The 141,868-nt window shown below is 36.2% G+C and overlaps 13 protein-coding genes across 21 annotated transcripts; 7 read left to right on the top strand and 6 right to left on the bottom strand.

The window, feature by feature from the left end:
* The first annotated feature begins 683 nt into the window (after positions 1-683).
* On the top strand, positions 684-38,897 carry LOC6643247. Its single transcript, XM_023176314.2, has 5 exons — positions 684-801; positions 33,796-34,463; positions 36,895-37,210; positions 37,279-37,488; positions 38,375-38,897. Exons 1-5 carry the CDS (start codon positions 784-786, stop codon positions 38,723-38,725), a joined length of 1,563 nt encoding a protein of 520 aa, XP_023032082.1. The 5' UTR covers positions 684-783; the 3' UTR covers positions 38,726-38,897.
* A 167-nt stretch (positions 38,898-39,064) lies between these two features.
* On the bottom strand, positions 39,065-40,699 carry LOC6643248 (thymidylate kinase). The gene is made up of 4 exons (XM_002066182.4): positions 40,678-40,699; positions 39,926-40,105; positions 39,498-39,867; positions 39,065-39,440 (listed from the first exon to the last, which is right to left on the bottom strand). Exons 1-4 carry the CDS (start codon positions 40,682-40,684, stop codon positions 39,254-39,256), a joined length of 744 nt encoding a protein of 247 aa, XP_002066218.3. The 5' UTR covers positions 40,685-40,699; the 3' UTR covers positions 39,065-39,253.
* On the top strand, positions 40,405-46,983 carry LOC6643229 (uncharacterized protein CG5098). Of its 3 annotated transcripts, none has more exons than XM_047009652.1 (6): positions 40,752-41,384; positions 41,446-41,505; positions 41,761-41,999; positions 42,180-42,628; positions 42,692-45,384; positions 45,454-46,983. In XM_047009652.1, exons 1-6 carry the CDS (start codon positions 41,301-41,303, stop codon positions 46,003-46,005), a joined length of 4,077 nt encoding a protein of 1,358 aa, XP_046865608.1. In that variant the 5' UTR covers positions 40,752-41,300; the 3' UTR covers positions 46,006-46,983. The 3 variants fall into 3 exon arrangements, with proteins under 3 accessions (XP_023032047.1, XP_046865608.1, XP_023032046.1); XM_023176278.2 differs by having other exon boundaries at positions 41,446-41,586; XM_023176279.2 differs by lacking the exons at positions 40,752-41,384; positions 41,446-41,505 and adding an exon at positions 40,405-40,663.
* Positions 46,984-47,191: 208 nt separating this feature from the next.
* On the bottom strand, positions 47,192-51,312 carry LOC6643230 (serine-rich adhesin for platelets). Its single transcript, XM_002066184.3, has 5 exons — positions 51,078-51,312; positions 50,142-51,019; positions 48,341-49,958; positions 47,939-48,282; positions 47,192-47,845 (listed from the first exon to the last, which is right to left on the bottom strand). Exons 1-5 carry the CDS (start codon positions 51,310-51,312, stop codon positions 47,282-47,284), a joined length of 3,639 nt encoding a protein of 1,212 aa, XP_002066220.2. The 3' UTR covers positions 47,192-47,281.
* A 16,317-nt stretch (positions 51,313-67,629) lies between these two features.
* On the bottom strand, positions 67,630-74,155 carry LOC6643231 (maternal effect protein staufen). Its single transcript, XM_023176260.2, is given in 8 exon segments — positions 67,630-68,066; positions 68,140-68,369; positions 68,404-68,463; positions 68,466-68,549; positions 68,617-68,808; positions 68,873-71,250; positions 73,130-73,343; positions 73,965-74,155. Coding segments are annotated over 7 exon segments (3,285 nt in total). The 5' UTR covers positions 73,288-73,343; positions 73,965-74,155; the 3' UTR covers positions 67,630-67,883.
* Positions 74,156-74,607: 452 nt separating this feature from the next.
* LOC6643232 (serine protease inhibitor 42Dd) lies at positions 74,608-76,546 on the top strand. The gene is made up of 3 exons (XM_002066186.4): positions 74,608-74,867; positions 74,945-75,834; positions 76,173-76,546. Exons 2-3 carry the CDS (start codon positions 74,977-74,979, stop codon positions 76,437-76,439), a joined length of 1,125 nt encoding a protein of 374 aa, XP_002066222.1. The 5' UTR covers positions 74,608-74,867; positions 74,945-74,976; the 3' UTR covers positions 76,440-76,546.
* A 127-nt stretch (positions 76,547-76,673) lies between these two features.
* LOC6643233 (presenilins-associated rhomboid-like protein, mitochondrial) lies at positions 76,674-78,407 on the top strand. Its single transcript, XM_002066187.4, has 5 exons — positions 76,674-76,964; positions 77,037-77,280; positions 77,346-77,861; positions 77,927-78,126; positions 78,189-78,407. Exons 1-5 carry the CDS (start codon positions 76,918-76,920, stop codon positions 78,277-78,279), a joined length of 1,098 nt encoding a protein of 365 aa, XP_002066223.2. The 5' UTR covers positions 76,674-76,917; the 3' UTR covers positions 78,280-78,407.
* Positions 78,399-79,147, bottom strand: LOC6643234 (RNA-binding protein 48). 2 transcript variants are annotated; one of them, XM_023176259.2, is made up of 3 exons: positions 78,950-79,145; positions 78,734-78,878; positions 78,399-78,676 (listed from the first exon to the last, which is right to left on the bottom strand). In XM_023176259.2, exons 1-3 carry the CDS (start codon positions 79,049-79,051, stop codon positions 78,408-78,410), a joined length of 516 nt encoding a protein of 171 aa, XP_023032027.1. In that variant the 5' UTR covers positions 79,052-79,145; the 3' UTR covers positions 78,399-78,407. The 2 variants fall into 2 exon arrangements, with proteins under 2 accessions (XP_023032027.1, XP_046865607.1); XM_047009651.1 differs by having other exon boundaries at positions 78,569-78,683; positions 78,950-79,147.
* Positions 79,148-79,314: 167 nt separating this feature from the next.
* On the top strand, positions 79,315-81,470 carry LOC6643235 (ribonucleoside-diphosphate reductase subunit M2). Its single transcript, XM_002066189.4, has 3 exons — positions 79,315-79,540; positions 79,683-79,928; positions 80,266-81,470. Exons 1-3 carry the CDS (start codon positions 79,481-79,483, stop codon positions 81,145-81,147), a joined length of 1,188 nt encoding a protein of 395 aa, XP_002066225.1. The 5' UTR covers positions 79,315-79,480; the 3' UTR covers positions 81,148-81,470.
* Positions 81,471-83,018: 1,548 nt separating this feature from the next.
* LOC6643236 (beta-1,3-galactosyltransferase 1) lies at positions 83,019-85,059 on the top strand. Its single transcript, XM_002066190.4, has 2 exons — positions 83,019-83,361; positions 83,430-85,059. The coding sequence occupies exons 1-2, from the start codon at positions 83,079-83,081 to the stop codon at positions 84,536-84,538; spliced, it is 1,392 nt and encodes a 463-aa protein (XP_002066226.1). The 5' UTR covers positions 83,019-83,078; the 3' UTR covers positions 84,539-85,059.
* Positions 85,060-85,343: 284 nt separating this feature from the next.
* Positions 85,344-92,340, bottom strand: LOC6643238. Of its 3 annotated transcripts, XM_023176263.2 has the most exons (6): positions 92,224-92,340; positions 91,853-91,975; positions 91,326-91,794; positions 89,971-91,265; positions 88,330-89,337; positions 87,655-88,266 (listed from the first exon to the last, which is right to left on the bottom strand). In XM_023176263.2, the coding sequence occupies exons 2-6, from the start codon at positions 91,953-91,955 to the stop codon at positions 87,713-87,715; spliced, it is 3,429 nt and encodes a 1,142-aa protein (XP_023032031.1). In that variant the 5' UTR covers positions 91,956-91,975; positions 92,224-92,340; the 3' UTR covers positions 87,655-87,712. The 3 variants fall into 3 exon arrangements, with proteins under 3 accessions (XP_023032030.1, XP_046865605.1, XP_023032031.1); XM_023176262.2 differs by lacking the exons at positions 87,655-88,266; positions 88,330-89,337 and adding an exon at positions 85,344-87,552 and having other exon boundaries at positions 92,224-92,328; XM_047009649.1 differs by lacking the exons at positions 87,655-88,266; positions 88,330-89,337; positions 92,224-92,340 and adding an exon at positions 85,344-87,552 and having other exon boundaries at positions 91,853-92,190.
* Positions 92,341-93,893: 1,553 nt separating this feature from the next.
* Positions 93,894-95,448, top strand: LOC6643239 (proteasome inhibitor PI31 subunit). Of its 4 annotated transcripts, none has more exons than XM_015178243.3 (5): positions 93,894-93,972; positions 94,083-94,356; positions 94,413-94,709; positions 94,825-94,943; positions 95,000-95,448. In XM_015178243.3, exons 2-5 carry the CDS (start codon positions 94,168-94,170, stop codon positions 95,235-95,237), a joined length of 843 nt encoding a protein of 280 aa, XP_015033729.1. In that variant the 5' UTR covers positions 93,894-93,972; positions 94,083-94,167; the 3' UTR covers positions 95,238-95,448. The 4 variants fall into 4 exon arrangements, with proteins under 4 accessions (XP_015033729.1, XP_015033727.1, XP_046865604.1 ...); XM_015178241.3 differs by having other exon boundaries at positions 93,895-93,972; positions 94,199-94,356; XM_047009648.1 differs by having other exon boundaries at positions 93,895-94,356.
* A 415-nt stretch (positions 95,449-95,863) lies between these two features.
* Positions 95,864-130,069, bottom strand: LOC6643240 (transcription activator MSS11). The gene is made up of 10 exons (XM_002066194.3): positions 129,922-130,069; positions 115,186-115,327; positions 107,730-107,887; positions 100,680-100,752; positions 100,288-100,455; positions 99,953-100,151; positions 99,484-99,830; positions 98,546-98,630; positions 98,162-98,461; positions 95,864-96,160 (listed from the first exon to the last, which is right to left on the bottom strand). The coding sequence occupies exons 2-10, from the start codon at positions 115,300-115,302 to the stop codon at positions 96,051-96,053; spliced, it is 1,557 nt and encodes a 518-aa protein (XP_002066230.1). The 5' UTR covers positions 115,303-115,327; positions 129,922-130,069; the 3' UTR covers positions 95,864-96,050.
* Between the last annotated feature and the right edge of the window lie 11,799 nt (positions 130,070-141,868).

Below are 141,868 nucleotides of genomic sequence, written 5' to 3'. Positions count from 1 at the left end.
GAGTTGCTGCTACTGCAGTGGCAATGGGTATCCAGCTATTTACATACATATAACTCTATTCTATATTTTGCTGATAGAGTGAAATAAGTGTGGGTGATAATGCTACTCTAGTTTCACGCTCTCTTTTACTATCTCTCTGTCACAGTTTTTCCGTATTTTCGCTATATATGTATATGTATATAAATCTCTCTTTGACCTGTAAATGGAGCTCTTAGAACTTATTGTCTAGGGCTTTATATAGGTACGTTCAACTGATATAAAAGGAAGCACTTGCTTTTCCAGTACCAACTAAGAGTAATTGCGTTGACAACGACAATGGACTTTCCGCTTACTCTTTAACTGCCATTAAACAGGTGGGCAGTGGCATCGGCTGTTTATTTATTTTCTTCTTATTTATTGTTGTTGTTGATGTATATAAAAATAGTTACTTCTGCTGCCTGTGACAGCAGCTTGGCATTTTATTATAAATGGATGACATCAAATTATTCGCCATTCATTCTTCTAACGCTTGTATTAACGGCAACTAATCACAGTAGAACAAAAAGGAGCAAAATTCAAAACTTTTAAAACTATAGCTCAAACTTATCAAGCTCAAAACTGTGTTCAAAACGTGCGCGAAGTGTCATTGCATTAATTAATTATATGCAAATGGATTTTTGTGTTTAAGAAAAAAGAAACATGTGGAAAACTGTTTTTTGAGTGCCTGCCCGAGAAAGAGAACGTCAATTTAATCACTGGACTAACAGCATTATAAAGCTAATAACTACTCATCACTCATACGCCATGTGTATCAAGGCAATTGTAAGTTTATTCACAGATTTCCCTGTCAAGTATTCTCAAATACCATTTGCAAATTAAATTAGTTTCATTTATACTCAAGTTAAATATAGTCATGAGATTCCATTCTAATGAAATGAAAATGCAAAACTGCAGATTACTCATACGACATATGTGAGAAGTGAATGTTGCACACAATTGAAGTGACAATTTTTCAAATTTATTGTCTTCATTTTCAATTGTTTTTTATTATTTACAAAATTTCCATTTGCAGCGTCAGTTTAAGGGCTTCAAAAATCTTGTCTTTAGTTAAGTATGCATAGTAAAAACTGTATTTTAGGCAGATAAAATTCAAAATTAGGCCAATACTGACGAACATCCATTTAACACGCATACGCCCTGTGTTCCAATTTTTAATAGCAACTCAAATTAGGCATGGAATATTAGCTCTAATTCAAAAAACCCTTTTAGAAATTAGAATTCTTGTGCAATTAAATAAGCTTTGCAATTCATCTTCGATTAGCAGTTCATGCTAATATTGAAATCAGTTAGCAAAAGAAAAATCGTAGCATACATTTAAGGATGGCCCCTAAAAACACACACACACGCACACACATCAGCATAAACGGTTTACAACATGCAGCCACATGGACATAAACACACACACACAAAGGGAGAGAGAGAGAGAGCTGAAAAATGCAAACGAATGATAAAAGTAACATGAACATGAGCTGGCACTTGCTCGTTCGTTGGCAATATGCAAACAGTAATTGAATTAATGCCATGAGCCAAACGAAATGTTGACCAGCAAAGCCGCCGGCCCTTTCTTTCGGACAACCGTTACACACTTACACACTCTTTCCATGGTATGGTAAAACATGTATGAAAATGGTTAGAAAATTGCAAATTAACAAAAAGCCAAAAACAAAGAGAAAAAAAAAAACAAAAAAAGGCAATGCAAAGGCAAAAAGCGCTGGCACAAATTTAGCTGAAAATCTAACAAAAAGCATCTGTGTGCTAGTGTATGTATGTGTGGGTGAGAGTGTACTTGTGTTAGTGTCCATTGTATGTGCTTGCATGTTCGTTCATTCACAGTTGGCCGTTTGTTGCTCTTGTTCTTGTTGTTGGCCTGCCATGCGAATTAGTGTTGCCACTCGACAGTTTGTCCAACAGGCTCAGGCACAAAAAAGAGCAGGCCAAATCAGAGCAGAGCACAGCAGAGATGAGCAAAAGAAGCAAGTGCAGGAGTAGCAGACAGAAAAACTGACAGCCCCCAAAGTAGAACCGAGAAAAGCACAAAAACTCTAGTGAATTTTCTTTCAAGTGCAACAAGCAGAAAGACAGAATGAGACAGAATGATATGAATGCTTAACGTGTCACTTGCCTGCCGCCGCCTACCCAGCGGGGAAGGTGTCAGTGACGGTGTCGGTGTCGGTGTCGGTGTTGTTGCAGCTGCAAAAATATGCAAATTAGACATCAAAAATGCTTTAATGAAAATTCCGCCTGCGGCAAAAACATAGCAAACTAGCAAGAGTCCACCACCCACCAAAAATAAAAAGGAAAACGACTAAAGAGTGTCAAAGAAAACATGCTTAAAATAAAGCGTCGCACTTGCCCATACACAAACACATACACACACAAACAACTCAAGTGTCGCATTGCATTTCGCTTAATTGCCTTTGTGTATTTTTTAGCATAATAATACAATTTTAATGAGCATTTTTATTAAAAAAAAAAAACTCCGATTGGTTTCATTTTTATGGGAAAGCTAATGACTCAATTAAACAATCATAGCTATAATCTACAGGAAAACCAACTATAATCCCTACACCAATTTGACATTCCGGTACTGAACATTTGAGCAGATTGCCACCTCAATTACTCTCTCTGCAAAAAGTCTTCTAATCCGCATGTTTTCAATAAAATTATAAACTCATATTAATTTCAAATGTTTATGCATAAATAGTTATGACATTGCAGAGGTCATCATTTGTTTTGTATTGTCTAAAGTTTAGACTCTAAACAGTACAGTCAAGTGGCCTATACGACACCAGGACATGCTAGACCAGGACATAGAGTACTTCGCCAAAAGCCAAAGCAGATAGATGCTCCAGTTCGACCAATCGAACGATTCAAATATAATTAACTATAGCTTATAACGAGTGAAATCTGAAAAAATATTGATTTTAAGAAAAGGAAGAGAGGTCGGTCTCTGATCTGATCAATATGTAAAGAAGATTGTCAGTCAGTCAGTCAGTATAAAACTCTTTTAAAGATAAACAAATATTAAATGTTAAAAAAAATAGTAAAAAAATTGGACCGTTTTAGCTGACAACATTTTTGGCAACCTTGTCTTTTTTAATACTTATAAAAAATATTTTATTCATTTAACTTGATGTAAGTGTAACAAAAATCACAGGTTTGAAAAGAGGAATAATAACTAACTAAAGGCAACCAAGGAAAACAAAAGCTATTCTTGTTTATCCTTTGTTCTATCTTTTTTCATTTTCCCTTCGTATTCCCCATGTTGTTATCCACCAACGTAGTGAAAATTATAAATAAATATTCTACAATTTAGTATTAAAATCGCGAGTACCTAAAATGGACTCGTCCAAACGATCAAAAAATTCCATACAAAACTTAGATTTTTATTTAACTCCAAATCGAGAGTTGTGGCTAATTTAAAAATTTCTGGTATGCGGTTGATCTTAGTTTTGCTAGAGCTACAACATCTTCAAAGAAATCATACTTCTATTTGTAATATTTGAGATATTAGCAAAAACGTCTTGAATATATTTCCAACCAAATCCTGAGTTTTCTTTGTTCAAATGCACCTGTGGAAAAAACGGAATAAACTAAGAAGTCCATTTTTACGCTTCATCATCTGAATACAATAACCAAAACATTACAGAAAATGACACAAATTATTTTATTAAGTTACTTAGGAGCCGAGAAATTCAGAACTAAAGTCAAAAAAAAACGTTATAAATTCTTGGCCGCCACTGTATGCCTAAGGCAAATAACTTTTTCGAGCTACAGACTCAGAATCTTATTATCAGAAAAAGCAACAATTAATATACCATGCCATCAAAATTCCAACATTTGGTGTACATATGTTTATAAACCGTTATATATATTAGTGGTTTACCTTCTTGGGTAAAAAAAACTTGGAGTCTCTTACATTTCCAGTAAAAGCTTCTGGCTAACTTTAAGTTAAAAGTCCTTGTAATAAAATTTCCAAATACCATTTTATGCATTTTTGATTGCATTTTGTTTTGCCCAGTGGCTAGGTTACTTGCATTTTGCTAGCAGCTACATAGAAAGAGCTCTGTGTTTATACATTTATATAGCTAATGCAGCTTTAGTCTATACATATTTGTTATTTCGCTTCGGTTTTTGCTAAAAGCCCAACAAACAAATTTGTGCGGTAGGCCATGCTAAAAATAATAAACAACAGAAAAATTTGACACTAATTTTTGATTAAGAGAGGGGGGTACGTGTGTGTGTTTATGGGGAGAAGGGGTCACCGAAAATTACCTAGCATAAACGAACCAACAAATTTGTGTGTCCAACGATAGAGCAACAGCAGCAGCAGCAATGGCAATGGCCACGGCAGTTTTAACTTATTTAATTTGCCAACCCAACGGCCGAATTTCGAGTCCAAACATTTTGTGTCATTGCACTTAAATAATGTAAATATAATTTTGCTATTTTGGGGCCAACAACTTCTGTGTGTGCACAGCATAAACTATTCAAAAATGTTTTGCATTTTATGCGCACTCATGATGCCATTTCGATTTAGTTGCATAGTTTCCCTTGTTGCTTCTAACCAGGTGACAATGCAAATAATTAACAGTCAACAATGTGGCGGCTTGGCCAACGGCATAGATGGTTAGGAGCCGCATGGAGTGGGTGTCGCGTTGAATGGAAGTCTCATGTTAAATAAATCAGAAAGTAATTAAAACAACAGTTTCAACGGAAAAGACAAACATTGCGCCTCAGCTACTGCTTTCTATTTAGCAAACAAAGCACAAATGTTAAACACAAAATAGAAAAAGCGAAATTGGCAGAGGCAACACACAAACCAGGGAACATTCCTTGAACGAAGGATACAAGTAGGGCACGACATCAGAATGCCGGAATGGGAGGATGCAAGGATGCAAGAAACGCTGAAACAAGCAAAAGAAAAACTCCTGCAAAACGAAATGCAAAAGTAAACTTAATTTACGTTTATTTGACTTGACAAATGTTGTGGTCCCTCTTCGTGTTTCTTTTTTTGTTTTGATCATGTTGTTTTTGTTTTTGCTATACACCGTCAGAAAGAGCATTAATTGGTTATGCTGTTTGCAACACATTAACAAAGGTGTCTTTAATTCAATTCGATTCATTGATACTTAATAGTGAAATTAAAATAGGGCTAATTCTAATATAAACAGAAAGTTAAAAGAGAATTTTAGATTTGAATTAAAAGTAACCACAGTCTAAGACTCTTTTATCAGTGTACGCGTGTATATAGGATATTGACAATTCGGTTTTAATTAAATTTATGTTATACCTGGTGTAACTTTTAATTGCTTGACATATCAAGAAAAAGAAGAACAAGAAAAGATCTATAAACTTGCCACATTTTCTATTTAAACAAGTTTTTAATTTTAACATTATTTGTATATTATTTTTTTGTATTTGAATTGCAAATACCAAAGGATAATTTTCAGCTCGAAACTTATAGTATTAACATATTTTGCATAATATAATTAAAAATTATTTTAATTGTTGTTTAAATGTTTTGGCGGGGGTTAAATTGGACGATGGGTTGGTTTGGTGTAATCAACTCAACAAATGCCAAGTCAATTTGTGTTTTTATGGTGGTTGCCATGACAGAGACAAATACACACACACACACATATTTACATTGACTATATAGCTAATTAAATGCAATAAGTTTATGTGTGCATATTTTTGGCTTTTGGCGAATTTACTTTGCTTCCCCCTTCCTCAAACTCTTCGACAGAGTAACCAATTAACTTTAAACTTAAAATAAAAAAAATGAATTTCATATGTATGGCATTTGCGTGCTTAAAAATTAATTGGAATGCAAATGCAGCAGCTAGTGTAAAGTGTTTGCAATTTAATTGCATAGTTTTGGGGGCCATGCAATTAAAAGCAGAACCAGGCTTATGCCATGACCGCCTGACCGACCATCAACCGAAGCAGCACCTTCATCTACATACATCTACATACTGGCTACAATTACAAAACTAATGCCATTTAATTAAGTTCACACGTGCCACAATTAAATCTTCAACGCTAATTGATGAACGTGTGAGTGTGTATTGGGTGTTGTTTGAATGTGTCTGTGTGTGTGTGTGTTGAAGGACAAACGAGGCATTTTTTTAGTCTAAGCACATTGAAATCTCACGTAGTCAGCAAACAGAGGCAAAAACAAATAAACGAACATGAAGTGAAGCGAAGGTGTGTGGCCAGCCTGTGCTAGTGTATGTGTGTGTGTATGTGTATAGAATGGACGAGGTTTTTATTTGACGTAGGGAAGGGGTAACAAAATCGTGTTAGGAAATCATAAATAGTTTTCCTCTCATTCTGACCCTTAGCCATACGGGAAGTGTATCCTTTCAAAAGAGATTTTGCTTATCCCATAAACATGCAAACACAGAGAGAAAAAACTGAGCCACTTAAAAAAGTGAAAGGAACTAGTTGAGGAACTAGTAAGGCATAAAAAAAAAAAAAAACATTTGAAAAATGGCAGAAAATGTACCATAGGATAAAACAATCTTTAAAGTCTGTTGGAATTGAAGAAAACTTTTGTTAACATATAAAAAAATATCAAGAATTTGTAAGGTTTCTTCATCCAACAAAAATATTAATATTATAATAATTTTTACTTGAAAATACATAATTATAAGTTTTCCTATTAAGAGTTTAAAGATGACATTTTTATAAAATTCATACTTTGTTTCAAATCTCAAAAAAATTACAATTAAAGATATAGAAAATTTTAGTACATTTTTATTTTATTAATTTTTAAAGTGTTAATTGTAGTAAAACGAATAAAATAATTCGATTGCTGTTCTCGTATCTCAAATTTAAAGTTTACTTTAATTTTAATTTAATTGTTTGTTATGTAGAAAATTCCTCTTAAACCCAACGAAATAATTTGGGTTTCCCTTTTGCCACTCTCATTCCTTTTTTTGTCAGTGTCTCCTTTTAGTCGCTTTAACTTATTTACTTATTTAACCGCCTCTGAATATTTGGCACGTTTACACTAAATGGGCGTGTTTTTTGTTGTTTGGGAGTAGGCCAACAAGAAAAAATTCGAAAATTATTTAGCAAATTAACAGGCTGACAAGTCAAGTGTATGTGTATTTGAAATGGACATGGGTCGCAGCAGGCAAAAGTTATGTGACCAGATTGCCAAAATCCGTAAACAGAATCACAAAATTTATGTCAGTATAAATATTTCACACGCAACATTCAAGTAGTCGCTTAAGCAAACGCACACCTGCAAAAAAAAAACACTTTAAAACCAAAAATGAAAAATGGAAATGAATGAATTTCCTAAATATGATATTAAAGACAAAAAATTGAGAGTTAATTAAAAATTGGACAGAAAAATTTGACAGTCAATGTGAAGTGGAGAATTATTCAGTTCACTGCCAGAGCCACGCCCACGGTTATGCCAAGTACTTGCACTTGGCATAATTTGTGCACACATCGGCGAGTCGTCCTCGTATATCAGAGACAGAGCACTAGATCTCCATCTCTCTGTCTCCCTCTTTCTCGCACCCTATTTCTCTGTGTCTCTGAGTTCGACAACTCGTTGAAAAGAGAATACACACATACATACATACATGCATACATATATATCATAGAGAATGTGCCAACGAGGTCAACGACAGTGCCAAACTGCAAAGAATTTTCTGGAGTGGAATGGTGAATGTGGAATGGAGTATGCATGTGTTTGACTGCAGCAGCAGCAGCCACCAGGCACTTTGTGGGATAATAAAACAATTAAATGCAAAGTCAACATGGCGAGCCAAAAAAAAAAAGGAAAACTCCCAAAAAGAAGCAGCCTACAAAAAAAAGGAAAAAAACTGGGTAAAAAGGCGAAAAATTTGTGTTGAATCGAATAAGCACCGCCAGCCAAATGAATTGGAAATGGAATGGAATGCAAATGGCCAAATCCTTTCAATGCAAAGCACCACATGCGGCCACATGCAGCCCTTTTGAAACTCCTTCGGATGTTCTTTAGGGAGGGGCATGCAACGGCAGTTACGGCCATTGGGCGTATACTTAATCAAAAGCCAAAATGCCGAAAATGTGCAAGCTGCCCGCATTGGGCCAAGTTGAGCCAAGTATAATTGGAATTTATGGTTGACATTTTGGCCGCGGCAGCAGCCACAGCAACAGCAGTTACCCCCATCTATATTCTATATGTACCGACATATATATGTACATATAATGACTGACTGTGTTTAATTTTCAATTAGTTATGCAAATTTTGCAGGCCAGCATAAAGCATTGGAACTCCATCACACGATTTTTCACTACTCTCTGTCTCTCTCCCTCTCTCTTTTACTCTCGATCTCTAATTTTTTTTTATTTTCATTTTCCTTTTGTTTTGTTTTGTTTTTTTGTTTTCTTTGCCGTTTTCATAATGTAAGTGTATTACGTCATTTGTGATGCTTGAATGCGTCTCCTTTGAGTGACGTTATCCGTTGAAAGTTTTACACGCGCCACACAAATAAAGTGAAGGCTCTTTACTGAAGTGCGCCTGGAGTGGGATGCGGTGGGGTTAGGCGGTGTAAACATGCCAAGGATGTGGCTGCTGTTCTCTTAATGTGTGTGTGTGTGTGTGTGTGTGCGTTTGTTTGTGTGTGTGTGTGTATGCGTATAAATGTTTCATAATCATTATCCAAGGGCATTGTGTTCTTGAATATTTCTTTAGACTTTAGCATTCCTTAAGAAGCTCATTTCATAAATTAAAGTGTTTCGCCTTAAATTATGACCATTAAGCTGCAATGTAGTTTAAGTTGAAGTTTAAGATTCTTTGCTTAACGTTAATGATTATGACTTTGATTTACCAACTATTTTTAATAGACTAGTAACTGTCAGAAATAGAAATAAAATGGAAACCCTGTAAGAGTATATTTTAAAGTAAATATTAACTAATATCTTTGACTAGATAGGTACTCAGTCTTACCGATTATTTCAAATATCGATGGGATATTGTTGTTAATTGGAAAATAAAAAAAACTTTAGTCTATTATCTTCTTGGTTTTAATATGCAATCTCAAGGGATGGCGTTTGTCCGCTGCGATTCAGATAGGAAGAACGTATCAGAGTTGTCTCTTTTAACTGTCATCGATATCACAGCGTTGATATCGATATGACTTAATCGCTATAGAATACCGGTTATTCTTATATAATATGCTTATTTTATAAATGTATTGGATTAGCGTTATTGTTAAGGTAAGTATATAAGGATTAAGGATATAAGTAGACAAAGGGATATATACATATATGTAGCCTACTACATTTTGTCGGTCACAAAATAAATTCGTAAACTACTTACTCCATCCTAATGTAATAAACTTGGCAAGGTCAAAAACTTTTTAAAGTATTAAAGAAAAGGGAAGCCAAACTCAAAGAACCAAAATAAGCCCTTATAGAGCCTTTTTAGGTAATAAGTTAGAAGTTCATTTGAAGTTCATTATTTTAGATAAAACAAGCAGACAGATCTTACTTAGATAAAGTTTGAATGGCTTTGCATATTCTATTACTTCCATAGCAAATAGTTTGAGATCAATAATTAAAAACATTGGACAATAATAAATTATAAACGAATTTTCAAGAACATGTCTTGCGGTTACACCAAAGATCCTTTTGAAATTAATTCCATAAAACTTTTCGATAAGAATCAGTCTTTGGTAGGTGACCCAAATATTAACTAGTAACCAAGCAATTTCTGATTGAATCTAAATGAGTAAATTTCAATTTAGCTATCTCTACCCCTCACTTCCTCAATTCACATCCTCCTACGTCAGTTTTTGCCTGTTTGTCTGATGCTTCAGATATGCATGAATAGATAACTGCTTCATATGATAATCAAGTAGCATTATCAATGGGCACATTGAATTGAGTTAAATTGAGCACTTTAGTAACATTCATAATGATGATTCACTTGAAACCCATTTCTAGCTGGGGCGTGGCTGAAATGAATCAATTGCACCTCTCCCTCTGGTTCTGTTCCTGCTTTGCTTCAATCAATTGAGCTTGTCCACTTGTCCTAAGCTTTAGTGATTACACACAATAATTGCTTGGCATAATTGACACAATTGCAACTTAAGCACATGCCACGCCCACAATGACAATAAACTTGCCACAGACATAGCCGCAAGCCGCAACAATATTAGAGCCAGAGAGAGAATTTAGCTCTTAAGCTTATGGATATTGCAGACCTTTTCCGACCTTTATGACTTTCATGCTCGTCGCTCAACCATAAAAGAAAAGATAATCATTATTTCTCTAAGATTGCACATAAATTCAAAGCAAGAGAAGCATGGACCGTGAAGTTGCTCCCGAATAAATGAAAAGGATGAGGATACATGGAGCTGGACGTGCAGTTTCATTCCGGGAATGCATCAAAAATTGGTTATATGCATTCCATCCCCTTCAGCCCCTCCTTATACACACACACACACATTCATTGTTGGCCAGAGCAGGCCACCTCCACCTCCACACCAAAAACGAAAAACCCAAAATGAACAAGAAGGAAACGCGCTAGCATACAGGAAAAAGAATAAAATACGCGGACCAGGCGGATGCAGCGGTAGCCTGTGGCGGATATGTGTGCCCAGTGAAAGAGGAAGAAATGAAGAGTCAAAATGAGAGACAGAGACGAAGGGTGGCGGGTGGCCAAAGAGTGCTCGGGCGTTAAGAATGCAACGCCTGCAGCCTGATGCCTGCATCCCAAACGGATGCAGCTCATTTCACTTGGGCAAGCAAAAAATGCACAAGCCTCGTGATCCTCATCGAGGGGGGGGGGGGGAGAAGAGAGAGTTATGTGATGAGGGGCCTGCATGAGGGCATGGGTGAAATAGCCTGGCATCCAGTATGGATGATGCATTGCCTGGCCCAGGCTTGATTTAATAAATTTTCAAATATTTTGCAACGCAAAATATTTTACCCTTAGCCGCCAGAGGCGGCAGCAAGTCAATTTAATAACTTAACGGCAAACAAAGTGCCAACACGAGAAGGATGCCAACAAGGTCAAAAAAAAAAGATGTAAGCCAAAAGTAATACAACTTCATGAATACCCTTACAATCTTTTGAAATCGGCCCTTTAAGAACACATTATATTTAAATACGAGAAAGTTGTATGACTCTCAAATTGTCCCTAACTTGTCCCTTACATTCATCTTAAAACTGTAACTATACATAAACTTAACTATAAATTGAATAACTTTGGGACTTTAATCTTAACACTTCTTAACTTAACTGCTTGTTTTTCGATTTTTTGTTTGAAAAAACACACTTTAGACTGTTTTCAATAATTTTTTTCTGACAAAAACAGGATCCAATATTTTAGAGCACTTAATTTTTTTCTAATAGCGCTGAAATTGAAATGTGAATATGCAGTAGAAAGAGTTATTTCAAAGGACATCTTTTTGGTATTTGATTTCTAATTTTTATTAGCCTTTAGTCATATTTCTCCTCTATATGATCATGAAAACTTATGAAGGTCTAGCTCAGTGGCGAACTATATTGAATTTTTTGGCAGGAATAAGTTCATCTTTGAATAAGTTAAACATTTTTGACAATAAACAAAGGTAAAAAAACGTTATTTAATCGAAAACTTTCTCAAGAAGTAATTCGCCACAGGATCAGCCTTATTATTAATAAACATACATATACCGTAGTGGAAATATAGAAAAATGTCTTCATTTAGGCTTTATGGCCTCTTCTAATACAATATTAAGGTTATGTAGTATTACCTACAAAATTATAGATAACGAACCTTTTACAATTTCTATAGGAACGATATGAAAGAAAGAGAAAGTGCAATTTTTATGACTTTCATTTTGCGTGATTTTTGCAAATAATTTAACGAAATTTGTTACAGCCCGTCAACCTTATAAGGGCAAAAAGCAAAATGTGTACTCAAGTAATAATGTACACGAATGTGAGTGTGCCGTATGTGTGTGTGTGTGAGTGTGAGTGTGTGCATTGGTGTGACTTGATGTGCGTTCGTCGCCCTCCATTAAAACTTAAAAAGTTGCTCGCTTAATTAAATATTGCGTAAATGAAATCTTGAACATATTTTTTTTTTCTGTTTTTTGCCTCTCCTTCAACCACAATAAAAATGGCAAAAACCAGCAAAAAGAAAAAAAAAAGTAGATGGAGATGGATGATGAGGAGAAAGAGGGATGGAAGATGGAGATGCCATCAAAGTGATTAAATTGAGCAGCCATTAAAATAAATATGGCGACAAATGGTTCAAGTGCTGGAAAGGAAGTAAAAGCAAAATGAAAATAAAAACAAGAGGTTTGGGCCAAGGCCAACATCAACAAATTATAATCAAATGTGGAAATAATACGAAATTAAGAGAAGGCCAAGAACGGAGAAGAGGGGGCCTAATTGAAATCAATTTGCCAGCTAATCGACCTGACTGACTGACTCACTGACCTGAGACCCCAGCATCATACTATGCAAATGATTATGAATCTGGGCATAGGGCAAAGTGCCAAAAGCAGAATGACAACAGGCCTGAGTGTGGGCCCTGTTCTCCATCTACTTTCTCTTCAACTGACTTGCACTACTTGATGAGCAAAAGGAACAGCAGCAGCAACAACATCAGACCAGCCAACTGACAAGGAATGGCCACTTGGTGGCACTCGAGAGTGTTGGCCAAACTGTCATTGTGGAGTGGCAATAGGGCGGCAGCTCGACTGGGTGACGGCAATCAGACTAAAAGCACCTGACTGTATAGTAGTTTCTATGCTTATTTGTCGTTGGCGTCCGTGGTAGTCCACCCCCGATCCCCCACCGCCCACACCTAGAGTCAAACAGCGTCGGCCAGCTATTGCCCGTAAATCTTTCCGCACACTTTAGCAATTTATACATAACCGCCGGCATTTATTGTCACTTTTAGCTAAAAGTTCACGGCATCACGTCGGCTATTTACATTTTTGCCAAGGCAACAGCAACAACGACAACCACAACAACAAGAATAACAACAATGAGCCAAAAGAGTAGGTGTTGCTTCGAAAGGCAGTTCTGGGGATGGGAGGAGGGGGAACTTTGGTCGGAAAAATGGCAACCATTTTTCTATGATGCTCTGGCCATGATAAAGTCATCTTGTGCTTTTACTTCTATTTCTTCTCATTCATTTGCAGCCCGCGGCTGTCCGACCAAAAAGTTTTTCCTCTCATTCTCTCCACTTTCCCCCATTTCTGTTTTATTTGGTTCGGTGTCACGTTGCAGACTTATTAGCGTGCGCCAAGCAGATAAAAGAACATTTTTGAAAAAAAAAAAAGATTAAATAGTATTTTTTGCTTTCCGTTTTTTCTTTATTTCTCTTGCCGTCATGTCATTTACTTGTCGCATTTAGTCCTTTTGCATTTTGCCTTTTAAATATTTCATGAAATTGCTCATACGCCACGTTGACTGGACTCGGCCTAATGATGAATCACTGAGCCATAATGACGCTTCATTATGTTGAACTAATTGTGTCCCTTTTGTCCCTCTCCTCATGGCATTTCCATAGGAAATCTTTTCGTTCGTAGATTGTCATAAATTAGTGCCATCGAGATTTTGGATTGAGTGAAACTTTCATCAATTGCCCATGGGTCATATATCAAAATCACGCCCCCAAAAAAACGAGCTCCTTTCTGCTCTGCTATCCGTAGAGCGCAGATGTCACATTTAATTGGATTTTCACAGTGCGTTTGTTTTTCTGTTCCTGCCAAACGGCTTTTGGTGCCTGTAATAAGCTATTAAAATAAGAGCAAAAAGCAAAAGTCCTTGTCGAACATAATTGAGCGCCCCCTAGAACTGTCACCCAACTCCTGCGACACCCTCACATATTCACACTAGCATCGCGTTTGCTCCTCCATCTCCAGACCGCATCTTTCTTTCTCAGTGTGTCTCTGTCACATAAATAACACAAGGACTTCCGTTTGCCATAAAACTGACGCGCCGCGTGGCAAAGCGAAATGGCGCCCAGTGCCAAAGCGAAAGCAAAACGGGCAATGACAACGTTTCCGTTTCATGGACACAGGGCGGACCGTAGCCAAGGAAAGGAGAGACGAGACTCGCATTCAGCCTCAAATCGTAAATTTCAATCAATGAATTCCATTTCGCATCCTTTATATATATATGTATAGAGCTGAGCCAATGACAAACCGTCGAATGACTGTAAAGTGTCTGCCATAACCGCGACTATGTGACAAAGTTCTTGCACTACACTGGAAAAAATGTATATTATAAAAAATAATAGTAAACTAAACTAGTAATAGCCAAAATGTTTAATATCGTCATACTTTTTTTCCCTCTTTCTTTAAAAGTCTTGATTTCGTTCTCTACTCAAAAGAATCCTAAAATAAGTTTTTATAAATATATAAATTGTAACAACTCTCAATAGATTTCGAGCTGGCCCCTTATAGACTTTGCTAATGTCGAAGACAAAATTGTTATTTTCCTTACTTTTTATGGTAAAATTTTCTCAATGAATAAACAAAAATTGATGAAAATGTTAACGGAAATAGTCGAGATATCTTCACTACCAAATTTCAATATGCTTATGTTTTTATACCCACCTTTTCTCCAAGTGTTTGTCGGAAAGAACATGACATTTTTCTTGCTTTTGCCAGAAAATCCAGTTTTTGAACACAGAAATCGTTTGTTTTTTGATCACATTTAATTGGTAAGATGAAACTGAAATTCTTAACTCAGATGAAATGACAAAATCCTTAACAAGTTGCCTGTTGTTGGCAAAACTTTTGTAAATGTACAGAAATATGTATGTAAAAGTGTCTTGGTTGTTGCCATATATACTCGTAAATCATTAAAAACTTTGCTCGTAAAAGCAGCAAAAGCCTAACTCAACCCCAAAAAACCGAAAAGCAAATGTAGGCCCAGATGGAAGAGTTTCTCCTTCATGGCTATTTTGGCAAAAAATATTTCAACAATATGTAGTTGTCGGCCATTGTTGTTGCTGTTGTTGTTGTTGTTGTCCTTGCCATGGCTGAGCAGGTTAATCGAAAAACTTTTCCAGCCAAATAATTTGAAAATGTTCAAATTGCCATTTAAATAGCCAAAAACATTCAGCCAACAGCAAAACAGTTGCCGGAGGCATTGAGCTTACTTAATTTTTGACTAATTATTCTTGTGGTTATTGTGGCAAAGATTCGAGCAAAAACTTTGTATCTCTGTGTGTGTGTGTGTGAGAGAGTGTGTGTGTGTGTGTGTGTGTGTTGGCATGTGTGTGTTTTAAATTAGCCAAATGCTTGCCCTAAAGAGTACAATTTATATGCACATAATTTCCAAGAGGAGTAATGACCGGACTGCCGAACGAATCGCATAATCAGACTGATTTAACAAGCTTCTCTCCTGTTTGTAGCTCATTTTTCTCTCTTTAATTATATACAGGTAATAAATATGTTAACGCTTTATGGCTGTACATCATCGTCATCATCATCATCCAATCATCAACAAATAACGGGAAAATCCCAATCTATATATATATCAACTTAATCACCGTACATCAATCAAACATATACCTTTATACATACAATATTTTTGTTGTATTTTATTTACTTTTCCTTTTATTTGGGTTTTTCTGCGGCAAATTGTCTGGCAAATTAATGAGCAAAGCAACTTCAGCAGAAAGTTGATTAAAAAAACAGTAATAATAAAAGCATTATCAAATTTTCCATGTCATTCAGTCGAGTATATTATGTGAATCACACTTATATCAATGATCTTTATCTATAAATGTCGTAACTAACAACAACTAATCATTATATGAGCGATAAACGCAGTAATATTTCAAACTGACCAAAATCGAATTTATTCCAATGAATTCTTACCTTCTTTAAATACAGAAATGTAATTTTTAACAACAATATTTGTAATAGAATCGTTTAAAATATTAAAATTATTTTTACATTCGAGTTTAATCTAACGTGATAAACAAATGCATAACAAAAACCTTTTTCGCACTTCAATAAAGTCAAATTTACTGTCGATTATTTAATTTCCCAATTGTTGCTTATCTTTTCATACCTTTTCATCATAATTCTATAATGCATTACATTGAATAGAAATTCAAAAGGGTAGAAAAAAGGCTATTTCTGTTTGTTCATATTTGATTTCAATGTTTGTAATTAAATCATATTAAAAAATTCATAATGCAAGAAAAAAAAAACACAAAATTTGTGTTAATTAAAAGCTATTTAAAAATTCTCAACATAAATTAATTGGTAATTTTCATTTGCAATTTAGGGCCAAATCGCATTCTATTAGGAAAATATTTGTTTCATATTAGCTTTCATTGAATTTATCGCAAAAAGAGGAAAAAAACGGATGAAATATTGACACAATGTCAGTTGAACTCGTAAAAGTATTTATGTGTTTTATTTTTCATTTTGTTTTTGCTTATATTTTCCTCTTTTTTTTTTGAAGGAATATTTGATTTGTTTTTAATGCGGCAGCCACGTTTCAGTGATAACCAAATATTTCAGTCAAGCAGCTAAGAGAATAAAATTATATTGAAAAACATATATACAAATAAATATATACATACGAGAGTTGTTCAATAAGTATTGAGAAATCTTAATAACTTCTTTAAATAGTTAAGCAAATTTTGCATTTTATTCAGATCATTAAAGTATCTAAGGTTTAGAATTTGAGATAGAGAATGTACATTGAGTTCTACTCGATTTTATTATTATATTTAAGAAATAATATATATTAGAGTATAAGTATAGTTAAATTTTATATCACAGGACGATGACTGGTATTTAAATTTCCAATTTTACTTACATAGTCAACAAACAGTCCTCTTTTTTATTTAAGTTGAATTGTGTTGGCTATAGGAAAAGTTTAATTTTAATTTTGTTTAACATTTCATCTTTTTATTAGTTGTCGCCTTTTCCTACTTTTTTTCCCCAAGGAAAAGTTCAGATCTGCTTGGTTAACCGATTTTGTTGACATTTATTTTAGTATCATCCTGGCTTCTTTTCATTTTTGAAAGCGATTGATGATTTATGAAGGATATTTAATTGCAATTAATTATAATCATATACCACTTATGAATTTAAAGATACAAAGTATAATTATCTCCCTTTTTCTCTCTCTTCTATATACTTTAAAGTAAATCATACTCCAAGCTTAAAAATTTATTTCTAGAATAGCAATTTACCTTTACAATTTAAAAGATAAGGACAAGCTAACGAAATTACAAAAAAGAAAATGTCAGGTCTTGCACTATAAATCTTTATATTTTTATTATTTTGGGTAGACATTTTTCGATTTGATTGATAAGAAAAGTGTTCCTTATTGATCCTAATTTTATTTACTTAAGAATATAGATAAAACAAAAATATAATAAAAATGTTTCACTAGTTAATTTCACCACAACTCTGAAATATTTTACTTAAGTAAATGTAAATTTATATTAAGAAAAATCTCACCTTAATGTTTACTAGTTTTCGTACCAAATCAGAATGTAATGCATACATATTTATGTGGGGTTTGTGCCCACAAGAATTAGAAGTGTGGTTATGTTAAGTATATCATTTATTTATAAAGTTAATTATTATAGGAAGACTATGTGCTCAATGGGTTTTTACAAAATTATGTAGTTATTAAAATGGAATGTTCTAGCTTCGTTTCGTCGTTTACACACACATCGTTCGTCGTTTTCTCTAGACTCCTCGCTTTCAACTCTGCCTTGCCACTTCGTCTTGTCTGCTTTCCTTGCCTCCTCGTCGATCAGCTGCTTCGGGAGTAGGTCTGGCCTTACAGCGTTAACATACCATCTCCACATTTATGGACGACAATGCTTAAAAATGTTAAGAGTATAGACATATTTAGTAAGAAACAGTCTAAATGGGTGGTTGTCTCTAGTTATCACCGTAGACAATTGAGAACCCTGATCAAAGTCCTCCGAATGTAACAATTCAAAAATTACACTTCTATTTTTGAGGTAACTACCCTCTTTTGTTAATTGTGAATCCCTGTAATCGGTCAATTTTAGCCGACCAAGTGGTGGTTACTACATTACCTTATCAGCTTTTGTAGTGTTTTGCTGTGATTTCCATGGGCTTTGTCATTTAATCAGTTAATAGTGCCAAGCATTTGGCTTGAGTTCGTGCGTAACAGGCAGTTACGGGCCACTTGAACGGACTGCGCACGAATAAAGTGAAATAATGCCACACTCAAACTATTGTGACAAACCTTAAGGCTCAGCCAAAACAAAATATAACGAGAGATATGTCACGTTACTCCTTGAATCACCCTCGTACCACATACATATACAATGTGCCTCTAAATGGTGCTGCAAGCATGTAGGTATGTACATACATATATAAATGTGCATACTATAAACATTTTTATGCCACATTTAGGCCATACTCGTACAGTTTTTTTTTTTTTTTTATATTCATTTGCCATCACTTGACCTTTTCTCATTTTGTCAGCTTGATTGTTTGTTTGTTTGGTGGGATTGGTTTGGTTGTTTGGTTTGTTTCGTTGTTAGAATGTGTAAGTGTGTGTGTGTGTGGCTGTATCTTTATGAACAAACACAAAAATTTTTGTAGCCGTAGCCAACAGTAAAACGAGTTAGCCTCTAAACATTTCGGACTTATTGCACATCATATGGCTTTTCTTCGGCAATAAGGGCAAAAGGCCTGGCTTAGAATACTAAAAGTTTATTTCTCACCGAAATTATGAATTCACTTGAATAGAAAATTCATATGAGAACTTACTCAAATTTCACAATTTTGATTGCACAAACACTATACAAAATTATTTCCATTAGCCTAATGTTTTGTTTAAAACGAAAATTAATTAACATTTTCGTTCTATTTGATATCAATTATATTTTATTTGGAAATTAACCATATGTCTATGAGCCAAATGTTGTTTTTTGCATTTAAATAGCACTTAAATGCAAATGTTAGTTTTAACTTAGTTTGCGGCCTAATGAATTTCCAAAAATCAAAATCCAAAATCTTTATGCAACAAAAACTATGCACATATGTATATATAAACAAATTGATTTGTGAAAACAATAGTTAAGCCATTTAAGTGAAGGCTTTGTTAAGTTTGAACAAACTATCATGAAATTTTGTTGCTTGTTAAATATTTCTAACTTAAACCCAAATTTACTTCAATGTGAAAACAGGTCAAAACACGTGCAATAAATACTTAACGATTGAAATAAATAAATTTGAATTAAGTGAGTAAACCCAAAGGAACTCACAGGTTCTATGAGCCCTGCAAGACTTAAAGCGATTACCACCAAAATCAATTGGATTTGTTTCTTAGTCCTAACTAAATGAATGATTAATTTTGTTGTTAGCCAAAATAATCTAATAAGTGTGCACAAATCTGTGTGTTAGTGATCAAATGATGTTAAGACTTTGCTTATGACAAATTAATTTCCTCAAGTTTTGGCCAGTTTATTCTGTATTAGAAGAAGTTTAATACCACAAGGAGAGTCTGGCCTAATAAATATTCTAAGTAATGCAGTTTAATTAAGTGGCTAAAGAATATGTTTGCAATTGTATAGTTAAATTTAAAATTTATAGACATTTTAATATATTTTAGTTAAAGCAGGGCCACACATACAGTTTTTTTTTAGAAAATATTATTGATAATTAAGCTTAGCGTTAAATAACTTTAAAGTAAAAGTATATTCAACTAAAAGTGAATCTAAATTATTTGAAAAATATGAGAGAAGCTAACTTCGGCTGTGCCGAATTTTTTATACCCTTGCAGCCCTTGGCCATAATATTTTCACACGTTCCAAACTCTTTTTCTGTATCATCCATTCATCAATGCACAGACAAAACCTTCCAAATATCATTCCCATTTCTTTTTCTTCTTCTTCCCCATGCTGCCTGCTGCGATTGACACGCATACACATACACATACGTAGCGTTGCGTCTGTGTGTGTATGCGTGTGGTCAGCTGCTCTGCGGATTTCAAGACATGACGTAGTAGAGTCGATTTATATTGACTGTAACTTGTGTTATATTTATCCGATCTGATTAAAATTTCGGGATCTGATGTTGGTGAATTTCTTAGGGATACTCCAAATTCTTCACCTTTTTTTCTTATACAACTACATATATGATGTAGTGGTTCGATCCTTGTAATTTTCATACCCTTTCTGCTCCGGGCTATAAGTAGCTCAAATTTAACGTTTCATATCGATAGCTTTTAAGATGGGGCGTCAAGTTGATTTGCACAGACGGACGGACGGACGGACAGACAGACAGACAGACGGACATGGCTATATCGACTCAGCCGCTCATGCTGATCAAGAATATATATACTTTATGGGGTCGAAAACGTCTCCTTCTGTGCGTTACAAACAGCTGACCAATTTTATAATACTCTCTGCAAGGGTATAATGATTGCCAGTAGGGAGAAAACATTTGGCTATAAAACGTACACCAAGCAAGTGGCTAGTGCAACATATTTTCCTACTTTCTATTTGCCTTTTCGAAATTTGTCAGAAAGGTATTTCAGTTACTAAAATCATTATAATATCTTTGGAAAAAGATTCATTTTGGCTAATTACCACTTTTAACATTTTTAAGACAAAATTCCGACCAAGACTTAACACTCTTCATTTAAATTTCTTTTTCAATTTAGAGAAAGTTACTAAAATCATTTTATTGTTATTTAGAAGAATATATGTATGTATATATGAGCTTGCCAACGATATATTCAGTTCATGATTTCGCCAAGACATTTAACATTTTGAAGGCAAAAGCGAACCCAGCTTACTGCTTACAGCTTGGCACTTTCCCTTAATATTATTTCTGTAGTCCTTTTTGCTCATTTTGCCTTGGCTATATTGCCTTTCATACTCAAATTTATATTCATATTCATTTCCTTTTGCTTAGCCACACGTGTTTCCTTACATAATTTTCGTTTGATTAATGTTATGTACGCACAAAGATTGTGAGTATTTTGGGGCCGGAAATTTTGATGGCTTTAAGCAACTAAATACATACTTCAATTTATTTGTATATACATACATACATATATACATAGGTAGGTAACTGTTGGGGATTGAAATATACATATATTAATGAATATGTTATCATTCTTAGAAACTAAAATTGATTATGTGACAATGACGTGGCTTTAGGTGCACTAACTTTACATAACAAATGAAGAAGGAATATTGGCAATATAAACTAAATTGCAAAATCATGAGAATTTAATTTAAATGTCTGTAGGATCGATGAAGGCTCATTTGAGTGCAAGTGTCCTTTCTTATAGGTTTCTTTTTTTTCTCACTTTTTCTTAATGGTTTAACTCATTGTGTTTATTTATGCATTACGAGTTTGGCTAGGACCACTCCTCGTCCTTCTCCGATTGAGTCCACCACAGTTACTTGTCGCACAGTTGTCGCTTTCGTTTCCGCCAGCCGTATCCGTAGTTCGAATCTGCATTTCGAATCTGAAACCGTTTTCGCTCATTTTTCTTCTTTTTTTTCTCTCTCTCTCTCTGTCCTTCTCCAAAAACTGCACGCGCCAGGCATTGGATGAAAAAGGAAATCGAAATTAAACTGGCCAAAGGACTGGAGTTGAAATTTACGACCATTTTTGCGTGCTAAGCGGCAAGAACCAAAAGACAGGACCACACCTACCTACCCCTAGTCTCCCCCTCCCCAACGTACTGACGTATCCACCCATTATCCACACTGGTGGCCTTACCCCCTTTAGTATGTCCTTTCATTTGGCCGCAAACATCCGCTCAGTGAAATGACTTTGTGGCTGGAAAAAGCGACTCACAGAGGGAGGGAAAGACAGCGAGAGTGAGAGTAAAAGATATAGACAAAGAGTGGAGAAAAGGGCAAACTCGGTTTAATCCTTGTAAAGGATTGCCCAATCTACATACATGTGTGTTTGCCCATGTGCAGTTTTGGGTTTGCCCCTTTTTGATTTTTGGCCTGCATGAATGTTAAATATGCATTTGTTGCTGTCATGATTATTTTATTGCAAATCCTATATCCCACATATACATAGTCTTCGTTTTTATTTTCTTCTCTTATGTTTGTTTTTTTTCATTTTTGCTTTTTTGATTGGATAGCATATTTGTGAAGGTAAAAAGACTTGTTTGTCACAAAACCTAATAACCTCTTCTCGCAACTAACTGCAATTGCATGGAATTGGCCTGGCTTTTCTCGAGGTTTTGGCATGGGTTTGCATATGACATATGACCCAGTCGAGTGGTTTTGACTTGCCGGTTCGCTGCATCCACAAATTGCCACTCGAATTGTATCTCTTTCGCATTCTAAATACAAATATTGTATATTTTCTTTGCATATAGCAACCAGTTACCTGTTTATATACAAAAAAAAAAAGCTTTTACGATTTCTGCAAAGTCTAAAAAAACCACAGAGGCACGGTCAATCTATATATTACTTGCCGAATTTGTTTATACCCTTACAAAAACGCCTATGTCTATGTCTCAAATGTTTTACAGAATAGTTATACATTTTCTATGTAGATCAATATTTTTGGCATATGTAAGAGCATAAGAAAATCGGTAACGAATTTTGCACACAAAAGTCAACTTCAAAATTTAAGTTGAAAGATGTTTTCTCAAAAAAAAGGAAACGCAAATACAAGACCATAAAAAATTTGTTACATAATACTTTATGGAACAATCAAAGTGAGGCAAATAACTCAAGTGTTGTGTGTATTGTACAGATTTATGCCCAAGCCAACACACAAAATGAGAAAAAAAGGGTTTTGCTGATTGAAAACGGTTGAGTGAATGAGTGCCGCAATAGAAGAAGGTCAAGTGGTTGATTATTCAAGTATCCTTTCTGCAACCATAATTTTTACAACTTCTAACAGAATGCAAAAGTCCGAAATATTCTCTCGCTCTCTAAAAATTGGACATCCTTTTGTCTGTCATGGTTGTTAGGCAAGATCTTCAATCATTTTCAATGATTCTCATTTAAAATTGATAAAGTTATTGACCTTAACCAAAAGCTCTAAAATGTTTTCTAGTATTTCTCTATACAAACTAAAAACAAAATACTACATTTTACTATATTTTAAGACAATTTTTGTTTGATTTTAAATTTTGTGACCCAAATCGTTTGTATGAATTCCTGCTTCTCTTAAGAATTTCTTTTTTCTTTGTGTTTTCAAAGAAAATTTCTTTTTTTGTACCAGTACATAAATTAACCAAATTCCAGCTTTATTTCTTATAAAAAAAAAAATCAATGTGCAATTTGTACTTTGTGTTTCTTTTGAAATTTTTGAGCGGAAATATATTTATTGTTCAAAAACATATTTTGTCAGTTGTCAGTAGAGGAAAACTTTAGCCATGTCCTCGCATTCATTCTTCTTCTTTTGTGGCAAATCAAAAATCTAAAACTAGTCACATAAATTGCCAACAAAATTTTCACATTAAAAGTGCAGCCGACAAACTCTCCGAAAAAAAAAATAGCACATCAAATAGACAAAAGCAAGGAGAATTGAAATTGCAATTGCAAAATGAGGACATGATTGTCATTAAGTGAGAACCCAAAGAGATATATAGAGACATAGATAGAAAAATGATAGGGGCCGGGGGGAGGAGCAAGGCATGACCGGAAGTGCATCTGTCCATCTACTTCGCCTTCTTCTTCTTCGTTTTCTCTCATCCTACATGACATTTATTATAGTCAACGCCTGTGACTGTAACAGAAATAAACTTTTCCTAGATTTCAGAATTCAATTGCAAAAACAAAGATGCAACTTGTGGCAAATACCAAAAACGAAAGACAAAAAGAAAAAGGATAAACCCGGCAATTGTTATTAAACCGAAATTTATATACACTTTTTTTTGCAACGATACGCTTCTTCTTGCCTTAAAACATTTGGTTTTATATTTTGAAATTCATTATTGATTAACAGTTCATAAAGGAGCAAGACTTATGCGAATGTTTCCAATAGCAAAAACTACACTCATAAGAATTATATCAGATACAAGTTGCTATTTCAACAAATATACGAAAGAAAAGTATATAAATATATAGTATCCATTTCCTCACATCCTCCAGCCCGATTCATGGAAACCCATTGAAAGGGCAGAACAACTGAAGTAATGGCAAACAATTGCCAAAGTGTAATATCAAAACAATGACAACAAGCAGTTGCAGTTGCTTTTGCAATTGCCACAAACTAGGTATAATTGCAAAAATTCTTTCTTGCAACAATCAAAAGAGGAGAATGTTTCAAACTATCAAAAGGCAAAAAGACAAAGTGTCAGGAAACTATCACTATAAACATTTCCTTTTGCTGATTGAAATATGTGTATCTCTGATATATGTATGGGTAAAGACTTCATCTTGCGTTTGATAAATGTAACTGCTGCAGATAATCCCAAAGCAATATGCTAAGATTTAATCTAAAAAATAAATAAAAAATATAATATATTCATATCCAAAAGCAAATATTTATACACTTAACTTCATCAATGGCAAAGAAAAGAGTAAAAGAAGGCGTCAGAGAAAAAGAGATTAAACTTTTGCTTGAATGATGTCAAAGCATCAATTTGTCAGACAAAAAGAAAAGATTGGATTGGGAGGCAAATGAAAGCAATCACTGCCCGTCGACAACTTCTACGAAAGCAACAGCAACATCAACTCAATTGTATTGACAGCAGCAAAAATATGAACCGACACTCTCCGATAGACACAGTGGAGGTAAAAAGGGCCCAAAAAATATATAGAAAACAGCCAGAGGGTTGAGGAGGGGGTGGGTGATGGTTGGGCTGGTTGGGGACTTTCTGTCATTTTGACATATTTTAATGCGGAATTTCAACCCAAAACTGCCTGAAGCCTAGTCGGAACACGACTGGGCTCGGCTGCTTCTACTTCTGCTTGACAGTTTTGGTCAACTTTAATTTGCAGCCCTTTTTGCCTTTGGGGGTCCTTTAACGAAATTTAGTAGTGACTACACTTTTCGACGCCAAGACTCCCAAGTGACGGGTCGATTGCTGTTGCTTGTTGGTTGCTGTTGCTGTTGCTCTTACTGCTGTTGCTGCTGGTAGCTTATGTTGTTCTTGCTCTTGTTAGAACTTGGTTAAAATGTTGTTGTTGCTGCGGCATACCTCAATCAAAACATGTCGCACACAATAAAAGGCAGCGGCGCCCCATTCTTCAATCAACAGTGTCTTCAATAATTTTTCTCCCATATACACACACAAACACACACATACACGTTCGCTTTTGGGTCCCTGTCATGTTAAATTCTCGTATGTATTTTTCCCCCCTAGGCAATTTCGTGCATAAAGAACAAAATTGCAAATAAGAGATGGAACAAACTGCTCTATATATATACGAATATAAACATTATACATCTTAAAATCGAAACAAAAATTGTAATGCTCTTTCTTCAAATTTAAACTCAGAATTCATTATGGCTTGGTCAGGTTCAACAAGTGAAAAATTGAATATGACAACTCAAAAATGTAAAAAGTAATTGCCAAAATTAAAATTTTATATATTATTTTGCTCAATTATGTTGCACTTTAAATAAAAACTTAAACATTTTGTCTCACTTTAAACTGGTTTATACTTAGGTTGTTGCATCAATACCACTTGGTCAGCTTTTTTCTTCTATTATTTAATCATAGAAATATATCTGCTACATATAATGGATATGGAAAAACAGTATCCGTGTATCCATCACACATCTTGTTTATCTGTGGGAAACATTTAGAAAATGTGAGGACACTTAAACAAAAAATATGTTTTCGAAAAAATTTAAAATATATTTCTGATTTTTAAAAGTCTAAACACGAAGTGGTTCAGGTATTAGGTTTTTGATTTATATGCTTAGTTCAACTAAGTCAAAGCATTTAAAATTTTAGCCCCAATTAGTTTCAATTGTTTTTAAATTAAAAGCAGGAATATCTTTTTATGCGTGGGTATATCCTTTCTGACTTAAAAACAGCCAAGGCCAATCTAAAGTATTTGCAAATCTGTCGCTTTTTTTCCATTCGAATTTGATGAATTTTTAGCTAAAAAAAATAAATATTTTCTCCTCTATTATTTCAACAAACATTTGTACGACACTGGAGAGACTGTGTTGAAAAATTCTCCATAAAATTTCAAAAAATAACATTTTTATACATTATTTTCCTTTGCTTAAAGTACTTTTTTTAAATTTTTGTAACTGTTAAAAGTTTATCCTTCAAAATTAATAATTCTAGTCAAAGTTGTATTATAGAACTATTGAGATGTTCTGAAGGTTGACAAAAAATGGGAAAATCATATATACAAAACAAAAACTAGTCGCTTAAGTTTTTGTTACAGAAGATAAACTCAAATATTGTTTTCGAATAGATTGCTTTTAAAAGCTCTGGATCAATCATGCCCAACTTAATGGCAATTATTAAAATTCAGTTTTGGTCCCAGTCATGATGTTAGAAATCGCATTTATTTGGCCAATTTGATGACAGAAATTTCTAGGGCTTCAATTGTCATATATGTACATACATATGTATATGGTGGATAAAGAAAAAAGGGAAAACCATATACACAGAAGAAGCATTTCGTGTGGGTGTGCAAGAAAATTATGCATATTATCCCACACTGGAGTCTGGTTTTCCTTTCTTGTGAATGCCACATTCTCCAATTCTATTTTCATGCCCTTGACACTCTGCTTTCGAGTGAAATTGATTTGACAAATATTTTGCCTGGCGTTTATTACATTCTCTTTTATTCCTCTGCTTTTTATTTTTTTTTTGCTTTTTCTGCTTCTCTTTTGCTTTTGTCATTTCGTGTTGGCCCTTTTCAAAGCTTATGTGAGTGTGGCAAGGATTACGCATGCTATGGCAACAATTTTCAATATATTATTATAGGGAAGAGCAAAAAAAAAAAAGACTTTACACATAGTGTACATGTGTACGTACAGAGTTAAGCTGGCTTGAATGCGCCACGAGTGCAAGTAGCAGCAATAACAACACTAAACATGTACTTAATACCTCATGCTGGCAGTGGCAGTGCCACTTGTTGCATCATCCTGAGCTGCATACACATTTTGCAACTAAGTCGATATGCAAACAAGCAACTAAGAAAAAGCTGATAAAAGCCAAATCAATTCAATAGGAATTCCTTTGACCTTGTGAATAACCGCAAAATATCTCTAAAGGATGTTTTTTTATCCGTCTGATACTTAATTCATTTAGAGACTCGAACTCGAGCTCGAACTCCGAGTCGATTTTGATAAACTAAAAACTTAAACAGAAGCTCAACCAGAAAGTTCAATTCCCCATGTGCGTTGACAATCAATGGACGAAAATACTTGGACTCTAAGGAAAAAGGATAATGTCAAAACCAAAACCGAACCCAAACAACTTTGAAAAACTAAAGTTTTTCACTGAGCGACCTACATAGATGGGATGAATTGGTGGGAGGCACGCGCCTATTTAGTGGTTTTCTTCTCGGTTGGACATGAAAGTTTTTCCGAGCACGACTTAGACATGTCTGTGTCGGTCTGTGTCTGTCTTCACTGCGAATTGGATTTGTTAGGGTTTGGAGTTTTAGTTTGACTTGCGTTGGGTTTCATTATGTGGCCGTGGCGGTGGCCCCTCCCGAAAAAAAATGAAATAGTTGCTCTGACATTGCCATTGCCGTGCGACCCATAGAACGATAATATGCGGCACGCGCAATCCATATACATACCAAGTATTATATGTATTAAACATATATACGTACATACTTATATCTAGAGGAATACGTGACCATAGTAGTTGGCGCCGGAAATGCTTCCGAAAAACTGTGAGATATGAAAACCAAAGTAGAACGAGATGGAAATATTCCTACAAGTTCTTTTGTCTCAATCTAGTTTTTACATAGTTGTTGTGGTTGTTGTTGTTGCGGTTGTTGCTGTGGATTTACAAAGATTTCTTTTATGCTTTTACCGCCTACTACTACACACACATAGAGAGGCAGACAGACAGACAGACAGACAAAAAGAGGGAGACAGAAAGAGAGAGGGCGAATAAAACTTCTTTCATTTGCGCTTTTCCCGGCATTTGTTGGCCAAGTTTTTCGGTGGGTGCTCGAGTTTGTCAAACTATTTGTATGGAATTCACAATTTGTGTTGATGAAGTTCATCCTACAGCCAGCGAGCTCTCAGCAATCCCTCCATAACCTTACCCTAGGAACTTCCCGCTAGTTGTCTTAGCCGAACAAAGGACAAAGACCCCGGCTCTGGGATAAAATTTGCCACCGCGTGATCTGCGTGAACTGTGTGAACAAGTGTTTATGGAATTGAATATTTAAGTTTCCGTTTCTTCTTCTTCTTCACTCGGCTTGAATTTGAATTTCCTTTTGGGCTTACAGGTGGCACTTACTTGTATCTCAATTCGAAGCAGGTTTTCTATGCGATTTAAACTTATCCTAAGCCGATTGCAGAGGGTCAAGCCCAAGTCAGAAAAAAAAAATATTCAGCTCATGGTGTCAGCTTAGGCAAAAAAAACAAAAGCTAGAAATAAAACTTTGAAAGGTTTACTTTCTGTAAAAAAAAACAAAAGGTTTAAAAATAGACTCGACCCACAAATATCCGGTATGCACACTGTCTCTCCAGTTAAACTAATATGTGAATGACTGGAATAGCAATTGAAATAAAATTGTATTTTGGATTGGACAACACAATTTGCTATATTTACTTCTCATTTATCACAAATTTTAAAACTGCGGTAAAATATTTAGGTTAAGATTCCTTTTCAACTTGTCTTTAGAGGCAACTTGGTACGTTTAGTTATTAACACCTTAATGGAATATCCTCAGCATTTTCGATCTAATAATCATTTTCAGAATAACAGGAGATGTCTTTAAATGAAAATCAAGGAACTTAGTATTGAGAAAAAAACTATGTATCCTCTTTTACTTATACATTTAAGTATACATTCTGAAAATATAAAACCAGTTGTATAAAAATTGTTTGTGCTTACGTAAATTTCTCTGAACAAATTCAGCAGATTAGGATTAGAAGACTTTTTTAAATGAACAATTGTAAATGAACAAAAGTAGATCCAGGTTCATTAATTTAACTGACAAATACTGATAAAAATGATTAAAACTTCAAAAGTCAAAATGTCGCATCGTATTTTATATTCAATATAATATATTATGCTTTACATATATATCGCTACATTTAGTTTTCAAAAAGTTTAAAGTATTTTTACGAAACCATCAACCACATTTCAATGGCTCTTCTGAGAATTGAGAATTAAAAAAAATGTTAAAGCATTGCAATTACTTTAAAGCTATTTTTGTTAGTTTTACTAAGCACACACTTTACTCTTTTGCTTTATCTTCGCTCGACATTTATGTCATTCAACGTGCAAGTATCCTATCTAATATCTTATTGACATATACTAAACTACATAGTATAAATATAAATGCACACAGCTTAGTTAATATACATATGTTATTTAGGTATTTACAAGTGTAAAGAATGTTTTGCAATGACAGCTTAAGACAATATTGTTTATCAAATGTCATAAGTCAGGTGATTAATAAATACCAATTTATTTCATTCATTCATTGCATAAATTAACTTATTGATTAAATGTCTGATTTATTTAAATTCTTAATTAACAAATTGAAATGCCTAGAAAATCAATTTTTGTTCAACTTTAACAAATTTTTTATTGTTTAACTCATGCTAGCATTGCAGAAGGAAAGTTTATGACCTAAATTGAAGGCAACTTTTAACTTTTTGCTACTTTTACCCCAATTTCCACTTCGAGTATTTGACGTAGTAAAAGTATATATGTATAAACTTAGCTTTCTAAACTTTAGAGCCTTTAAATGATCCTTAATTCCATACTTTTGCTTGCTTTAGTTTAGGTCATGTAACTCATATTCAATCATGTATTCAAATGAGTAATTTGTTAGCTATTCCAATATGTAACTTTAAATCAAACCTTAAGCTTTGAATTAAATTAGTGTCTAATTTGTAATTTTTAATGAATACTTCTATGTTAGCACTAACAAAATGTTGAATGACTATCAGAATTAATTTCTCTAATGTCTATACCTTTATTTTATCACAACAGAGTATACAAATTTACTATAACGGTATAGCAGAAGCACGTATTGGATTTTTTCTAGGATTGAAGGATGTTATTCATAAAGTAAAACGAATTAAATTTATTGACAGTTTGGTCTTGGCAAAAAGAATCTAAACAAAATATTCAAGCCCTTTTGAACCTATGCGCTCTTAGCTCTTTTATTTCCTTAACAATAACATCTTAATAACCAAAAGTTTTAAAGTGCCTTATCGAAAGTTTCTATCTTTGAGAATGTCCTGTACAAATTTTGAGTCCTTGTCTATTAAGCTTTTTGACAGGCAGCCTTCCAAAAGGTAAGCATTCGTAGCAATAAGCTGCTTAGTAAAATCTTTTAATGTGTTTTTCTCAAAACAGATTGTTGTAGAATTGTTAGTTATATGTCAATTATTCTATTGACTTGATTTTTGATCTCAAAAGTGTATAATATTTATAAATATTTACTATTCAAGAGACTGTGATATTTTGGATTGGGAAAGAAATACCTTTTTGGTATTGAAAAAACGATAAATTTGTTGATTAAAATCTGATGCCATTTTATTATATCCAACTACATTTATTTTGAAGATCGAAGTGTATGTATTTTTGGACAACAATTTTTTGGTTTATCAACAAATTTATGACTTGTTTGGCGACAATCATGACAGCAGTGAACTTTCATGTTTAGATGATTATCAAAAAATTAAAGAATCTCTAAAAAGATTTTGTAATTCTTTGAGTTAGATTTTAAATTGTTCTTAAAAATGTAGGTGCATAAAAATAGCAAAAAATCAAAGTAAATTACAACTTAAATAATAATGTGCATGTTAAAAAAAAAAAAAACAATTTGCTTTGCAATAAACAAATTTTCAAACAAAAGCTTTTGATAATCCAAATGTTTTTGTTTCCTTTTTTTTTTGCAAATTACTAAAACAAAAACACGCTCTTAAGGTGAAGAGAGGAAATAGTTTAAATACTTATGTTAAATAAATATACATACTTAGTAATGTTATTTTAATCAACATTTCTCTCTCAATTTGTTTCAATAGTCAAAGCTTGATAACAGATACAATTTATATTTGAATATTAGTTTGAAATTTATGACCATAAATTATTTTTGAAATAGTTTTCTCTCTGTGTTTTCGTCCCCCTCTCTCTCAGTCTCTCTCTCTCTCTACACGGTTATGAAAATTTACATTTATTATTTTATATTTTTTGGCTGCCATTCAATTACATTTTTGCAATCAAACAACAAAATGTTGAAATGGTCACCTGGACAGACAGAGAAACACACACACACCCACCAAACTCACACACACACACACCCACACACACACGGCATAAATTTGTGACCTTTGAGTTTTCAATTGAATTTTGTTCATGTGCCGGCAATTGTTCGAACAGAGAAACTTGGTCCTTTGGTTTTTCAAAAAAACAAAAAATCCACAGAAACAAAAAGCAAGTGGAACGAAAAACAACAAGCAACAATACTCAATGCAATTTGCATACATGTTGGGTAGAGACGATGGCAATAATTTGGGGGATTGAAAGGGGCGGGAGCGGGGGCGGACGAGATGGTGACGATGTGGATTTCATGTCCAACAACATAGCAACAAAAAAACAAAAAGAAAACAAAAAAAAAAAGCATCAAGAGAACAACAACAAAAAGTATAACGACAAAAACATTTTACATTGGTCTTTTCGATTTGTTTTAATTGTTGCGCTTGCCATTGCTTGTTTTCGTTTCCCCCTCACTCTCCCTGTCTCTTTCTCTGTGGGTTTCTCCCCATCTCTTTCGCTTGTCTGGATGTCTGTCCCTTTCGGTTGCTATTGCCTGTGGGTCTGTCGATTATTGCCAATTGTCAAATATTAGTTTTTGTTATGGTTTCATCAATGCTTTAGCTGGCACCCATGAAGCAAATTTTAATTAATGCCTGTAGAAAGTTTGCCAATATTAAAGTTTGAACCGTTATTTCCTTTGTTCTTACACTGAGTTTTCTTTTCGTTTTTGGGTGGTGGAGTGAGAGGTCAACAGATCAATTTGCCCATATGCTGTATGAATAAATTTCAATTAAAAGTGACCACCCAGGCAAAATGTTACTTAAGCTCAAGCTGTAAATCCTGTTAATCGCCCCAGGTATATCGCAATCTAAGGCGTCACACATAGTGGCGACTCATGGCTCACTTCTTGCCATTTTCCTCAGCTTAAAGGTGCCGCAATGTTGTTGCATGCCCCACCCGACAACGACCCACTTAGCTGCAAGTAAGCTCACACTCTAACACCAGGAGTGGGAGTAAGACCAGGAATAGGACCAGGAATATATGTAACTACGAGTGGGTGTGGTAGAAGGCAGTCTGGGTAAACATGCCTTCGAGGTTTTTCCCATTTGAGACTTTGAGCCTGGCTGCACACCGTACTCCATATACTTTACCTGAAGGTGGCTTTAGTCTAGCAATTAGTGGGTTGACTTTGCCTGTTGGCTTTACCTTATTTGTGATGCTTTTTTTTATGCCCATTACCTTCGCTTTTGGTTTTAGCCGACAAAAAGTCAGCTACTTTAGAAGGTCCGTTAACCACAACCCTCACTCTCCTCCAGCTGTTTGTGGATACATATGTTTGCCTTTCTAACTCCATTCTGTCTACTAATGCTTTGCCTTCCATCTTGTAATCTAAGCTATACTCGATATATGCATTAATTTTAGAATTATCTAGCGATAAGACAGCTTTCAATGTAATCGTTAACCAAAAGTATTTAAACCCTGAAAATTGATTATACGAACTTCAAGCTGTTATACTTAGGACAGATTGGGACCAAATCGAATGAATTTAAATCCTTAAAATTAAGATTCCTATGTTACCTCTGAAGCTTTGTCTTTCCTTAAAGGCTCAAGGTTCTTTATTACAAAGAAGACTCCTCATATGAGCTCAAATCACCACTCACTAAATCTGATCAGGCAACAAAATGTAAACTCTTCTAATTTAAGCTTTTTTTGGCTCAATTTCACTCTAAATCTCAACTGGTTTTGGAGTTGGCGATTTGGTTTAGCCTGTCCTTCTTAAAAAAACCACCAAGGCAAGTTGTCCCCCTTCTTAAGCTGCCTACCATAGCTTTTATTACTTTTGAAATTTCCAATTTCGAGATTGGTAAAAACTAATCGAAATTGCATTAAACTGAATAAATTCTTTTTCAATAAAACTTCTGCGATTTGTTGCCTGAGAAAGTACCTTTTGAATAATAAACTAAATTCCAACTCAGGACAACTGTTATTATAGTTTAGACCTTGGCTATAAAATCAAGAGTTAGCATTATAGCACTAGCTTTGTTTAGTATGCTTCAATTTCGATGACTGTGTAATCTCTCTCTCTCTCTCTCTCTCTCTTTCTCTCTCTCTTTCTCCAAAAATAAACTTCAATTCATAGTGGAGATTTTGTATAACTTAATCCTGGGTAAAGCAGCTTAATGCCTTTTGAAGAATTTCATAGAATTTTCCTAAATTTTCAAATGTTTAAATTTTGAATGAATTGTTGTCGTGTTGCTGTCGTTTTTAGTTGCTTGGTGCCAGCACTTTTCACTTTATTAGCCCTGGCAAAACCAACAATTGTTAAACATTTCAATGGGCCAATGGGCTTTACATTTACATGTTTTTCGCTTGCTCATATCTCTTTTATCTCTTTGTTGAATTTTGCAGCTCCTCCTGGCTGTCATACTGGCTGCCCATTCTGGATGCTTTGGTGGTGGTAGTGGAGGACTTGGTGGTGTTGGTGGTGATGGCTCTTCCAGACGAACGCTTGCAGTGGCCTGTGAGCAGACGGCGACAGGAGAGACGGCGGCAGCGGCTGTAGGAATGGGAATGACGTATAAAAACAATAGATATACCAACAAAAACAACAACTACAAGGACTATAACGACTACAACTATGAGTATGCCGATGCTGATGCCATTGCAGATAGCAACAACAATGGGAACAACAATGACAACTATAACTACAACAAAGCATTGGCGAAAAGGCAGGAGGAGCAACAACTACAGCCACAAATACTGTACGGAAATCCCAGCCAGAACAACATATACGACTATAGCACCAACAGTCGACTCCAGCAACGAGAGCAACAGCAGCAGCAGCAGAAGCAACTAGAGCAACAGCAACAACAGCGACAGTTTGATGATGATCCCGAGAATGCTCGCAATGACTTCCGTCTGCAATTGTCTGACTTAAATGCGGCCATTCAAGGTGTGGTTCTGGGCATGGGTAGGGGCCGAAGTAAGTTTGCCGGCCAGGAGCAAAACCAGGACAATGCTAACGACAACAATGTACAGCAGGAATTGGAATTGTCAATGGAACGTCGCAGCCAAAGGTAAGCAAAAAAAAAAAGAAACCAAAACCCACAACGCCCCAAACACAAACGAAAATTAGCAGAAGAAAAAATCGAAAGGAAGAGGGACTAAAAAGAGAGACCGAATAGGGCTCGGTGGGTGTCGGATGGGAGATGGAGGATTTGGGTGTGATGGAATGACTGCATTCATCTTGTTGAGCTTGAATGTGACCAAATCTGATTGGAGGTCCAAAGCCTCTTCTATTCACATTTTGACTTTTGTCTCTCTCCGCTTTGTCTCCACTTTGTCCGCGTCTCTTTCTCTATATCTCTTTCGCTTTCACTGCATATCAAGTTAAGTCCATGCCAATGTGCCATGTCCTCGTCATCCTTGACGTAAGCGTTAACGTAAGCACTTAAGCTTCTTCCTTTCGGTTCTTTTGTATTCTCCACCCTCACCACACTCAAACTTGGTGCGCGAGATCAAGCTTTGGGGGATCAGACGATTTTCTATGCCAAAGATTATGAAATGCCCGCAAACAAAACTGCATCTACGTAACATACAAAATGGGAATAAACTGACAAAAAAAACCCCAACCAAAAAAAGATTTGCACCAAGACAAAACATTTGACTTTTAGCTAGAGCAAATGCTTGAAAAAGATAACCGGGAATTTTTAATGCCATCACTATGAATAGTCAAATACTCTAACCAAAAAGGGGTTCAGTTCACAGCCCGGAATTACTTCAAGAAATTGTCAAATAAATATCAATTATTCGATTTTTAAAGACGTGTCTGATAAAGGGAGAATTCGTAAGTCTAAAAATAAACTCAATTTTAAAAAAAGTTATAACATATAAGGAATTTGAATTGTGGTAATTCTCTATTAAGTCGGTTAAATTCAAATGATTATTAATATAAAGCATTAAATTAGCGTACAAAACTCGTTACCTAAAAAATAGTTTAGATATAACGTATACGCAACGTTGAATAACATGAACTAATTGTTCTTTTACGCAAAGTTCTCGCTTAAAACCAAAATTCATGACAATTTTTTGATACATATTTTATTTTACAATATTTTACAAAGCTGCAAAATATTGATTATAATCGGCTTAAAACTTTTGTCTTCAATTTGCTTATAAAATAACCAATTTTTATTTCCCTTTTCAAAAGAAGACCACAATAACTAACCACAACGATTTTAATTCTACACAAAATTTTACATTTTTCAATTGAATTTGAAACCTATAAAATTTAAAGATTTAAAATCATGTATAAAATGTCTGTTGTCAAATGTTAAATTGAATTGTATAACGTATTTAACAGATATAACATATAAATTTAAAAAAGAGTTGAAAATTGGATAAACAAATGATAAAGTTGATAACATTGATTCAAAATATGACTAGTTGAAATTTATGTGTTTTTTCAATATCAAAAACATTTCAAATATCATGACTAGTAAACAAATTACGCAAAATGCGGTTAAATTAAACAATGTATTAGGCTGTATGAAATTTGCAACATTCTTTTGTTGTTACAAGTATTTGTCATATAATTTGCATACTAAAGTGCAGGATTTACTCTTAAAGCCTTAAATCTTTTGGCTGCCTTATGGAAATGTTTGCTTTCTCTTGTGGGTTTTCCACACACCACTAAGTTTAACATTTTAGCAGTCAGGGAAAAAGCTAAAAAAAGGATTTGAACTATTCTAATTTAAACAAGCAAATCCAAGGCAAAGCACTCACCTCACCTCAACAATTCCAATTGCATTCGTTTCTAAACATTTGCGCAAAAGTTTGCGACAAAACTATCAAAGCTGTCGTTGTTGCCTGAAGTGCGCTTCAAAAACGAAAAAAACGAGCAAAAAATTCTAAAAAATGGGAAACAAATAGAAAAAGGAAAAGTCCTGCGGTTATAGCCGCGAATAGTAGAAGCAGTCAGGCAGCTAGCTAGCCTGGCGGCCATCGACAACGAAAAGGGAAATCCGCTGGCAGTCGCGTAACAGAGCTTTGTCCCGCCGCCGACGCTGTCGGCGTCGACGTTGTCCGCATCATCTAAAGCCCAATCCGGATCCGTGAGCCCCGCACCCTTTTGATGTCAGTACAAAGCCCAGGCAAAACGAAAACTAAAAAATTCATTGGCATTTGCTACAGTTGAATGCAAAATGATGCGCTTTTGTTGGCCAGCTGGAAACTGCAAAAAAAAAATAAGACAAAAAATGAACTAACAAAAAGCGTTAGAGACAGAAAGACAGACCATATCCCAACGTCAAAACGAATATACATATATATTTTTTTTTAGTTTTCTTAACCCTTACCCCAATCCCTCAGTGCATTCGAAAAAGCTCTTCGTCCTGCCTGCTTGCCTCCTGGCCGGCGGCATGAGATGCAAGAAAGCGAGCGAACGAGCCTGCTAATTCATTGCCAAAGCTGCAAATTTTTCTATGCATATGCAATTTTTGTTTGCAGAGAACCAGGTCAGCCAGAGTACTATGTGGACGATGATGATGATACAGTAGCGGCCCCAGCTGATGCCAGAACTGGTGATGGCGTTGATGTTGCTGATGATGTTCGTGCTGATGATAGCCCCAGCGATAATATAGATTTCGAGGGCGAAGAGGAGTACGCAGTGCAACGTTTTGGCCAAAAAGAGGATGCCGATGAGTTGAGCTCACAGTTACCCTATGGCATACAAAATGTGCGCAAGCGTCGCGTTCGCAGTGTTATGCCACCCACACAGCAGTTCAATTCAAATCCCAGCACCAATCCCAATAGCAATGATGGCGTAAGTTTCAATCTCAATTTTTTATAAAATCAAAGTTTCCGAAATTGTTTTTTTTTTCGCGTTTTTAGGTCACGTATCAATCGCTGTGTCCCACAAATCGAGTCACTGTCAAACTCGACATGGGTGAATATCGTCCAAATCATTATGTGGAAGTCACCTGTGCCCATAACTATGCACCGCAGCCATCAAGAATGCATAACTATGATTATAGCTATCGTAGCAATGAATTGCCTCTGCTAAGAGCCCTTCTATCAGAGCGGGGTGGGGAAAAACGTGAGGTAAGTAACTACAATAATTTAATTTAATTAGTAAATTCGGTTGGAATAATTGAATAAACAGGAATATGTTAAGGCAACTCTCAGATACTTCAAAGAAACATTTCAACCTAGTTTTAGTGTTATTAACTTCATCACACAGACCCTACAGACGTTGCTTTTAAATGATTATTATTATCATTAGAGGATATAGTTGTAAACCATCAAAACTAACTATATTTTTCAAGCACTACATCCATACACTAGCCTGGAATTGGAACCCATATCCTCGTTGCCATATCCAGTTGCCTAATTGACTGGGCCACTTAGACAACTCAGATGAGTTGTAGATACCGAGAACTGCTTGTTTTTAAATTATATAATGTTCTATCAAGAATATTTACCACGACAACAAAAAATTATAGACATTTTTTGTGATGCGATAACCAACTACTTTTTATATGGGTGTATTCATTGCCGCTTCATTCAGTTAAGCGTTGAATAAATGAATGAAATCGGTTACTTCTTCAATATTTGTCTATAAGTATACTCAGTTAATGCACTTTTAAGGCTCATTTAATTGATTCGTTTTGGTCCAAATTGTTTCATAAAACGATTTCACTAAATTTAACCACCTTTCTAATTAAAACTCAAAGTTTTGGTCTCCTATATATAATAAATTTATTTCGTTTTCCGTTCAAAATTCGAATCTTTAAAAAATTTTTTGTTTTTAAATAGAATTTGGATAAACGCATCTACTATAATAACTAAAATTTTTAATTATTTATAATTTAAATTAGAAAAGTCAAGAATTTTGAAACTTCTCTTTAGTATTCCATAAACATTTTCACAAATTAGAAATTTTTTAAACTGTTATAGAAAATAATAATTAGTTCTTAAACTTTTCCAGATCTGTTCGGCTACAGGTTTTTCATGCATCCAACTCAATCGGACCATACATTTGATACGGCTAAATGAGGATTCCGGCTGCTGGGAATCCGAAACACGAACAGTGCCCTCAGGCTGTGAGTGCATGTGGCCCAAGCATAGCTATGGAGACATTGCTTTTTATCATCAGGCACAGAAACGTGGTGGCCCCTTGTTGAGACGCACTGGTGCTGGCGCAAGTGCAGGATTGGGTGGTGGATCGAGTGCTGGCATCGATTACAAACCCGGAGTGGGCTATCGTCAGTTGAAGTTACGGTCACGCAATCGACGAGACAATTTCGGTCCCTTTGACGAGAGCTATGACTTGAATTGAGGCAAACAAATCAAAAGGATGCCATGAATGGGGAGGGAGTAATGTTTTGGAATCTACATAAATTATTTTACGCCATAGTTTAGTTATAAAATTGATGAATCGAGAATCGTTTTGCGTACGAAGAGAATTGTGAATTGTAATTGTTAATGATAAATAAAATGAGAAACTACAATGGAGCAACACACAAACAAACCATGAGATAATCCTCAAGGCGCTCTCCCAGTTGGTTTATCCATAAATCAACGGGCTTATTGCAAAAATAAATAAATATTCATTTATTTTGTAGGTTGTCTGGTCAAATTGCATTTGCTTAATCGTTTAGTTGATATGCCCTGCAACTTCGATTTAATTCAAACAATTTATTGCCTGATCTGTGAGTCGTAAATTAAATATTTAAGCTCGCCGTCGTCAACGGCAACAGCAACAACAGCGAGAATAAAAATAATTGCAATTATTTATAACAAATAGCAGTTTACATAAATCACCGCTAATCCTACAGAGGAATCCAAAATAAACCAGGAGCGAAAACTATGTTAACTTGTCCAATGGTTGAGTTGCCACCTGCTCTAACAATTTCTCTGATATTTGTGCAATCTGTTGATGCAAATCCTCAACTTTATCGCTGGCGTTTAGTCGATGCCAATAGGATGATTCCCTTTCGTAGAGGCAATCAAAGACAGAACTCACTTTACGCTGGAACTCCAATTTCTCGTATCTAGAATGAAATTATAAATGAAAATCAATTGAATATAAATTTATCCCAATACTTTACCGCTCTGTGCCGTAACTCCCTCGTTTTGCCAGTTCATCGAGTTCAGTCTTTAAATAGAAAACAGCATCCGGTTTGAGTAGTCCCCGTTCCGGTGCATAACACCAATTCAAATCCAGACCTTTGGCCACTGTGTAGGCTACCCCGGAATATGAATATCGGTCTACAACCAGAGTGGTTCCCGCTTCTAATTGTTTTCTCATGCGATTTAAATGCTCCCATCGATTGGCAGAGAACATCAAATGTATCACTTCATCGGGCAAATCTTGACTGTTGGTCAAATACGAATTGATCACCTGGCCAATTTGACTTGATTTGCGTTCCGGAAAATTTAAATGAACCGTGCTTACACCGTTCGCCTGAAGCTTCTCAACTGGGCAGGGTAAAAGCAATTAGTTAATTGGAAAAGTTTACAATTTATTTACACTTACCTAAAAGCCGACTTTGTGTAGTTTTGCCACTGCGGTCGCAGCCCTCAAATACAATAAATGCACCTCGTTGCATTGCGTTGCTAATCTTATCTACAACATTTCCACCTCGCATTCGCAATACCAGGGATACACAATCCGAATTTGCGCGCCAAAATACAGACGTTACTTTCATTGATATTTCTGAAAAATACCAAATTTTAGAGTAACCATTCAACAGCTAAAAATAGATTAAAAGAACGAACTAAATTTTCATAAGTTTTTTTGCTGCTAATCCTGCTACCATATACAGGTATTTAGCTTTTTAAATTGCTTTGCATTATATTTTTGTATAAGTTAATGTATAGTTCACTAAATTATTATTTAAACCCCTGGTCGAGTAGAATCTTTAGCCAAAAAATAGCTCAATTAACAGCACTCACGTAAAAAAATTGTTCAATGCGAAAGTGTGACCGTGCTGTGCGATGAAATTATTTCTACATAACAGTGTGACCACAGCTAAGCTACTCCTGTATAGTGCTGGAAAGAAATCACGTAAAAACACAAACAAAATTTAATAATATCACTTGTGTATTATAGAAACACAGTGCCGACAATGTATTAGCAATACGGGTCATTGTCCAACGTAGGCGTTTGAGGCCACGGCAGCAACTTCAATGTGCGATTGGCCGACCCAAAACAAGAAACAAATTCGCACAGAGTTGCGACGAAGTCGCAATGCCCTGCAATTGGGATTTCTAGGTATTTGTACTTACCGCACATCCATGCCAAGTCAACATAAACATCTTTAACAACTGCCACAGTTTAACTAAATGTGTCATCTACTAATCCTCAATAAAACCATTTACTTACACATGCCGAAACGATTGAATGGGCAAAAGGCAAAAGACCGCGTGCTTATGGCGTAGCGTGCAGCAGCTGCAACGCAACCCAGGGACGCAGAAGCAAAACAACTCGCGATAACGATAACGATAGGACTAACGGCTGCGCAAGGACCACGAGAGCCGACTGCCGCTAGAAGAAGACGAAAAAAAAAAAATAATTTTGCCAGTGGGTGGGGGTGGTGTATGTGAAAAAAGTGCGTGCGGAATTTGTTTATAAGCGACAAGAGAAACGTCAAGAAAAGTAGAACAGAGATTTTGTGTCCATCGGTTTCGCAGTCGTTTGTCCTGAAATTAAACAATGTGCTAGCAGGACATAAATATCTCCTGTCAAGAGAAACTAGTTTCCGTTTCGTTTCCCCCCTTTTTTTTTCCTTATTCCCCCCTTGTGATTGGTTTTTGGCTGTCGTTATCCTGCTGCTACCGCCTTTCCATCTGATTAACAGATCTCAGGTCGTTCCTTTTCGTCGATGAAGTCTTTGAATTTAAGTTAGAAAATGTCCAATAATAATCACCCTCACAGTCATCTCAGCCAAGCTGCTGCCGCCGCCGCTCAGAATCCGTCATGGAATCCACTGCAAGTAAGTAATGACCCAAGTGACGACGATACCCATGCTAATGAGTCTTAATCTTTGTTTACAGATACCTTCATACATTCCGCGGCAGCCGCAACTGGCACACATGTCCAATGAACGGCCCATGGTGCGTTCCCCATTGGCCTGGCAGCAGCCGCCGCCGCCACCAGATGCCATTTACAATTTTATGTCGGCCAATCATAAAAACGTAAAAATCGACTAACAAACAATCGAAAACGCATGCACTTCAAAAATCTTTCGCCTAGTCCATAGAAATTCCCTACTTCTCCTTCTCTTTAGATTAATTCCCCAGTTTTAGTTTGCTTCTTTTTTCTCATATTGTTTCAAATTAATTGGCAATGTTTTTAAATATACTTTTTAGCTGGATCATCATCACCAAATGAATCCATTGCTGGCGCCGCCTTATACTGGAACATTGCCTTTTGACTCCATGGACTTGTCACTGCAATCAACGCGAAGTGCGGCGCCGCCGCTTTCCAAATCGGGATTGCCTCAACAACAACAACAGCAGCAGCAGCAGCAATCGCATGGAAATGCTCAGCATCAGCAGCAACAACAACAATCCCATCTGCATGCTCCTCCACCCAACTTTCCATCGATGTAAGTTTAACTAACTTGGTTATTGCAATGCCATATCGAAGTCTAATAACTTGGTTATTAGAAAGCCATATCAATGGTTTACTTTAAATTTAGAAATTAAATGCACATGTAATATTCTGATAAAACAGATGGCACCTTAAAATTTTAATTTATTTGGTTATTATTTCAATTTACCTTCAGACACAATCTAAGCACAAGCAATGCCACGACCCAGCAGGAACAACTTACTGCCTTGGCGGTTGCCCATGCTGAGAGGTTGCTGAACTCCAATAATTTAACTGCTTCGGCTGTCCCGACGCCAACATCAACGCCCAATGTGACTGCCACGCCCAGCAAGTATTTAAATGCCAATGGCAGTGATTGTGAGTCGCTGTTACCGCCGCCGCCACCAACGACAACTTCATCCACGTCCACTGCCACAGCCAGCAATCACAACAGCAGCAGTAGCAGCAGCAGTGGTCCTGGTAGTGGTAACAATAATCTATCAAGTCAGTCGCCAACTCCACATTATATGCATCAGAATCGTGATGATAGCTTCAAGCTGTCCCAATTAAAACAACGTAACTTCGAGAAGGATAAGGAATGCAGGATAATGCAACAGCAACAACCTTCACTTGGCAATAAGAAACGTAAGCATAAAATGTGACCACTTTTGAATTTTTAATCCAAATCATTATGTAAATCATTTCCAGCCTCACCACTGAGAAACTATCATCATCAGCAGCAGCAGGCGCAACAACTGCAGCAGCAATCACCTTATAACATGACTCCAAAATACAATGGACCCCAGACTCCGCCCACGCCGCAGTCACCACTGGCCGGTCCATTACCGCCGCCGCCACATCAAATGGACTACAACCAACTGCACTTGCATCATCAACTCGGCGGAGGGTATCAGCACATGCAGCAATCAGCCCCTGCGGCTAGTCAAGATCAACACTTGCATTATCATAATCAGCATGTACTGCCATCCCATCATCCGACACACATAAGCAGCGCACAATTTCACGCACAAGCCAATCTGCCCGGACAGCAGCAATTGCCGCCGCAGCATCAGCAGGCCCAGGCAGGGCCTCCAATGCATCATCATTCCCGTAATTCGCAGCAACTAACGAATCTCGATTTACTGCCCAAGCAACCGAAGCAGACGGATATGGATATTGAACGGGAGAGAGACGAACAAACTGTTATAACAGATCTATCCTATCGCCACACGACGACAACACCTGCCTTACCCCCTCCTCCTGCTTCATCTTCCTCCTCGGGGGAGACTGAAAAGCCGGCTGCACCTTCTACTGCTAGCCACGATGCTCCTGAATCACCATATTTGACTACCTCCAACGAGGAGTCACTGGAATCGAACAGCAACAGCAATAGCAACAGCCGCAAGAGACGCAAACGCAAATCTAGCCTTGTAATGCGTCTCACTCCCAGCGAAAATGCTTCGGCCACCAAGCATACTCATGGCAATAGTAACAGTAGTCCCAAACAGACGACCAAGAATGGAACTTCAAGTGCCGGCGGCGATTTTCAACCATTTCAACAAACTGAAATGCCCATGGTCATGGAGAACGGACGAGCCAGTTCACCGGCTCAAACGGAGAATAGCAACAGCAATAACTCAACATCGTTGTACAACGATGACAACCCAAAGACGAAAAAGCAACGTCAAGCACTGCTGCAACGCAATCTCACCGAGCAGCAGCACCGGCATCATCCAATCCCTGAGGATGAACCTGTGGCAAATCCAACTCCCCCAACAACAACAGTCACAATGCCACCGCCGCCAAGTCCGCAGAGCAATAGCAGCTCCAGTTCTAGTAGTTCCAGTTCCCACTCCAGTCACAGCAGCCACGATGAGAAACAGCAGCCCGAACCCCCCATAATCAACAATAAGAGCATAACGGATACGCCGGCATCTCCAGCTCTGGTGGAACAAGGCGATATTGATGCCAAACCAGCGGTGAGTGTACATGAGCAAGAAGACGATGACAACGAAGTGGACGAGGTGGTGACGACAAAAACTGATGATAATAGCAAGGCACCGGAAACTTCACCCAAACCTCCAACGCCACCAGTTCAATCCACGGCCACTTCGGCACCATCCTCAGAACCAATTGTAGTGCCACCAAATGCTGCTGAACCTCGTCATTTTGGTGAAGTGGAAGATAAGCTAGAGCAAATGTTCGCCGGGATTGAAGAGGAAACGGAAGCTCCGGCGGAAAAGCCCGCAGAGCAGGAGGCTAAAGTGAATGATGTAGTTGGGCATGATTTGAGCGCCCAGCTGGCTATGGATAGCGCCAAATCAGAGGAGATCAAGCCGACTCCACCGGTACCCGAGGTGCGACCCATAGCCACCAAGGCGGCAATGAAATCCACTCTGCCCAGTCCTATTCACAGTCCCATGCTTGAGGCTCGTTCCACTTCTACGCCGTTACCCGAATCGCAGCTGGCTGAAGAATCCCAAGATAGCAGCAAATCGCAACCGGTTAGGTCTGCTCCCCAGCGTCGTTTACCGCAAAGAAGACTTTCCATAGGCATGGATGCAGCACTCCTGCGCTTTACTCTCGATGACACTGCATCCCAGGCCAAAACCAAGAAGACTGTGGGGCGAAAAAAGTTACCGCAACCCGATCCAGAGGATAGCGATGACGATGATAAGCCCAGTACCTCGGCAGCAGCAGCAGCAGCCTTGGCAGCGCGAAACAAACTAAACGAAACAGCCAACATAAAGAACAACAATTCAAAAACATCGACCACAACGACAAAAAAGAGTCCCATAGCCAAGGGCAAGAGCAAGAAGGCGGCAGTGGGCAAGACTAACAATAAAAATTCCAAACAGAATGGCAAAAATTCTAAGGGTGGCGGGGGACGTAAACCGATCAGCACTGATGAGGACAGTACGCCGGCGCCTCACGTAAATGGAGGCAGTAGCAGTTTGCCCGATTTGAAATTCAAATCTCCCTACATTCTAATCAAACCAGATGGCACATTTAGCATTAAGAATACGCACAGCTCCGAGGATATCAATGAGAAACAAACGAAGGCCAAAAAGGCACCGCATGAGCGTAAAAATCTGCGCGGCATGCACAGCTCAACATTGAGCAATCGCTATGATGCCGATACCACGGATTCCAGTTGGATTTGTGTATTCTGCAAACGTGGTCCCCACAAATTGGGTCTCGGTGATCTCTTTGGACCCTATCTGGTGTCCATAGACTGCGATGAGTATCGAGCGGCACTGCACAGTCCCGGCGTCCAGGATATCGATGGTCTATTTGTGAGCAAACGGAAACGTGGCGATATGGTAAAAGCGCAACAACGGAATCTGCCCGTAGTGCAAGCCTCGCTAGCCAACATTATGCAGGCCCCCAAAATTAGCATGGTAAGTCATCCCTATCTTAGGATTGAATTGTGTCTTTTTTATAAATCAATCTTTTATTTTTGCTTACAGCATAAACGCAAGCGGAAACAACCAGCCCAGGATTGTAACAATTCATTTAGCGATGATCAGTTTGATATGCAATCTCGTTGCTCCTCCTCAATGGCAGATCCTCTTGATTATAGCCAAGAGAACAAATTGGTGGAAACGTTTCGCGGCATGTGCAAGACCTCTGAGCATGGCTATGAGATTTGGTTACACGAGGACTGTGCCATTTGGACCAATGACATACAATTGATCGGAGCCCATGTGAATGGACTCGATGCTGCTGTGTGGGATAGTACGCGATATCAATGTGTCCACTGCTCGCAGACGGGGGCCAATGTTTGTTGTTTTCAACGCTCCTGCAAGGCAACTGCCCATGTGCCGTGTGCCCGTTCAGCCAATTGGCATCTGAACGAACACGAACGTAAGGTTTTCTGTCAATTGCATGGCCCATCCGAAGGATCACATGCAGCAGCAGTAGAGGAACCAGCAGCCGGTACTATAGGAAATGATTCAATGGCATTGGAATCCCTGCAATTGCAGCAGCCAGTTCTATTGAATATCAATTCGCTTCCCTGAGTGCGGGTTCGTGTGCAAAAGTGTCGTCGCATGTTTTAGATAGCTTTGTGTCCATTTCAAGAATTGTAAATAGAAAAAACACAAAAAACGTTTTCGCTGAGGGTGGAACGAGAGGAAGAGGGTAATCCTCTCCACTAAGAGTGTTGTGTATAAATGAAAAACGCTGTAAATTTTCCCCATAAAGCTTTGATGCGCTAGAGTTATCAGAGAGCGCGTTGCATACTGTATGTTACATATATATAAATAAATATAGTTATATATATTTATGTATATTTAAGAACAAAGTTTTTACTTGTTTTATCCAGAATAATTATTAACTTATTATTATTATTTCGGTGTACCACCTGTGTAGTACCTTTTAGTTTTTAATTATATATTTACGTTTAATTCTTAAGTTTAATTTTTAAATGCAAATCGCACGTACTTTCGCTTTAGTTGCATCACACACACTTGAATTTGATTTTAGTTAAATTTGTTGTGTATGAGAAAAAGAGCATACTCGATGCCATACCATAATCGTAAATGATAATTGATAAATATATCTGCAATTATATATAAATATATAAACACATATATAATGTGCACAGCATTGATTCAAGTAAAAGTACATACCTATACATAAATAGAAAAATGTCTGACAACACGAAAGCAGCCAATTTAAGTAATAAACAAACAACAATTGAGAACATTCGAACCCCCTATTCAAAATGGAATATTGTAAAACAATATATAAATATGATTAAACAATAATGTTAACGCCTAGATACATGTAAAAGTAAAAATTTATATTATTATTATATAGATTCATATATATATATACATTCTAGTACACATAACTTGGTACTTGCATTGTATTATTAACTATTCATACGCGATAAGAGTAAAAAAAAAGAAAACTGTACGTATTTGAAGATAATTTTTAAATTACAAAACAAAAACCCCCATATAAATCAATCAATAAACCAAGAAACAACAAAACGAATACCTTAATCTCACGCGGAACAACAACAACAAACAATAATAATACTTACCAACATAATAAAAGCAATAATAACAAAAAGGAAAAAAAGAAGAGATTATTTAGGAATCGAAACGCAAATTCGTTTATTTGTCAAAATGAAACAAAGAAAAATAAATATACATACAAAATTAAATGCACAATTTTTGAGCAAAATAATTTCGAGCACTAAATTCTATTGTTAACTTAACTTAGGCATAAATAATTTAGCTATGAATTTATTTGTAGTATTTATTACTAACCCTCACGGCAATCTTCTCAATAGCGACGCAAACGTCGCCTTAAATCCGTAATATCGTTGGATAATCGTCCGACACTGCTCTGTGGCACATCGTATGATGTCCGGCCGGCATAGAAGGATCTCTCCCGGCTGGGATTCGAATTGGTTAATTGCAACTGATTGACTGAGACATCGCTGCGCTTTTGCGCCAATTGCAAACTATTCGGTGCTGGTATCAGTCCATTGGGCAAGGCGGGTAATTGCACATTCAAATGATGATCAACCTGACGGCTGGATAGGATTGCTCCTTTTGGTGATGAGGCTGCTGGGCCTAATGGTTGGGCTAGTGGTGGGAATTGTGGCAACTGTTGCTGTTGCTGTTGGTATGATACAAAGATGTTGGGTGTTAAATATGGCTGTTGATTCGTTTGAATGGACGAAGATTGTTGTGGCTGCTGCTGCTGATGGTGGAATTGTTGCTGATAGGTCTGTGGCTGTTGCTGATATTGCTGATAGACAATCTGTTGCTGCGGCTGTTGTTGTTGTGGCTGATATTGTTGTGATATATAACTAAGTTGTTGCTGGTGAATGGGATGTTGCTGCTGTACATGCTGTCGCTGTGTCTGCTGATGAGACTGTTGCTGCTGCTGTTGCACAGGTTGGTGTTGCACATGCTGTATGTGTTGCTGCTGTACCTGCTGCCGTTGTGTGTGTTGCTGCTGTACCTGCTGCCGTTGCTGCTGTACACGCTGCTGCTGTTGGGGCTGACGTTGTTGCGGTTGTTGCGGTTGCTGCTGCTGCTGCTGCAATGTGGATGCCTCAGCCTGTGTCTGGCCAAATTTATTATTCAGAAAGTCATTCAGTGAAACATAAGATTGACTTTGGCTTGTCTGTTGCGTTTGCGGTTGGCTAGCCAGAGAGGAGATAATATTGCTAGCTGAATTGGGGGAAATTCTTTGACCTTCAGCACGAGCTATCACTATTCCAGGTGGAGTGGGCAATTGCTGTGGGCGTGGCGGTACAGTCAAGCTGGCAATAGCTGTAAATAATTGAAATTACAGTACAAGTTGCTAATGGCAATTAGAAAGTTGTCTCACCTGGAGCTGTGGCTGGCTTAACATAGCTTGGCTTGATCACACGCTGTTGTTGATGTTGATGTTGCTGTTGCTGCTGCTGCTGGGACTGGGTAACCTTTTGTTGGGTACTCTTAAAATTCTGCAAAATGGATTCATCAACAATGGCGCGAGTAAGCTTATCAAAAGGCAAAAAGGCAGAAGATGATGAAGAAGAAGTGGCGGAAGATGAGGAGGCAGAAGAAGTAGATAGACTAGAGGATGGTGTGTGAATGGGTGTGTTGCTGTTGATGTTAATGTTGTTGGTGTTGGTCTGACGGAAAGGTGTATTAAACGACGGAACTGGTGTGTAACTATAGCCCTGATTATAACTAGATGCCAATGCCGAAATTTGCTGTGACAAGGTGGATAGAGCAGCGGGAGTAGTCGGTGGTGGAGGTGTTGTAGTTCTTGTTGTGGTAGTGGTTCGCTGAGTGGTAGTCCCACGGGTTCGCTGCACAGGAGCCTTGTAGCTGGAATAACGATTACGTCCACGATTCACATTCAGAGAACTTGTTTTGGTGGTGGCAATGTGATTAAGAGCTTCAGTGGTGCTTCTAACCGCAGCAGCAGCTCGTGTTGCTGGCGTGTAAACGCGATTGCCTCGCTGTACTTGGTAACGTTGCAGATTACTGTGCACACTCTCCCAACTGGCCTTAACTGGTGGCTCATTACCCGTCTCTTTCTCGATGTTGCGCACAGCCAACTTTTTGCTGGGTCCTTGGTCGACGCCTCCGCGAACATGTGACAATGGGGAAACTGTTGTCGTTGTCGTCGTCGTCGTTGTTGTTGTTGTTGGAGAGGCTGCTGGGATTGCCAAAGTTGTTGGCTTCGCCGTGTGCAGTCGCGAGAGACGCAAACGACTAGCTGCCAAACGTTCTATATAACTGCGAGTGGGTGTGGTTGTTCGCTGAGTGGTACTCGTGGTCGAACTGCGATTAATGACCAAGGGCAGAGGACGTACACTAGGGCGTCGCGCTGAGGTGGCGCCAACACCGGTAGCACCACCTACACGCTGATGGGCAAAGCGTCTATAGCCGCGGATGCGTTCCTGGGTGCTGCTGATTTCAGTAACCGTTTCCGTTGAGGTACTCATCACCAGAGTGGGAAGTGGAGCGGAAGTTGTTGTGGTCGTTGTGGTTCTCTGTGGTTCCGATCTGCCCTGTGTAAGCTCGTTGGTACGCAAGGCGGTTTCCGTTTCATCATTGTGGGATGACAATTTGACTCCAGCTAGCAATAATTTGGCAGCTTGATGGTGTGCATCGGTTTTTTCGATGACATCAGCATTGAGTTCCGGTGGCGACAAATCCTCAGCCAGTGGTAAATTGGCTGTCAAGGCGGCTGCCTGACCTAGGGATTCTATTTCAATTTCTGGCGGTGCCAGCAATCCCAATGGTTGATCAATCAGAGTGGCGCCAGTTGTTGATGTTCCTGCTTCTGTGGTTCCCACTGTGGTCTCCTGCTCATCTTCCAAACTCGGTGATAAGGTGGGAGCTATTAGAAGAGGTTCGGCCAACTCTTCAGCTATGGATTCAGTTGTGGTTTTTGGGAATTTAACTTTATGGTCAAGATCTTTTTGAGCTTCATTTGGTATCTCATTGGGCTTCAGTGTGTAGTATGGATAAGTTGTGAATTCGTGTTTGTGTGTAGATGTATTTAGAGTGTGAAAGAAAAGGCGATAGATAGATTTGAAGAAATAGCAAAAGGAGTTAAAATAGAGATAGTAATAGAAAGTGTGAGAGAGATAGACAAAGCTTTAGGCTTTCAATTTGGCTTAAATTCTTACCGTAAATCTGACAGTGCCCGCTGTTTGTTTTGGCCTATTATAAACATAAGCTGAATTCTTGGATTTATCACTGTTCATGGAAAATCCACGACTCAGAAATCTAAATGGTTGCTTCACCTTCATGGCCGGACTCATGGCTTGATAGCCCGACACACTGGGATCCAAATCGGTTGAGACTTCATCTAGCAAATTGTTAATATTCGATACCAAATCCATTTGGGTGGCCTCATCCTTGGTGTTGCGTATATGTTTGATGTAGTCCGGAGCCATTACCTCATTGGATGAGGTCGCATCGGTGGAATCGACTTCAAGGCCAGCATTCACTCGTTCGGCGAAATTCTGTTGCTTCTGATAGTGATACTCACGTGGATATTCGGCTATGATGTGGGCATTGGTATGATCAAATTGTATGCCCGGATCGGAGGATAGTTCACCTAGGCTATTAACATAGATATCATCGCCCCCATCTATGTCGGCAACTGCGCCCAAGGGTTCACTCTTGATGGCCTCACCCCGAGTCGAGGTGGCTTCCCCAACAGATGAAACCTCGGACAATTGCTTGCGTTTCGTTGTCGGCTTGGATTGTTGCGACGTCGTGGTCTGTTGCAAAGCCTTCGAAATGGTCTTCATAGGATATTCCATCATTTGACGCACACGTTCCATCATTTCATGAGTATTGCCCACTTTCTTTTCGTCATTCATTTGATAGTATTGCTCCGATTCATCGCAATTGACATTGCGATACCAATCACAGACGAAATGTTGTTGGCTAAACAGTGTTCCATTGGGGCAAAGGAAACCAAATCCTTGAGGGGAACGAGCCGTGTGTGCGCAAATGCGAAAGGCTTGACAGCGACTCTCGACATCGGCATAGTAACCTGCAGCAGGTTTCAAATTGATTTAGAGATTTGACTCAATGAGTTGGGATTGACTTACCCTCATGTCTGCCCTGGCACACAAAACTAGTCTTGGGCAAAGCACTTAAAATGGGATAATCTACACCTGGTTCACCGGGTATCGTATGCCTTAGATCAAACTCCTGATCCGTATATTCGTTCAATTTGTCTGCATCTTCAAAGTGTTCACTACTCTGGGCACTGATTAAACCAACAGAAAGTGCTATCACTAGACACCGCAATGCGGTGGCGGCTCTCAACGTTGGCGGCCGCATGCTACAACAATCAAATGGAGGAAAAAGAAAGAAAGAAATGAAAAATTTACATTAATTGTGACATATATCTGAAGCTTACAAAACCCTTAGTGGGTCCTAGGCTGATTGATAAAACTTATGTATCGTTAAACATTCATTGATTAAAATGAAGGTAATTTGAATATGAATGCGGCAACGGCACACACCAAACAACTGAAGCAAACCAAACCAAAAGCAAACCACGTAAGACCGAGATACAACAGGTGCCCCATTTGCATATCTAGTCAAAGTGATGGAGAGATAGAGAGGGGTAGAGGCAGAGGTATGCGTAACCAAAAATTGAGATGATTTGTCTGTGATTTATAAAACCAAAACAATTGCCATATATGTGCTGGTGGAACGGTAACTTTTCTGTGGCACTGTCATCACGATTCAACTTAAACTTAAGCGTGGGCTTTCTATCTATGTATGTATCTACCGCAGTCAAATTCAATTTGTCCATCACTTGGCTATAAAAAAAAATGTCAAGCCAAGAAGCAGCAATAAAAGGAAGCAGATCGGATGGCACGAGTTGACCTTGAGATAACTTGAGATAACTGCCATGGTTTCCGTTTGATCTACATTATATTTTAGTTTGATTTCGATTTGATTTGATTAAATTTATAAATATTTATGGCGAATTCCGATAATATTTTAATTAATTGCCACTTTGGTGATAGGCCTAAGAGTTAAGCAATCAACCTCATTTCAAACTATTTCGCTCTCTCTATGACCGCGAATGAAGGTCGATATTCAAACCCTTTTTGGAAACAACAAACTCAATCCCAAGAGTTTTCTCTTCCTCATTCCTTTTGATTCCATTAAACGGCTATTACAATTAAATCCCAGACAAATAATTATAATCTCTATAAACCAAACAAAATAAGCAGCTTTGTGTTGTTTTCCAGTTTCATTAATCATATATGTATATGTATGTATGTGCATACGTGTTTGTGTGTATATATTAAGAGTGGATCTAATTGATGAGCCAAGTTATTAGGCATCGTACATTCAACCTTATTAGAATGTGGCTAATTCAAATTGACCAAAAATCAAAAAGGAAAATCAAATATAAAGAAACAAACAAACCAATAAGCAACTTAAAGCGCCCCTAGTTAAATACTTGAGCAATCAATTTTAATTTAATGAAGAGTGTTTCAATCGTAACCAAAATGCTGAGGTCATATGATTTTTGAAAACGAAAAACTTATGGCACGAACTTGCCAAAATGGAACACTTGACATGTTTTTCTCATCAACAATTTTTTATTTTTGATTCATTGAAAGCAATGAATAATTGTATTCATTTGATTGTGTAAGAAAGTCTATTGTTTCATTCGGTTTGGTGTTTCTTTTTTATCTGTGGTTTTCTATTACACACACACATTCAATATTTGAAGTAGCCGACAAATTGAAATTGTCCAAGAAATCGCAACTCAATTATGGTTTAACACAACAGTAGCCACGAAAATGGCAAGAAAAAACTTTGTCTTGGTCCCAAAGTCAATAAAAAATTATTTAGCCATTTTTAACTGTCTCTTCTTTTTGCTCGGTTGCTCGGCTGCTGTTCATGCCAAATGTTTTGATAACTTAATCAATTATATAATAATTAAGCATGATGGTCATAATGATGATGATGTAACAATTATATAATCATGAAGGTACTGCTAGTGTCTCTGTCTGCATTCGTTTAGATTGATATTTAAAGTCATTGACCTTCATGGCATTAAGAATTCTCTGGCATGTCAATAAACTCAGATACCAGTTCTATATACTTTACTATATACCATAGTATTTTTTTAATGACTATCTAAGCGACATCTAATTGAATTTTAATGACCACAAAAAGCACTCGCAAAACATTTCGTTTTGGCCTTTTATGCAAATGCAGTGGATGAAAAATTACTTTTAAATAGTTCAACTCAAGTGCAGCTTGAGGGCAATGGATAACTTTATGGATTACAATTCGATTTACATACCAGTAAGATAATCGACACTTTCAGGGTCAATTATCGAAAGGCAGCGAAATAACAAATCGTTCAAAACTCCAAAAATCGTTAATGGCTGACAACGAGGAAGCCAAATTGAAAGCAAAAGTAGAAGCAAAAGCAGAAGCATCTCCAACTATTTTGACTAGGGAAACTGTTTTACTTCTCATTGTTTTCAATGATCCATCAAATCTGACTAGACAAGCAGCCGCAACAACAACAATCGAGATGAAGATAACAATGATGAAGATGCCGACACCGATGATGTTGAGAGAATTGCCTCTGCACAATTGTAAGATAAGCAAATCAAAAAAAAACAACAATAAGAACAACAACAAAAGAGAATGGTTAAACTCATTAACAAAACTCAATCTTGAATTACTGGACATGCTGTAATCGGATTTTGATTTTGATGCGCCCTTGATCTTGAACTTGATCCACATAAACAAATAAAATGGGTGTAAGGACAATTCCAATCCAAAAAACCAAACCAAATCAAAAACCATATATGCATCAATTTAAAGTGTTAATCATTATTTCCCTACCCTAATTTGTGGTGCCCATAAATTAGCAGCACGTTTTTTTTTCTGTTGACGAAACTCAAATCATAAATCTTCACTCCGTATTGAGAGTGAATGAACGAGCGAACCAACAAACGAATGAACGAGCAAACGAATTGTTCGAATGGGTTCGACTTTACTTAAGCATTTAATTATAGCAAATCTAATTATGTTTTGCTTTGGATTTCACATCCATTTCATGTAGAGCCGACAAGTCTACACCTCCTTCTCGACCTCCCCCTAAGTCATGCCACTCAACAGTCCCAAGAATTGATGGCTTTGAAGGATATGCTTGAAATTGTTTTGGCCTCACTCATACGAAAAAGTACCCGTATCACTCATAATTTTTTTTCTTCCTCTCTTTTGGGTTTTATGGTTTCTTCTTTTTTCTTTTTTGGAATGTCGACTAGAAGTGGCTGTCATTTATATGGTAAGATGACGTAAATCGAGTGCGTAATACAACAAGTAGAGAAGAGGAGGCCAAACACTTTAAGAACTTTGCTGATTCAAATTCGATTTATATCCGCATAGTTGAGCAATTGCCGCAAGTGCCATATCGTTTGCAGTTCTCTTGTAAATATATTTACATTGTCTAATTAACAAAATTAATGATTTTCCAATGGAATTTTTCACAATGCGGGAATGCATGTCAATATAACAGGTTACCTCTTGCTAAGCAAATCAAAAGACTTAAGACACAAACTTGACAACAGTCAAACAAAAAGTAGAGACATAAACAGATACTTCAAAAATTATCTCTTATGCTTAGATACACTATAAAAAGAATTTTACAAAACATATATTCTATTTAACATTCTATTAAAAAATAAAAAACCAAGAGACTTAAGGCACAAACTTTGAGAAGCATGTTAACGAAAGTGTTGATCGAATATAATTCAATTAAATTATACATATTTGGATAATAATTATAATTCTTTTTTATAACATTACGATAAATTTGAAAATATGTATATTAACTTATTTGAATCAGTTGTTAATTCTTTATTCGACATTCATAAAAATGTATATTTTAGTTTATATTATACCTTTTAAAACATATTTGAGGTAAATATTAAAAAACTGAGAACTCAGTAAAATGAGAGCCCACCCAGTTCGTAAAATATAGATTTGGAATCTATTCGAACCAATATTCAATATATTTGAGTTTGTCGGCGTAAAATATTAAATTTTACTCTCGGATATGTATGTGTAATAATTTGTATTTTGTATAAGACTTTTTTATAAACTAAAACCGTATATTTAAAAAAAGTATAATTTGAATTGAAAGTCAATTTAGACTATAAATAAATAAATAAATAAAATTAGAAAGAATTTGTATAAAAGGTAGTTTCTTGGTATTACAAATTACTTCAATACTATCACTGATTGCATTTATTCCAAATCTACAATTAACTTACATTCACTACAATCTCGAAATTTGAATTAATTGTATTAAATGTTTTTTGTTCATTTCTCAAGTCGAACTAGAAAACATTGACAAAGAATGTTTCATTGGGAATTTAAAGTTAAGCAAGTCTCAAACCTTTAAAGATCTAGTTTGAATAGAAGCCTATAGTATGTTCTAGTCAATAATCGCCTATCATAGCCTTGAAAAATAAAAACAAACATTATAATACACACTTATCTAGAAAATGTGTTGGAAGTTATTAAAGAATTGCAATGGTTGCTGAATTTGGGCTTTAAATATTTCCGGTACATGTATCAGTATTAATAAAGTGCAAATTTGGCAAAGCCTTGTTAATATCTAAACATGTTTTCCATGTGAATAAAACCGGAACCGATAATATCCTCATCGTGGAACGATTGCGTAACAATTCAATAGAGCTAATGCAAGATGCATTGAAATCGAAAACTTTTCAATGTGTCAAGTTCACTTTTATCAGGTCGATATTTTAAATTTTCTTTTACTCCTTAATTTGGACAAAAATTTGTTTAAAAAAAAACTTTGATAAGTTTTAATTGTTCACATATATTTATCGGATTAAAAATAAAATTAGAAACTGCGGTATTTATTTTTATTACCCTACTATTTTTTGTTACCTTTCTGATTATGTATGATCTCAGTCAATCCAAAATTGTTGTAAATTAATAATTTATTTATTAGTGTGGGGGTGTGTGAGTTTTTTTTTTTTGTGTTTTGAAATATTCGTTTCACTTTTTAATAGTTTTAAATTATGTAAGTAACTTCACTTTCGTTTCGTAGAAGTAACACAAAATCATTCTAGTATCCCTGACAATCCTTAAGCGTGAGAAAGGTAGAGCAGGAAGAATATCGGAACCGCCGCAACACGCCAAAACAAAACTTAACCGTTCGAGTCGCGAACTTGAACTGAACTGGAAAAAGTCAAAGATAATCGAAATATTTTTGGCTACACAGAGAAGAAGAGACCCAAAAACCCAGACGCAGACACTGAGCCAAAGGCAGAGGCGCGATGATGAAGACCAAGCTGAAATAGCAGCAGCAGCAGCACAAGCAACAGCAACATCAGACAATCGATTGCGTATTGTTGGAAACCGGTGACAACCTGCTGTTGCTAGACTTGTTGCTGATGTTGCTATTGGTGCTGCAGCATAACAGTAAACAGTTAAAAACAAAAGGGCCCAATTTCAGTTGGCCAATGCGTGTGGGACATATATTTATAATTCACTTTCATTCCCATTGGCCTTATCATTCCCATGCCTTGAATTCATTGAATTCCTTGCCTTTGAGTATCAAATTTATAATTTATTGTACACGCGGACAAGGCAATTTCCGCATATAAGAAATAAGATGAAAAAATTGAGTATCGTGTGACCCAAATCTAAAATTTTAATTAAACAATAGCTTAAGCGATCATTTAGCATTAAACACTGCTAAGCAGCTGTAGCTGCCGGTGTTGCTGGTGCACTTGAAGTGGCCAAATGATTGATGAATTTTTTGTGCGGCGTTGGCGTTGGTCATGTGACTCTGCTCCGCTCATCTGGGCAGATTCACGCATATATGCAAATGCTTTGTTTTCTAGCAGCAAACAAGCATTTAAATTGTCTTAAAAAAAAAAAACATCTTTGCCCCTGATCCGCTTCATCTTCTTTTGCATAGCATGTCGAACAAGTGGCCAAAACATAAATATTTGCCATGACGGAGAGCAGCAACAACTGCAGCAGCAGCAGCAGCAGCAGCAGCAACAACTGTGGCAACATTTAAATTGGGTCAACAACTTTCCACTGAATTGTATAAAAAAGTGCAGGGCATTCAACAATTGCATCATCAGTTGTTGCAAGTTGTCGCTGCAAGTTGTCTAGAAAGAAAAGGAAACACAACAAAATGTTGTCCAGGACTTTAATTGCAATTGCAATTTCGTTAATGCTATTGCTGCCGTCACACAGTCAAGCCCAGCACCTGGATGATGATGATTTGGCAGATAGACCCAGCATTGATTACCCTGCCCTCTTCAAGGCATATATATCTATGGGTAATGCCGTATTTGGTAATTGGATACCAGATGGCTACATTGAAGAGGTAGCTAAGGCTAGCAGTAAACGTCAACTTGAATACACAGATTAGAGAGAAAAAATAGACACAAACACATACAAACAGACACACCCGAACACTTATACTTGAATTAAAACTAAGTTTTTATGTGGCATTTCGTCTTCTACGGCAATAAAATTCCAAAATGGAAATCTTGTGCGAAACGCATAAAAAAAAGTGCTAATCTCGTTTAAACTTCCTAATGGCAACTCCTAAAAGATTTAATGGACTTTTTATCTGCTCTCTTTCTCTGAGAATGCATCTAGATATGGTGGTAATAAGAAACAAAAAGACTGTATAATTAATATTTTAACGAGCAAGATTTGGTAAACTCGATCATTGTCGAAGTTATACATATGTATGTTTTCCACCTCATTCTTATCCATTTTATCAATCATTTTCATGAGTCATGAAAAACTCCTTTCAACGGGTTTGAATTTGTTTAAAGTAATTAAAAGCTTAGCAATTTTATTCTAAATATTTACATATCACCGAAATAGATCAAATCGAAAGTCAGCTGGTCAGAAATTTACATTCGATACATTGTTAATATACTAAAAGTAAATTCATGCTGGCTTTATACACAATTTCAATCCAAAAAAATGTTTACAATTTCTTAGTAGCTCTACATGACAAGGAATTTAAATAAAATAAACAGCAACAAAAGAAAGGTTAATGTAGTCATGTCCATATATGCACATTATTTAGTTCCTATTCTATTGTGGTATAAAAATTACGTTATCAACTTGAAAGCATCTCCGAATTTTGTAAATAGATCGTAATCTGTGTTTTTTTTTTTTGTTCTTCCAACCTGCAATCGACAACAACTTAAACTTGACTGAACTACAAAAGCATACAAAAGTAAATAAACTTCTACTTATAATTGAAGACAGCTTATAAACAACCTTTAATATATCAAAAGGGAGTCAAAATCTGGATAGATATCAAAAATACATCTGGAAAATATAGATAAATCTCTCTAAAAATTACAATAGTTATCATTTTATAGTAGCATTTAAAGCAACATTTTTACATTACACTCTTTTGTAGAGCTAAATTACACTTTTGTATGTATATTTTTTCATATTGGATGCACATATGATTAAATTTTTATTTTACTACTTTTTCAAATATATTATTTATATAATAACTTTGCGTATTTCTGTAAAATATTACTCTAAAGGCAAAATTGATTTTACTTAAAAATTTAAAACATTTTTTTGGTTTTCTATAATTTTTTTTTGGATTGGGAAGATTAGAAAGATCATAAAATACATATATAAATATATATCTTCCTTCATCCGTTAAAAACAAACAAGCGCACCAACACACAAAGGAACAAAAAATTGTACATGTTTTGTTTAAGTTGTTTGTTAAGTATTAATTCTAATTGATGGCCTATTAAATTAACAGTATTTTCTTTCCAGTATAATAAAAAAAGAATAATATTTTTTAATAAATCTGTTTTAAGATCAGAGCATTTTTAGAACCACCGAACTTGAAAAGTAAAAATTAAGTGATAAATATGATTCTGAAGATAAAAAACTATTTTGTCAATCAACAAGAAAAATCGAATCATTAGGTTACCATTTTTGAATCTGAATCTGTTTCTTATTTACGATTCAATGCTTTCTTTTTTTGTATCATTCAATCACATAATTTTACAACGATTTTTAATGAAGAAATCTAAATGTAATTAAAATTAACTTATTTACCAATATCCATATTCTTCATATTGAGATCGAAGACATAGAAAAAACGTTTTCATTTATACATTTAAATCATAAACTTAGTTTTCATTTAAGTAAATTCTGTTGATTTTTTCAAAATGGAATTTAAATCATATAATAGATTATCCTATCGTTACCCCCATTATTATAAATATTATTGCTATTAGCCATTATGCATGCTAAATTGAAAGCTTTTTGTTTAATTTTTTATTAATTCTTTTCATTGTTTGTGCGTTGCGTCTTCTTGGCTAAGCCTTTTGTTGTTTCTTATCTGCTAAACATGACATTTCATATATGTTTTCTTTCATTGGCAAATTTGTTATTTTTTGACAAATCCGCTGAAATACAAAAAAAAAAAAAAAAAAAAAAAAAATAAAACTATCAAATCGTAAACCAGGCAAACACATGCTGGCCATAAAACACAATTTGCCTGCCGCTGCGCATCGATCAATTTGACTAATCATATTTAAAGGCATTCACCAATCGATTTTATGCAAATCAAAAATCCATCCCGTCAATTTCGCCCTCGCAATTATGCACAATATAAATGAAATGTTTATATATATATTTAATAATAAAGAAAAAAATACATTTACATTTATATAAGTATACGAAAATAAGTATTATGCAAGCAATTGACGAAAGTTTATTGATTTCTATGAATAATCGTTACACTAAGCGACATGGAACGTTTTCTCAACTAGAATAGAAGTTGTTTATTCATAACTATATACCTAAACATGTTAAGGCAATCAGTGATTTCAATTAAATAGTTTATATTGCATATTGTAAAAAGAAAATGTCAATTGAAATGATTGTTAATATTCACCTACTTAATAAAAACATAATATTGTTAAAGAGCGTAAACCTAAGGTCACTTTCGAGAGGTACGAATTCCAGACCTAGCTAGAAAAGTGGAAATCTATTTACTAAACTATGCCAAATCCTAATAAATAGGTATCCTGGAAATCGGACAATATTATGGAGAGCAATAGGTACATATATTTGGGACCTCTACTAAGATATACCCCGGATGAACCTGACGTATCGCAACGAGCTGCAAACAGTTCTTAAGCCTTTTTGTCATAATCTTTAGATTTTTCATGTTACCGTTCTGTTTTCTTAATAAAAACGATTGAACTTTCAATTGGTTCCGCATGCTGATTAGTAAAGCTTCTTGGCACTCGTTATACCCTTTTTAGAAGTTATCATAAAATTATTCAGATGTTTGTTACGGAGAGAAGAAAACGTTTTCGACAACACAAACTATATATATTTTTGATCATCGTGAGAAGTCGAGTCGATATACCCATATCTTTCTGTTCTTCTGTCCGTCTGTGTGTTTCAACTTCGCGCACTGGGAGTTAAGCCCTTTATTGGCTAGTTAAGATCAAGTTGGACAATTTCTCCAATCGAACTATCACTATAAAATATGGCTGCCATTGAAACTACCGATTAAAAATCCTACATTCTTGAGCGTTATCTTTATTTTAAAGTGGGTTTAGTGAGAATTTTCTTACGATATAGAAAAATCTTATAAAATGCGAATATATTTAGAAAATGTAACTTATTTAATATATCGAAGGATCTAATGATTTTGAAATTGGACGCACTGCAAGGGTATATGAACTTTGGAGCAGCTAAAATAGTTTCTTTCCAGTTTACAAAATTTTATTTCTTCTTATTGTTGGAGCTAAAACGTTTCCCAAAAAATTGTGACTCACGGCAGAGTTTTTCTTTGTAATGCTTCCTTCTTGGTACGTGCCAGTAATTCGGCCAACAACGAGAACCATCTGATTGTGAGTTCTATTATAGATAATTATAAGGCAAAACTTATAAATCTTTTACACATAAAAAAAAACAACGCAATTCAATTTTAAAGTGCTCACATTATAAGAGTAAACTTCCCATAATTAACAACCTATTTGTTTCAAAAGTTGTTAATAGCAAACAGCATTTGCGTTTCAGTTAAACACATTTTGAAACCTATTATGCCTCTTTTATTGATTGATACATTTAGAATTCTTCCGAGAATAGAATCAATGATTTCAATTCTGTTGCCTAGTGTAATGATAGTGTTAAATACCCAAATCCATTACTCAATTGTTGCAATTGCTATGATACATATATGAACTTCAATAGACAAATTCTTGAAAAATTCAATTTCAATTTCAATTAGTTGGCATAATAAATGAACCCTATAATTTGTCTATTTTCGTATTAAAGTGTTGTTTCTTTTTTTTTATTTCCTCAAGTGTTTTCTTTTCAATAAATTAAGTAATCCAATTCTCTTACTAAGCAGTTTTTTGCTTTTGTGTATATTATTTGACCTGAGGGGGCTAATAGGTAAACCAAGATTTTGCTTCCTGCACGTGTCAATAGAAAACACAAAATATAAAAGAAAAAAAATTATTGGCCTTTGAGCTCATCATTTGCGAAAAAAAAAATCATTAATTGTGGGTTTTCGTGCATGTCAAAAGAAAAATACAAGCAACAGCAACAAATAAAATAAAAAAAAAAGAGTTATATAGTTTGTGTATTATTAAATTAGAAAAATTTGCATTCAGTTGGCCAAGAACGTGATATAATTCTATGTTTCATATATATTCATGTAGAGGAAATCGATGTTACATTCCTGTATGTATGTACTGTTTTGATGCTCACGTGCCAAATGGCCGAAGGGGCAAATTATATGCAAATCGAATCATATTAACTACAATGCTTGTATAAAATAGAAATTTTTGTTGTTTTTTGTTTCAACCACATGCAGGTTTTCACCAAATTTTCAAATCACAATTTAATAATCATTAACTTGGCATTCATTCATTCATTTGTTTTCAACTTAAATAGCCAAAGCTTAGCATACAAATTAGCCAACGAAATATTCCCACAGACTCTCGATGACGATCATCGTCATGCCTCGATGATAATTATGATCATAATGAAGATGACGATGGCGCTGAGATGTCCAGTTTGCTGATCTGATGCTGTGATGTGCCTAGTCCAAAATAACAACCGACACCGAAGACTGATGGGCGTATGCTTCTAAATGCATGTCAAACATCAAATTACTCAAAAATCATTCAAACCAACAGAGAAAAAGCATATAAAACTAAAATACAGATAAATCAAAATTAAAAATTTTCAAGCCAAAAAAAAACTTAGAGAGAGAGAGAGAGAGAGAGACGAGAAAAAATTAGGCACCCATGGAAATGGTATAATCAAGCATAGGAAAAGAAATAAAGTTTCACTTTCATTTGACTAACACCCCGACTCAAATTCCAATTTGGCATAATAATTTCTTTCGTTTTGTTTGATTTAAATAAATCTTATATAATTCAGAGAGGCTGGGCTGGGTGCTGGTGCTATGATCTGCTGCGCTGATGGTCATGATTCCATCAAAATTCATCCAACACGAACAAAATCCACCGATAAAAATTACTCACATATTAATTCGTTTAATTGCCAGAGAGAAAGAGAAGAAGAAAAAAATAGAAACAAGCATTCGTAACTATCTTTAAACATTTCCGCTGCATCCCAAATAACCAAATGCCTATTACATCATGATCATGAACCTGAAATGAAATGACAAACACATGTTGATTTTCATTTCATCTTGGATCGGATTTCGTGTCCCTTTCCCACACATGAGTTTTTATTATTGATTTCTTTTGGCAAAACTACAAACCGAAATTTCATAATCATCACACGGAGTTGCTGCTGCTGCTGCTGCTGGTGCTGCTGAGGCCAATGTTGCCGGTGCCGGTGTCGGGGATTATTATCAGTGCCATAAATTAATCAAGATACAGCAAATTGCGCCGGGTTCGGTTGGGTCTGTGAGTCTGTGGGCATGGTTATGGGCTCTGGATCTGAGGGTCCGAAAGAAATGCATATGCAAATGCCGCTTGGATACCACAAAACTCTTTGATTTAGCCGGGTGGTTTTTTGACTGCCTCACACACCTAAGCAACCTCCTAACAAGCGGCAGCCGGTGTATATAATGATAATTATGATGATGATGATGTGCAACCGTAGCATTAATTTCATTTTATGTATTTATTATGCATTTCGATTTTTTGGTTTTTGTTTTTGCCTTTGTTTTTAATCGAAACTAGCCAAATGCCAATGGAGAAAGTGTTGATTGCTGATGCTGCTGCTGCAGGCGCACCTTGACTTATTCACCACCAATGCAATCGAGACCCATCAACATTATGGGAAAAGGGTCAACAAAACACACACACACACACATACCAGTAATCAAGCATCCCTATCGTCGGTCGACCCTTCCTCACCCCTCTAAATTAGATGAATTATAGCATTTCAACCTTTGAGAGCTAAATAAAAGATAAAAAGTAAGCAATTAAAAGTGAAATGATAAGAGTTGAAATTGAATAGATTGAAAAATCAGAAAACCATCAGAATAATTATTTTTTACGTTATCAAAGTGAATATGTGAACGTGAACATTAATTGGATTGGATTGGACTTTTAGTTGGAAGAAAACTGTGGAAATCGCTGAAAGACTTTACCTCAAAGTTTTACAGAATGTAGACTATATATATATCTAAAATTATTAGACTAATTATTGATCTTAGTCACACATCAAAAAATAAGAAATACAAAAGATCCGCAGATTGGTTTAATAGTTCTACTTATGCTTTGGAAACTATCTTTGTGACTTTGGAATCATATATATTTATATATTGTCAAATGCAACTAAATCTATCTTGTAGAATTCTACTAGAAAAAACATCCGAGGGACTAATATCCTTATTTGATTTTGACAAAATTAAGCATATTTCAAACATTGATAATTCAAATGAATGCCAATAACCAAGTTTAATATTTTTCAGACTCATAAGTAAATACATATGTATATGTACATATATAATGCCAAACTTTGTTTCATTTTAAACAACAATTAAAACGAAAGAAAATATTTAAAAATTTCTATAATTTTTCCGCATTTTAAAGAATTGCTGCCATAATCATTTGCCCCACCTTCTTTCTCCTTTGAGGACTGTATATATATTCCGAAAATACTGTATAACAAATTATACAGTAAAGAAAAGTAGTTATAAATTTAACAACAAAATAGTTGATGATATCGCAAGGAAAAACCACAATCCTTAGTAAGCAACAAGATGCCATTATCAACTAATCAGTAGAAACCAAATTCAGGAAAGAACCGAATATAAAACCTACTTCCTTCATGAATAACGTGCATGGCTGATATATAGAGGTGAAGAAAGAAGGTTTTATAATCGGTAAATTGTAATGTAAATTGCCAAAAAAAAAAAGAAAAACAACTGCTATTTATGTACATTATTTTGCTGAAGATCTCATTACAGACTTAGTTAAGTAAATTATAAAAACACATTGAGGTTATTTTATGTAACAGATTAAAGATTATTTGATTGGTTCTAAATCTAAGCGACACTGAAGCATGATTTTGTCCCAAGAACTTGGAATATAAATGCCTAATATATGTGAATATTGTGTAGAGTATCCAATTGACTGTCTTTATTCTTTCCAAAATACCCCACCCCACATACAAAGGAGGAAGGTCTTCATCGAGGAACCTTTTGTCGAGTTCGAACCCCGACGTAGATGGCTATTCCCCCCCCCCGATGAAGCAATACTGACAGATAGTTTCGTCAGGGATAATGGAAACGATTGTGGTTAACGTATTCGTTTTAATTTTCTATCAAGGAACCTTCCTCTAAATGAATACTTTGTACCTACCTAAATATATAGATATTAATTTCTGTTAAACTCTATGAGTAACGGGTATAAAAAACCATCGCTTAAGTATGTAGTTTATAAACGTTTACCAGTGAGACAAGCCCGCAGCATCAACAGCATAATATTTTGCATAAATTTTGAATAAACCAACGAAAAAAAAAAACAAAAACAAGAAAAAAAACGACCAAAATCATATCGCATTAGTCACCCTGTAGCTGTCGGCACCATTATAAGCTTATTAGGTCTTTAAAACCGTTTACAGTTTTGATTTCAGATTGCGAAATATTTTATACTTTTTCGTTTTGCAAATTAACAAGCGTTTTTACATGCGTTTTGCATTTTGAGCGGGGGGAAAAAAACCCAAAAGGGACGGGCTTACATACAATATCTCAGACGTACCGAAGCTTCTATACCCTTACATTAAGTGGCAATCCATTCAATAGAACTTACTTGCTTACTTAGAATAAGTAAACGGAATCCATAAAACCTCGTCGGGTCTTAATAAAAGTTTAAAAAAAAAACACATCGCTTACCAAATACTATATTCCTTCTCCTATTATACCCGGATGTTGTAAGGGTATTAAAAAATATAATTTCTTTGATATTTTTATATAACTGAATCATAATTTTGTTTATGTTTTTGGGAATTTTCTGTATAATAGATTAGTTGTCTATGAGCCAAGAGTCTTCTTTCTTTTATGGTATTTCTTTTTGCTACAATTACATAAATAATAATAGAAACGAAATTGTAGATTTCAACTTTATTTCAATGTTTATTCAAATATGACATTTTACATAGTTGTTGTTGTTTGTTTGTTTGTTTATTTGTTTTATTATTGCTTGCTAAAGATAGACAAGACCTGAAGACTAACACTTTTTTGAACTTCATTTTTTGTTTGTTTTGTTTTTCTTAATGTGGGAAGATATGGATTGAAGGAGAGGAGAGTGGTGGGTTTGGGTTTCGAGGAGGGGTTACGATGACTTAAGGCTAATAAATGAGTTTTTTCTTTATTTTGTGGGTGTGTGTGTGAGTGTAGCGCTAGTCTTTAGCACAAATGAAAAACTTCTTATGCCTTTTTTTGGTGTTAATAATAATATATAATGAAGAGATTTCGATTTAGTTGAAGTTCTTAGTTGTTTCCTCATTTAAATCATTCTTAACTATAATAATATTATGCTTTTTTTTCATTTATAAATATATGTATATATTATGCTTATAAATTTTGAGAAGATTTTGCAATTAATTTCAGGCGTTCAGGCCATATATATTGCAAAATCTTCTAACAAAATGAATGATCTTTTACTACTCAATGATGTGTGCGTGTGTGTGATGTGTGTGTGTGTGTGTGGAGGGGGGCAAACAATGTGCATAATGCTCTTAAAATAGTTTTTTTTTTGTTATTACTTTTTATTTTTTAATACTGGGTGTGATATTTTGTTTAACTTTCAAATTGGTTACAATTCACTTAGGCTTAGGTTTATGTTAGTTTAGGATCTCTCAAGAGCAATCCATTTGACAATTCTTTATGCACATTGTTGCTTAAGACAAAATACATTTTACATAATGCAACTTAGAAGGTTAAAAAAGAGAACTCTATAATAAAAAAAAAACTGGTTTACATGAAGAACAAACGTAATTAAGTATCAATAATCAAAATTTTGGAACAATACAATTACAATAAATACATTCAGTTCAATAAAGACTTTTAATTTTATCCTACATCAAGCACAACAAAATATATATAAATGTGTGGTATATATTTAAACGAAACAGAAAACATACACAAAATGAATTTTCATCTTCTTGTTGCTGTTGTTGTTGAATTTTGTTTAAACATTTATGTAAATAGATAATTATATATGACGATTATGTAAATTGTATTTTATAGGAAAAGCAAGCAGTTGAAGCCCAGCGTTCTCTATTAATAGAAAGGACAATTTATAGCAGCTGGCATTCGAGGCTGCCATAAATCGTTCAACTTGGACCAATAAATTGCAGTAAATGAATTAGCTGCAATTTATTTAACTTGCTGTACAATCAAAACTGCATTTTTATTATTATTATTACATTAAACTTAAGTTTTAGTTAGTATACATAGATTTTGTTTATTTATTTAATTTTTGTTTTTTTTTTTTTATTATATTCATTATTCGACGAGTTTCATCAAGCAAAAACATACAAATATATGTATATATATATATGTGTGAGTAATTATATATATATATATATATACATATTGTTTGTGACCACAGCGAGCCAACGGTTTTTTAGTTTGTTCTAGTTATTCTCATAATTTGATGCCCTTTTCTCTTTTGTATCTCTCTATTATTTTTGAAAAATAAATCGAAAATCGTGATCCAAGTTAGATTTTGTATTTATTTTTCAAATACTATGAGTTTGGCTGAACTATATATATGCCGATATGCCGTGTTCATCAATTCAATTCAAGTGATTAATTAATGGAATTGGTTGCCGTTTCCATTCAAATCTAATGTTAACAATTCTTCATTTTTGTTTATGTTTCGTTTTTTGTTTCTTTTAAAGGCTATACACATGATTTTTAGGTTTTTAGTTATTGTTTCTGTTCATATATTCAATTCGATTCGCTTCGTTCAATTCTCAACAACAAAATAAATAAAATAATAACAGCAGAGTTTTGCACATAAATAAATAAATAGAATATTAACTAATAATTTGCTATTTCAAAAAGTATTGTTTTTTCATTCGCTTTTGTTTTTTTTTTTCTTTTTACATTTTATATTTACTTCACTTTCGATTTGCACACAGCGTTCTTTTTGGATTTCCTTGTTTTTTTTGTTTTTTTTTTTTTGGATTTGTGGACGGGTTTTCTTTTCTGTTTTTCTTTCTTTGCATATGTGCAAGACTAAAATTGCAGTTTCTCGTTTTGTATCCTCTCATAAGCATGTTTGATGTATATATGAGTGTGTTTTCGTGGATGTGTGTGTGTATACATATATATTTATCAACCGATTTTCGATTTATTTCTTTGCATTATTGAGCCCCAACTCACTGAGTATCTTCAATGCACTGCGCGCCGCATCATTCTGTGATTCCTCGGAACTTTTGCCCACCCCATGACAGATTTGTGGTGGATTTGTCGATAGGGTGACTATTGTGAGAAACTCATTGTGATTGCCCTTGGGATAGTCGGAGAAGTTGACCTATTGGAGCGTGAAGAGAGATGTAAGAGATGTTTTATTCACTTTAGACTTTATAGCCATAACAAAAACTCACCTCAAAATCAAGTAATTTACTTAGATACAAAAGTTGCTCTTTCATGTGTACACCAGCAATGTTGCTGCTGCTGGTGCTGCTGTTGCTGTTGCTGTTGCTCGTTGTATTGCTTGTGCTTGTGCTCTTGGTTGTTGTACCAGTATTACTGCTGTTGCTGCTGACACCACTCGTATTGCTACCCGTTGATGTATTCAAAAGACTTTCGCTGCTTGACGTTTCGGTTGCATTAGCTGCCACATTTGTTGTTCCTGCTGCTTCTGTTGCTGCTGTTACTACTGCTGTTGGTGTTGTTACTGTTGCTGCTGCTGTTACTGTTGTTGTTGCTGCTGCTGGTGCCGTTTTAGTCGTAGATTCTTTTCCTTTTTCCTTTCCATCTTCTTTGGCCTCCATGCTGGCTTTCTTTTTCGATGCTGCTCAAGATTAAAAATAGAATGAAATTAATTTTAACTATAACATTTTGTTATTTTGTAAACTTACGCTTCTTATTTTGCCTTAGGATGAGAATACCAGGCACTGGACCTGCAGGTGTTGATACCATAGGAACGTCCACTCCTGCAGCAACTGTTACCAGATCCTTTGTTGCTCCTGTTGCCGTTATTGATGTCTCTTTCGTATTTTGGGATTTGACATTAACCGCCGGCTCTGCTGCTTCTAGCAATTCCAAAAGGGCTAAAATGGAAGTATTCGCGTTTTGGGTTTATGTTTAATATTAAATTGCTCTTGCTATTCTTACCCTGAGCTGCATTTCGTTTGGCCAATTTTTTGCTATTGCCAGTTCCTCGAGCCGTGCTGCCATTGGCAGAGACTTCCATCACAAATTCCCTTCGCCTTGATGTATCATTGCCATTCTTGGCTATCAGCTCAAAAATGGGTTCCTTGTCTTTGCGATTCTGCTGGAGTTGTATGAGTTTTGTTATGGGATTCTCGGCATCATCCAGTTGCTCCAATAGCTTCTCTTTGTTGGGCGCACTGAGGCGTTTGCGACGTTCCAATTTACCAGGCAATGGGGTGGCTGTTGGGTCTGTCGTAGCTGTTCCAGAGGAAGACGAATTCTTACCAGGCGTTTTCACCTTTATGCGTTTCATGGGCGTCTGTTTGGTGGGCGTCAAGGGTGGCAATTTATGTAGCTCAATAAGCATCTTCTCGGCCGAACGCTTTTTCGAGATCTTTTTGCCATTGCCCTCACCCTCGGTTACAATCGAACCCACTATACAGGCTGTGATGAAGTTCTTCATATGGGCAGGACCCTCCTCACGAAGGACTTTAAAGTGAACTGTCATGCTGCGTTTGATGCCAATTTCATGTACCTGCGAAATGGGTGATTTCTTGTCGCCCTCATCCATGGAATCCTCCAGAGCTTCATCGGATGCACTTGTTGCTGTTGCCGACGCCTGAGTCTTCAGCACTTGCAAAGCTCTGGCTGCCGCATCATGCTTCGCCTGCTGCAATGTCCGTCCAGTGCCCACAAATTTCTGTTTACCCACAAACAATGTGATCTTACTGGGCGTGACTGGCATGGGCGTATGATGGGCCCCGTATGCACCGTGCATCAAATGGGGCGGAGGCGGTGGTAGGGCATATCGTGATGCGTGGTATTTCGCTGGGTATTGGCCTGTCCGTTGATGGCCCCCATAGATGCCATGCGGATGCATTGGCGGCCCACCCAACTGAACAAATTGTCGTCTAATGAAGGCAGGAGGCGGAGGAGCTATCGATATTGGCTGTTGTTGGGGCTGTTGTTGCTGCTGCTGTTGGGTTAATCCCGCCGCGGCCGCCGCCGCCGCTGCTGCTGCTGCAGCTGGAGTGGGCAATAATGAAACGCCACCGTATTCCGGAGGCAATGGCATTTGCATAGCCGCATCTGCAGGTGGTATTTGCGTGGGATCCAGCAAGTAGTAAGTACGTTGACCCAATTTCATGGCCAGAGCATTAAGCTCAACCGTTGGCGTGATGTGAGTTCTCGATGAGCTGCCCTCACTTTCGCTGCGTCGTATCTTTGGCGGCGGATGTTTATATTTGGTCTCCTCGATGGCCTTGGAGGCGGCCAAATGTTGAGCTTTTTTGATCTTAAAACCATCGGCCGAATACTCCTCATCGCCCAGCTTAAGGGTGACGGTAAATGTTTTACAATGGGCTGGACCCCGTTCTCCGGTCAAACGATATTGATGTGTGATCTTATTATATCTGGCCAGTTCATTGACCAAGCACATGGGCGTCTTATCCTTGCCATTGCGGCCCGAAGCAGAGACGCCATGATCCTCGTTAGGCAGTGTGGAATCAATTTGAGGTTGTATATCAGTGCTAAGGCTGCTGCTACTGCTGCATTTATCACCATCAATTGGAATCTCAACTGGCAGTTCTGACAGCTGCGGCGGCGGCGGCGGCCCAACTGGACACTGTTCAATTGTTTCCTCCCCAGCAGCCCCAGCGGCGGCAACTACCACCGCTTCTGTGGCAATGATAATATTGTTGCTGTTTGCCTCCTGAACTGAATGTGCTGACAATTGTTGGCCATTGACCTTCGATTGCCGATATGTGTTCTGTAGTATGGTTTTAGGGGCATAATTTGTAGAGTTGCTGTTGCTGCTGCTGTTGTTGTTGTTGGTATTGGCACTGTAGTGGGCATTATTGTTACTGTTGTTATTATTGTTGTACTTGGAAGGTTTCGCCTGGCTCATATAGTAATGAGTTGGTGGTGGCGGATGTGGGGCATAGCTACTTAAATGAGCAGCGGCCATGTGAGGATGCTGAGGATGTGTTCCTGGCGGTGGCGGTGGTGGCAATTGATTGTATGTAAGTTGATTGTACGCCTGCGGCAATGGTGGAGGCGGATGATTATGACATTTCCCCGAATGGCCGTTACTGCTGTTGCTGTTATTGTTGTTGCCGATGTTGTTGTTGTTGTTGTTGTTGTTGTTATTAAGATGCTGATGCTGTTGGCGAATCTTTTGCATTTGATTATTATTAGAATTGTTGTTGTTATTATTATTATTATTATTATTGCTGCTCCCATTAATGTTGCCGGCGTTATTATGATGATATACAGCAGTTCCTCCTGTTCCAGGCTGTTGATGCTGCTGCTGCTGCTGCTGCTGATGATGATGATTCAAACTAAAAACCAAGAAAAAAAAAAAAGAAACATTAAATTCATTAAATGTTAACTAGAGAAGAAGTGGGCTTTTGTGGTCAAAAGAAGATTATTTGAAGACAGTAGAAAACTTCTGCTGCTACCCATCTTATCTGACCGTCTCCTTCTGTCTGTCTGTCTGTCTGTCGTCCTTCTGTCTGTCTATTGCCGTACTCTTACCCCACTCCATCTTCTGCCTGATCGTCCATTGTTATTGTTGTTGCTGGACAACAGCGGTTGAGCCTGAACAATGGCTGAAAATCCCTAACAAAGCACAAAAGCCGCATTCTCTTACGCATCGTGTCATTTTTCGCCAACTGTCAGTTTCAATTGAGATGCGCACCTTCTTCCACCATCGAGAAGATCGAGGGTATGGGGGTACATATGTACATTCATACCAAAATAATGAAAAAGGGTTTGCTTTTGCTGCTGAACTGAACTTAAGGGACAGAAATTATTGACCAATAAACATATGCATTTCGCAACTGAGCACAATCAGCTCAAAATGATCACTTTAGATATGGCCAATTATAAATGATAGACATCGGTTACATTCCGACTCAAAATATACATACAAGAATTTTCGAACAATAATTTGTGTTATGCAAAAATGTCAATAGAAGTCCTTTACTTCTTTTAAAAAACAATTTCTTTGAGTTTCTAGTTCAAGTTAATTTCAATTTCAAGTTGAGTTTTCCTACATAAAGATCGCCGTACATTTTATCATCCGCACACGGGAAACATAATCTAAATGGTAATTTCAAAAAATAAATGTCCTTTCCGTAGAGGTGTCCATTTAGTAGGCTTATATATAGTCTTTTAGGTATTCTTCATAGCTTATAAGTATTTCTCACAGAAGAAGACAAAATTTCATCCTTTTTTGATTTTTGAGGATTAAGCACAAAGTTAATTGATTTATGGAATATAATTAAAACTTAAGTAAAAACCAATTCAATTGAAAAAAAATACTAATTGAAAATGTATAAGGTGAATACGTTTATTTCTTCAAAGTCATTCTTTGATCAATTAAATAATTGCCTTTAAAGTTATATAAATATGTCTTTTTTATTAATTTAGAAGCTTTTTCTTTCACTTAGTCAATTAACAATTAATAAACCTTGTTAGGATCAATCACACACTAAACATATCAATTTTCGATTGATTTATGTTTATTTAACTGTTCCAATTTGAACTGTCTTTCATATGTTTAACGATTTATCACTTTAAATATTTGCTGATTAACCATCACCTGTCACTTGCCTTTCATTTTTCTCATGGAAAGGAGAAAAGAATTTGCGCAAATATTCGCTAACGAGATGAATGAATCAAAGGACATGGAATGAAATCGCGCGCGCACGGCCGAGCGTTTCGATGGCCAGGCAAAACGCAACTGCCAGCCAGCCATGATACGAATGGTGAACATATGATCGACCCAGAGAATAAGAGAGAGAGAGAGAGGCAGAGGGAGAGGAAGAGAGAGTTGAAATAAAAAAGAAGGGCAGAGCAGCGATCGGTATCCTTACGAACGTCAAGGATAATTGCGCCCAGCTCTTGGCAGCGGCAGCAGAATCGAAAGAAAAAAACCCGTTATCAAGCGGAAGTCATGCTGAGAGCAGAAAGAACAAAGACCCACTGGAAATTATAATTTATGAGTTGAGAAAATGGGATGATGAGTCTCACACCGATTGCCACTGACAGGAATTAACATAATTGCCGCAACGCAAAGAAGGCAAAGAAGAAAAACGCATAAACCAAGGAGAGGGAGACCCGACACAACATGAGAAAAGTAAAATCGTCCATCGTCGTTTTAGCTCTAGACTAGCAGACTAAATCAAATCCTAGATAAGTTTTTAGCGTTTTTACCGTGCATGTGCCGCCTGTGGTTGTTGTGGCTGGGGCGGCGGTGGCTGCTGCTCCAAACTTGGATGCATGGCCATGTGATGGGCATGTCCAAGATTCTGATGATGACCATGGTGATGTGTAGCTCGTCTCACGGCGTTGGCATGGACATGATGTTGCATGTTGATGGATGAATGTGTTGTTATTGTTGTTGTTGTTGTTGGGGCAACGAATGCAGCTGCAGCATCACGGGAGAAGAAAAAAAAATAAAATAGAAGACAAAAGAAATGTTTTTATTGGCCATAACAAAAGGGGATAAAGGTGTCTTTTTGTTTTGCAATTGTGTGGACGTCGATGTCGATGTCGCCGCTGCTGATGTTGCTGCTGCTGCTCTTGCTGCCACCGATGCATTTACATGCATATGCAACGGCAACAACAACAACAACAGCAACGTCGACAGTAACAGCAACAAAGTCTCAAGCCATAGGCGATGGACGCGCCTATATCAAATTGTGACAGGCTAGGGGTAGGGAGTATTGGAAGGGTTTCTTCTTCCCGCCTCTGGCCCTGCCCTACCCCTCCTTTTTGCTATTGCAATGCCATGTTGCACTTTTCTAGTTTTTGTGGTTGTTTTTTTTTTTTTTTATTCTCGAGACTTTGTTGTTGTTGCTGAAATTGGATAAAATGCAGCTGCATTTCTTGGAATTTATCATCCACATTACGAAACCTGATTCGCTTTAGCCATTTCTTGACAGGATCTCAGGATCGTTGAACTGACTGGATCACGCACACACACACACACACACACATTTAAAACACATTCCACACGTTCCTTGATGGTCACTAGAATCCCGCTTACCTTAAAGGTTCTTCTCTTTCAATCCAAATCCCCCAAATCGATTTGCAACCAGAGAAAACGTCGAAACGGTAGAACTTTCTTTTCGCTGTTAGCTTAGTATTAGTTTGTTCTACCCTTCAATGGCCTCTCTACTAACGGCATCGACTTGGCATAAACAACAACAATAATAATACACTTTATTTATTTATTTAGAACTACTTTAACACTTAAATTAAATTGATAAAAACTAAATTTGACTGTGGCTGCGGATGAAACTCGGAAAATAATGGCATCTGGACAAGCGGGAAGCGGGGTGGTTAGTGTAAAATATTTCAATTTGGTCACCCTAGCGTGTAGATAGCGGTATCTACGTACACCGTATAGCTCTGTGGCGCCATTCATATTGTCTAACTTTTAAAAATCTTTTAATTTTATTCAAATATTATTTCCTAATAATACCATTTAGTGTAAATGAAAACCAAAAGATAGATATTTTCAAGTGGCCAATATAAATTGTTTTAAAGATTAAAAAAATTCAAATTTTTATAACGAAAATGAAACAGTTTCCATTGTGCCGCTACCTTGACACACTATGCGTTTGAATAGTTTTAGAATTAATAATAAATATAATCATCTGGGGAAATAACCGTGATTAAGGATGCAACTAACAGAGTCCGAGTAGCTACATATGCTAAATCTAGACTATGATATCAGCAGTGCCCAGAACTTCCGTTAAACAAATAACAAACATGATAAATAAATAACTATTGCCGGCAAAAGGTGTCCCATCTCCTCCAACGCCACTCGAACTGATAAGATGAATCACCCAAATTGCTGCTGGCAGCGCAGTTGGCTCTGACGCCGCCGCTTTCGCTTTTGTTGTGGCCCCAAAACGGAATTTAAGGCATTCCAGTGTAGACAGCGGTAAGTGGAGGTCGTCCCATACATACATACGCCCATACGTACGGAAATTAGTTTAAACAAATATATTGATTACGCAGCAAAAAGTACACCCACCCAACGATATTTAAAGATGTTTGATTTCAATTTGGAATTTGCCCGTGGCGGTGCCCGCTTTACCAATGAGTTGTTCCACCTGTTAGGCTCTGGAGGAGTCAAAGAGAATGTGGTCTTTTCACCCTTCTCCATTCAGACATGTTTGGCTTTGGCTTTTGTCGGTGCTAAGGGCGAAACAGCAGATGAGATAGCCAATGGCTTGCACTTCGTATCAAACTTCCCACCTGAAGTGGCCCAGACGTTCCAGTTTGTTTTGGAGAAATACAAGAACAGCAGTCTCTTGAAGGTGGCCAACAAGATTTATATACAGGAGGGTCATAAGTTGAAGGACAGCTATTCCCAGGCCATTAAGGAGCAATATCATTCTGAAGCGGAATCTATTAATTTTGCATTAAATGATGCCGCCGCCGGAGCCATTAATAGCTGGGTAAATGCCAAGACCCAGGGCAAGATTACGGAGCTTGTGTCTGCGGATAGCTTCTCGGACTTAACCCGTTTGGTGCTGCTCAATGCTCTGCACTTTAAAGGAAGCTGGGTGCACAGATTCCAGGAAGCTGCCACCGCGGAAGATGATTTCTGGGTAGCTGAAGAGCAATCGGTTCGTGTGCAATACATGAATCAAAAGGCCAAGTTTGGATACGGTTTCTTCAGCGATTTGGGTTGCACTGCCTTGGATATGCCATACAAGGATTCCGATTTGTCCATGTTCGTTTTGTTGCCCCAGGAACGTGAGGGCCTCAAAACTTTGGCCGAGAAACTAAAGACGGTGAATCTTGTGGATTTGGCCGATAAACTTGCCGTGGAGGAAGTGCATGTTAAATTCCCTAAATTCAAGGTAGACTACTCCCTAGAGTTGGCCGACAAATTGAAACAGGTGAGTGCAACCAGAAATAGAATTTACCTGATCAATTAATATTTATTGGAACTTCATCTTATCTGAACGAAATACTTATGGTAGCTTATCAGCGTCACTCGGACAGTTTTTTATTTTTAAGTTTATACGTAGGTGCTAGATAAGACGCAGTCAACCAAGTCACCACAGCCTGCGGTTCGTGCTAAAGATCGTGTCTCACGTCTAAATTATACAATATTAGTTGCATTTTTTAACTTGACACACCTTTATGGGTGCAAACCTATCTTATCGATCGAAAATGACCTCATCAGTAATTTGTTTGACATATTTCCTTTTCGCTTTCTCATTCTTTTCTTCAGCTCGGCATCAAGAAAATGTTCGATGCTGGCGCGGAATTCGATAACCTGCTGGAATCCCCCGAAGGTATTTTTGTATCCAAAGTATTGCATAAGGCCACAATTGAAGTCAATGAGGAGGGCACTGAGGCAGCTGCCGCTACTGGCATGATCATGATGACGCGCATGATGACATTCCCCATTCAATTCCAAGCAGACCGCCCCTTCTTGTATGTCATCTGGAATAAGAAGAATATTCTCTTCGCTGGTGCATTTGTGAATGCTCCTTAGATGATTTTATGACATATAAAAGATACTTTCTCATCATTTCATATGCACTTTGTATTTATTTTTTTTGTTTCTAAATTTTAAATAAATGAAACGTACAAAAATGTAAACTGTTGCATTTTTTTCCCCGAATTTTAGTTTTCTAATTTAAAACGAATGTAGACTATAACTACAGATTATCTTTAGGATATAGTCATCTAGGAAGCTAACTTCGTTAAACTTATTTAAATGTATAATCACAACAGAAAAGTAAAACAAAATTTGGCAAAGATAAAATCAAAAATGTTTGTAACAGGCTTTTAAAAATCGATTTAAAAAGAAAGCCGTTAAATCAATCGATTGTTTCCTCTGACTCATCGAAAATTGCGTTGCCAGAGTTTGCACTAAAGACAATCTGGTTTCGCTCTATCAAAATGTCAAAAACATAACAAACTCATAATATATTATTTTTTATGCAAAATTGGTCAATTTCCATACTATTATGCTTATGAACCGTGCGCTATGTAGGAGCTGGCTGTCCCACGTCCCGTAAGTAGGCTAGACCATTTGAAGCAACCGGTAAGAGTTTAGACAAAGTCTATTGAGCGGTTGTATGATCAGTTACAGGTTTCAAGTTCCCCAAGTCCGAGGCGATCCCACACTGCCAGCTGGACGAAGACACATATTAGGCACAGGCACAACGATACCATGGAGACCGCCGTCGGGTGGAGGTGGACGTCACTTTCACGGGAACAGACACAGAAACAGCAATGTAAAGCCCTTACCCGCAGAACAACAAACGCCAGCCGAGAATCCGACAGTACCGAGTAGAAATATCATCAAAGCGGTGGCCTTTACTGGAGCCGTAAGTGTGAAGAAGTAGAGGGAATGCAAATGATATTTTATTATTATGACTCTGTTTTTCCCCAGTTCAGTTTGGGCTGCTTTGCCGGTGCAACCATTATGGAGTACGAAAATACGAGAAGCATGATCCTAGCAAAAGCCAAACAAGCTCGTTTTGGCTGGTGGCAGAGTAGATCTTTGGGTGAACGGGATAGCTGGAGCCAGCTAAAGCAAGACATTCGAAGGCAGTGGGACTCATTAACGCCAGGGGATAAAGTATTTGCGCCGCTTCTGGTCTTCAATGTCTTGGCATTTGCCCTGTGGCGAGTGCCATCAATGCGAAACACCATGATGACTTATTTTACCTCAAATCCGGCAGCCCGTGTGGTCTGCTGGCCCATGTTCCTCTCCACATTCAGCCATTACTCGGCCATGCATATATTTGCCAATATGTATGTTTTGCATAGTTTTGCGAATGCCTCAGTTTTGTCAATGGGCAAGGAACAGTTTATGGCTGTATATCTGAGTGCCGGCGTTTTCTCCAGTTTGGTGAGCGTGCTTTATAAGGCTGGGACAAGGCAAACGGGCATGTCCCTAGGAGCTGTAAGTCATAATTCCACTATTAACTTCATTAGATCTTCTCTAAATCAATTTCTTTTCGCTTTTAGTCTGGTGCAATTATGGCTGTTCTGGCTTATGTCTGTGCCCAATATCCAGACACTCAATTGAGTATATTATTTCTGCCAACCTTAACCTTTTCAGCGGGAGCAGCAATTAAGGTCATAATGGGCATTGATTTTGCCGGCTGCGTCTTGGGCTGGAAATTCTTTGATCATGCAGCGCATTTAGGTGGCGCCATGTTTGGCATGTAAGTGAATTATTTGTTGTTCCTTTGTTTGGTGTATGATTTTGTCCTTTTCTTGATTTCAGTTTTTGGGCACAATATGGTGCCCAAATGTGGGCAAAGCGCATTGGTTTGCTTAATTACTATCATGAGCTTCGCCGGACCAAGCACAAATAGGAAATCAACCTGGCCAAGTGGAGGAAAAGTTAGCAAGTTTTAATAGAAGTATAACGATAAAAGCATTGTGACATCTATTACTCTATCTCTAGTTCGTTAGGTTCAATAAAAAAAGAAATATGAGTGGACTATTTGCATTTTTTTGCCGTCGACGCCTGTTCCTCCTCTTCTTTTTGCTTAGTTTCGGTCAGATTACGACTTAGGCGATACGAAACCTCTGAGCGACGTTGTGTTAACTTTTCCCTCAGTTCTTGGAGTGTTTCCCTTTCCGGGGCATAACTTATATGCAGAATGCCACCATAAAACTGTTTGGCATCCATTTGTCGCTTGGCTCGACGTGCCACCTCAACACGATCAAATTTAACGGCAAACACATCGGTAAAGGCCTCCAGTTCCACTGTTTACTGACCAACATATCAATAGTTGTCTTGATTTGTAGTTTCTCTATGCTTACTCTTGTTAGTCATATCCTGCGTGATGCATATGCAGGACAGTAGCTTTCCAAACTGTTGCAATTTGTTTTTGAGATTCCCTTGTAGCTGGATTTTAGGCACACCGAAGACCAGCAAATGCTTTGACTCGCTGGCCACGGTGTAGACCTACAAAAAAGAAAAGAAATGGTTATGATCGTTGTGTTGGCTGTCAGGGAAGTACATATGTATATACTTGCCTTTACTGCTTTTAACTCACGCCCTTGGCGATATGGAAGCCTTGTCGTGCAGTACTCAAGGCGTTTGTGATGCTCCGTCGATGATGAAGGCGTGGAATCCATTTCCTGTGACTGTCATGACCAATTGTAAGAGAATTATTGAAACCAATCCTGGCCAGCTTCTGGCAGCCAACAATTTATTAGTGATGACAGAAAATAAAAGACCAAGCAATACCCATATTAAAATATCGATAATATATAGATCGATACCCATATTAACAGTGTATAGTGTGACCAGATTTCGCAGATTGGGCAGCTGTATTGTAACTACAATTGGCGGGAAAAGAAAATTGTTTTGCGCCCGGCATATAAAGCCGACAGACCGAGTTTTTCCTGACTCATTTGCTGAAGAAGTACTGAATAGTGCGATACTAAAAATAAACACTCGCCTTCCCAATATAACCAACAACAACAACAACAACAAGTGATTACATTTTAATTCAACTAATAAAGATTACATCTAAATACAAAACACAACAAATCATATAAATCATGTCTCAATTGGCTAGCAAGGAAAACATTACCGACAATCTGGAAAAATTTTCGCTTAAGGTGAGTGTTAATTGACACGTTTATGCAAATAGTATATATAATTGAGTTTGTGTGTGTGTGTGTGTGTAAAAATTTTCCCTTATAAAGAAATGCGTAATTACAGAAGTTTTATTCTTTCTCTAATTAAAAAACCCACCTGTAGAGTCCCAGTAAAAAGGTGTTGACAGAAAGCGAGCACAATGCTCGCAAAATGTCTGTTGCTACGGATGAGAAGGAGTCTCCGGCTCCAGCTACAGCTGCTCCTGCTGATGCTGGTGCATCAAAATCGATAATGGACAAAAAAGTGGCACATTTCGACCCTTCGCTTGAGCCACTGCTTCGTGAAAATCCTCGTCGTTTTGTTATCTTTCCCATTCAATATCATGACATTTGGCAGATGTACAAGAAGGTATGTATACACAAATATACATATATAAACATGTATTCTGTTGTGGTGGGCGGGGGTAAAAGGGAGAGAAGGGCACGCTGAAATGGGCGGGCATTTCATCATAAAGCGCGCCAAAATTCTAGTCACGTCGCGATCGTGTCGAGTTGCATGAATAAAAAAAAAAAAAACTATTATTCACTCGGTAAATAGTTGTTGGTTTATGATAACATAAAGAGATTATCTATAAATGTGAATTAGGTGCCATGCACCACCGAACTATATTCGAACCCAAATCGAAAGTTTAGATAAAACGGTTTTTATAATGGATATTTTTTTTTATTTTTTTTTCGATTCTTAGGCCGAAGCCTCTTTCTGGACAGTGGAGGAGGTTGATCTATCTAAGGACCTTACTGACTGGGCCCGTCTCACCGACAACGAGCGCCACTTTATCTCCCACGTATTGGCTTTCTTTGCCGCCTCCGATGGCATCGTCAATGAGAATCTTGTCGAACGTTTTAGCCAGGAGGTACAGATTACCGAGGCACGTTGCTTCTATGGCTTCCAAATTGCCATGGAGAACGTGCACTCTGAGATGTACAGCATATTGATTGACACCTATATCCGGGATCCACAGGAGCGTGATTACTTGTTTAATGCCGTTGAGACTATGCCGGCAGTGAAGCGCAAGGCCGATTGGGCTTTGTCCTGGATTTCGTCGAAGGCTGCCAATTTTGGAGAGCGTATCATTGCTTTTGCTGCTGTAGAGGGCATCTTCTTTAGTGGCAGTTTTGCCTCCATCTTTTGGTTGAAGAAACGTGGCCTCATGCCCGGCCTGACATTCTCCAATGAAATGATATCACGTGATGAGGGTTTGCATTGTGACTTTGCCGTTTTGATGTTCCAGCACTTGGTTCAGCGTCCGAGTCGGGAACGCATCATTGAAATCATACGGGATGCTGTCCAGATTGAACAGGAGTTCCTCACTGTTGCCTTGCCTGTGAATCTCATCGGCATGAATTGTGACCTTATGTCGCAATATATTGAATTTGTGGCCGATCGCCTGCTGGTTGAGCTGGGTGTTGGCAAAATCTACAACACTAAGAATCCCTTCAGTTTCATGGAAATGATCTCTCTGGATGGCAAAACTAATTTCTTTGAAAAGAAAGTTGGCGAATATCAGCGCATGGGAGTGGTCGGCAATCGCCTGGACAATGTCTTTACCCTAGATGCGGATTTCTAAATCTACCACTAACGGAAACACTGCCGGTTACGTGTTTCGAGTGGCAATCACATACCTTTTATTATATATTTTCTTAACTATATTTTTGTAATTAGGCTTTAAGTGAAAAATCATTGACTCACACTAACCAAAAAAAAAATCTTTTCTGACGGTCTTTTCTAATTTTCCATGCAACACGAATAGATTTCGACCCTCTCCATTAGGCACAAATTGACTTCCATAGACACATTCGGATTTTATACTTACTATTAACAACACAAATTATCATTGTACATATGACATACACTAAATAAATTTTAAATATACATTACTTTTAACTTTTATTGTGAAATCTTTGTCTGGGCACTGGGAATTGATTTTTTATGTTGATCAAATTTAATGGAAAAAAACAACGTTTATTGTAAAACAAGTCCGTTTCTTTCTTTTCAAGGTTATCACAATAGTTTCCTAGAAAGCTAAAATTCCAAGAATAGTGTGATTTATTTCCTTCTACAATTACAGCATTGTATTTAGGGTCTACAGGAAATTCCCTCTGTTGTGATGGTCATGAATTTATAATATATATGTATGTGTGTATGTACATATGTTCATACATATGCATATGTATAGCCAGAAATGTTTTCTACAGGGTGGAAAATTTATACTTTCATAGATAAAATTTTGTAACCATTTGTTAAATGCATAAATGTATGTTTGTATAGTTTTAAAAAACTAAGAAATAAAAGTTAAATTTTAATCTGTTTATAACATTGCGTTTATAATAACTAATCAATTTTCGTAAAATGAATTTAATGTAAGAGACAGTGGCAAATTAACCAAAAATCTTGAAAAATTACCAAAAATTTACTTTGAAAATGTATGTGTTTCTACTACAACAAATTCTAAAAAATCGGACAATTTGATATTAAGAAGTATTATAATTAAATTAAAAAACATGTCATTTTGTTTTTCATTGATAGCAAACTATATATGTACATATATATTTGGTTCATGTTTTTGGATTTTTTTATATATAAATTATATATATTGCCAAATTTTGAAATACAAAAAAACAGTAATCAATGACAACAGTATATTTCGAATTTTTTGTTTTTATGCGTTAATGTATGATTGATAAATTATTTAAAACTATTAAGTTAAAGGCTAAGATTTTTTTTTCAAAATATACAAGATGTCAACCAATGTTCAAGCATTTGTCTACAAATATGGCCTATACTCAGCTATGGGTTTTAATTATTTTTCAATTTTCTCGTTATCACAACAAAAGTGCGTTATGATTTTGACAGCCCTGGCATCTGTTTAGTCGATAATCCAGCCTGCAAATGAAAAATTAGCGCGAATTTTAAAGAAAAAAGTAATGTTAATACTTTATTGTATTAAGTAATGTTGACTGACAAAGAAGCCGAAATGTGGTGAAAGAAGACCACGCCATACAATTTAGCAATATAGCATAGGCGCCCGTATTTGAACTGGTTAAATTTCTTTAAGCAAAATTGAAAATCACAATTTGCTGTGATTTCGATGACACCAGGGATTTTTCAAAAGTGGTGCTAAATTAACTTTAAAAATTTTGAACTAGTTAGTAGTTGGGAGTTAAAAACACCCAAATTAAAAAAAAAACCAACGCGGAAACGAGAACAGGCGGTAAAGTGTTTGCCTTTTGCTGTATTGGCAACTCTGTTTTTTGGCTTGCAATCAGCTGGGTAGCAAATTTTAATTTTTCTTTATCAACCGGAGTCTTTTTTAACTTATTTAACTGGATGGCCATTAAAAAAACAACAACAAAGGCGATGCCACACTCAAAATATTAAATGGAACCCTATCGAAGTCCTTATCAATAGATAATCTATAAGTAGTTGGTCAAGGTAAAAATTTTTTGAAAATGAAATGTGTTGCTTTGGAGCTAAGAGAAGGATGCATATACCATTGAAATGAACGTCACAATTGAAAATGCAAATGGAACACGTGAGGAGCATTGTGCTCTGCTGGCGGATACTAGTTCGGGGACAACGGCATCAGGATCTGAAGAGGAGTCGTTGTCGAGATCGAGTAAAATGAAAATAAGACGAAGAACTGTACGAAACCAGCGAGGACATTGTCCATTGCCACGCAGTGTGAGACGTCTGGGGTTTTTTACACTGTGTTTTTTCTTTGCCTTTGTATTGCTGCTGATCTACCTGCCGCTCATCTACATGGATGTTCAGAAACGCAATGGTAAGAGGATTTTTAAGACCACCCTGTGACCCTTTGTTTAAATTTCTATTTTTGCGTATTTGTTAAAGTGAGTCTTCCGGATTGGACATACAATACATCACGCAACGTAAGGGACTATGTGGACACTCTGCAAGACTCAGATACTGCGACAATTGTTCCGCGAGAATTTTGCCGTAAGAAAACCTTTCTGATCATAGCCGTTTGCTCAGGTCTGGGTAATTTTGTGCAACGTCAGACCATACGTGAGACCTGGGGCAATACCACCGAATTCAATTATCCAGCTTTTGAAAAAATGCATCGGCATTTGAAAGGTCATTATCTGATGCCGAAGGCTGAGCGTTTGCGTTTATATTCGGAGTACCTGAGCGGATCAACCAACAACCTGAGGGCGACCGTTCGCATTGTTTTCATCGTGGGACGTAGTCAATATGAAGCCAATGAGACTTCAACTCGTCTCCACAATGAGTCGGAACAGTACAACGATATTATTCAAGAGAACTTTATTGATAGCTACAATAACTTGACCCTGAAATCCATTATGGCCCTAAAGCACATAAGTCAGAGTTGTGGAAATAGCACTGCATATTTTCTTAAATGTGACGATGATACCTTTGTGAATGTGCCCAATCTGTTGCACTTTCTCCTTGGAGGAACCATACCGCTCTACAACGATACTCTCGACTATCACGATCGTTCAACATTTCTTGTGATGTCGGCACAAAATCGACTAAACGACACCACAGAAGTGATGCGTGGTCATCAGTTTTGCAATGTATTGCCAGTTAGTGATATCAGTAGTAAATGGTATATGCCCTACTATATGTATCCGCGTGAAACGTATCCCAAATATCTGTCTGGAGCAGGTTACCTGTTGTCCATAGATGTAGTCCAGAGACTGTATGAGGCTTCTTTGAATACATCAATCGTTTATTTAGAAGATGTCTATATCACTGGTCTTTGTGCTCAACGTGCTCATATCAAACGACAGCATCATCCACTGTTTAGTTTTATTCACTCAAAACATTTGTGCTCATTCAAGGGCACCATAGCCCAGCATCAATTGAAAGGTGATACTATGGTTGAGGCATGGAATTATGTTTCCGATTATAGTATTGAGTGCCCGCCACCTGGACGGTATCTGAATCATATACGATTGCGTAAAAGCTCAAATTGTTAGTCTTAGATAAGTGTTGTTAGTTTATTTTTTCGCAAAAAGATTTTTAATTCAATACATACTATGTATTTTTGTTTTTGTGTTCACTTTTATTTTTGTTTATAAAGATAGTTACTTAAATGCAAGAAACATTGACTTTATGATACTAGTGTCCAAAATTTAAGGAAGTGATATTAATTGATTTACCACTGCATGGCTTAGTTTTTAGTTTATTTCTATTCAATTATCCTTACGTTTACGCCCAATCGATGACTTAATATACGCATATTTATACGCACATTTATTTATACCTGTGACTATCATCACATCTACTTCTATCACATATATTCATATCAATGTTAAAAATAATGCTAAGACAAAAAACAAATGCGCTACTTACGTATGTTTGGCTTCCAATATTATTGTTAAATCCCCCTCATACCATGTAAGTTAATATTCTAAATTTGATCAAACTATGTATGTATGTATGTATATTTATTACGTCATAATTCGAATCAAAAGAAAAATAAAGAGAGAAGCTGATATCAAATTTTTTTATCTTAAGCACTAAACTATCCTCTCCGGCAAAAATCGACATCACCTTAATAACTATATACTTACTTTTTTTTTAATATTTTATTGTGTTAAGTTGGAGATAACCAGCCGAAGGACTATCTATCTATAGGCTCTCTATTATTAATGGGGTTCTTTCTTTGAAATAAGCCGCAGGCTACTCTAGAATTTCGTCTTATTATCTAAATTTTGAAAATAGTTCAAATTACAATTAAAAGCTGCATTAAAACAAAAAAAAAAAAAAAGAAATAGCAGCTACTAAAATATCTTATGTTTGTATATTATATATATTTATGAATCATTGCTCCAACATAATTTTTTGACTGTTTAGTTCTTTAACAATGAATTCGTTTTCCATATTTATATACAATTACATAATGATAATCTGGTCATCAATTATCTGACACACGCAGATAATTACGACACATTTTTCTTTGTCTATAATGCTTTGGAAAAAAAAATTTACAAATTTCTCCTTTTGTATCCAATTTCCGAAGTTTTTGAAAAAAAGTAAAAAATTACAAAATAGAAAATTTATGAAAATGTCTCACAAACTAGTTAAGAAAGTTTCGTTGTAGCCGCTGCTGCCGGTTCATTACTGCTAACGGTTTCTTTCATGGGTTTTGGTGCGTTCTTGCTGTCTTTACTTGAGGCTGCGGCTTTTGCAGTGGTTTCAGTCTCTGGAAGATTATCAGCTGCTGATAATGTCTTATCCTGTTCGCCATTTTCATCTGCTATTTCTTGCACAGCTGACGGTTTTGCTGATTCTTCCTCCGTTTGCTGCTTTAAATCCTTTTTGGGACTTACTTCGTCGTCTTTCTCATGATTTGGATTTTCCTTAGTTTTTTGGTTTTCTTTTTCTTTGTTTTCTGGGCACTCACCTTTTCCCTCTTTGCAAGGACTTTCTTTTGCTTTCTTTTCAGGACTCTCTTTTTTTTGCTTGCAAGGACTCTGTTCTGATTTCGTTTGAAGAACTTCATTTAGTTCTTTGCTAGGACTTTTCTTAATTTCTTTTTCAGGACTTTCTTTTACTTCTTGGCGAAGACTTTCTTTTGCTTTATTTTTAGGACTCTCCTTTACTTCGCTACTAGGACTTTCTTTTTCATCCTTCTCAGGGCTTTTTCTGCTTGCACTTTTTCCTGGTTTATCCGCAAGGGTTTCTCCAACATCCTTTACAGGACATTTAACTCCTTTGGCAGGACTTTCTTTTGCTTTCTCCTCAGGGATTTCTCCAACATCCTTGGTAGAACTTTTTTTACTTTCCGTTTCAGGGCTATTTTTTACTTTAAGGCTCTCTTTGAGTTCCTTAATAGGACTTTCTTTAGGTTTGTTTTCGTGTGGTTTTTTTACTTCCACTTCGAGGTTTTCCGTTGTTTCCTTGCTTACTTGCGTTTGTCCATCTTCCTTGCTCGAAATTTCTTTTACTTTGCTAGGACTTTCGTCTGATTCCTTAATTGCGTTTTCTTTTATGTTCTCCTTGGAAGTTTCTTTCTCCTTTAGTTCTGTACTCTCTTTGATGACATCAGTTTCTGTGCTGTTTAATGGTTGTTCTTTTTCTGTGGTTGAAATTTCCTCCAAATAGGATTCTAAAACTTCCATTTCCATTGGTTCCTCTGATTGTTTATCCTTTTGAGTTTCCTCTAAGATTATGTGGTCATCAGTATCCGTTATGTCCATACTCTCGACAGCGGCAGATGCTCCAGTCTTTGCATCATTCTCATTAACTTTTTCCTGTTCTTCAGAAACCGGAGAAGTTTCCATTGCTTCAGAGTCATCTTTATCGCCGATTTCCTTTTCATTTGAGACTGTATCATCTTTCTCACATTGGTCGATTGGGGTTTTGTCTTTCTCGTCCCTAGCATTCTCATCTTCTTGATTGTCATCTGTTGCTTCCCGATTTTCAGTCTCAATTTTTAGTTTGTCACCTTCTTGCAAGTCCTTTGGAAGAGTGTGCTTTTTATGATGTTGTGCCATCCATTTGCGAGCTACTTCAAAATCTTCTTCGGCACGACGAAGTTTAACCACAACCTTCATTTTCAATTTTGGATCCGAATTCTTCAACTCCTCCAAGCGTTGTTTCTCCAATTGTAGTAGAGCAGGATTCGGTTTGTTGGTTGTCTTTTTCCGTGGTTGCTTCTTCTTAACTTCACCTGCCGCCTCTGACATATCAACTTCCAGAAGACTGGCCAAAATGGATGAACTGAATGCAGCCACATCAATATCATCGATGGCAGCAGGCGCAACAGGAACGTTGATTCCAGTAATGCTGGAGTTGGAATTTTTACCCACAAGTTCTCTTTTGGGAGCAGCCGATGTTACTGATGTGATTTTCAAAGTACTTTTCGATGTCACCGTCGATGTTGTTGGTGTTGCATCTTCCTCGTTATCCGAATCAATGGTAATGGTATCCGTTTTGGGCTCAACAATTTCAATCTCATTATCCTCATCGTCGCTGGCTTGTTTCTCTGCAAATCAAAATCAAGATATTGTAATTATTACACAACTATTAAATAAAATAAAGTACTTATAGTTAGCTAACAAGCCAAACAAATGGTCTCCAAGATGGATGGGATGGATGAAATTTATTTTATTTGTTTAAGAATCTAAAACTTAATTACTAATAAGTTAAATATTTAAAAATCTCATTTCTTCGAGTGGAAAATTGGATCTTAATTTCCTTAGAGTTTTCTCATTGGGATTTGGATTTCTTTCCATTTCCCGGCAATAGCATTCATATGCAAACTTGGCCATTTGCCAGCGCAGTTTACAGGAACGAGCATCTCTTTTGAACCTGGGCAAACGTCGGGATACCTCCGGCCATAAACGCTCACGGGCTGCCACATCGTTATAGTCTGCATGGCGGGGATTCCAAAGAGTTGGATATGATCTCATGGCCAAAACCAATTGCTGGACAAATGGCTTATCATCGGGCATTTCTCGTAGTTTGCTAGCTACGGTTTTGGCATCGTTTACTTCACTGTAATCCTGGAGCGGTTCAAACTCATCGCGCAAGTCTTGCTCGTCAATTTTGTAGAGAAAATAAAGATTAGCCAAATACTTTGAGTATTTCAGTTCTAGATTAGCAAATGTCCGTTTGTCTTTGATGGTTTTGAGTCGAAATGATTTATACATTTCATACATTTGCTGCCACCGTTCCACCAAATACTCGCAGGGATAATCTAAGGTGTAAAAGAAGTTGTTAATGGTTTTTTTTTTGTCTCTATTGTCAGCTTAGTACTTACTCGGAGCAGATTTCCAAAAGTTCAACCAAAGCGATTTACGTGTCTGTTCGTCTATGCTATTAAATTCCGGATCAGTTGACTTGCGCCATAATACTGGATGACTTTTGGCAAAGTTTATAATGCGCATATCAATGCTACGCACCTCCAACGGTCGCGTCGGAGCACGGGATGTGGTTGTAGTTGCTTTTGGTGGTATTTTGTGTATTGTATTCTCGATGGCATCAAGTTGCTTGCGCTCAAAGCCATCACCATCGTCTTCACCACAATCGACAGGCATCCAATCGATCCGCGTGGTATCGCGATTGGCTAAGTAGTTGGTGGCCTTATCAAAGTAACCCTTAAACCGTTTACCCTGCTTAAGGCGTCGCTCGATGCGAAGATAACGCTTGCGTATGTTCTTCCAACGTAATTTGATGTTGTCGCCACGTGGAAAATGACTAGCAATCACGCGCCATTGCTTGCGGGTTACTCCCTTCTTGCCATAGTCAGGGTGTTGTGTACACCAAATGGAGGGATATTCCCGCAATAGTCGTGTAAGTTTACGGTCATAGGCATGAGCTTGTTCATTCCGGTTCATACTCTCCTCAGTGCCCAGTTCGCCATAGTCCTCATTGTCTAAACTATCATCATCATCATCGTTGTCATCACCATCATCATCATTTTCGTCATCATTATCATCGCCATCGTCACCGTCATCATCGTCCATATCTCCGTCATCATTTTCATCTACATTGTCATCTTCTTCCACTGCTTCATCATGTCCAAGATTATCCATTGCCTTTTGCTCCTGTTTGTCATCCATTCTCTCATCTAAGTCTTCATCCTCTGGATCGCCTTCAGCTCTTACACCCAACGGCATAAGAGGTGGCAATGGTTCACTACAATCTCCATCTTTGAGATTTGCATGCAAACTCTTGCGATATTCATAGACCTGATTATGAAAACTATTACTTCCGGTATTGAAGAGATCTACATCATCCAGTTTGCCATAACAGACGTATTCAACAGCTGCAAGAAAGACAAGAATGAGAGAGTTTGTTGCTAATTTAACGTCTAGGAAAAACTTTGCTTCTGGTTTATCTATTCCATTGCCTTTTTTGTTTTCAATTTTAATCTTTATAGTAAGTATTTTCGTAAAACACATGGACCAAGCATTAAGTAAAATCAAAATCAAACCAGATTGATGAAGCCAAGGTAATGGAACTCGCAGAGTTTTTCATAAACGTAATCAATCAATATATACTTACATCTTGGACTCTCCCGTCGGGGAAAAGAAAACAGGCAAAAAACAACACACATGTTCGAGAACTAAGGTATTTTTTTGTTTAAATAAATAACTACGTAAACGCACGCCCGTCCATGTGTCGAAAATAGTCACCAAATTTTTTACAAAATAATTGGATAAACTCATCTAAAACTTAACTCTTCTTTACAATATGACAAATTTCAAAAAGTTGTCTCAAGAAGTAAATTTCTTTATGTAGTCTTTTAATTAAATCTATAATGCCGAATCTTTCTTTTGAAATCCTCAAATATTTAAAATCTAATGTAAAGTAAATTACTACCGACTTGAATTTAAGTAAAATTAACCGACATAGATATAGCTTCTTAAGAGTATTGAATTAATATGATGGAACTTACCGGCAGCCAGTTGACCATTTTCTAGACTATTCGCATCATTCTTAAATCCCATGTCTCTCATATCCACAAGGCACTTCTCCTGTAGATGCTTAAATCTGCCGATGGCGTAGGTCATTAGGTAGGACATGTGAATGTATAGTTCCTTAAGATCGAGATAACTACGGGCCTGATTGTAGGCGTTCGAGTTAGTGAGAGAGATCACTTTGCCAGTGAGATGAGTGCAAATGTCCATTGCGCTAAAGATTTGCTCTTGCAGCTGGGTCCGAGATTGGCCAAAAGCTGTATTGGGATACACGTGACGCGCCAAAGTGGGCGTTTTGGTGGGCACAGGCATTGTAATAGTAGTAATGGCCGGATTGGGTCCTCCGCCATTCGAGTTGGATGGCTGTGCATGTGGAGCTGGCGGTGCCTGTTGGGCAGATGATATACTGCTTATCCGTACCACTTGGGGAGCACGCTGTTGTTGATTCGTCTGTGGGTTATATATGCCCATGTTGTTACCAAAATTTGAGGGTCGGCCGGGTCCAGGCGGTGGAGGCAATCCGGGACGCTGTCGTATAACAACTTGAGCCGCTCCCGGAGCGGAAGTAGAGTTCTGTGAACTAGGAGCTTGTACGGCAGGGGGTAATTGGCGCTTGACTTGAATCAGACGACCATTTGGTAGCCGATATGAATCTTGCTGGGCAGCACTATTCAAATCCACTCGGAAGCCATTAATAGTATGGAAAACTGGGCCAGCGCTGCGCACAGAATTGGGCACCAAAGTGCGTCGCATCACATTGTTGCCAGCCCCGGGGGCAGCATTAGCTGGCGGAGCTGTCTGGCGATAGCGCATGCCGGAACTACTCAGTACAAGTGGTGGCGGTAAGCTGGAGCGTGGGGCTCCATTTGAGCTGGTTCCTGGTCCGCTATAATTCTGTTGTACAGTGAGAATTCGTGGGGTTGTAGTGATGTTCGATGCTGGTACGGGAGGACGTGGTGTTGCCGCTGCCTTTCCAGACACAGAGATGTGGCAATCTGGTTCCAGCATACTAAGAAGATCTGGAGTGCAGACCACTTCATCATTGGAGGATTTGGGACGTTTGGCCGCTGGACTAACACTGGGTTTAACTGCTACACGTTTTCCAGGACCAACAGCAGTGCCAAGACTTCGTCTCGAAGTATTCGACTCTAAACTCTCCATGGAATCTGATAGGCTACTAGCTTTGGATTTCGCTAAACGGCAGCAATGGCAATTATCCTTGTTTAGTTGACGTCGATGTTCCCCATCGGGTAGACGCAGGGCTTGGAGGCCACTAGAAGAAACAAATGAAAATTAAACAAAGGGCTGGAAGAGATTAGCTTGTTGGCTTTACCGCTTTTGGGCTTTTATGTAGTTAATCAGGGCCCAATGCTGCGCACGCAGGGGCCACAATATTTTTGGGGTACAACTAAAGCAGTTCCAATTCTCATTCTGTTCAATGTCCAAAATTACGCCACGACTTAGATTCTTGATGATGCACGACTTGCAGAACACATATGGACACGTAGAACAGCAGTAAACTTCTCCGCCCTGTCCGCACCATCGACAGTATAATTCGGAACCGTCCTCACCCTTAGAGAACTCTCCACTATTGTAGAAGTCATGACACTTAACACAGTGCGTTACTCGCAGAATGGGATGCATCCTAATATTGTGCTCCGCACTTGGCGCAGTCCCAATATGTACACGGCAAACGGTGCAATGAACCTTTCGCTGATTGACTCCGTCCACAGTGGGGTACATTTTGAGGTAGAAGCGACGTTCCTCCTCTGATAGGCTGGAGTGCATCTCAAAGTAGGAACCTGCCAGGAGTAGGAACACTTAGTATAATCAATTCTCAGGCTGATCGGTTCCACTCACCTGTGAAATCCACATCTAGTTTGAGCATTGGCGAAGGCGACGACATGGCCCTAGATGAGCCGGAGGCCACCACAGACATGTCGTTAATGGGAGTGGTGGTCATCTTGCCGTAGATTCCTCTACCTGGTCACACGTGCAATTGAGAACAATTTTTTAAATACAAAAAAAACAAAAAAAAACGGCGCGATTTATATTTCTGCGGGTGCTTCTGTGTGTGCGTGTGATTGCATGTAATTTTTTTATATGCGTTTTTTCGCAACAATAACTAACACTGAAACGCACACACATCAAGCGCGCCACTTTTCATTGACCGGCAAAAACGAATTTATATTTTTTTGTTAAATATCAACTTTGGAAATAAAAATTACTACCTTAAAATCTTCAAATTAACCTTTTCTGACGCCTAAAGATACGATTTTTTTTTTTCACTCACACACGAGCTGTCATTTCGATTTCCAATATGGCAGCCGCTTCGGCTTGAGCCGAACAATAAACGAGTTTGATATTCAATACATACACGCCTGGATATATAGATGTAGAGTTGGTAGATCTTAAAAATCTTGATCTTAAATTTTGTAATAAAATCTGAAAAACAAGACAGCATGATAATAGACATTTAACAATCAATTCCTCAACAAAAATACAAAACATATTTTAAAGCTATTGGGGGTATTTAGTCAGTTACGAAGGTTAAATAAAGTATTTGGCATAATCTCATAATATAATTTCTATTTTATAAACTAGTAGATTCATTTATTTGCAATTTTAAGTCGTAAAATATAACATTTGGTTGCCTGACAACCCTAACACATATTGTCATCTCGTTTGCTCTTTCAGAACAGCCATAAGGAACCGAGTGAAAACTTTGTTTTTTATTTTTTTGTTCTATTTTTATGAAAAGTTTAATTTTGTTTTTATGTTAGTTATAATTATTAAAGATAATACAACTTCTTTTATATATCATTAAGACTTTCGATCAGTTTACAACACTGCTGAACATCTACTGTGGTATTTTTCAATGGAACTAGTTCATTCCTATATCGCTGTTCTCGCACTTAGTCTATGATTAAGTCTTAACATATTTGCATACATGCATATAGTTGCTTTACTAGACATATTTATATTAAGGGGAATCCAACAACCGTATATAGTGTTCTTTAATATCGATGACCTAATAGATTGTAATCATTTTTGGAAGTGACAAAGCAGGTGAGTTGACTCATATATCTAAAAAAAAATCGTATAATCATACTAGCTGACCCGGCCACGCATTGCTGTGCCTAATAACAGACAAATAATTAGCAATAAATTAAAATTTCGACTATAATTTGAGATTTAAACTATCCTATCTCTCAAGTTAGATCGAACTGCACATGGTGTGCAAATTTTATTATAATCGTTTAAGTGGTTTAGGAGTTCATTGAGGACAAACATTGTGACACGAGATTTATATAGTATGTATATTATATCAAGATATAACAAAAATAAAAAAAACATTATTCGTTAACCACAATCCTTTCCATAATCTGCAAAAATAAAGAGAATTTTATCATTTCTACTTATACTGACTTTGTATTTGTGTTTTACTCAACACTAAAAACAAAGGAAATTCGGGATATTACGGACATTGGTCCAAGAAACACCAAACGCCGACTTCTGAAGGTGGATATATGTATTTAAACGAAAGAGTTTCGTCAATTCTAAGAATTCAATTTAAGCGTCAACACCATTTTTAGCTAGAAACGAATCAAAATTGTGTTGGGCCGTGTGAGGTTAATAGTATATGTCAGAACGGATCAGGAAATTTCACTGGCACGGGATTTTGTTTGTGGGAGTTCAAAATTTATTATTATTGCCAGATGGAGATATCTTTAAAATGAAAATTTGGAATGGACGATTTTCGCAATTTAAATTTCATTTTTAAATACTTTGTAATTCAGATTTTTTTTTAAATTTTGATCAATTTGAACTAGTTCCGAATTTTAACACAAACGGGTCACACTGAAAAGAAAAATATAAATAATAACAAGCATCTCTAATTTTATTTTATAAAGGTCGGTATCGTCGGAATAGCTGCGTCATTTGTTGCAATTTTCGCGATTTTTCGAAACAGTAAACAAGTATAGTATAAAAACTCCCCCAAAGTATTATGACAAGTCTCATTGTATGTAATTTTATTTTCATTCTGCACTTTCATTTCCATCAAATCACAAAAATCTCAAAAATCCAGCCTGTCAGCTATGTTTTACATTGATTTCTAATTGCTTGTCCCCGAGAAAAATATTAAATATCTGTGTTGCTAATAACATCAAACAATGGAATCATCAACTTCTTCTGCTGCCGCAGGTGCAAAATCCGGCATGGTGGAGTTTTTCTACGGATGGGACTTACTGTATAAGACAGTGAATTCCGACGTTCACAAAAAAGCTGATTTATTAATCGCTCTGGTCCATTTTGTGCTCACCAAGCACTATAGCTTTCGATGTTTGGGTATTGGCGATGATGTGAGTAAACCTGGAAAATATGTTGCAGTCGCATTTTAATTCCAACTTTTTTGTAGAAAACATTGCCAGAAGAAGAGGCAGAGTCGGGCAGTGAGCTACTGCCGGATGATTGGAATTCGGATGATGCCAAGTTTTCCCTCCGCTATGTGAATAATAAAACTCTCTATCTCCTACTGGGACACATGACCGAGGATGCGTTGCTTATCAATTTGTTGGACACAAATACGAAAAAAGTGTCCAATATATGCATTGAACCAGAGAATCTAGTAATTGAATTGAAGGGTCCCCTAACCAATATGATTCCTACAGTATCGGAAATTGTGGATCGTTTCCGCAAGGAGCTGTTAGAACCGGTAAGGCTGAGGCTCACTATATCTGTTATTCCATAGCAACAGCCAAAAAATGGAAATCTGTCACAACCGCGGTGATGTCATTCACAATCGTACTAATTTGTACTTTTGTTTTTAGGTATTTTCAGGGAATTCTAAAGAACAAACCACGCAGACCACTTCAAATACAAATACAAACACCAATAACCCAGCACGCGATATAGATCCCTTACGCGTTACCGAACCCAGAGGACCAGGGTAAGATTCTGCTAATGTATATAATTAGATAAATTTCATTTTTCTATATCTTTCAGAAGTTTTATGCCATTCGAGCCTCGCCCTTTTGGCTTTCCCGAAGTTGGCCGCGGCGATCTGGATCCCTTAGCTCGCGGTGGTCCTGGTAATTTGTTTCCCTTTGATCCGCGTCCTAATGCTCCAGGCGTAAGGCCGCGATTCGATCCATTCGGTCCACCAGATAGAAATATACTTGGCCGTGGCCCAAATCCAGATCATTTCAGACCGCCAAACTGGGAACCCGACTACTATATGTAAGGGAAATAAGGGAATACAGCAGTTGAAATCATTTCATTTGGCTTAATTTTAAACAAACAAATGCAGAGACGAAAAAAAACAACAACAGCTAAAACAGAAATTGAGATTTATTTTCTCTGATTATTTTTATTACTGTTCAATACAATTACACAGAATACAGATAAAACGAATAAAAAATAGAAAGTTGTTTGCGCTGCACTTGAAAAACATATACATCTGTTTATTATTATATGCATATTCTAATTTTCTTTTTATTTTTTGTTGTGAATTTGTGAAAGCAGAAATAAAACCTAGGTAGAACTTATACATTGAAATATATCGGTATATACCAAAAAAAATTTTACAACATTTGTAATAATGGCTAGTAAAGGTGTTTCTTTTTTTTTTTTTCTTTTTTATTAAAATATGCAATCTATTTTTTAAATGATTGATTGCATTTTTTAAATTTTCAAGTGCATAATCTCAAAATAACTGCAAATTTAAGTATTAGAGTTTCATTTTTTTTTTGTTTTTGTTTTGTTGTCCCTATTCTAATATTATATGTAAAATAATATTTTGCTAAATTAATATATAAAGTATGTAATAATTATTTTTCTTGATAAGCTGATTGACTTAAATTAGCATTGCACTCAGAGAAAACAAAAACAATAAGGCTAGAATCAAGATATATATGTATATTGTTATTGATTCGTTGATTTGAATTGATTGTTTTGTCCGAGTGCCGCACTCGTCAGCTGATTAATTAAAATAGTTTCTCTATATTTAATCATACAAATAGATAAGATTGTGCCTGGATGTGAGTGATCCTGTCACTCAGTCCCATTCCCCAATAAACATGCGTGGAGTGGGCACATAGCCGCGTGTTGGCAGCGGTAAATGGCGTCCATAGATGTGATTGTATGGTGATTCAACAAGCTCGGAATCTACAAGAAGCGCAAATTAAAATAATATTAGACAAGACAAATATTATGATTTAATCAATGCCAGCTAGTTTATGGATTGACTTTGCTGATACTGATTAGATCAAATTATTATATCCATCCAAAGCATTTATAATGTGATTATGTATGTACAATGAACGTTAACAGTTTGCTGTCCATAATTAGGAGTAGGAGTCCAAGGTTTTAAGTTAGTATAATTCGTACAGTTTAGTTCTCTAACCGGGTATATATATATATATAATGCAGGTAGATTTTTTGGATGGGCTAAAACAATAGGCAGAGGTAGGTACGTATGTATGTATTTACAAGCCCTGCCCCCCCATTTCCAACGTAGATTAACCCAAATATCTTCAAATAACCTCATAATGTATCTATATATAGATCAATAGTCAAGTATTTGGATCTTCTTCAGACTAAGACTACGCGGCTTGCGCGGCTTTAGATAGCCATAAATGGATTCCATGTCGCTGATGTCAAGCCGGCTGGCAGTTCGCCCAGTTCTTTGAGTTGCTAATGCTGGATGAGCTGGAGGCAGTTTGGCATTGTTACTGGCTGAACCTGCCGCTGCTGCTTCCATTGTTGCTGCTGCTAAACTCTTTGTGGTTTGTGCTGCTGTTGCTGCTGCTGCTGCTGCTGTCGTTGGTGATGTTGCTGATGTCGTTCCTGTCGTCATTGTGGTCGTGTGTGTTGTTGGTAATGTTGTTATGTTTGTTGTTGCCGTTGTTGTTATACTTTTATTTTTATTATTTTTGTTTTTCAAAATGTCGTCATTGTTTTTCATGGCGTTGCTGTTGTTGCAAGTCGTTAGCTGTCGCTTGTTGTTGTTGTTGTTGCTGTTATTGCATTTGCTGTTCTTGTTGCCATTGCTGTGGTTGCTATTGGCATTGTCATATCGTCTTTTGTCAGTTTTTTGAAATTGCTGCTGCTGCTCCTGTCGATGTCGGTCTCTGCGCCAACTTGGCGCTGGCAGCATCGGTGGCTTCTTATTGTTATAGTACTGGACCTTGCCCATATCCATAGAGTCTATGGAATTGCGCACTCTTTCATAGATGTTGGCCGCCGCCGCCGCAGCAGCCGCCGGTGTTGCCGGTATCGGCGCCTTGGCCACAATACGCTGCCTTCCCCCATACATGTAAAGTGAACCTTCTTCATTTGGCTGCTCAAAGAAACTTTCTGTCGACTGCGACTTATTGAGCATGGCAGGAGCCTGAATCTGCCTCAATTGGGCACGATCCACATACAAGCTGTCTCGTACATGTTGGTGCTGCTGCTGTTGCTGCTGCCGATGTTGCATGTCGTCAATGTCAAAGTCCAGGTCAAAGTCATCGTACTCGTAGCTGTCATCGTTGTTGTGGTTGCAATTATCGTTCTCCTGTCCCTGATCGAGCACCGAAATATCACTCTCGCTACACCATTTCACCATGCCGGCCTGCTTATCCATCAGTCCACCGCTTAACCGCTGATGTCGTCGCAATTGCTGCTGACTAAGACTTCGCTGGGGGCGTGCCGGTGGCTGGGCTCCACAGAGCGGGGCCAGGGCATAACAGCTGACGCAATTGCAAGTCAAGCTTTCCGCCTCAGAGGGACGACGATGACGACGTGTGGATAGACGGCGAGCGACTCCAACGCCAATGTTATCCTCCAGATTATCATAGAAGGGTTGTGCTTGGGATTGAGGCAGCTGCTGCTGCTGCTGCTGCTGATGACGCAGTCTTCGCTCACAGTGGTGACTGTGGTTGTGCCGGTGACGATGGTGTTGGTGGTGCTGATGTGGGTGTGGGTGTTGTGCGTGAATATACGAGTGCGGATGCAAGTGTTGCTGCTGTTGTTGGCTATGTTGCTGCTGGCTACGTGCTTTAGTTGCTGTGCTTTGTGTCTTGGTTGGTATTAGGTCCGTTGGAAGTGATTGTGGTTGTTGTTGTTGTACTTGTAGATGTTTTTGTTGATGTTGTGGATGCGGATGCATTTTATGTTTATAAATACCTATGCCACTCTCATAGCTGCGAGTCTGCCAAATCTGATGATGATGATGCTGTTGTTGCTGTTGTTGGTGGTGAGCAGCATGCGCTGCCGCTGCCATCAATTGTTGTTGCTGTTGTATATGATGTGGATGCATGCCATGTATGATCGATGTCTTCTTCTGACTAAGCGTTGTGATGCCAACATTGCCATTATTATTGGTCATACTGATGTTATTGCCGTTGCCATCCCTTTGATCCTTTGATTTGGATGATTTGACAAAGTTTGGCACACGAGCCCGTAGACCACAATAGTAGGGATCGTCTGGAGAAAAAAACACGAGATCAACAGAATAAAGAAGAAGCTCCTAAAGAATTAAACCATCCATAATAAATATGTCAACTTTACCATATTTCTTATTATCTTTGCCCTTGTCGGATTTGCCTCGTGACAATTTGATGCGTGTTTCCAAATCAATGTCATCGTAGTCCGGCTGTAAATGGCAGAATCGAATACTAAATTAGTCAGTCATAAGAAACAAATTTTCGAATTAGTAGATATTTTATCAACAATTATTTATATTGTCTGGGGCACGGCGCACCTTTTCATTGATATCTGAGCGCCATCTATGTAAGTATTTAAATATTTGTATGTATATCAACTGCCAAAGTTACTGTTAACCATAACTGTGGCCAGGCCAAAGACATTGCCGTACGGTCGTTGGGCCCATTGGCAACAGTAACAGCAGCAACAGCAACAATACAAAGCCAACCATCGGCAACATTCCGTGCATATTAATTACACGCGATTCGTTTGCAGTTATTTGTTGCTGCTGTTGCTTTTGCTGGACTATTGCTGTTGTACCTGTTGCTGAAATTCGAATATTATTGAATGCAAACCAATTGCTCGTTGAAGCTCAACGGCGAAATCCAAATAGTTGTTGTTCTTGTTGTTGTTGTTGCTGCTGCTGTCGCCGCAACAAGTGGCCTGGTATTTTTACTTTTATTTAGCCACTTCGCAGAACCTACAACAGACATACAGTCAGTGAGGCAAGGCAAGACAAAGCAAGGCAAGGGAGAGGCAATGGAGCTGGATTACCCATTTTGCAAGTGCCCGCGTTGCTCAGGTAACCAAGCATGGCCAGCTCTGGCTAACTAAGTAGCTAACTTACTAACTAACTAACTTACTAACCTAAGCAGCAGTTGCCACACTTCTTTTTGTTTTATTTTGTGTTTTTTAACGCTCCCAAATTTGTTCCCCAACACTTTGTGTGACTTAAGCAACACAATTCGAAATAGAGACAAAGACAAAATGTGTTGCTGCAATTGAGTTTTTAAATCACTCACCTTTGGAATCATATCGTGGGCATTATAGACATTATCCCTGGGCGGCAATTTGGGTGGCTTCTCGCTGCGTTTGTGAGCCAATTGTTGCGTTTGGATTAGCAATTGTTCTCGTGTGGCAGCAACATGACCATTTCCATTATTCAAATGTTTACCCAGATGCTGTTGTTGTTGCTGCTGCTGTTGCTGAAGAAGATGTAGTTGTTGCTGCTGCTGTTGTTGTTGGTGGCTGCTGCCAAAGCCAGAACTACCCGAACTACCGCCACTGCCATTGCCAGCCACACTATAGGGATCCTCATCAGGTATGGGTATACGCGGACGATTCTTAATATCTACAATTGGACGTTGAACTAAACAAAAAAAAAAGAAAAGAAAACAAAAATGAGAATGAAAATGAAAATAGTCGAAAAGAAGATGAGCCAAATGCCGGCTGTACAAGACAATACAAACGACAAACAACCAATTGTCTCACCTGGTGGCAGTTTGCTCTTTAGCATATCCATGGCTACCACATTAACAATAAGCACCCAAATGGGGCACTCCAAAATGTCATTCTCTGACTTGACAAAGGCCACTGCCGATAGGCATTGCGTCTCCAAGCGGCGACGATCTGGATAGGCACGACGCAGTTCACGATTCACATTCGATTGAAACTTTTTCATGTCGAATAGCTATAGATAGATACAGAGGTAAGTTTTGTTTTTCGTTAGTGAGTGACAAAAGGAATTAGTAAACATTTAGCAAATGTTGTTCATAAACAAATGGGCCCCCAAAAGCTAAAAATTTCAAACTTTAAACTACAATTACCTTGACTATTTTTTCGCTTTCGAGCGCCTGGTTTGGCAGCTTTAAGATTTCGGCACCAATCGATGTCTCCTCATTGGGTTGACTTGCTGTGCTCTTCACATAGACATTGCTTTTGGCATAGCGACGTACAAGTATATTTCCAGCATCGTCCATTTTGATTTTGACACCCTGTGTGTGAGTGTGTGTGTAAAAGTCAGATGATGAGAAATTTTTGCCATGAAAGTTTATTTTATGTTCTTTCCCTCTTAATGGATAATTCTTGTAAGATTTTTATTCGCTTGGAATTTTGGTTAATTATCTTATCAGAGAATTAATTGAGTTCTTTCGTCTTTTGATGGTTTGCCATAAACATAAAAACAAAATAATTAAAGTAAACATTTTACTTCACTTACCTGACCAATGATGCGCTTCATTTCATCCGTTTTCTGATCTCTCATGGGATTGTCAAAGCCACAAAGTCCAATGCTAAAATCAAAATAAATGTAATGTAAAGAAATCGTTTAATAATTATCATAATAACAATAGTACTTTATTAATTGCAAATCAATCAGCTGTAGTATTAAGCCAAAAACGGCAACAGTTGCCAAAAAAGTTGCCACTTTGCAGCTCCATTCACTTTCGATTGGTGCTGGCCTGGTGTCTTTGGCTCTGTCTCTGGCTCTGGCTGCTGCTGGTTTTGGCTTTTGGGTGAATGGTGACTCACTTACTCACAGGTCTCCAAGTCTCTGCTCGACCGCATTTTGTTGTTATTAAACGTTTGACAAAACATTCCATGTCTATATGGAACTGTTTGCTTGCGAGTGCTGTGCATTCGCCTGCCACAAATACATTTTGACAGTGATTTATATGCCACATGCTGCAAAGTGTGGCAGCTGCCGAAAAGTTTTCACATTTGCAAGAGTCTGTTATTTTTTAATTGCTAGCAGACACAACAAATTAAGGTTGAGTCATAGCTTGATTTTTGAATTCTTAGACACCAAATACTAAACTCATATTCAGTTCAAATTATGATGAAAGCGCTCATTAAGACACTTTCTCAGTGAGAGGTCAAGAAGCCTTTTTCAGAAGCATTTTCTACACTTAGAGAAATGGCTAACTAGAGTGACAAATTTTAAAAAAGTAGAAAGTTTGATCAAGCTGAAGAAATGCTAAAAAAAAGGCCGATTTCAGTATTTATCGTCAAGGATTCTCATTTTTGGGTTAAGTCATATTGGATATGGACTGGAAAATTCGTATTTCGTTTTTGAGAGCATACAATTCGATTTTTTATAGAACATATGTGGTACTTATATTGTCAGGCAAATGTGACAATATGAGACAAAGAGGGAAAGGTTTTCAAAAAACGTTATAAATCGCGGTACAAAATTTAAACACAGCCATGAGGCAAGAGGCAAAAAAAAAAAATATAATAATACTAACAATAATAAACAGTATGCAATTGATGTTTAGTTAAATTTTAAGCTAACTCTTTTAACGAGAGAAATTATCTTTAATGAAATAAAAAGCTATCCTATTATCTAAATAGTTCCATTGAATTGATATCAGAAACATATTTAAAGAACTCATTAGCATTTTGTAATGCTATCTGAAAGTATTTCGAACTTATACATTTTTTAAGTAATTTTTTTTTTAATATAAAAACCTTTCGTTTTTCTATTTGTGCATATTAAAATTTTAATGTTTCTACAAAATTAAACATTTAATTTGAAATTTAACTGTTTGGAAAGTTTCTTCAAGTGAGATTTTTCATGTAATCACAGCGCAATCATTTTCAAATGAACAATAACTTTTATTTGAATAGAGTATAAAAACTTTGTATGAAATATGCAAGGAACCGGAATAATTTTTGGATACATAAATAATAATTGCCAAAAAGCTGTATTTATTTATATGCAAACGATAAAGTATCACCTTTCCACCTTTTGTTTAAAAAAGAGTTGTGCCAACAAAATTGATTGGATTTGTACAAGTTATGACTTTTGGGCAATTGCCTCGACTATGGGGTAGCTCTAATTTAGTTTTTTTCGATCACCATTCACTTTGTTGTTACATAATTTTTAATATAAATCAAACGCCAAATCGAATAAATATAAGAATAAACTATTAAACTAACTGAAATAATTAAGGATTGAGGAAAATTAAGGTGCTCAAGCTTATTTCGTTAAGTTCTTAAAGTTAAAGTTAGTTCAAAATTTTTAGTATTGAACAAGTGTAGCTTGGGGGAGATTGAGAGCGGCTTTTGTTTGAAATTTGCCTGATTTGTTTTTTTGTTTTTAGTGTCTTGATTGCTTCTTGCTGGTCGGCTTAAGGTCGTCATCATCAACGTTGAAAATGTCGGCCGAAATGCTAACAAGAAGCTGCAGAGGAAGCCGCCAGCCCCCGAAGCGGCGGTTAAAAACAATTGAAACCAAGCTAATTGTAATTGTCGTTTGCAAAAAGGCCACGGCAAGATGTTGTTGCTGCTGCTGCTGCTGCCGCTATCTGTGCATATCTAAGCATATGCTGCTCCTGTCTAAGTCTATGGCCCAGCCTGTAGTTCAGTTTCAGTTCTGAAGGCATTCACTTGATGTTGCTCTCTGTCACTATTATGCTTTATGTTAATTTGTATAATGAAGCATCGAAGGTAGTAGGAACCTTAAAAGCAACAGCAACAACAACAACAACAACAACAACAATTGCCGTTAGCATCGCATATCGCATTGAATCGAATTTGGCATTTGGCCATGTGCTTTACTATAGTTCTAAGCGTAACGTCTGCCACCGATATTTAGTGTGCTGCTGGTGCCTCTAGTGCAGCTAGTTGCCTCTGTTGCCTCCGGTGCCGATGTTGCTGGTGGTGCTGGTGCCACCGACGCGGTCGCTTGGCGTTGATTTATTGGCTAAATGGTTGTAAAAACCGTTGAAATGTGTGTCAAAGTTTTCCATGAAAACGAAATGAAATCGACATGAACGGGGCGCCGAGGCTTATTCGTCTTCATCTTCATCATTATCCGCCACCTTTCAAGGTTGTCTAAAAGCGGATCTGCAGTTCTTTGTTTTGTAAATGCTTCGTTTAATTCAGATACAGAAAATGTTATTAAAATTGAATGCCACAGGCAGACAAACTGACAGGCAGATGAGCAGATGAAGGGTTCAATTAATTAAATACCGAAAATGGGAGAGGAAATCTCTTAGCATAGATTATGAGCAGCAAAAAAGAGGTCTAGATAGTTTGCTATACTCTATGTTTGGTATAGTCTATAATGTTTGATTTTCTAAAGGGGTTAATACTCCCATTATACAAAACATTTTATTATAAAGTCTAATACTGGAACTTGCAACAAATTGATAGACACAAATTGAAGCGAAAACAAGGCAAATTAATTTCCCTAATTTAATTTAATTAAGATGGTCGTACTTAGTTTCCAAAAAAGAACAATCTTTACTAAAAAATTCGTTTGTTTAATGTTTTATTGTTTGTCCTTTTCGGCTTTAAATATCGATGTGTAGTATAAGCAAAATAATATTCAAAGCAAAATGCTGGACAAAGTGGTATAATTCCTTTTTGAATTTCTTGGTACTAGATTAATTTTGAAATAATTTAATGCTTGTGTACTAAAGGTAAAACTTAAACAAGTTCGTTTCAAGAAATTCTCTATAAATAGCTGCCAAGCTAAGCGACCCTTTTGTAAAGGGTATGAGCCAACGACCAAAAGCACTTTACAAAAATTGCAGAGTTTGAGTTGATACAAAAGTTGCCTTATGCATTCACTTTATGCAGTTACACATACATATCAGATGCAAGGTCGTCTAGTACATACATATAAAATTTTATATAAAAAACAGAAGAGGTAGAAAAAAAAGCAAAAACTGGACTTGACACGCCTAAATGAGCCACAGCCAAGTGACGGTTTGTTGCATTTTTGCGGCTGCTGAGATGATATATACACACACACACACACACACAAAATGAAATGAAAGCGAGAGTCTAAAAGCAAAAAACGGGTTAAGACCATTTTCGAGTTCAAGTTAAACATGTGCAGTGGGTCAACTTGATGAAGCGAGGAGGAGCCTTCTTCAAGGAAGCGCACAAAAATGCAACTGCAAGTAACGGCAACTGGTTTCCTCAACGCTTTGACCTGAGGCTAGTTATACAGTATTTTTTTCTCCCCTACTTCTCCTTCTTCCTCTTCTTCTACTTCTCCTTTTTACCTCTTTTTTTTTTGTTGTCCGTGCTAGGTTAACCGGTTTAGATTGGCTATAAATATCATATCAAGCGCAAAAACAAAAAAAAAACGAAAGACTTAAGCAACAAACTTGGGAGAGAGACAACTTTCAGTCACTTTGCCAATCAGAGTATAAAAACTATATAAGTACATATAAATAGGTTTCCTACTGGGTATGGCTTGATTTAGCTCTCATTTATTCGCTCACACATTTAGTAGATTTCATATCTAATTAGATTATGGCTAATTACAGACAAAGTCCGCACCCTAGGTAAATGGTCCATACAAGGCCAACGTTATGTCCGTTTGTGTTCTTGTCTTGGCACACACGTGCCAATCTCCCCCCAAAAACCCCACCCAACTACATAGCCACTTCTATTGTATGTGTGTGCGTCTGTTAGGCGATTAAACAGAAATTGCGAGCAACCTTGGCTTGCCTCCGGGTCGCGCCTTATTTGCCTTACTTTTTTCCGCACGAAACAAGCCCAAAAAACACGTCACAAGAAAAAAAAAAACAAAACAAATTCAGTTTCAGTATGTTGCAATCTCTCTGTGGCTATTATGATTTGATTTCATTTCAGATTCAGTTTCAGTTTCCCAGTCGCATGCAAATTTGTATTTAAATTTGATTGGGGCACCGCCACACGCCCACCAACAGCAGCTAGCCATCAAGCCACCATTTTCGAAAGAAAAAACGAAAAAAAAATTGTCATAAAAAGCGTAAAGTTTTTATTTATATATATATATGTATATATATTGGCGCCATTTCAATTATTGCACAAAACGCTGGTTAAAACTTGTAATTGAGCACCCTCTTAAGGATTGGCCATTAATTAAAAAACAAAAACTCGTTGAGAGACTATGGGTGCTACAGGGGTTCAGGCATCAAGTAGTAGGGACACTTAACACGCACCCACTCACCAAGTGCAAAATAAAGGAACAGCAGGCGAAACTCTAATTAATTAAATTTACATGCAGCAAAACCAATACCAACAAAACAACTGAGTCATGCAAACAAAAGTTTTGATGTTGCACCTTAGTAAAACAAAAAAAAAAATAAAGACAAAAAACGATGGTGAAATGCTCTTTAGAGTATTGAAAACTATCTAAACTCTTTATAGTGGATCGAAGAAGTTCAAAATTGTATAATTTAGTTCCCACAATCGTATCTTATTTCAAACTTTAAGATCTTTGATATAGACTCTATAGAAAATCAAGTGGAAATTATATAATACTAACTTTTGAAGATCTCTTAAAGATGCATTTACCATAAAAACGATCACTTTCCATTAAGTTTTAATAATGTAAAACTTTTCCTTACCCTTTTAACTTGCTATGACATTGCAATTTACATGTTATTATATATGAACTGTAGATGAAATCGATTGTCATCGAAAGTAATGGCTTGCTTTTCTCCATCTTTTGACGATTGGGAATTGCAATTCGAAAGTCAATTCAAATTTTTTGACACGAACAAAACGTATGAAATTGCTAATGGACATTATTCATGCCAGTTGAAGTATATGAAAAGATATCGTTCGCACTAGCGCTTCCACTACACACTTTCGAGTTGGTTGCATTTGCATTTTGGCTAGATTTCCAACGAAAAACATTGCGTGTGGAATGAATCTCCATTTGGCTGGCTCTGTGGCCTCTCCTTTTGTAACTCTGCATATAGATGATATATACTTAGTTAATAGACAAATCTAAGCAATATTCAAATGCGATTGCAAAAGAAAAAGAAATAACAAAAATAAAAGAAAAAAGGGCAAAGCAGATAGCCAGCTAACAACCACTGACAGCAGCAGCTAATTAAACAACAAGAAGGTTGTCAGGCAACAATATCCGTGGACCACACACCAGGGACAACTAAAAAGATGTTTATGCTTTGTTGCCAATTTATAAATTGATTAACCTGACACTTTTTTTTTCAAACAGATTTGGCCCATGATTGCCCATGGGGCATATTTAACCTGCAATTGACATAGACAAGTAGCAATGGCAACGGCAGCAACATCCTCTCTTTTTTTTTAGTTTTGTTTTTAGCGAATTGGTGAAAGATATGCAATGACAAAAGCAATTTGCATTTGCCGGCAAAGCAATCTGTGATGACCTCGTCACGAATGAAAACGAATGAATGAATGAATGATGGGACGAACGGACGACTGACTGAAATAGACAGACTGACTGAATGAATGACTTTCGTTATTATTTTCAATTTCATTTCGAGTTAAAGGCAATTTATTTGTTTCTTCTTGTTGTTGTTGTTGTTATTATTGTTGACATTTGGCTTGGTAAGCATCTTTGTTTGTTTTCTACACTACAAAGAGAGATACCGCCGCCAACGTTAAGCCAATTGATGCCCTTTTTTGGCTGTATTTCGGTCAACGATTTTCAATTTCAATTTTTTCATAGAACAATTTATAGGCGAAATAAATGCATTATGCATAAATCCATCGGCAACTCCTCTATAATTTCAAATTCTACAAACCTCCAAACTCCAAAACTGGTAACTTCTTGACATTTTGGCTTATGTGAATAATGTGAATTGAGCGTAAAGCCAGACAACTTTTGGCATTTTCTTGCCAATTTGCTTGGCACGCAACTTCAAACAACCAACATACGATAATTTTATGTTAATTAGCCTTAGTTGCAGGCCAAACTACCTAAAAGAAACAAAAAAAAACTATCTGAATTGCAGCTAACTGAGAACAAGAATTGCCAAAAACACAAAAAACCGAAACCAAAAATTCTTGGCTACAAAACGGAAATCGCTCATTTCGTTTAGTTTCGTTAGCTCAATTATTAAAACATTTTCACTTTGGTTTTTGGTTACAAAAATCTGTACCGAAGGTTCTTCTCGCAACACTAAACTCCTATGAAGTTCACTGGAGGAATTAAATCTTAATGGCATGTCCATTAATTTAATGGGCATTTCATTTTCCTCACAATACAGATAATTAATTATTACAACATCAAGCAAACATGGCATCACCTGCCAGGAGGCCCTCCACTCAATATTCTCTCTTCCCCTCCCTCTTATACACTCTCTGTCTCCTCCTATCGCATCTTTTATTTTCAGTGGGTCAAGGTTAGAGATTCGCTATTTTTTTTTTCTTTTTTGTTTGCCTGACTTTTTGCAAAGTTCAAGTTTGCTTTGGCAATTAAATAATGACCCTTAATTGTATGTATACTAGTTAATACCATTACTAATGCTTTGCTATGACTTGTACTCACCGCATGCCATCGAAGCCATCATCAGAGCCATTAATAGTCAGCACTGGGGCGCGAGCATATGCCTTGGCCACACGGCGATTACGCTCAAAGACTATAACTTTGGCCCAGATTTCATCGTCGATTTGCGTCCATTTGTCCAACACCTCTTGGATGTGTTCCTGTCACATAAATAAAAATAATACATCCATAAGTAAATACAACAGAAAAAATTTGATAATGACTTAGTTACTATGTACTTGAAAGGAAGTAGATATTAAGAGTGAAACTCTACCGACAATTTAAGTACTTAATGACTTGGTCGGGGGAATGAAAGGAGAAAGAATCGTGAAAATGTGAAAATACAGTGGTTGGAAATTCTGGTATAATGACGCAATTTCTGGCAATGAAGGAATTATCTAAAAGAATGAAAGAAAAAGAAAGCTGAGACTATTAAATGCCTTGATGGAACATGTTAAAAGAAAATTCAATCATTGTTTAATTATAATTTATATTTTCTTTATGAAAGTAACATCCTAATCTCAGAGGTTAATATAGAGAGAGAAACATTAAACAAATTCTAACCTCAAGTCCTAAGTCTCTTTGGCTTAGTGGCAAATTATTGGGAGATATGTATATATATTTTCCCATTCCTGCTTAGATCTGCTGCCATAAAATCACAAAAAAAACTTTAGAAAACTTAGAATTAATTCTTTGTTAGAATTAATGGAATTCACTGGTGAAGCTCAAAAAGAAACAATGTGATTTTTGTTTTTTTCTTTTTCTTTTTTAATCTATACAAGTGAAAGCTTCTAATGATAAACGAGTTTATTTGAAATTAGCGATTAAAGCTGCTTTTATTGTATTTTTTTATAGATTGGCCAAAATTTGTGGTATCTATGTGCATCTAGTAGATAGATGAAGCATCTTGAGTAATGATGTTGATCAGAAAGGTACAAAAAAAAACATATTTTATAGATAGAGAGTTGATTTGGCCTAACCAGTTTTTATTGTTCATTAATATGTTAATTTAAATTCTTAAATAAATTGTCTCTACACTGACTCCTTAAATGTTAAACCGACTCCATTGCTTAAATTTAATAATATAGTTTGAGCTTAAGTTAGGTAAATTAAAATAAAACCTATTAATACATATAAACAAATGAAAATTGTTTTCCTGTTAAAACAGAATTTGCCACGGTATTTTCAGTTTTTCTATTAGTATTTGATAGAAACCGAAAAGTAAGCATGAAAATTGCTGAGCTAATGTTAGCAATTTTCACTTTCCTTTCATGATCTCTTTGCTGGTGGTGCTGCTGCTGCTAGCCGATCTTTCTCTTCCCCAACAGCCCACTGCCTCTTCTCCCCCCTCATTTACTACCACTCTCCTTTATTTTTATTTCTCTCTTTTACTCTGTATTAAAAACCAAAGTGAACGGCCTTGTTGGGGCGCTATGTTTTTACTTTTACTATTTTGTTGATTCGCTGTTTGCCAGCCATTACAAGCAGCTTTGTGTGTTTGTTGTGTGTACAGTCCATGTGTGTGTGTGTGTGTGTGTGAGTGTTTGCAGTTTGTTAAATATAAAACAAGAAAAAGACGAAAAAGAGTTAAAAATCAAATCGGAGCAAATGCTGGGAGACACGACACAAACACAACTGAAAAGTAAAGTAAAGTAAAGTCTCCTTCATTCGAATCGTGGTGCTGCAGTAAGACATATAAAATTATAGACAAGCTGTGTAAGCTCTGCTTGATGTTGTCGAACAGTATATATATATATATATATAGGTATATTTGTTTGTATGCATATAGGTGTATATAGTTATGTGCATAGATATTGCATTTGAAGTGGCTGCAAGGCTTTTCTGCGCTTGCGTCATGCTTAAGTGCACTTTATGCATATTTTACATTTTCTTGCTTTATATAAAAAAAATAAAAACGGTTTTAAATGAAAAACTCACTCATGTTGCTTTAGGTTTATGGCTCGACACCCCGACCACTCGTACCCACCCATCTGCCCTGCCTTAAACAAAGAACAACCATAAAACATTAGCCCAGTAACCAACAAGCTTCAATCTAAAAGAAAAACTCGTGTATTATACTATATACGATATTATATATATACATATATGAAAAACCAAGCCATAAACATATCTAACAGTTCTCAACTTTGGGCCACAAAACTTGTCTGGCTCATTGAAGTTGCTGCTGCTGCTGAGCTGCCACACATTAAAAATGCAAATAAATCATGTAGTAAAACTTGTTAACCTTTTGCGTTTCGCTCGTACTTTTTGTGCTGGCTCAGCACTTTTGATTTCATTTCAAAAATACAATCATACAAAACTCTATCTGCGTGTATACAAATTTGTGTGTGTTTAATATACACAACGAACATGATTCTTTTGGGCAGATTCACTCTTGTTGGTGGTGTCTTCCAACCACACACTGGTTTCTCTGCCACAAGAATCTTGTTGTAGGCTCAAGTGTTTGGAGCGGACAAACTGGTTACAAAATTGTTTTTCACTTGTTGTTTTCTAGGCCGTCGAAAACTAAAATAACATTCCGAAAATACTGAAATCAGAAACGACAGACAAAAAAAAATGCCGAAGTTCAGCAACCACCATTGACTTTTGATGGTTGGATTTTGTGTTTTTTTTTTAATTAGCCTTTTGGGTTGGGCCAAAAAGCAGCAGGCTTACAACCGCGACACGGCGGAGGCAACGGCTGCAGGCCAAGGCGCGTGTGCCGCTACGTATACTTAATATATATACACTTGAAGAAAATGCATATGCTAACTAGTTGTTCCCTTACATAATTTACTTGGAATCGCTTTAATTAAGAGCACTTTTGTACACAACTAGCGCAGTCATTATCAAAACAAAAAGTTACTTGAATTAAGCACAAATGTCCGCACAATTCCAGCAAAGAACAATCTCATGGGAATTTTGTGATTTTTTTGTTTTTTGAATATAATTCCCAACTGGTTTGGGCTCAAAAGAATAATGGCCAGGTTTTTCAAGGTTTTCCGCTATGATGTTATCAGAGATTGGGCAAGTTGATGGTAGGTCATTGTTCATTTTTGGCTATGCCTTTGTTTGCTTTAGTTCAGAGTCATTCGGGTTTTAATTTAAAACAGCCCATGACACATCTGTCTATGTGATGTTTATTTCTAAATCAAGTGCACATTATGCTAAACATAAACAGCATAACTAAAAAATCATTAAAATTGAATTGTTCTCTGTTTAGTGAAGTAAATTGTTTTCTTTAAGTTTTATCTTTACAAACAGTCTATTCTAGATATGTAGATTAGTGTATGAGCTTATTCTAAAATGAGTTTTCAAACACAACAAGTTCTAAATAAATAGCTCAGTTAGTAAAGTTGGACATGTCGTTTGGAGTTTAAAAATATTTTTCCCATTTGTCCATGTTTTTGAATATATATTAATACATTAACATAAATTTTCAGGGTCTAAACCTGAGCTTACATACTAATTTGAGAGCCATAGTAGGTTGCCCTAAAATCTTGTCACAGAGTGTAATTGCAGCCTTTTCTGGATTTACAGCTTTTTCTTTTCGATGGACACATAAGTTAATTAGTCAAATATCAAACTGGATTCAAATTTTTTTTGCAAAAGTTTGGTGATTTAATATTTTTGGTTGTGTTCTTAAACTCGATTTGGAAATCGATATTCTCTTAATCTTATATATTTTGGTGTGTTTCGCTGAGTGATATGATTTATGCATGGAAATTTTCGTTATGAACAAGTTTCGGTTGCTGTGCAAAAGTTGAAACTGGACTGGTTATGGTTGCCATAATTTAGACAAATTATGATCATACAATATATATATATATATATATGTGTACACTTATATTTGGCTAAAATATGCCAGTCTGGTTGTCAAAGTGAAGTAAAAAACCGCAGACAAACGGTTTAAGGGTGTAAGGTAGGCGAGGGGGGGCTCCATAATTAAAGTTATTAGTGTTGCAAAAGTATATTTTGGTGTCTTAACGGTGGGGAGACTTGCAACACGTGCAACAGTAGTGGCAGCAACACTGTAGGAAGCATTACCCAGACACTTGAGAATCTTTTTATTAATGCCTAGTGTCTATTACTAATGTTGTTACTGTTGCCATTGTTGTTGCTGTTGCCGTTGTTTGTTGTGGTATTGTTGTTGTTGGTGATGTTTATTAAGTTTGCACTTTTCTTGTGCAAAATGTTGTTGAACTTTTCGAGTCACGATTTTTACGCCAAGCGTAGACGAAGATGCTGCAGCAAGTTGAGATTCTCTTCGCTAGCCCCCAAGTTGACATTTAATAAAATGAATTTGCAGTTGCTTTTTGCTTTTGTTGTTGCTGTTGTTTAGTAAATAGATATAATCATTTCAAATTATTATGGATTTGATAAATCCATTCTGTGACAGGTTGTGCACCAGTAAGAAAAGTTCATTGATATCTTTATTGATGAGCAATTGTTTTGTTTTGTTTTGTAAAGAGAGATCGTCTTGAGGTCTTGAGTGTTTGATGTGGCCTAAGGTTGACCCATTTTTCTTGTTGTATGAATGGCAAGGCAAATATTAAAGCTCTTCAGATATTGTGAATATAGTTGGTTAATTTATGCAAATTGTTAATAATGATAGAGACAACGTCTCTTCCGTCAAATGCAAATCAATCAAGCGAGCAGGAAATCGATCAAGGAAAAAAGTGTTGTTTTGTTTGTAGTTTTTTTTTTTTGTGTAAATAGATGTGAAGATTAAAAAGGCATATCAAAAGGCCTGATAATTCCATTGAAAATTACTGTGACAGCCTATATACAATCTATACCCACATATGTATGTGTGTGTGTGAGCTTGTGTGTTGTGTTGCTTTGGTGGTTTTTCCTGATCTTTGCACCAACGCCAATATAAAAATCCTGTTGAACAACTCAAGCGAAACCAGGTGAACCGGGTAGTGTAGGCGAAAAGCGAAAAAAAAACGCGCAAAACGCATGGAAGTGGAAAAGCGAAAAGTTGCAGACAAAGAAGAAAAACTTTCATTTTCATTTTTAGTTTCGTTTTGCCATGGCAAGAACAAGTTCGCTTGGCAAATTTCGAGGCAAGTTTGTTGCCTAAGTCTTTTGTTTGACTACCTACTCCCATAGATGTCAATTGGGTTAGTTGTTTTTGGGCTTGATTCCGTTCCCAGCTAATAAATTTGTTAACAATATTGAAAATAGCGCAACAACAGCAAGAAAATTGCTCAATAAAATGGCCCCCAGCAGCAGCAGCAGCAACAACAACAGCCAACAATACAAAATACTTAAGAGGGGCCGACAAACCTAAAAACCAAACCAAAAACCAAACCAAATCAAAGGGCTCTCGCTATGACAAAAGAAACAGGGGAAAAATGCTGCCATAATTTCTGTTGTTTTTCTTCTATCATGGGAAAAACAATTTGTAGACGCCTTTTGTATAATGCCAGACTAAACGGAATAATATAGACACGCTCACGCTAATTGCGAAATGGCCACAAAATGAAGGCGTTTTACATACACACACACAACCACGACTATATAGCGTGTGTGTGTGTGTGTGTGTGTATTTTTGATGATACTGCTTTTCCCTCTATCTAAAATTAGACAATTTCACTTTGATTCATGTTGATTGAAATTGGTATGCAAATCGATTCGGATGACGAATAATAATTTGATGGCTGCCATTAAATTGCATTTAGTTGCTTCTTTTTTTTTATTACATTTCAAACGGATTGCAGTTAAACGAAATGAATCGGCAATGTCCCTAACTGACTATTTAGATATGTGTGGGCTGGGTATATTTCTCGAATTTGCCAAAACACATAATCATTTTATTGTATTCATCGTAAAGTCACAAAAAAACAGAGGGAATTGTGGGGATGTTATACCTATTTATACTCTTTTCCAAATAAAAAATATACAAATTCGACCTTTATCAAAGTTAATTAAAACTGGATGTTAGCCACCTTGTTAATGACGAAAACATATTATTAGTAGGTTTTTTTTTCTTTCATATAACTTATCAACAAATTTTACAATACTTGCATAATTTATATAATAATTGAAATGGTTTTCTTTTTGAAAATTGTTTAACAAACGCTTTACATTTTAGCAAAGTTTTAGTCCTTTTAATTAAATTTATAAACATTTTTTTGCAATTTACAACTATTTTTAACTATATTATATAGACATGTTTAATTTAGATTTTATTTATTTAGACATCCATAGTTTGACTGTGTGTGAAAATCTCCCAAGTGAGCCACCTAAAAAAACTTTCGCGTATTTTTTTTACTTAAAAGTAATTATTTCGATTCATATGAATAAAGGAACAATTCATTTTGAACAGTATATATGCATTAGAGAACCGTTATTGCTGAATCGATTTTAATTATAAATTGAAATATTGCTAATATTAATAAAGCAAAAGGAAAAGTTTAAAGCAAAAAGATTAAAAAACATAATCAAGTGAAGAAATTTGCAGGAAAACGTGAATGAGAGCAATTATTAACTTTGATTTCGAATAAATTTGTTCAAGTCTTAGAATGTAAGCAGGTAAATATGGTCAAGGATCATGAACGGTGAGGATCTCAGGTGAGCGTCTAGGGGCTCCAGTCACACCCCCTAAAAACCTAAAGATATTTCGTAAATTTATTTACTTTTTCGCTTGTCTTTACGTCAAACTAGAGAATCTTCGAAGTGGTCGGGAAATTGAAAAAAAAAATCTTCAAATTGATAAAATGGTGCTCTAAGCCGAAAATCTTGATTATTTGATCAGACATCCCCCGCAAATATTTTCTAGATCCGTCCCTGTCGAAGATATAGATAACGAGATCATATAAAGGCATGGCCCCTTAGCCATATCTAATAGTTAAAGTATCTCTAGAATTGATTTTCCTTGTCTAGGCATTTACTGACGTTATTTACTCTTTCAATGAGGGTAAGCCAAATTCGGTTAGCTGTTTCTTTTTTGGTTATTTATCTATTTGGTTGTCTAATATTATTGTTAGCCAAATGCTGACATCAATGAATTGCCCACACACAAACACACAGCGTCAAAAAGAGAGGCAAAGCATTAGAAAGGGATAGAGGGATAGTTATAGCCATGCCTAAAGCTCGTGTTGGTCTTTCGTTTGTTGTTTTGGCTGTGGCCATAGGCAAATTAAAAATGCACAACGCAATATGATGGCCTAACTGTAATTAATGCAATTGGTAAATACAAACGTAAAAAAGGAGGGGAAAAAAAACAAAGGAAAACCCCTCTAAGCCAAAGTCTTAATGCGTTTCATGCTGACCTCAATGCTTTGAGGCTGATGTGTTTAGCACGTGTTGAGAATAAGCCAAAAGGCAAAATGAATACCGCTGATGACCACAAATCATAGGAAAACTGGCAGGCGGAAGTCCGAAGACACACAAAAGTAACCAACTTGAATATTATATAAAAGGTGAAGTAGTAGTATTATAGAGAACATACCTTGTATAGTTTATCCTTTTGATACCAGACATCCTCCTCTTCCTCCTGTTGCGTAAAGGTCTGGTCAAGATTTAGATCATCCCGTGAACGTGATAGAATTTTTCTTCGAGATACCATGATGGTTTGTGTGTGCGGCAAGAGTCTGCAAAAAACCAGATGGTAAAAAGAGGTAAATCTTCTTGTGATGAACACCTTTGAATTGTAAACGTTTTTTATGTATGCCGACATAACTGTAAAATGAAACAGCAAACACATCAAAAACACAGTTGGCGCTGACAGGCCTCAAACAAACAAAACTCTTTGCCAACTTGGTCTCTGTGGGCGCTCTCTCGGCTTGCAAAGTAAACAGAACCCCAATATAAATACATAAAAGAGTTCAACGCACTCAACTCAAAATATTACAAAAAATATATGCCTGAACACCAAAAATCATATATACATTTATTAACTTTATGACCTGGTCTTCCTTTCTTACAAGTCATCCCAGCAAAAGAGAGATTAAATGCAAGGTGGTAGCCTTGCAGAGAACACAAGTTTCAAAAGCACAAGAATGGTCTGCAAAGTTTTTAGTTTCCATTTCGGTTTTATGTTCAGAATTTGATGTGGACGTGCCCCTTATATACTCTTTAACATGAGAAGTAAACTTTATTATGCCATCAGCTTACCAGACATTGGAATAAAAATAAGTAAGTGTCATTAAAAGCAAAAGCTACGATCTTGTACATAATGTTTTATAGGGGACTTACGGGACTTAGATTACGTCCTTTAAGATAAGAACTAAGTTCGAGAATTATTCGGATTGTCTCAGCCTTATGTTAATAAATTTCCAAATAAAGTGAAAAGTGCACGCAATTGTCAAAATCAGACTAAGTTCTTTTGAAAAAGTAACCAAAGACCCAGGAAATGGGCTATTTTGATAACTCAGGATACCATTTTTTAGGTATAGTTGGACCTTGATTATCCGCGCCCCCATAACACGGACACCTCTATTATCCGGGATGAAGTTGAGATTGTTCCATTGTCACTATTAACACTGTGATTACCTATATTATCCGTGATTTTTAACGAAATAAAATAACAATAAAATAATAAAACGAATTCATCCCCGTTTTAGTTAGCAATCTGGTGCCGACCGTCGCGGATAATCGGGGTCCAACTGTACTTATATTACGCCTAAATTCTCACATATCTTATATAAAGTGGATAGATATTTGAAGGGGAAAGAATGGAATTATACCTATAGAATGATAAAAATGTGTCATAAATATTTTACAATTTTTTGAACCTTGATTATTTTATCAAAAGTTTCGAGGTCATAGATAGATTTCTTTCTATTTAAATTCAAATTGGCAGAGTTAGAGTATCATACCAAGTTATAGTTGTAGGTATATTCATAGATTTTACAAAAGCCTATAGGAAAATCATGTACTAATGTCTACCAACTTCCAAGGGTATGAATATTCCTTTATAGCTAGAGTTCCCCCGGGCCATGTAGAATATTATTGAAATTGCTTGTTCTGGGCATGTCGGGCTACGCATAACTTGGAGATACCATCCAAAACACGTCTCTTAACCAGCCAGCCAGTCAGTTAGTCACAAAATGAAATAAAAAAAAAACAAAAAGAAATCACCTGTAAGATCGGTAAGGCGAGTCATTTGGCTTTATACACGGCTCATTTTGTCAAGTTGATGAAAAAAACGTTCATTGCATAATAAACACCTATCAGAGAGAAATATGTGACTCTCTTTCGCACTCTACTTTCTTTCTCTCTCTCTCTCTCTCACTCTCTTTGGCGCGAATCTCATGCAAATGTTGTTGAGGTTCGCTAACCTGTTGTCATATTTACATGGTATTTCTCTCAGTTTCTTTGTTATTAGTGTCTATAATTGTCATAGGTTATTGTTGTTGCTAATGCCTCTGCTGTTGTTTTTGGCTTTCTTTGAAGCTTGATGATTGACAGCTTGACTGAATAACTGACTGGCTGACTATATGGCTGACTGCCTGACTGAATGCCCGGCCAGCTGTCTCTGGATGCTGGCTTAGTCGCTGTAGGGCTGGCCAATAAATATATTCAAAGTCTTTTGCGCAATTGTCACCGATTGCCATTTTTTGCTCCTCTCTCTCTCTCTCTTTGGAGTCTTTACTGATTTTTTTTTTCTTTCTATAGATTGCAATCGGCTAACAAATGTTGTTGCTGTTATAGCTGGATTTATGCAACCAAAAGCCGTTAAATTGTACGACTCTCTGACAATCTTTTGTTGCTGTTGCTTACTTTAGTTTTTTCCGCTTGGTGTTTTGTTTCGTTGTCGCCATTTGTTGCCAGTTTATTGAGTTGCATATGTCTTTTGTGTTGCATATTGTTGTTATTTATAGCTCTGACAGCTACAACAACAACAACAACAACAAAGGGCCCAACAGAGGAGAATATATAGAACACATGTCAGACTAGCATATATACATACCTTACTTATGTATATTATATATATTTGAACACATGTAGTTCTTTAAGCTTAACACGTACACGTTCTAGTTTGAATCAGTCTCGAACTGTGATTACGTGCATTGCATATTGATTCGGATTCTGACTTTGAAATTCACATAGAGCAAAAGAGCACATCACACAAATCACTGAAACACAAAGTAGTCGTCTATGAACGTGAAATAAGAATCTCCAAGTTAAATACTTGTCTTTAAAAGTTTGCGACTCATTTCAAATAATTAAATAAAAACAATCAAAATTCATATGTAGAAATATTCAAAATGGTGGGAACTAAAAATTTCAAGATTTCAAATTAAATATAAATTGCTTTAAAATTCCGAGCAGATCCCTTAATTCTTTATCATCACCTTCCGTCGACCAATTAAGTTGATTGCAATTTTTGTTTTCGGCTTTTTCTCTTTATGGGGCATGTCAAATTACAAACATTTAAGCGGAATTTTTGTTCTCAGAACAATATTCCTGTAAAATAATGCTGACATCTCAGCGAAAAAAAGAATACAAAAATTTCTTTTCTCTTTTCTTGTTTTTTTGTTTTGTTTTTTCTTTTATGATGGACAATTAACGGACCAAAAGGGACAGAGAGAGTATCTGAAGTGGTACTCAAATATCCTGCACACTCATAGCGGATGGACTGAGTTGAGGATGAGAATATTTTGTTGTGGAACGCCACGCCATCGATTCGAGTTAGTCTGATCTTTGTGTTTTTGTTAGGGCACTGCTTCTGTAAACACAGAACCACAAGACAGACAGAGAGAGGGAGAGAGAGAGAACACACTGACCAACGGTTAAGCCCAGCCTCCATATGAAAGATATCCACTTGATGCCATAAAATAAAGTCATCAACTTTAACTGTGTGCCTCAGTCCCTCTGCCTGTCTGTTGTTGACTTTGCTGATTTGTTGTCTGCGGCAAGCAAATTTCCATACGATACTTTACAGTTATTTTTCACATAAGAAAACACGTGGCTGCTTCTCTGTGTGTGTGTGTGTGTGGAGCTATCATGGATGTGCCCCAAAGGAATTGAAATTGCAATAATTTTTGTTCGTTGCCACGCAGCATTCACTTTTCAAAGTTTTTAAAGTTATTTTCTTTTGATAATCACGCACAAAAACAAACAAAAACAGAAAAAACTTTCACAACAAAAGACGCAAGTTTTATGGCACATTTAAATAATGCCAATTAATTTTGTCATCTTGATTTGAGATGAACTTTTAGTTATAATTGTTTCTCGCATAAAAAAAACAACAGCAACAACAAACAACAAATTCGTTGAACTTTCACAAATTGTAATGCCAATTGGTTATTGCAAAATGAATTTTGCTTGCAAAGTGCAATAACATTTTGAAATAGAAAGTTAAATTGAGAGTATTATGAAGAAGTCATCCTAGTCGTAGAGGTCACTGCAAAGACCATGAGTTACCTATTACTAAATGTGAAAATTTGTATTCAGTTTTTCATCAAATAAACAGCAGAAAAGTTTGGGTAAAAAAAGCTGAGTTCCGTTTTATAAAAGAGTTTAATAGAATTGTTATTTAGTGACGAATTCTCAATAGAATTTTGTGAACTTAGGACGTGATACAGACGGGGTCATTCAAATTATTAACACAAATTAAATCTTTTATTTCTAATTTTGTGTTTGTTTATCTCTACATGGATCAGGCTACAATTTTATTGTTTTCTACTTAATAACAACAATAAAAAGAAGTATCGACAAAATTTTGAATTAAACTCATAATAATAAGATGAAAAAAAAGTATAAAAAGAAAACTTTTGATACATCGCTATTTAAAATTTGATGACTTTAGATTTAAAAGCTTTCAAAGTCTGGGTATTCATTTATGGTTGTTTAGCTTAATGTTTTTATTATTATATAAAAAAAAATTATGTTTTTTATTATTAAATCACTTTTTTCATTTATTTTTGTTTAGTTTAATGTTTGTATAAGAAATATCTTTGGATTTAAATCTAAAAATAAATTATATATTTATTTAATGAGACAATGAACCCAATCAAAAACATATGTCTGGTTACTCTGTAGTATTTGTTTATAAATTAAGTATTTCAACAAACCCACGCACAATTAGATTCACTTTATTTTGATTAAATATACCCCCCGATCATCTTATGAATACGCGGTATTATGAGAAACTATGTGAAAAATTTTTTGAGTTTAAACAATTTGAAATCAATAAGCAGATGAGCCAAGTTCGTTGCTTGAGTCTTTCGTTACGGCCTGAAGCGAGGAAAAACTTGTCTATCGACTTTCTAAAGAACTTTCTTCGGAAAACAAAATGCTATTAGTATGCATAATTTTTAATGGCATAACAACATTGACTGCATATTAATCATTCGAGCGGCAGAGCTTTATGAATGAATGAAAGTCGAAACGTCATGAATTTATGGTTTTCCATGTATATAATAGTAGTTTTCACGATTCACCGAACAGCAATAACAACAACAACAACAACTACTATAAAGAATTTTGTGTTGATGATGACAATCGCATTGACTGCTGCTATCTGTTTGGCATATTAATCAAAGCTGTTGTAAATGTAAATGGGTGTAAAGTGGGCCTACTGGATATTCTAACCAAATGCAATTGCCAGCTGAATAAACGATAGAGAGAGATGCGGAGGAAGGGAGGTGACCGACAACTGGGGGTCGTTGGCAGTTAACATCGTCTGGTCTCGTCTCGTCTTGAATCTCTATCTCTATATCTGACTGACTGCAAATAGTTTTGCAGTTCGTCGACCTGTTGACAGTCACCGTTTGTTTTTTTCCCCTCAACTTACTAGTTAGTTGCATTGTTCAGGTTCAAATTGCAAGTGCGTCACGAGACTAGACCAGGCGCAAACCTCGGGGGTTTGCTTATGGGTATATAGCACGTGCAAATATTGGCTATGTCTGGCCAAGATTTTAGACTCCAAACAGTTGAGCATGTCTACTGTCAGCTGCTGGTGTGAATTTTGAATAGTTTTCATATACATTTGTATGTACCAACAACCTATTTGTTGTTGGCAAATGTGGGCAGCCTCAATGGCAAGACTGTCATCTAGTAGGCGTTCACCACAGCTACTACATATAAAATGTACCTACTGTTGGCTTACAGTTTAATGAATGACAACAACAATAATGCTTAAACAATAAATATGAAAAACCTTTGCAAATTTGCCAAATCATTTTCTCTCTCTCAAAAAACTAAAATAACAAAACGAGAAGGAAATCTCACCATCAGCAGCAGCTGCCTAAAAAAAATGTGAAGGTCAAACAAGCAAAAACAACTTTGGAGAGTTAACCATTGATAAATGTAATGTTTAAGTGTAAAATACATAAATTTAGCAAACTTATTGCTAATGTCTATAGTCTGTAATAATCATATTTTAGTTGAAGCTATTTTTACTTATTTTTTTACATCATTCCAAAAATGATCACACTATGTATTTGAGTAAAGGAAATAAGCATTTTACATTGTTCTGACTACACTCAAAAATATTTTATACATTGTTTTTATTCATATGTTTACATATAAACAATTATTTATGCAAAGCCATAGCAAATCAATTTTCATAGCTCAAACCTAAATAGTTGCACAGTGTTTTCTGTTCAAAATTCATTGAAATTGCGGCATATCGAATCAATTTAAACACAAAACAATATTTTAATGTAGAACTACAACTTTCATAAATTGTTGTTGTTGTTAAGTAAATATGATAAATCAAAATTTCAATGTAATTTAAAACTTTTATATTGTCACTAATAGGGCGAGAGATGCTAAAGGACCTAGAACCCCAGAAAAAGGGTATTTGATGTAATTTGTATAACAATGAGATGAGTCCCCTTTTCCCTCCAGTAAAATATTTTCATCGATATAATAAAAGGGATTTGATATAAGGATGGAATGATGGATAGATGGAATAATCTTAAGAGAAAAATCTAGCAGGAATTTGGTTAGACTATATAAGTATTATAGATGAAAATAAAAATAAATGTAGCACACCGACATAAAAACAAAAAACGGATATTGGAATAAAGGATAGGATAAGCGATATATCTATTAAATTTAATTTACAATAATAAGAATTGTCCATTTAAATGGTTTAAGTAAATGATGATCAATGTTCTGAAAGAAATTTAGACAGAAAATAAAGTCATTTCTCACATAGCAAGTAAATATTTGTCGATTTAACTTCCATTTCTTGATTGTTAATTACTTTTTTAAATATTATTTTTGATTTCCATTGAAAATTCCCAGCGACTCATGGCCATTATTTTTAAGACAAACATTTCTAGAAAGTATTTTTGGCACTCTAATGGTGTAGATGACGGGGCCATCTGCTGAGCCATTATGTAACCAAAGACGACATGAAAGTTGTTGGCTAATGAAGCGACGACCAATGGTAACAATAACCAAAATAGAATTTGATACTTTCCAAAGGTAAGATATCACAAAGAAGAAGAACATGAGCGAAAACACGGAAAAAAAAATGCGAAATGAGAAAAGGTGAAGAGGTGGCAGGGGATACTAAGAATGTAGACCATTTGATTGATTGATTGTTGAAAAGAAGCAACGATATTGTTTTCACAGTCGGTTTAGAGGTCTAGGTGGAGGTCTAGGGAACATTGTCTATGTGTGTGTGTGTGTCGTAGGGGGCATCTGTGGAGTAAGGGTCAAGCCCAAGTCAACAATTTTGTTCAGCTTTTTGTTTTTGTGTTGTTTTTTTGCTTTCGTCGGCCATTGATTTGTGGCCAAATTAAATTAAACAGTCATTGACTTTGGTGTGGTGTTTGGTGTTTGAACTCTCCACCACCCGAACGCGCCCCCATCTCCTAATGGCAAAAACTTGTGCACAATATTATCATTATTATTATTATTATTATTATGAAAATTCATAATGTTTAACACTTGGTATTGTTTTCGCTTTACAAGACAGCAAATCAAATGATTTAATTTGCATAACCATAACAACAGCGTGAAAGTGTTTCGACGCTATGGTTCAGTTCCTACTTCATCGTGTTTTTGTGTGGTTGCTGTGGGGTTAAGGTTTTCATTATGCCTTGTGCGCACTGCAAAATTATGCAAATTGCTAACTGAAAGACCGAACGTCTGTTGGAACATACATATACATGCTATATTATACATATATCGTATCTGGTATGCCATTTGCAAATGGAGGAAGCTAATAATGCAAAATCAAAGTGAAGAGAAATAAAAACTAAAACTGTATTGCGGAACTCGTTTCATCTGCCTTGCCGGCCATTTAACACCTGAATGCCGTCAGCTTATACCTGCAGCTACAGCGGGTTAAAGTCAATAAAGCCATATCAAAAAAAAAGTTTCGTTAGTTTAAGCATATGCATTTCGATTTCGCAAAGAAACCGACCCAAGACACGCACCTGGCTATGTTCATCATGATCTTCCATCAGAGTTATCATCATTCACGCAATTATTGACGAAAATATGTTAAATCATTCATATGTTTATGTGAATAAGGTTTTATGATATTAATATATGTACATAACTATATCTGTCTCTCTCTTTGAAGTCATGTAACTGTCAGCGCTTTGCGCAATATTTCCCTACACCAAAAATAAAGCCAAAAACAAGAGAGTGAGAAAACATACACAAAAACCAAAAAGCAAGCTTCAACGAAAATCCCATCGAAAAGACAAAAAACAAAAAGAAAAAAGTTAACGTTTCAATTTGAAAATGCTCGATGAGCGATAGCCTGATTTGGCGGCTGACGGGGGCGGCGGATATTTTTGATTGACTTTCAAAATGTAAATGTAAAAATTTACAAATCCGCTTGACACCTTTTGAAATCCAGCCGGACATTAAATCAAATGACTTGTTGCAGAGACAGAAAAACCAAAATTGTGCATAATATCGAAGCGAATCAATCAAATAATGAAATGTGAACGACTTGAGCCATATTTCGGTGCAAGATAAGTCACTTTAGATATTTAATGTACCTATAGCTTTTTGGATTAATTTTTGGCTGAAGAAATTCTCATTCATATCCATATGATGTCATTTAATGCATTTTTTTGATCTATCGAAATCAACCCTGTCGATTGAATAACAATCGCTCGTTGGCTCCTCTCTATTTCTTCTTCTTCTTAAACAATCAGAGTAGGAAAACGAAACATTTATCTTCAGACATTAATCTATATTCTAAATTTTATTCTTGCCTGCTGTAGCCCAAACATAAATATTCAAAATTTTATTTTACGATTTTAACTACGTTTTAGGTCTTAAAAACTAAAAAACTAAGCTAAATATTTAGTTAAGCAGTCGTATGGGTCTATATGGACTCTGTCATTGATCAAGATAGAGATTATATACATATGGTTGGAGGTCAAACAAAATTTGGTTTCTGTTTATTAATCAGGGCTGAAAACATTCTTCTTTGGTGTAGGTCGAAAACCTGTTTCAATAGTTCTTCATTTTCGTTATCTTTTTTAAGATCAGGACTGATAATTTTATAAAAAATTTATAAATGAATAAATAAAATGCGCTTTGTCTAAATTGCATAATTGTAAAATCTATAGAATTTGGAAAAGAATTTTAGTCAATAATAAATAATTCTCTTAATTCGACCATTTTGTATGCATGTCTCACATTAGTCTATGAAAATGATCAACCTCAAACCAATTGTCTGTGCACCTGTCTCAAGCCAACGAGACTGTAAATTTGAAATATTTTCAATTATTTCATACATAATTGAAATCGCTTTAAATGGAGACTATTAACGTTTCCAGATGATTAAATTTAACAACTTGTTGAAAATTTTCAAATATTTCTTTTCAAATCCTTCAAACAGGTTTTTGTTTTGCTTTCTGTTTGGGTTTTTCCTTGATTTGGTTTTGGTTTGGTTTCAATTAAATCAACAACCAGAAAAGATTGAGGAAAAAAACAACAGAAACAAGTTGACACTCTCATTACTTTGGGTACAATTTTTTTCCGCATATTTGTGTTACGTTCAGCTTGCGCTGGCCAAAAAAGAAACGAAAAAACGAAATAAAAATAAGGAGACCAGTGCAACAATTTGCTGACCAAAAACGAATCAAACAACAACAACAACAAACAACAGCAACAAAACATTGTTCCAACCAACAACTGGCATTTTTTTTGTTTTTTGAGGCAGTTGCAACTGCACATACAACTGGAGTGAAGGAGAAAAGTAAACTTGCAACTGGCTGGCTGACTGGATGGTTAGTTGGTTGGTTGGTTGGTTGGCTGCTTTCGTTTTCAGTTTGGAGCTCAGTTACCATTTCGCCTGGCTGCACGCTTCAACTGCTCTCCAAAAAAGAGAAAAAAGAAAAGACAACAAGCGAAAAACAAAAAAGTAGTCTCTCAGTCTGGGTCTCAATTGGAGCTGGAGTCGACCGAGTCTGGCAGCTGGGCGCAAAGTTGGCGGCAAGTTGGTAACTTGGCGTGCAGCCATGGTAAACGTAGCAATTTGAGCGACTGTAGCAAACGAATGAACGAACCTATGACAGCGCCATTGCACTAAATTTTCCTCGAGCGAGTGAGTTTGAAAATGAAAACGAAACTGAAACTGATTTCTTCTTTTAGCTAACACTCTGAATGAAAGAAAGATGAAGATAAAGAGAGAGACAGCGAAATAGAGAGGTACTTTTATTACGTTGACCATCATTAGAGTTGGCTTGTACAAAAAAATACCAAAAAAACACAAATGACAATAAGACTAACAAATGGAAAGCGTCTGGTCAGATCGTTTTTGTCTTTACTAACAGTTTTTTTGGCTATTTGCACACGTACTTAGATTCACATACCCTGAAAATGGTGCGAAAATGATAGTCAAAATGAGTTGTCTGAAGCATTTGTAACTCTATCTGTCCTGTGGGAATTTTAAAATACCTGAAATATGTTATAAGTCATCGGGGTCACCACATAAGTGTGTACTTTGAGGAAGTTTTGAAATCCCCAATTAGAGGAAGGCTAAATAATAAGTGGACCAGGCTCTGTTAGGTCGTCGGGGTCACCTTATACTTTGAGGAAGTTTACAAATATCCGATATAAGCTTTCAGTTTGTTTTTTTTTTTGTTAAGTTGCCTGTGTGAAGACTTTAGCACATTAAGTTAATAAATTTGATTCATATTCACTGTTCCAGTATGTAGGTAGATCAAGTTTGGTTTTGTATATGCGACACGCCTTCTTCTACCGCCTTTGATAATAAACATTGTTGAGCTTCCGCAATGTTAATCATATTATTATTATTTGATATTTATCATTTCAACAAATTTCATTGAGGTTGATTGGTTTGGTTTCAAAACTATTGATTATTACTAAGCAATTCCAAGGTGCGGATTAAGCAAAACAAGGGCCTTTCTTCGAGTTGTTTCATATATTAAAAATTAAGTAAATTTTGTATATAAGAACAATTTCCAATTGGTAATTCGTCAAATCATTAATCAGACTTTTATTTTTACAATGAGGTTCAAACGGTTATAAATTTCAATTAAAGAACTCGATTTCTTTTATAGTCAATATACCCATTTGAAGAGAGCATCACATAGTTGGATTTCTGATTCAATGTGTTGTTGGTTTTTATCAAATGGCAGCAATCAGATGGCAACAAAGTTTTCACTTTTCAAACTAATGTAATGATAATGATGATGTGGATGCCGATGATGGTTTTTGTTTTGTCTTGTAGTTGGTGTTATTGTTGTTGTTAAGCGGAAATGTGTGGATCATAATATTTGTTTGTTGCTTAGACACATTTTGTTTAGAGTGATGATTGAGTCAACAATCTTTACCTCACACATACACAGACACACACACACCTCTATTCAAGTGCCCACACTTAAAATGCAATTTATATTCTCCTATCCAAACAATACCAAATGAAATGAAATAATGTATTAATAAAGATGCCTTTTGGGCTCAAACAACTGGCTGCCATTGCATTTATCTATAGATATATCTATCAATCTGGCTAATCGTAGACATGGACCCACAACAACGGCCACGTGCTCAACCTCACCCATCGCCCATTTCAAGTCATCGCATCATTTCTAACTCTTTTTTTATGGCATCATCAACTGTAATTTAATTAGCTTTTTTTTTGGTGGTTGCGTGCAGACGAGGGCGTAAAAATAATTAAGAGAAATATAAGAAAAAAAACTTGAAAAAAAAGAAACTCTGGAAAGGTTTTTCTGTGGTCAATAACATCATCTGCCGACTGGGAGAGACCTTTTGCATGGTGAAGAGCATTCTTTGAATGCTATTAACCCATTTTCAAATTGTCTCCGGCTAATGAATACAACTTATCGACAGCTCATGAAATATGCACAACGCGAAATATAAACAAAATTGAAAAGAAATGCCAAATAGAATGAAATTCGAAATAAGATAAATAGAATAAGAATGAAGACAAAAGAGTGTAAAAACGGTGTCAAATGGAAATGCTTCAACCGAAGCCCCCAAAAAAACAAAACAAAAAAACAGATTATGCCAAAAAAAAAAAGAGAGAGACTGAGAAAGAACATTCAATAACAACTTAGTCAACAAAATGTCATATATATTTTCAATATAAATTTTAAAAACTAAATGACTGCATGGTCTATGAGTTCGTTTAGTTTTGAGTAGGTTTTAAGCCAAAGTTTGAATTAACTTTTAAAAAGCCTTGAATAAGTATTAAACAAAAAGATCATTTAAAAGCAGAATTTGAGGCAAACATTTGAATCTTTTGTATTCTACGAACAAGTTCAACAGTTCAAGAAATCTTAAAAAATCTTTTAAATATTGTGTTTAATTTTAAACAAATTGATTGGAATTCCATTTCGTTTGTGGTTATATTTTTTGATACATTTTGGAATATGTTTCAATTCTCAAAAAGTGGTTGAGTTTGAAAATGTTGTGTTCCTTTATTGTGTCTTTTTAGAGTCTAGAGATTTGAGTGAAAGGAATTCCGTTTAGGTTAAATTCAAGACAAAAGCAACAAATATACTGTAAGTCCAAGAGTTTATATTGCGCATTCGCCGCATTTGCCACGACCTTTTTTTTGTCTTTTGGTTGTTTTTTGTTGCTGTTTTTGTTTTGTTTTGTATACCCAAAAGTTAAACTCGAAACTCATTTGTTTCTTTTGCTGCTGCTGAGAAAATGAAGTCAACTGTTGCTTATGTTGCCCATGTTGCTGTTGCTGTTGCTGTTGTTGTTGGTCTGTCTGACTGACATTTCCCATTAAATTGCCACGTTATTGTCTGCAATAATACAAAAAAAACCAAAAGAAAAACAACAAAATGTGTTTCTTTTTTCCGTTTTTGTTCTTGCAAGTGAACTTTTGCATATATTTGGTTACTAAATTTACAAGAGCCGACTTCTAGCCAGACATTAGCACTGTCGGCAGTCAGCGGCAACTCATCAGCCTCACTTTAAGGTCTTTTGGGCGATTGTTTACATTTATGGCTAGATAATTGGGTGCCAGCTGAGCTATCCCCCGCTCAGCATCTTTGTATCTTCCTCTCCCCCTTTATATCTCTCTTTCTCACTCTCTCTCTCACTCAGTGTGTATTGAATTTTTCTGTTTTTGCACACTAATTGACTCCCACCATATACCACATGGCAGAGCCTGAGCTCAAGTCATGCCAAAGCCAATGAAAATGCAATTCATGGCAACTTCCTTTCATCTGCATCTGCTTTGCTTCGTCTGTGCAATTGTCGCAACACCTACAACAACATTAAACATTTTTTTTTTATTTTTCATAATTTTGTTGCTGTTTTCTGTTGAGTCTGATTGTGAGTTTCTGGCAATAATTTTTTAACATATTACTACTACGAATAAACGAGTATGTTGGCTGTTGTTCAGGGTCATCATCGTCAGAGACATCGAACAGTTTTCTGTTTCACTATGGCTCAAAAGCCCAAAGAAAAAATCAACTTGACATTGTCTTGCTAATTTTCTACTAATCGTTTTAATTAGTCTAAGTTTGTTTTTTGGTTTGCTCATCATCGTGTATCATATTCATATAATCTAAACCAGAAGAAACCATGTCAACCATGGGTGTAGCCAGGGGCTGAGGCAGGTTGTTGTTGTTGTCTTTTTTATTTGAAAATATGTTTGAAGTTGACTAGTTTATTAGCCAAGGTTTAGTAGCCAATGTTTAGTAGCCAAAATATTAATCAACCAAATGAAACAAGTTTTGTTTAACCATTGTTAAATAGTTTCATGTTTTTGGAAATATGAAAGGCTCAATAGACGTCCTTAATGTTCTAATTTGTATTTGCAGTTTTTCAATTATACCAAAAAGACCTTTGTATGATTGAAAAAAACTGTTGGTTTCAACTATTTCTACTAATATATACATATTTGTTCTATCTATGTTCTCGCGAGGTTTATATCATAGCACTTGAAATTTTAAAATCTTCGGCTCAAATTAACCATATCTTATCGATTTCCTATTTTTTAAAGAAGACATTTTGTACTTAAGGTCAGCTTAATTTATATTTAAGATCAAGCAAAAAATAGCACATACATTTAATATACAAACATCCTTATCTGTTAATACATGCTTTTATATATAACTTTTTTTGATTACCGAGTATTTTACTTTAAATTATTTCAGAGAATTCTTAACAGGTGAAATTTCTCTTCGTTTTTTTTGCTATATATGTATATTTTGTGTAATTATTTGCAATCTATGATCGTAAATGTACAGTAAACAAATGGAACTCTTACATTTTTAGTTGTATACAGTTTTTAAATCTCCAACTAAAACTTTTTATTAACTAGTTGAAACCATAGTTAACAATATACATAAAATATCCCCTTAGATTTGAAATTAAACTACGTCTATGATGGCAACCTTGAGAGTGAAGAAACTGAAACTCAAAGTCAAACTCGATCTACGTTTCTGACAGCATATTATTTTGTATTTAAAACAAGAGAAACTAAAACACTTAACAGGAAGTGCACTACAATACAGGAGAAGACAACGTCGACGACGCCGACGACGACGAAGAAGAGGAAGAAGAAGACAGAAACGATGTTGAAGAAGAGGAAAAATACGAAGACGATGTATAAGAAGAAAACGAATTCACCTTTATGCAAAAAAGGCAATAATATTACGCATACGCCCTGTAGCTGCAGCTGCATCTGCTGCGTTTCGGGGCTGATGTTTTTGTTTTTATTGTATCCATGCGAAATGCGTGTTCCCCTTACCCGTCTGTTGTGTTTTTTTGGCTACAACCCTTTCTAGTTAGTAGTACTCACCTTTTGCTCAATTACTTTAGCAGTTGTTGTTGTTGTTGTTGTTGCAGTTGGTGTTGAAATTGTTGCAAAATTCGCTGATATTTTCCCAATGATTACGTAGTCGTAGTAGAGTTGGAGACGAAGACAGACAATGTTGCGTTTCTTTCTCTATCTCTTTCTTTTCGGTTTCTTTTCTTTCTTTTTAATGCTGTAACAATGATTTTCTATTATTATTATTATTACAATTTTATTGTATTGATTTAGTAATTGTAGCAGTCGAAGTAAAACTATTGCTATTGGTTTTTTTTTAGTTTTGTTTGTTGTTGTTGTTGCTATTGCAATTTCTTTAAACTCTTTTTCCTCTTTCTTTGCTTTTCACTTTGCTTGGTTTGAATTTCACTTTTTTGGAAACGAGTTTGCCATAATAAATTTATTTGGCATTTTATTTTTTGTTGCGTCTGTTAAACACTTGTTTTTTTTTTTAATTTACCGTTTCTACTAATATTTTTCAAATTTCATATGCGTGTGTGTGTGTTTGTGAGTGTGTGTATGTATGTTAATTTCAATTAATTATAGCAAAAGACAAGAAGCAATCGAAAATCGTTTGCTTTCTTCAAACTTTTGATTTCATTCAACGCACTTCAATTGCATAACAAATGCTGATGATGACGAAGATGAAGCCGAATGATGATGATGATGATTGTGATGATGAGGGAGATGACGATGAGATTCCAATAAAAAACCAAATATGACGATATATCTTTACGTTTTTCTATTTTTTTTTTTAAATATTTCTTTCGGTTTTTATTTGTTTTGCTCTTGGCCACTGTTCACTTTAGAGACTTTGTTGTTGTTTGTTTATTTGTGTTTTTTTTTTTGTGTTGCCCCGCAGCAGCAGCAGCTTTTCCTACTACCCAAAAAAAAGCCAAACTAGCAACGAACTGGCAGCAAACTGACAACAAACGCACTCAACGACTTTCGCGACTCGACTGACTCTGACAACGGCCGAACGGAGTTGAATTGAGTTGAGGTAATGGTTTGGGCCTGGCTTCAGCTGGTTGGCCTTACCGTAAGTTCGGTTACATTCGTGTCGGGTTTTCGGTTTTCTTTCTGTTAGCTTCATGGTTAAAACTTGGCTTGGCCATAACAAGAAGCTTGCAGAGAGCATAAATCGAAAGCTTTGCAGTCATTTAAGAGTAAAATCAAATGGCAATTCGTGTGTCTCTTCGAAACTCACTCTCTCTCTTTAAGTTGAGAGACCTTTGACATTGTGCGCAAATTTGACTAAATCAACAGAACGAACGATCCTCTAATGAAAGGTCTTAAATCTTTGAATAATTTGCATATTCCGAACATCAATTTCTGCATTCCAAGTCGATGGAGCTCTCTAATAAGCTGTAGAGCTTTCTTTTCATATAAATTACATCATCAAAATCAGCAAATTTCTTTTAAAATTGTCGCTTTAGAAATACATATATTATATTTTAGTCCCAGCCAGAAGTTTACAGTGTAGAGTATTATAGACTCTATGTGTTTTAGATGAATGATTAAAGTTAATATCAAGTCACACTAGTTTCTTGGCTTTTAAAGATAACATTGAAACATGTTTCACTAAAAGCACATATGCAGATAAAGAAGATCTACTTAAATTGATTAACTAATCAAAAGGAAGAGTGTGTCATAGTAAATTGTATTTGTATTGGGTGCTTGTTGACATTTATTGGCTTGATTTTAGCTTTAAAACTATTTCTAATTTATTTATAACATATTCTATTTTTGGTTTGATTTTTAAGACACTTTTTATTATTATTCAATCGAAAGTGATTGATCGGAATGACTAGTTTTTATTGTTTCCTAAAATTTTCAAATGATTATGTCACTTGTTTTAATAGAGATGTTAAAAATATACTAAAGAATGTTACTACTTCAAGGGTATATAAAATTCAGCACAAGTGAAATTATTTCATTTCTCTGGTTGACAAATTAATTTAAGTCTCTTGTACACATTTATCACAATTCGTTGTTAGCTTTGGCTGTGCCGACAAAACCTGAATGATGAGATATGTATTAATATAACGGTTCTTTTTTTATTATTATATATACAGATACAAGAAACATGTAATTTATTCCAAATGGATTTCCGAAGGTCAGATTTAAAATGTCACAACACCCACCTCAATATCTCTTGCTAGTCATACCAACTAGCAGCAAATTAAATGGACGACAAGTGCAGCACTCGGCGAGTTTTCAGTTTGTCCCACAAGACATAAATCAGAGCACCACTCATTTGATATGTGTGACAGGCAATTAAAAATCTTATGAGCAATTTTTCGCTCTATTGTTGTAATTAAATAAATCAAAAGAAATTTGCATAAAAAATGGCAAAAGAACATGCAGCGCACCAACATCATGCATATGCTCAACCTGTTTGACTATTAAATTTAATTGCAAAATCAAAAGTTCACTCAAACTGACTGAGCAGACAAGATGAAACTGAAACTGAATTCGAATCTGAGATAGATTCTTCACTGGCTTATTGCCATGGGATTAAAGTAATGAAATTTTCTTTTTGTTTGTTTAGTTTGTTTGTTAGTTAGTTGCCTTGTTCTATGTAGATGATGATGATGAAGTCTGATGATTGACGCATCTTACAACTTAATTTTCATTTTCAGCCTGTTCATCTTTGCCCCTCACAAACAGCAGCAGTAGCAGAAGAAGCAACAATGCTGGGAATGTCAAGAAATCACAACGCGGAAAGTTATGAATTTCAACAGGGACGGATTTGGCCAATCAGCATTGAAAAAGACTGTAAAAGAAATAGAAGTAAGAGAATTGCAAAAGGGATAAGAAATCAATAGAAGTTGCTGTTTTTTAATCAGTTTTCTGTTTTTATTTCTATTTAAGAATGCCTTTTCGCCTTCATTTTACTTTTAAAACTTATCTCCACTTTATACCTGATTTGTTTTTATTACTACTTAAACTTTGACCACTTGGCTTGTACTACTGTTTGGCTACTGTCTTAAACGATAACTATAAATCCCAATCGCTTAATAGAACTAAAAATGCATTTAACGCTCATAAAAATAATTTTACTTCATATGAGTTTTCATGTATATTTTTAAATTTATTTTAAGACTGTAAAGTTTAGAGGAAACAAATTACTTGTAGTAAAATTAAAATACACAAAGATTATAAAGTTAGTTATACGTTTTATTTACACTTAATATTTTAAGTACATATTTGAATTGAATGCCGATAAATGGTTAAACTAATTAGTAAAATATCCTGAGAACTAGGCCAAGCTAAATGCCCTTCAAATTTTATTGCTTTACAAATGTTTCTAATCTTAGCTACCCTCAAAATAAGAGATTGGTTTTTTATAGATAAATATACAATATTAAATAAATATATAAAATTGTCCGTTTTTTAAGCAGGGGAAAAGAAATGTTGAACACTTTTAAATTTTGTTAATTTAAATTTCACTTTACCACACTCATTATTTCTAGGTTTTTGATAATTATTCCGATTTTGTGGGGATTATCTTACTAATACTATAGGCAATTAAAAAAAAAAAACATCATTAGTTTAAATTGCGAAAATTCGAAAAACGGAATTTGTCTTAAATATTGGTTTGTTAGCATTGAAATTTGGCCACATTTAACCTAATTTCGACCATAAAGAGTGCAGAGTAATTTCAGTTTATCGATTGTAATTACTGAAATTGGACTTCCGGAATTTGCGATCAAATTCCATTAAAGTTTTTTGCTTTGCCAGTGCCATGAAAGTGCATAAATTACGCTTACAATTGGATATTATTTTTGTGTGTTTGGTATCATTTATTATAACCGTTTGTTTGGACAGTATTTTCTACCGTTTGTTCTTATGGAAATCATATAAAATAGTGAATAAATTTGTTGTAATTAATTTGATGGTGGCTTAAGGCCGCACCTGAGTTTAGTTGCGTTTGCTGCAGCCAAGTTCGTTGCCTAAGTCTTTTGTTTATCAATAAACAAGACGCTCATACACGGGCTAGATCTTTCACACACACATCTGTACACGCGCATACATTGGCATTTAATTTGTTTAAATAAAATGACTTCATTTCTTTTATTTGTTTATATTTTGATGTGAATTTTTTCATCACTCACAACAAATGACACTGTATTTGCACATACAAACATAGCAAACAAAAACAACAATTTCAACTGTAAGAAGTTTCGTTTGCTGCCCACTTTATAAGCATTTAGTTGGGTGCTAATTATAACAACAACCCCAACAACAACAACAACAGCAGCTAGTGGAAACGTCTACCTAGATAAAGTTTAATTGATGCCATTATCAAATTATGAGGCATGCTCTCTCGTGATGGCATCATAAAAACCTGGCCAAATTGTCTACGCTTGAAGCGGGTGGTGGCGTTTGTTTGGCTCATGTTAAGCATACTAAAAACACAACAACCGACAAAAATATGGCCAAATGGCTTTAAATGGCCAACAGGGTAAAAGCCAAATGACTGCATTTAGTTTAGTTTCACATTTTAATATGCCCGAAATGGTTGGAATTTTTGTTTTGCACTTGCCAGCTTGCTACACTCTTGTACTTGTAAATGAGTTTTGTCTGCATGTGAAACTCTCAACATGTTTGGCATCTACAATAAGCCTCGAAAAATTTGTAATGTTACATAACTCTTGCAGGTGAATTGGTCGCGTTAATGAAAAGTGAAAGAGCGTTTTGTGGTTTTTTTTTCGTTTCTTTCTTTAAAATAGAAATATGTGTGAATAGAAAGACATAATTGTTTTATTGAAAGCCAATTAAAGTCAAGTTCAAATGCCGCACCTCGATCTCGATTAGATCAACAAGACGTCCAGTTGAGCGTTAATAATTTTGCCACAAGAAATGAAGAAAAAAGTAAAGGGCGAAACAACCCCAAGCATTTATGTATGTATGTATGAACAATTAAGAGCCAAGTAATGAGAAAACAAAAGACTTCAATAAGCGACAAACTTGATTAGTTTAAAATGCGATTACTTACAGTTGTTTGGCTGTAAACTGAGACGAAGAGTAGTCCCAGTGGAAGCCTTGACTTGCTTTATTAAAGCCACAAGAAAATAAAATTATAAAAAAAAAAACAGACAAAGTTCAAGTCCAACACATGATCATCAAATTGTTGATGATGATCAAAATGTTGCTGTTTTTTTTTTAGTTAACATTGACCCTATCTTTGCTTTTTCAGTTGGCGATTTGCTTGCTTTTTTTTTTTGTTTTCTTCATTCTTCTTTTCCTTTTTTTTCTGGTTGTTGCTTGGCAAATTATTCTTTGATCAAAACGGAACCACTTCAGTGTGCAAAAATCAAATTAAATCGATCGGTAGAAGAGAAATATGTACAAAATAATAAGACACAATAATAATAATATGATATATGGTTTCGCTCTATAATCCTCTAATGGCTCAAGTGCTGTTGGCATTCTATAATCAATGTCGCGCGATCAGCGCCATTTGGTCGCCTTTTGTTAGCAACTACCAACTTCAATCAGTATCTCTCTCTCCCTGTCTCCCTGGGTATTTGTCTGTGGCTCTGAACTTGACGCCAATATGTCACACACTCGAAAAGTACTCGAACCGATTGCCATGGCATGGGGTTGGCTAAGACCAGGGCGACTTGAGGGGGGTAAACCGAATATATATGTTTACTTGTTTAGCTTAATTAAATCATTTAATGAAATGATTGTGCGCTATTTTTTTTTTTTTTACATTTCAGTCAATGGCTCAATGCGAAGGTTAGTATCTAAAAGAGAAAAAAACAACAACTAAATGCTGGCCAAGTCTTTTGATTGCGTAAAAACCTTTTTTCGTTGTTGTTGTTTTCATTTTGTTTTTTTTTTTGCCTGGAACTGGGTGCTGGCAACTGCATGTAGGTCACTTGATGCTATGTGAATGAAGCATCTGTTTGTTTGTTATTTTTGTGGCATGCCACAAGAGCATAAAAACAACAACAATAAGAGGAAACAAAGAAGAAACCCGTTTTCCCCCGGCACAAGATAAAAAAAGATGGTCAGCCACTTTCGCCTGACATGACCTTTGACAAGCCAATGCATCTTGGGCTTCGGAGCTTTATCAACAGCATAAGATTGGCATCAAAATAATAGAATATGGTAGAAGAATGAAATGGTCAAAGTTTTGATGGGCTTTAATTTTGATTGAGCTTAAAATATTGTAATTTTAGTTAGAGTAACTAAATAGTTTGCTTTCAAACTCCAAAATGAGCAAATCTAATTGACAATCTTTAAAAGTCATTTGATCAAAGAAATAATAAAGTGAAGCCTTTTATTTGGTTTTGGCAACATCTGACTAATAAATTATTTAAGCTTATTGTTGGTTTATTATTAATGGATTTTTCTTTGGGCTGATCCATTTACCGTATATGCACAATCTTTTTTTGGCCAATATCTAGGCTCAACCAACATTGTCATTTCAAATGGAAACTGTGCAAGTTATGTATCTGGTTATCTAAACATGAGTCACACCAAACTGGTATAAAAATCTATATGCAAAGTGGAATCCCAATGTTAATCTACTATCATACTCTAGTAAGTTTTATACTTTTGATTGACCTTAGATTGTAATTTATATGCACAGTTTTTTAAATAGTAAGAAACAGGCTTTTAAATAGTTGGAATCAATTGAGTTATAGAACTACATATATTAATTATACTCTACTTTAGCAGTCCTAATAGAAATTATATGTGGAAATGGTCTGGCAATCCTATTTAGCCAGCCCTAGTTAAGCTGCTGATTCAATAAAAAGGAAGACAATCTGGCAAACCAGCCAGACCGAAAGACGAAGTGTAAGATGGCCCCAGTCCCACAATTATAACTTTGACATACTCAGAGATACCTTTGGCAATATTTTTGCAATTCTTCTGATAAAGAAATTTGAGTTTTATCCTATTTATTACTCTTAGTAATAGGTGTACTTAAGATCTGTTTATAGATGTTGTGCGAAAGTGTTGCCTAAGGAGTTTTTACTTTGGGTTTAGTTGGAGTAGTTGGCTTATTACGCCATCAAGTAAGGGCGTGGACTCCAGAGGCTAGTCAAATAAGATTCCACCGTAGCAAAACTAATAAGGGAATAAGGTTACAACATTTAGTCAACCTCGGGCTTGGGTAATCTGCCTTGCCTTCACTTCTATGCACAGTTTGATATCCTTAAAATTTTAATCAGCTATGCAGTTAAATGCCAGCGAGAAGAGTATTCGTACGCTATGACGAAATCTAATACTACCCATGGCGAAAAGCAGTTAGAAGCGATTAGAGACAAGTCTCATTCAGTTATGCAGCTAAAAAAATCTACTTATAGTATATCGTGGGTAAGACAATGGCTATAAAAATAACCGAAAAATTCCAAATATAGGACTCATGCATATAAATAACAATAAATTATGTTGAATTTTTGTCTTGTTTATTTGCTCCAAAAAAACAATTAGACAAGATTTTGACCAAAAATTTCAGTTCCTGTTACGAACAAGTGAACATACATACAAACATATATATCTAGCTCATTTTTTTGCTTGACTGGCTACTGTTTTTGGGGGTCCAAGTGACCCTATATGTACATATGTGTATGTATGTATATATATATATAGCAGCGCACCGCTATTTATCTGATCTACGCTTTGTCGCGTGTACACGTCGAAATGATATCATGTATGTAATTTGAAACAATGCTCTCGGAACAATTCATTATAAAGCCGCCAACTGGCTGCTGACAGTTTGCGCTTGTTAAGTGATTTTCAATAGATTCAAACCGCCATTTGTGATGATGACCGGGAGAGGGGGACAGAGCTGTGGGGGATTATAGCTCGTGCTGGCTGAATTTTCTATGGATGCCTTTCTCTATATGCATTTCGGGGCGACTAATTGCACAATCTGTTGGCTGTTGACTGTTTGCTGGGAGCTGCGGAGTCAAGTGTCGGACTTCTATTATTCGGTCAGTGGGCGTTTTATTACTTTGCATTTTTCTTGAACTAATTTCAACGGGCCCAAACAAAATAAATTACGGCCAAATGAGTCTGTGCTTTTTGTTTGCAGACTGAGGCTGCAAGTGAAAGGTTTGCGGTCATTACACAACCAGCAAAGCCAGCAAAAATCAAAAGGAAAAAAAAAAGTCGAGCAGTCGAGCCTTAAGTTGACCTGGCCTGAGTGCAATTAAAAGCAGCAACGGCGCCAGTTACTACAAATTGTTATACAGTACTCCACAAAGTGCGGGCGGGCTATGGAAAAAAAACCACAAAAAAAATATATATATATGTATATAAAATAACAGCCAACACAGCTGCAGCCATAAACAAAAACTTTAACCAACAACAGACAAACAGCAACAACAACAACAACAAAATTCAAAATGTATATGGCCAATTAATTTGCCAATTTGACTTGAACATAATAGACCAAATATGGGCTTTTAATTTTTTTTATAATGCAGCTGATTTCCAATTGTAAAGCAATCGAAGAGTTATTAGAAGTCAGCGGGTACGGAGCGATCTGAGGGTAGAGTGACCCTTTGATCTACATACCAAATTAATGAAAGTAATTACCGAATAATGTATATCATTCGGGCAGTATCAGACTTTGAGATACCATAAGAAACATAAATAAAATGTTTATTGTGAAAAGTTGATAATTTACTGTAGGTTTGTTTAATAATTTATTATATTCCATTAAAAAAGCTTTAAATACAAATTTGTATGGCTTTGATCTTGTTTAGACTTCAATACAAATTCTTTAAGGATTCTTTAATAATAAGAAATCATCCTCAGATTTACACACATTTATGTATACATAATGCATTTTTCTTTAGTATGATATTTGATATTTTTCTCTAGTAAGATATTTTTGCAAAGCTATTTTGATTTATTTTTCAATCATTAGAAAATAATCTCACTTCAATATCAAGTTACTTAAGTTACTCAAGCCGTAATAATCTTCATTTTAATTAGGGATTAACTCAAAACAACTTTATCGTTTCTTTATTTCAAGTGTATCGACATCGAAATAAATTACTGAAAATCTGTTAAAATCTAATAATCCTATTGTAAATACACCTAAAGCTCAACTCAAGGCCTAGTTACTAGTGTTTGTACCTTATAATTAACTATGATACATATTAACTTAATGAATGTCGGGCTCATTTTGATTGCAATTGATATGTATCTCACACAAAATTAATCAAATCAGGGTTACCCGTAGGCATTAAAAATCACTCCAAAAAGATTGGAAAATGTTCCAAAAATAAAAGAAAATAGAAATAGAAACAGTAGATATTTCTTATTATTAGCATGTTAATAAATAGTCAATTTGTTTACCAATTTATTAAGAATATTTAAGCATTATCTACAATAAACAGTTAATGGTTTAGTAGCTACAGTATTTATATTAATATATAAACAAAATATTTATATACGTAAGATCACTACTAAAGTTATATTTTACATTTGCATTTGATTTGATTCTCGTCATATGTGTGTCTATAAAGGATTTTTATTTAAAAATTTTCTAAAAGCAAATTGTCAAAATATACTTCCAATTATAATCTTTTCCTTAAATTAAGTAACTCTAACTTTTATAGACTTTTCTAGTAAGAAATTAATATGTTAATGCAGCGGAATGACTTGATTTCTAATAAGAATTCTAACACTTATGATTCTGAATCTAACAAATACATAGCTTTGGCATTGCCCGACTAACATCTTATACACTTACATAGAGTGGTTAAGATTAATCCTAAAATTGGAATCTACCGAAATTTTTGTATAATATATTTCGGTAAGTCAAGGAAAATTTGTTTTCTGGAGTACCTAAGTACGATTAGCCAGATCAAAATGTAACTCCTTTGCATATAGGATTGGGTAGGAATAGTAAATATATTCCATGTCATGTAATATATTCTGATAAATAGATATATTCAGTTTCTTGATGTATTATTTTTTATGTCTAGCGCCTTTGAAGTAAACCCTGCTTAGGCCAGTATGTCGATGCAGGGTATAAGGAGGCCTAAACAATTGTTTCTTCATTATACATATGGAGATACCATAGATAAATTCATTTGTATATTTGCTCAAGGTTATGTGTGGAAAATTATAAGTCGAAAAGAGAATATGGGTTGGGCTGCTGCCAAGTTAACTAGCAATGGCAACACCAACAACGACAACAACGGCAAAGGCAAAAAAACAATAACAACAGCAACAGCAACAGCAACAACAACAGTGGCAGTGGCAGCCACACTCACTTGCCGAAGACAGTTTGGGTATGGGTGCGCGCGCGCGTACTGATTGTCCGTCTGTCAGTTTGTCCATGCGTCCAATTGGTGGTGCAACATCAAGCTTAGGTTTTGCGGTTAATTTGCTTGTCATTGCCCAGTTGAGTTGAGTGGTTGAATTGTGCGCTGCAGCAGCAGCAGGAGTTGAAGTTAGAGTTGGAGTCTGTGGTCTATTTGAATACAAATTTAATTTGAAATTGAGTCTGCGAGCCACCAACTCTAGCTTTAATTCCAATTGCAACTGCTGCCGCTGCTGCTGCTGTAAATTTGCTTAAGCAGACCGTCGATTTGGGCAGCTGTTTTGCCACTTTTGGACGTGCTGTAAATTAGACCAAAACTAGCTCCCTGATCTACAGAGCTTAGCTAATTAGAAAGTGAAGGCGCCAACTCGATATATGTACGTACTTGCCATACATTATTGTTTTCCGTGTATATAGGTGACCTTAGAGTCGGACTCTGACTCTAGCACAATCAATTTATATCAAATTTAACCTGCATAGCCTTTTTGATCTCATAGTTCATAGACAGCCAGCCCCCAGACCCCTTTATATATATTTATTTTTTTGTGTATAACCGAAAGTCAAACAATTTTGTTTAATCAACTTGAATTTGGCTTGGTTTTCGGTTGTTTCTTTTTTTTTTTTTGCCATATTGTTTGTCGGCATCGATTTTCCTTTGGTTTTTTGTTATGGCCATTGTGTGGTTATGAGGTATCCATAAGTGAATGGTTTGCCAGAGGAAATATGGTTAGAGCTTATCGCCTTGTGCCTCGCCGCCTTGTTCAGTTATTTTTTGCGCAATGTGCCAAAGCTGTCCATGTCCATGTCCAGATCTAGTTCCAATTTCAGCATTTCCAGCACCAGCAGCAACAACAGCAGCAGCAGCAGCTGCCTTCTCTTCTCCTCGTTTGCGGTTAACTACAATTTTTACAATTTTACAACTTTTTATACCCATTAATTAACAGCAAAGTGGGGTATACTGCAATCCAGTTGAAATATACATACAAGTCTTGTTAGATCTCGATTATCCTGATAGCTAACATTGACTTCAATTTTTTTTTTGTCCACATACAAGTATTTGATATTTATAACATATAATTTTATCAGATAATTGTTTAATACTTTTATTTCCCCATAATTTTGAACAGGAAGTGCTGAAGAAATAGATTTTGTTGGAAGTTCCATTACTTAATCTTAGATTTTGACCCTTGCTATTAACAGTCAGTCTTTTACTTAAAAATGTCTTACTATTTCAATAGTATCATTATTTATTTTTAATAAAATCTTTTCATATCTTGTTTCACAACAAAGACGTTTGAATAATATTTTGTTATTTTCCCCGTTTTAATCTTAATCTTCTTAATTAATGAAATTGTTCTTTATTTCAGTTTTGTTTATTTGTACAACTTAAGTAATTGTTTCGCTATTTGTTGGTTACACAAAATAGGTAAATAATTATTTATTTATTATGCATTTTAAAGCATTCGTATGAGGTCATTGGAGCAAACAAATTTTTCCAAGTTATCGTATTATTGATGGCACGCTAAAACTGATTGGGAATTATAACAAGCTAAAGGCAAAAAGAGAAATGCACACAAATCCGAAGTTCGCTCTTTGTTTGCATAATCAAAAGCTCATAGCAGAGTAGTGTTA

This window comes from Drosophila willistoni (assembly GCF_018902025.1).
Source record: "Drosophila willistoni isolate 14030-0811.24 chromosome 2L unlocalized genomic scaffold, UCI_dwil_1.1 Seg168, whole genome shotgun sequence".
NCBI lineage: Eukaryota > Metazoa > Arthropoda > Insecta > Diptera > Drosophilidae > Drosophila > Drosophila willistoni.
The sequence above is the reverse complement of the archived record's forward strand: the minus strand, read 5'-3'. Positions and strand labels throughout refer to the sequence as shown.

What these genes read in the sequence shown, in the direction of transcription:
- LOC6643247 (XM_023176314.2), top strand. An exon ending in ATCCCAATAGCAATGATGGC is followed by an intron (nt 37,211 to 37,278) that starts GTAAGTTTCAAT and finishes TCGCGTTTTTAG; the next exon opens with GTCACGTATCAATCGCTGTG. An exon ending in GGGGTGGGGAAAAACGTGAG is followed by an intron (nt 37,489 to 38,374) that starts GTAAGTAACTAC and finishes AAACTTTTCCAG; the next exon opens with ATCTGTTCGGCTACAGGTTT.
- LOC6643248 (XM_002066182.4), bottom strand. An exon ending in TACACAAAGTCGGCTTTTAG is followed by an intron (nt 39,868 to 39,925) that starts GTAAGTGTAAAT and finishes TACCCTGCCCAG; the next exon opens with TTGAGAAGCTTCAGGCGAAC. An exon ending in GGGAGTTACGGCACAGAGCG is followed by an intron (nt 39,441 to 39,497) that starts GTAAAGTATTGG and finishes ATTTCATTCTAG; the next exon opens with ATACGAGAAATTGGAGTTCC.
- LOC6643229 (XM_023176278.2), top strand. Translation starts at nt 41,301, where the DNA reads ATGTCCAATAATAATCACCCTCACAGTCATCTCAGCCAAGCTGCTGCC. An exon ending in CGTCATGGAATCCACTGCAA is followed by an intron (nt 41,385 to 41,445) that starts GTAAGTAATGAC and finishes CTTTGTTTACAG; the next exon opens with ATACCTTCATACATTCCGCG. An exon ending in CCACCCAACTTTCCATCGAT is followed by an intron (nt 42,000 to 42,179) that starts GTAAGTTTAACT and finishes ATTTACCTTCAG; the next exon opens with ACACAATCTAAGCACAAGCA.
- LOC6643230 (XM_002066184.3), bottom strand. Translation starts at nt 51,312, where the DNA reads ATGCGGCCGCCAACGTTGAGAGCCGCCACCGCATTGCGGTGTCTAGTG. An exon ending in CGGGCACTGTCAGATTTACG is followed by an intron (nt 49,959 to 50,141) that starts GTAAGAATTTAA and finishes TACACACTGAAG; the next exon opens with CCCAATGAGATACCAAATGA. An exon ending in TAAGCCAGCCACAGCTCCAG is followed by an intron (nt 48,283 to 48,340) that starts GTGAGACAACTT and finishes AATTATTTACAG; the next exon opens with CTATTGCCAGCTTGACTGTA.
- LOC6643232 (XM_002066186.4), top strand. Translation starts at nt 74,977, where the DNA reads ATGTTTGATTTCAATTTGGAATTTGCCCGTGGCGGTGCCCGCTTTACC. An exon ending in TGGCCGACAAATTGAAACAG is followed by an intron (nt 75,835 to 76,172) that starts GTGAGTGCAACC and finishes TCTTTTCTTCAG; the next exon opens with CTCGGCATCAAGAAAATGTT.
- LOC6643233 (XM_002066187.4), top strand. Translation starts at nt 76,918, where the DNA reads ATGCTTATGAACCGTGCGCTATGTAGGAGCTGGCTGTCCCACGTCCC. An exon ending in CGGTGGCCTTTACTGGAGCC is followed by an intron (nt 77,281 to 77,345) that starts GTAAGTGTGAAG and finishes GTTTTTCCCCAG; the next exon opens with TTCAGTTTGGGCTGCTTTGC. An exon ending in CGGGCATGTCCCTAGGAGCT is followed by an intron (nt 77,862 to 77,926) that starts GTAAGTCATAAT and finishes TTTCGCTTTTAG; the next exon opens with TCTGGTGCAATTATGGCTGT.
- LOC6643234 (XM_023176259.2), bottom strand. Translation starts at nt 79,051, where the DNA reads ATGGATTCCACGCCTTCATCATCGACGGAGCATCACAAACGCCTTGAG. An exon ending in GTGAGTTAAAAGCAGTAAAG is followed by an intron (nt 78,879 to 78,949) that starts GCAAGTATATAC and finishes TCTTTTTTGTAG; the next exon opens with GTCTACACCGTGGCCAGCGA. An exon ending in GCAGGATATGACTAACAAGA is followed by an intron (nt 78,677 to 78,733) that starts GTAAGCATAGAG and finishes GTCAGTAAACAG; the next exon opens with TGGAACTGGAGGCCTTTACC.
- LOC6643235 (XM_002066189.4), top strand. Translation starts at nt 79,481, where the DNA reads ATGTCTCAATTGGCTAGCAAGGAAAACATTACCGACAATCTGGAAAAA. An exon ending in TGGAAAAATTTTCGCTTAAG is followed by an intron (nt 79,541 to 79,682) that starts GTGAGTGTTAAT and finishes ACCCACCTGTAG; the next exon opens with AGTCCCAGTAAAAAGGTGTT. An exon ending in TTTGGCAGATGTACAAGAAG is followed by an intron (nt 79,929 to 80,265) that starts GTATGTATACAC and finishes TTCGATTCTTAG; the next exon opens with GCCGAAGCCTCTTTCTGGAC.
- LOC6643236 (XM_002066190.4), top strand. Translation starts at nt 83,079, where the DNA reads ATGAACGTCACAATTGAAAATGCAAATGGAACACGTGAGGAGCATTGT. An exon ending in GGATGTTCAGAAACGCAATG is followed by an intron (nt 83,362 to 83,429) that starts GTAAGAGGATTT and finishes TATTTGTTAAAG; the next exon opens with TGAGTCTTCCGGATTGGACA.
- LOC6643238 (XM_023176262.2), bottom strand. Translation starts at nt 91,955, where the DNA reads ATGACCACCACTCCCATTAACGACATGTCTGTGGTGGCCTCCGGCTCA. An exon ending in TACATAAAAGCCCAAAAGCG is followed by an intron (nt 91,266 to 91,325) that starts GTAAAGCCAACA and finishes TGTTTCTTCTAG; the next exon opens with TGGCCTCCAAGCCCTGCGTC. An exon ending in AAATGGTCAACTGGCTGCCG is followed by an intron (nt 87,553 to 89,970) that starts GTAAGTTCCATC and finishes TTTGATTTGCAG; the next exon opens with AGAAACAAGCCAGCGACGAT.
- LOC6643239 (XM_015178243.3), top strand. Translation starts at nt 94,168, where the DNA reads ATGGAATCATCAACTTCTTCTGCTGCCGCAGGTGCAAAATCCGGCATG. An exon ending in GTTTGGGTATTGGCGATGAT is followed by an intron (nt 94,357 to 94,412) that starts GTGAGTAAACCT and finishes ACTTTTTTGTAG; the next exon opens with AAAACATTGCCAGAAGAAGA. An exon ending in ACCGAACCCAGAGGACCAGG is followed by an intron (nt 94,944 to 94,999) that starts GTAAGATTCTGC and finishes TATATCTTTCAG; the next exon opens with AAGTTTTATGCCATTCGAGC.
- LOC6643240 (XM_002066194.3), bottom strand. Translation starts at nt 115,302, where the DNA reads ATGGTATCTCGAAGAAAAATTCTATCACGTTCACGGGATGATCTAAAT. An exon ending in AAAAGGATAAACTATACAAG is followed by an intron (nt 107,888 to 115,185) that starts GTATGTTCTCTA and finishes TTTATGTGACAG; the next exon opens with GAACACATCCAAGAGGTGTT. An exon ending in CAAAGATAATAAGAAATATG is followed by an intron (nt 98,462 to 98,545) that starts GTAAAGTTGACA and finishes TTTTTTCTCCAG; the next exon opens with ACGATCCCTACTATTGTGGT.